We start from the raw sequence: 144179 nt of genomic DNA on the forward strand, positions 1-144179 counted from the left end.
TCTCTCTCTCTGCCCCCCTCCCCATCTTGAATGTTCTCTCTCTTTCTAAAAACAATAAATAAATAAATAAATAAATAAATAAATAAATAAATAGTGTGATATGTTACAAAATAATATGAAGTCACATGAGAGTGCTAAGTTTACCAGCTAGATAATCTTGAAAATTGAATAAATAACACTTATGGGGAAAATATAATAAATTATATTTTCATTCACATTTGACTAATATTTACTGAGCATCTACTATGAGTGGGGCATAATAATAAATTAGAAAAGCTTCTAATGTGAACATTTCGAAAAGAGTGATGGACAGAGGAGATGAATGGTGTGCCACCTCAGGACCAAGGGAAAACAGCCTGAGAGAAAGAACAGTGTTACTTCAGAAGGAGACTCATCAATCCTTTATAACTAATGCTACTATTATTATTAACATCCTAAACCTCAAAAGAAATTTAAAGACATCTTGTTCCCTAAACTTACAAATTATCTAAGAGCATATGGGATAATTTACTTATCAAGAAGTCCTCATAAACTGAAAAAACAATGAAACAGATATTCTCTAGCTAGGGTTTAGAAAATATGATAAGAAACATCTAAATGCAGAAATAAGTAAGATCTTGGAATCAAAAGTTGCTAAAATGTTCTGAGGACTAAATTCCCTCTCTATTTGAAGAAGAAAGAACATATTTAATTATTCTTTTTTTTTTAAGTTTATTTATTTATTTATTTTGAGAAAAAGGGCGGGGGGAAAAAGGAGAGAGAATTCCAAGCAGGCTCCACACTGTCAGCACAGAGCCTGATGTGGGACTTGATCCCATGAACCATGAGATCGTGACCTGAGTGGAAATCAAGTCAGACACTTAACTGACTAAGCCACCCAGGTGCCCCTAAAATATTCTTTATGTAAAGACTCCTATGCACAAACTTCTTATTTCAAATACATTTCAAAAAAGCATTATGTAAATACAAGTTAATTGTTTTACTATAAAAACAATAAATAATAAATAAGGGTACTGGACTGGATTATCTCAAAGGGATCTTCTAATTCTAAACTTATATAAATTGCTTTATCTTGGTAATAATATATTAATATGACAATGCTGGTGCATTTTCAAATATTCTATTTCCTCCACAAAGGAAACTTTGGAAGACTCTACTCAAGACAGCAAATGAAGTGACTGCTGCTAAGAGAATATGAAAAAAAAATGTGACATATCTGTCCCTGATACAGACAAGAAAATTATTTCACACCTAAGCCAATCAAGCAAGCCTCCAGGATAAATTGTTCTTGAAAAAAATGCAGGATAAGGTTCTGTGTCTATGCGTGTCTGTGTGCATGAGTGTGTGTGTGTAAGGTATGATATTGGATAACCAGTTTGAGTGGGTTTTTTTAATGAAAATAAACACAGCTAACTAGACTGAATTCTATAAATACAAGCCTATTTTTATGTTTTTCCTATCAATTTTCCAAAATTCATCCTTGAATTTATCTTTGAAGAAGGTAGTTTTTGACTTCAGAGTCAATCATGCTTTTTGAAAAGCAGAAGCTTTTTAGCTGTCAAAAGAAACTGTCATTTTTTGTTCAGCAACCTACTATTCTTGATGTTGTATTACACACTGATAAAATACATAGGGAGGACTTAATTGCTTACTTCTTTTATGCTTTCCAAATATAACATGGAAATGAGATGTTGGTTGAATTTAGGCCATGTAGAGACTCATTTCACATATGGAGAAAAGGCAAAATAATTCAATATATTTTATGATAAAAGTGCACAGCGGCTAAACAAATAGAATGTTGGAGATCTACAGTTCAGTTCCAGCCCTGACGCCAGGGTCACTCATTCAGTCAACAAGTATTGATTAAACACCTGCTTTGTGTGTCTGCCTCTTTGGAGTCTATAGTCCCTGAGAGGTCAGAATAGGGGAAAGACAGAGACTAAATAAATCTATAATTATAAACTGTGACAAGTGAAATGAAGAAAGAGACTAGTATAATGAGAATGAATAACAGGAAGAGGGGCATTGATGGAGTAGTCAAAAAAACAGCCTTCCAGAAGGGATGACACTTGACTGCAACTTGAAGTATAAGAATGGAAAAAACCATGCAAATAGGGCAAGGAAAATAGCTCCGGGCAGAGGAAAATGCATGTGCAGAGGCCACGAAGCAAGATAAAGTTTGGCACTTTCAAAAAAACTGAAGAACAGTGTGAATCACATACCCTGCATAGAAAACGATGTCCTAGAATTAATAAATTATCCAGATCCTCAAGAAATAATCCACAGAAGCTATCTGCAGAGTTCAGTCAGATCTCGCTGGACTGTGATCACTTCCATGAGGTGCTTGGGGCAACATATTACATTGATTTTTGGCTAAGTCAAAATGAAAGTTAAAAAGTACAGAACGATTTCTATATGGATTCACAAAGGACTGTTCAAATAATCTGGATTTTTAAAAAATCATTCTCATCTCTTATATTGAATCCTCCAGGTTCATTCTTATTCAATTATGCATTAAGGTGTTGGCAGTACCCAGAAATACTTGAACTTTATCCTTTTCTTAGAATGAAATGACTTATTTCTCTAAGACAAATTCTGCCATGTGATAATGAGATACATGTGGCATTTCCCAATAATTATAGTAGTAATTTATATGCTCTTTGGTGAAATGCTCTGATGACATATATACAACTTGCTAAAAATGTGTATAATTAAGTCGAATGTCTATGATAGCTGAGACCAATTCTAAAACTATGATAGCCATTCTCCAACCCAAAATGAAAGGAGCCTTCATTAGCGAAAAGAAAGACCAGCATTTATTTTGTGAAGTTAAAGAGTGGATACAAGCAATAAAAAAAATCGGTTAACATGTATAAGGAAGAGAAGGGTCAGAGAGCTATAGTGAAGTAAAAATAGAGATTCTCCAAATTTCTGCTCCATAACTCTTGCCTCACTGACTATAGTGTGTTGACCAAAACAATTTGGATGGAAAACAGGAACATCCTGCCAGCTCCCAGATGCTCTATCATCATTTGTGCACAGCGAATGACCATGGCTATAGAATACAAGGTCTATAGCTAGGTTGTTTGTTTGTTTTTATTCAGGGCTTCTTCAAGCTTAAACCCTTGAAAAATCAGAAGCAGCATTAAAGAGGGTCATCTTTGTTTTGGCAAGTAGGAGCATCAAACTGAATGGCCTGTATGTGCCAATAGAGTCTGGGTCACATCTCCTTTTGTGATGGAGTGAAGGAATGAACGGAGGATACTGGCAAGTCAAGAAAACACATAATAACAAAACAAAAACATTGGTCAAAGAAGCAAACATAAAATAAGTAGATTTTAATATTCAAGAAACATCATTTAAGAACAAATAACTTAAGTCTCCAACTTTTTGAACAGTAAATTTACTCACTTTTAACAAGCGAGACAAATTATTTATTACTACTAAAGAAAGAATATCCTTTACTCAATTTCATTATACACTAACCCATATAAAAAATTAAGGAAAGAACAAGAGGCCACGTAAATTATTACCTGCTGAATCTCCCTTAGGGTATTTGATTTCTAATTAGAATACTAAAAACCACACCCATTAGAACCTCAACTCCACATGAAAACATTAAATTGTAAAATGTTAAAAAAACAAAAAACAAACAAACAAACACAAATAAATAAACAGGCCCCTGAGTGGATCCGTCAGTTCAGGATCTGACTCTTGATTTCAGCTCAGGTCATGATCTCAAGGCTCGTGAATTTGAGTTCAACACTGGGCTCTGTGCTGACAATGTAAAGCCTGCTTGGGATTCTGTGTCTATCTGTGTGTCTCCCTCTCTCTCTCTCTCTCTCTCTCTCTCTGCCTCTCCCCTGCTCTCTCTCACTCTCTTTCACTCTCTGTCTCTCCCTCTCAAAAAAATAAACTTTTTAAAAATAAAATAAAAAAACAAAAGAACAATAAAGTTAATAAAATATCATAAAAAATAATGATGCAACAATGCCTTCTCTTAATATTTATTTTTCCTATAATAATCTATCCTTCCTGTAAATCACTACATAAAATCTATCACTCTGATTTTCTCATATCTCAGCTAAAGAAGGAATGACTAATGCACTGGAAATCTAAGAATATGAAGAAATGTTATCATTTACAGTAATTACTGATTAAGTAAACAGAAAGTTACATTTCAACATTTATATTAACTTGTTTATTCATTTAAAATTGGTTATGTCTTTAATGGAAGGCATTTCGGGTAGCTTTGTGAATTACATGATTTCTCATAGGTGATACATATTTATCACCCACAAGGCTTCTTTTTTCTGGGTTTTCCATTAAAAACACATTGGGATAAAGGCTTTTTTTGTTTGTTTGTTTAATGGTACTGGTCTCTCTATAGAAGTAATGTTTACTATTTATGAAAAGAGCATTTTTCTCCAAACTATTTCTTGTTGGCATCACAGGTCAACATCTGAAGGATACTGAGTCTTTTTTTTAATATAACTTATTGTCAAATTGGTTTCCATACAACACCCAGTACTCATCCCAACAAGTGCCCTCCTCCCTGCCCATCACCCACTTTCCCCTCTCCCCCACCCCCCATCTACCCTTAGTTTGTTCTCAGTCCTTAAGAGTCTCTTATGGTTTGCCTCCTTCCCTCTCTGTCATTTTTCCCCTTCCCCTCCCCCATGGTCTTCTATTAAAAATACTGAGACTGTTTACTCAACTCCTGCTTTATTACCACAGTCTTCATCTCTCTGGTCTTTCCATTATTGCTCTTTAAAGAGATAATTTGTAAGAGATGCTTTGAAATAAGGTTAGAGTTTTGTTCTCTCCCCAAACTAAGCCATGTGTCCCCATATGTTAAACACAGACTTTTCTCCGTCTCAGAGTCCATTGTTTTCCGTCCATCCTTCAACACTACTGACCATGTCCACTGCATTATTCCTGTATGTGTTCACACAGGCAGAAGGCAGAGGCCAGAGAGACAGGATGGAACAGCATTTAATATTGAGATTTTATTATTTTCTTTAAATTTTTTAAAATTACATTTCTTTATTTTTGAGAGGCAGAGACAGACAGAGCATGAGTGGGGGAGGGGCAGAGAGAGAGAGAGAGAGAGAGAGAGAGAGAGAGAGAGACAGAATCCAAAGCAGGCTCCAGGCTCTGAGCTGTCAGCCCAGAGCCTGACGGGGGCTCAAACCCATGAACCGTGAGATCATGACCTGAACCGAAGTCGGACACTCAACTGACTGAGCCACCCGGGCACCCCAATATTGAGATTTTAGAGGTATATTTTCAGAAATAACAAAGAAAGTATTGTTACTGACATAGGAATGTACCTGTAAGGAATCATAATGCAATAGTTTTAAATGCTAGAATCTGTTTTGGTGAGATGGAACCTGCATTTTGGCCAACAAAGGTAGCATGGGTATAAATGGGGTATAATATTATGGATAAACTTCAAATGAAACATTAACAGTAATTTCTTCTAAGTGCAAATAACAGAAACAAATTCTCATTCGAGTTTGCACTGGGAAAACAGAAAAGAAAGATTAATTTTACCTGAAATGGTCAGGGAGAGAGCCATGTTCTAGGTGAGCATAGCCAACAGCAAAGGTGATCTGCCTGGTATCCAACTCCCCTTTCTTCCCTGCTGGAGAGCCCTGATTTTGTCTGGTATCTACCCTTTCCTATTATCCCTCCAAAGTAAATCCTGTTAATCCAAGACACTCATATTAATCCCATTCCCTTTTCCAGAAGTTGGTTTGGTCAGGGCATGTGGCCCAATCCTGGCAAATGAGCTGTGAGGAGACAGAGGTCAGCAAGAGCTTAGAGGGAAGATTTCCCCACTCTGGAAAACAGACACATGGGAAAAGATGTATCTTTTTCAGCAGGACATTGTGACTGGTGGTGATGTTATCTTGCAACCACAAAATAAATTAGCCTGATGTCAAAACTGATAACACTGAGAATAACAGACTTTTAAAATGGCAAAAACCTAGGTTCTCAGTGATGTCAATAAGATTTGAATTAACCAACCCTGGAAATATTAGGCCCCATAATATATTTTCTTATTAATTCATGTGAGTTAGGAATTTCCTGTTACTTGCAGTTGAAGGATGAGTATGAATTTGATACATGGAAGGGGAGGAGCCAACAGGTATAAGAAACAAGATGCATAAAGTAAAAAAAAAAAAGTGAGAAAGAACACCTCTGTGTGATAAAACTGGATGAATAAGTACATTTTTATTTTTTTACTTTTTAAGGCACTTACTGGCTCTGTGATGCCTTATCCCCTCCTCAAATAACATAGTTTTTCTCAGAAAATCTGTAGTGTTTAGGGTGTCACAGAGTTTAGCAAACTCACACACATGTGCATGTATACACATATACATGTGCACGTGCACACACACACACACACACACACACACTGTGTTAATTAAGATTTTGGTAACATTGCAGGGTCTTCAGGAAAATAAGAATAATAGTTGCTCATTTCTAAAGAAAGGTGATTTTGTCTTAGAGAAACAACTGTAACACGTTTTTATGATTATGACAAGAGCAGTCAGAAGGTAGAATATGGGGTTTTCATTTCTTCCTTTTTTTTTTTTTTACCCCATTGTTTTACTTGGCACTACCCCGAGAAGCACTGGAATTCATTTTAGTGACTTTATAGTATTAAAAAGTATCTTCAAATAGCCTGTAGCTGACTGAACACTATGGGTATGTTACCTGTTTTAATGAAAACAGGGATGTATCAGGCCTGCAGTTCATCTCTCCATGGAGGAGATTTTCAGCCTCCTTTGCTCTTTTGCTCATCCTTGAAGTATCACATTTTAAAACACAGGGAGGAGGTTGATGTGCCAAGCCAAATTTTTTCTCTTGAAATGCACATCATGTGTAGCATTTCAAAGGTCATTCTCTAGACTTTGTGCTTTTAAATTACAACAACAGGAAAATGAAATGAAAGCATCTAGCCTGTCAAAACCTTAGTAGCATAACAAGCATTTTTTTTTTCAGAATGTACAGAAAGCTTTATTCAAGAAGGTATTTTTGAGTTTCCACTATTTGCCCAGTGGCTATCATAGTACCTGGCACAAAGGAGGCATGCAATAAATATTATCTGAATGAATGAATAAATGAAGATTACAAAAATGAAATGGAAACAATTCCTTACTACAAAGAGATTACAGTCTAATAAGGGAGACATAGACATATAATTATTAGGCAAGGTGATAAATTCCACAAAGGGAATACAATGTGCTAAGAAACCTATAAAGAAGTAATTAAATACACATAGCTAAGACAAAGAAAGCCTTACTCATAAAGGCAATAATGGAAATACAGTGCTAGAACAGGATTAAAATTAAGGATAGGTCATGTTCCTAATGTGGTAAAATAGAAAAATGGGTGTAGTAACTATAGTTTTTATCTTCTAAGCACCTTTTCCCCTTTCTTTTTGTAACAAACCCCACCTCCATCTTGTGTGACCATGGTGTCAGCACATTAAACAGACTGGGTCAATCATGCTACCCATCAACTTGGGCACAGTAATTTAGACAGGGATGGGGAGATGTCCAAAGTTGGGGGGATCAAAACCCTTCCCTACATGGAGCTCGCAGAGTAGTGCTCTTTGTCATTTGATTGAAAAGTTCTTCATATATAAGCCCTGAGGTGCCAAAGAGCACGACTCTCTCCCATGAAGAGGCGCATCTATAGTAGAAGAAAATAAATACCAAATGCAGAGAAATGGAAGAAGTGTTATAGAAGCATTTAGGTTCCTGATTTCATACACTTGCAGCTTCATCCTTGCTCTTTACAATTACTTGAGCTAGTAAAGTCCCTTTTTGTTTAAGATACTTTGTGTTAGAGTTCTGATTGTTGAAACTGAAACAACAATAACACATAGAGATTATACGAGGGCCTCAAGCCTTTGGCTGTGTCTGACCATTTCCCCCATAATTAACGCTGGATGGCATTTAAGCTTTACATGTTCAAGCCAGCTGTCAAAAAGGGCAAAGGCTTATGTATATACCAGTTAATACATATGCACTATCAACACATATGCACTTAACAATACAGCCTCAAAATACATTATACAACAACTGATATAATTGTACGAATGGATAATAAATCAGTAACAAAGAGGAAAGCTATTAGAGAAAAGACACATATTAGGGACAACAGGAGACTAATTGGATCTACAACAGAATCATCAGCCATGAAAGAGACCAAACAACAACATAATAGCATCTTCAAAATCCTGAGGGAATATATGTAGAAATAAAGATAAAATACTGACATTTTCAGATCCATGCTGATTAACAGAATATAAAGCAAACCATCCATAAATAAAATAAGTACTTGAGGATATACTCTATCTGAAAGAAAAGTAAACACAGAAGAAAGATGTGGTTCACAAGAAATAATAACCACAGAAATCTATTTTTTGAGAATTACTATACATAATTATTAATGACTACCAAAAAAGTAACTTACTTTATGTGTTTAAAAATTAAAAACTAAAATTCTAGACAACAAAAACTAGAGAGAAACATGAGAAGGATGCTAATCAAATTTTTTAATAGAATTTATTGTCAAATTGGTTTCCATATGACACCTAGTGCTCATCCCAACAGGTACCCTCCTCAATGCTCATCACCCACTTTCCCCTCTTCCCCACCTCCCATCAACCTTCAGTTTGTTCTCAGTATTTAAGAGTCTCTTATGGTTTGCCTCCCTCCCTCTCTGTAACTTTTTTTTTTCCTCTTCCCCTCCCCCATGGTCTTCTGTTAAGTTTCTCAGGATCCACATATGAGTGAAAACCTATGATATATGATATTTGTCTTTCTCTGCCTGACTTATTTCACTTAGCATAATACCCTCCAGTTCCATCCACATTGCTGCATATAGCCAGATTTTATTCTTTCTCATTTCCAAGTAATATTCCATAGTATATATAAACCACATCTTCTTTATCCACTTGTCAGTTGATGGACATTTAGGCTCCTTCCATAATTTGGCTATTGTTGCAAGTGCTGGTATAAACATTGAGGTACAAGTGCCCTTATGCATCAGCACTCCTGTATCCCTTGGGTAAATTTCTAGCAGTGCTATTGCTGGGTTGTAGGGTAGATCTATTTTTAATTTTTTGAGGTAACTCCACACTGTTTTCTAGAGTGGCTGCACCAGTTTGCATTCTAATCAATGGGTATATAAAACAGCTAAGGTTTTTGTGATGTGTGGGCAGTTGGATAAGAATTCAATCTAACTTTAAAGCTGTTAGAAAAAAACATAATTATCTACAAATCAAGACTTCTATTTCTGACAATGTGTTGGATTGAATAACCTGAAACTATACCATTCGTTCATTCCTTCAGCAAATGTTTCTTTTTTTAAAGTTTATTTATTTTTGAGAGAGACAGGGCACAAGCCAGGGAGGGGCAGAAAGAGAGAGGGAGACACAGAATCCAAAGCAGGCTCTAGGCTCTGAGCTGCCAGATCCCGATGCAGGGCTCAAACCCACGAGCCACGGGTTCATGACCAGAGCTGAAGTTGGACGCTTAATCAACAGAGCCACCCAGGTGCCCCTCAACAAATGTTTCTTAAAACCTAGTTTCTAGCCCATGGTTTCCAATAGGTCAGATGTAATGGAACACTACACTGCACATGCTCAGCGTCAGCTTTCTCTTTTCCAAACATCTAGTCTTACATACAATTCATCTATGTTTTTCTATGCAAAGGGATTAAAGTCAGACATGGTCAGTGGTAGAAAGAACATACTATTATCAAATCATATTCTTTAAATCAGCAGGCATGTCAATTTTCTTTGAAATGAATTTAATCTAGTTACAAATATGGATTATTTTCAAGATGAGAGAACTCATTCATAGTTCAGCAAATATACTTCCTCTCTCAAATGACAAAATTATATGCAGTACTTTGCAAGACAAATCTTCACTATTAGCAAATAAAATCAAACAGGTTTGCCTAGTATTTTACATATTTGTCAATACATCTTACACACTCAACTGAGACACAGGAAATTTCAGCTAGAGGTAGGTAGCTTTTTGCTGTTCAACCTCTCTTTCTCCTTAAATGATGATGGGAATATTTTTCAATACGTTTTCAGTTCATGTGAACATACTTAGTCCTTTGTCAAATGTATAGACTTAGCCAATGTAAATATGCTTAAAAAATTATTATCCACTATAGAAGGGATAGCTAGCTATTCACAAAACCATTGCAACCTTCCTCCTGGGCATACTATACTACACTTTCCAAGCTCCCTTGCAGTTAGATGTGGACATGTGGCTTAGTTCTGCCTAATGCAATGTTAACAGAAGTGATAGCTACACTACTAGGTCCTACCATAAAACCTTCCCATCCACTATCTGGTTGTCAGTATCCAAGTGATCTTGAAAGCCACCTGTTAAAAGTGGCAAACCAATGAATGCCACAATGTTCAAATGGCTGAGTAGAGCACAGTCCCCTTAATCCTGATTTCCTCCACCCCCAACACACAAATATACCATGTGGACCCACCTTGCTATTAGGGGAGCAAGAAATAAACTTCTACTATGTTAAACCATGACAATTCCAAGGTTTATTTGGCACAGCAATTAGTCTCTTTTAATTAATACAGAAAATCATTCCCTAAAATGGGGTGTTGCTATTCATTCCCTAAAATGGGGTGTTGCTATAAGAAAAACTAAAATACATGCCATTGGCTTTGTGGCCAGGAAGTGGATAACAAGGAATTAATATCAGAGGCTGGAAAGATAGAGGTCTGTGGTATACAGCAGCAAAACATTTGGTAAAACTACAAAAACCTAAAGATAGATCATGTGCCCACTGACCTTATGGCTCTTCCCAGCCAGAGATTACACTTCCCAGTCCCCCTTGCAATTAAGTAGGGTCATGTGGCCAGCTCTCACCATAATAGGAACAGAAGTGATCTTTGACATCACTATTTCCCTCTTTATATCCTTTCTATCAGCATAATCTTGGAAACCCTATGTTTAAGATGGAGGCTCCACCAAATGGAAGGCACCTAGGTGCCTGAGTCACTGCTTGGAAAACAGCCAACTCCACCAATTAGAAGTATGGGGTTTTAAAAAAATTTTATATGAAAGAAAAATAAACATCTATCACATTAGAAAGATAACACACTTTTAGACTTTTTATGACAGCAGATACCTTAACTGATAAAACAATCCGAAGCTCACATGTCAAAATGAACCAAATCATTTATGCCCATCAACACAATTATTGTTAAAGTCAAGAAAATTACTTTGGTGAAAGAACCCTGAAAACATCAAATCAGTAAGCATTTCCTTTCAAAGTCAGCATGTTAGGTACAAAGTTAAAAGAACAGGTAAGAGGTTCTGAGAACATAGTCTTGAATGCCAGCTCTACCATTTACTAATTGTAGAGCCTTGAATAAATAGATTTACCATCTTGAAGCCTTCTTGTTCACACATATAAATGAAGAGAATCTACCCTACTTTGTAGAGTTGTTACGACAATATAACATATACAACATGCTTAGGGCATTGAGTAAAGTGCTCAATGATTCTCTTTCCTCATCCTATACTAAGTTCAGGGTATTAAGTGAACCTTAGAAAATTAGTAGTTTGTATTGGAATATAAGGTAACTCTTGAGAAAATTTAATTTAGTAAAAGGCTCCAATCACTGGCTCTGGTGGACGTTAGAAAACACAATACAAGTACAGAATAATAGGGTGAAAGAGAGACAAAGAGCCACCCTTTCTATCACATCTCAGTAAAAGTCCCTCGGGAAATTATTTCCTTCTTATCTCTTGATTTCTCTGACCCTCCTCAGTCACATTCTCTTTTGTCAAGCACTGAAAGCCGAAAAAGCAGTAACAAAATATATAATAAATCAGATATTTCTTTGTGAGCTTAGGTTTTGTTACCTAACCAGCACAGAACTAAACATACCTGCTCTTCCTCCTTTTTCAAGTTAATCTCACATTATTAGGTGAGTATTATCAGGATGAGCATTCTGATAGGCATAGCTAATAATAATAGCAATACTGTAATGTTTGCTAAGCATTCTATAAAGTCCAAAGAACGTTCACATCCATTTTCTCATTATAATGAAAGAATCATAATCAAGTAATACCAAGGAGAAGTAAAACTTTGCAGCCATGAATTTCATGAATCAAGGAGAGATTACAGTGGTTTTGTTAGTCATCAGTAAGCTGCCACATCACTCCAAAAGACAGATGAAACAGTTTATACTCCAGGTTCTTTAACAGAGTATTCTTTTTGAAGATCTGTGCTTCTCTGATGAATTGTCATCTGAGTTAAAAGCTTTATGAATAGAGAAATGACAGATGTCAACGAATAATACCAAAGCCAAATGCTTCATAAAATAGCATTACACAGCAAAAACAAACAAAAAATTTCTGTTGTTCTTTTTAAAAACTTCTTTCTCTTTAGGCACACACGTGCTAAAAATGGATACAACAAGACCAAAACACACATACAAAGGTGATCATTCAGACACAAGGTGAATAAAATGACTGAAGTTCTTTGTGATGAGACAATGCATAAGATAGATTCAAGTCTTAAAAGCAAGTGTAAAAATCAATGCATGGTATACAGTGAAATGCCAACAATAGTTATTAACAAAAGCAACAGAGGAAAAGCAGCAATTTTATGCACCAATGGCCAAATTCCACACTACAAATTCACACACACACATGCACATGTGCAAATGCTCCCATGGAGCTTCCCTTAGTACAGAGCTTCTTTTAATTAAGTGCAAGCTCTGTGCCTACCATGTCTTGCTTGCCTGCAGAGGGAAGCAAAAATTTAGTTCAATAACACTAAACAACACTGATCAAAGGACAAAAAAATATTTTTTACTGTATATCTGACAGCATGTTTTTAGCCAGCAGCATTTTACTTTCTCATTGTCTCATGGGAAGTCTGAATTCACAAGAAAGTAGTCAATTACAGTGCCAACCACCCTGGACACCCTCAATTAATATTCATGCATGAAGAGGATAAGGATAAATTTCAAGATCCATACTTTCTAAAATAGAAATTGGTTTGGCCTGTAAACTGACATGCGAAGAATTACTATCCTTTAGAAGCGGTTCAAATTGGGCTTTAGCATATTTTTTTAACAAGTCCAAGTGCTATGAACAGAAGAAGGCTGGCCCTAAAAACTCAAGAGGGGAGCTCTAGTCTATGCTCGGCCAGCAAATTGCTCTGTTCATCCTCAATCCACTCAACCTCTCCTGAGCCCTAAATTTTCTTATCTAGCTCATAATCTTCTTGCCTATCTCACTGGGATATGCTGAGAATTAAATGAGATTGAAGTTAGAAGTGTTATATGAACAAAAGATATCACTGACTCTATGTTTTATTCAAAATGACACTCACAGGAAGTGGTCCAAGATGGTAGCATAGGAAGACCCTGAACTCACCACCTCCCATGGGCACACCAACTCTACACCTACATCTAAAGCATTTCCTCCAGAAGAACTGGAGTTTGACTGACCACCTTCTGCACAACAATAAATACAGGAATCACACATAGAAGGATAGTAGAAACAGAGACATGGTAATGATGGGAACACAAACTTGCCTGCTCTGGGGGGCAGCAAAACAAAACAAAACAGCAGCTTAAAGGGCAACCAGCAAAAAATGAAGGAAATCCATTTAATCACCCTGGAGTCTGCCAAATGATGGGGAAAGTGCTGGAATTTTCTCCATGGTCAGAGGCACCAGTAAACCCATTTTTTATGTCCCATTCTACTTGGATAGCACAGATAGGAGCAGAGTCCTCAAGTTCTAGCTGGTCTGCTAGAGTCACCCCAGTGAACCCCAGGCCACAAGCCCACACCATCTCCAGCCATCCTAACAAGGCAATCCCAGCATGATGTACCCCAGGACCCTCCTGACCTGCACTGAACCCAATCATGCTGCCAAGGTCAACCAAGTGCAGTGTGCCCCAGGACCCACTGGCATATGCATGTGCTAGCTTCATCTGTCCCACTAGGGCAGCCCCACTGAGGGACACCCCAAGACTCCCAACCCTGTATTCACTCTACCTCCAGCTGGCCAGCCAAAGCCATCAGGTACTTGCAGTCTACACAGGGTACATTCCTATACAAGGCCACTCCTTCAAGACAGGGAGAGGTAGCTGTTCTGCCTAATTCATAGACATAAACACAGAAACTCAAATAAAATGAGAAGACAGAAGAATATGTTCCAAATGAAAGAATAAGATAAAACTCCAGGAAAAAAAAACCCTAATGAAACAGAGATAAGTAATTTAACTGATAAATAGTTCAAAGTAGTAGTGATAAAGATGTTCACTGAACTTGGAAGAAGAATAAAGGAACACAGTGAGAACTTCAACAAGAGACACAAAAATATAAATAACTAAGTAGTTATTTATAAATATAAATAATTAAGTAGTTATTTATAAATATAATAAGTAGTTATTTATAAACATAAATAACTAAATATTTATAAATATAGTTAATATTTATAAATATAAATAACTAAATAACTATAAATAACTAAACAGAAGCCACAGAGCTAAAGGATATAATAACTAAGCTGAAAAATACACTATAAGGAATCAGTAGCAGATTAGATGATACAGAAAATATGCATCAGTGATCTCGTAGACAAAATTTTGAGAATTACCTAATCAGAATGGCAAAAAGAAAAAAAGAGTTTTAAAAAATAAGAATAGTTTAAGGGACCTCTGGAACAACATCAATCATAATAATATATGCCTTAGAGAGGTCCCAGAAATAGAAGAAAGAAATGGGCAAAAAACTTAGTTGAAGAAATAATGGCTGAAACCTTTCTTAACCTGGGGTAGGGAACAGACATCCAGGTACAGGAAGCACAGAGAGTCCTAAACAAGTTGAACCCAAAAAGGTCCATTCAAAGACATATTATGATTAAATATAATTATAATTAAAATGGCAAAAGTTAAAAAGAAAATATTTTTTTAATGTTTATTTATTTATTTATTTATTTACTAAGAGACACAGAGAGAGACACACACAGAGATAAAGAGAGAGAGAAATGAAGGGCAGAAAGAGAGGGAGAGACAGAGAGAATCACAAGCAGACTCCACCCTGTCAGCACAGAGCCCAACATGGGGCAAACTGTGAGATCATGACCTCAGCGAAAATCAAGAGTTGGACCCTTAACTGAATGAACCACCCAGGTGCCCCTAAAGAGAAAATCTTAAAGGAAGAGGAAAAACAAATAGTCACATACAAAAGAAACTCCATAAGGCTATCAGCTAATTTTTCAGCAGAAACTCTGCAAGCCAGAAGTAAATGGCAAGACATATTTAAAGTGCTACGAGTGAAAAACTTGCAAACCAAGAATACTCTACCCAGCAAGGCTATCATTCAGAACTAAAAGAAAGAGAGCTTCCAAAGCAAGATAAAGCTAAAGTTCATCACCACTAAGCCAGTCTTATAAGAAATATAAACAGGTTTTTTTTAAGTGGAAAAAAAAAACATAACTAGAAATAAGAAAAATACATGAAAGACAAAACCTTACTGGTGAAGGCAAATATATAGTAAAGGCAGTAATTCAGCCACTTAAAATGTTAGTGTGAAGGATAAAAGACAAAAATAAGAAAATCAACTATAACTACAATAAGAAGTTAAGGGATACACACAGATAAACATGTAAAGTCAGACATCAAAAGCATAAAACATGAGGGGGAGTGGTAAAAATATATTATTTTAGAATTCATTTAAACTTAACCAATAATCAGCTTAAAATAGACTGATTATAGGGGCAGCTGGCTGGCTCAGTCGGTTAAATGTCCGACTTAGGCTCAGGTAATGATCTCACAGTTTGTGGATTTGAGCCCCATGCTGGACTCTGTGCTGACAGCTCGAAGCCTGGAACCTGTTTCAGGTTCTGTGTGTGTGTCTTTCTGCCCATCCCCTGCTTGCACTCTGTCTGTCTCTCTCTCTTTCAAAAACAAATAAACATTAAAAAAAATTTAAATAGGCTTATTATATATATGTATATATGTCAATATATACGAACCTAATGGTAATAACCACAAACCAAAAACTTACAATAGATACACAAAAAATAAAGAGAAAGGAACCCAAATATAACACTAAAGAAAACCATCGAACTGCAATGGAAAAGACTAAGAGAAGAAGGAACAGAACTACAAAACAATAGAAATCAATTAACAAAATGGCAATAAGCATATACCTATCAATAATCATTTTTAATGTAAATGGATTCAGGGTGCCTGATTGGCTCAGAGTGTTAAGTGTCTGACCCTTGACTTCAGCTCAGGTCATGATCTCACAGTTCTTGGGTTCCAGTCCTGCTTTGGGTTCTGTGCTAATGGTGCAGAGCCACCTTAGGATTTTCTCTCTCCCTATCACTCTGCCTGCACTCTCACTCTCTCACTCTCTCTCACTCTCTCTCTCTCTCTCTCTCTCAAAATAAATAAATATTAAAAATTAAATAAATAAATAAATATGAATGGACTAAATGCTCCAATGGATAAAAAATAAAGAAGGTGCACCTTGGGGCGTCTGGGTGGCTCTGTTGGTTGAGCATCTGACTTCAGCTCAGGTCATGATCTCACAGTTCGTGGTTTGAGCCCCACGTTGGGCTCTGTGTTGACAGCTCAGAGCCTGGAGCCTGGTTCGGATTCTGTGTCTCCCCCTCTCTCTCTCTGTCCCTCCCCCACTCATGCTTTGTCTCCCTGTCTCTCAAGAAGGAATAAACTTTAAGAAATTTTTTAAAAAATAAGAAGGTGCACCTTATTGCACCTGGCTGGCTCAGTCAGTTAAGCGCCTGACTTCAGCCTAGGTCATGCTCTCATGGTTTGTGGGTTCGAGCCCCACATTGTGTTCTGTGATGACAGCTCAGAGCCTGGAGTGTGCTTCAGATTCTGTGTCTTCCTCTCTCTCTCTGCCCCTCTCCCACCATGATCTGTCTGTCTCTCAAAAATAAATAAATGTTAAAAGAAAAATAAAAAATAAAAATATAAATATAAATAAATAAATAAGGCCCATCTATATGCTTCTTATAAAAGCCACACTTCATATCTAAAGACAGAGAATAAAAGTAAAGAAAGAAAAAGATATTCCATGGAAGTGGAAGCAAAAAGAAAAGAAAACTGATATAGCAATAATTATCAGACAAAACAAACTTTAAAGAACAGCCTGTAGCAAAAGACAAAGAGGTCAATCCAAGAAAAGGATACAACATTCTAAATATTTATGCACTCAACATGGAAGTATATATAGATGTATATATACATATATCAAACATGAACAGACATAAAGGGAGAAATTGACAGTAATATAAATGTAGGAGACTTTAATACCCAACTTGTATCAATGGATAGATCATCCAAACAGAAAATTAGTAAGGAAACATTGGCATTAAACAACACATTAGACTAGACAGACTTAATAGATATATACTAATCATTTCATCCCCAAACTACAAAATACATATTCTTTTCAAGTGTACATGAAACATTCTCCAGGATAGACCACATATTAGACCACAAAACAAGTCTCAACAAATCCAAGAAGATTGAAATTATATCAGACCTTTTTTCTGACCACAGCAGTATGTAACTAGATATCAGTTACAAAAAAAAAACTGGAAAAAAAAAAACACAAACAAGTAGATACTAAACAACACATTACTAAAAAACCAATGGTCAATGAAAAAAAACAAAGAGGAAATAAAAAAAAAACCTTGAAGCAAATGAAAATGGAAACACAACTTTCTGAAATCTATGGGATGCAGCAAAAGCAGTTTTAATAGAGAGGTTCATAGCAATACAGGCTTACCTAAAGAAGCAAACAAATAAAAATTACCAAGCGAACAATTTAACTTTAAACCTAGAGGAATTAGAAAAAGAAAAACAAAGCCCAAAGTTAAAAGAAGGAAGGAAATACTAAAGACCAGAGTGGAAGTAAACAAAACAGAGACTAAAATAAACAAATAAATAAGAAAGAGCAATTAAACTAAAAGTTGGTTCTTTGCAAATATAAACAAAATTGATAAGCCTGTAGCTAGACTTATCAAGAAAAAGAAGGCCCAAATAAATAAAATCAGAAACGAAAGAGATGTTACAACTGATACGACAGAAATACAAAGGATTATTAAGAGACTACTACAAACATTTAAACATCAACAAATTGGAAAACTTAGATATGGATAAATTCCTAGGAAAACACAGCTTTCAAGAGTGAATCACAAAGGAATAGAAAATCTGAATAGACAAATTACAAACAGCAAAATTGAATCAGTAGTCCCCCTCCCCCAAAAAAGTCCAGACAATAAAGCTTCACAGGTGAATTACACCAAACGTTTAAAAAAGAGTTAGCACTTAACCTTCTCAAATTATCTAGAAATTGAAGAGGGAGAAATGCTTCCAACATCATTTTATAAGGTCAGCATTACCCTGACACCAAAACCAGACAAAGACAACACATACATGTGCACACACACACACACACACACACACACACACATACACACACAGAGTGGGGAGGAGAGAGAAAGAGGGAGAGAGAAGGAAAGAGAGAGAGAGAGAAAGAAAGAAAGAAAAACAAAAGTATAGTAAATATCCCTAAAAAACATGGATGCAAAAATCTTCAGCAAAATATTAGCAGACTGAATTCAACAATACATTAAAAGGATCATATACCACAATCAAGTTCAATTTATTTCAGGGATATGAAGAATGGTTCAACATCCACAAATTGATGTGATATACCACATTACCAAAACGAATGATAAAAATTACATGATCATCTCAAAAATGAAAAAAAGCATTAACAAAATTCAACATCAATTTATGATAAATACCCTCAACAAAGTGTGTTTATATGGAACGTACCTCAAAATAATAAAGGTTATATATGACAAACCTATAGCTAACATCATACTAAATGGTGAAAAGTTGAAACCTTTTCTTCTAAAATCAGAAACAAAACGATGCCCACTCTTGCTACTTTTATTCAGTCTAGTATTAGAAGTCCTACCCACAGCAAGAAGAGAAAAAAAAAAAAAACTAAAAGCATCTAAATTGGAGGAAAGAAAGAAGTTAAATGGTCACTATTCACAAATGACATGATATATATGTAGAAAACTTTAAAGACTCCACCAAAAAAAAAAAAAAAAACTATTAGAACTAATAAATAAATTCAGTAAACTGTAGTTGGATACAAAATTAACATAATCAGTTGCTTTTATACACTAATAGCAAGCTATCAGAAAGAGAAATTAAGAAAACAACTCCATTTACAACTGCAACAGAAAGAATAAAATACCTAGAAATAAATTTAACCAAGGAGGTGAAAGACCTGCACTCTGATAACAATAAAATACTGATGAAAGAAACTGAAGAAAATACAAATAAATGGAAAGATACTCCATATTCATTGATTGGAAGAATTAGTATTGTTAAAATGTGCATACTATCCAAAGCAAGCTACACATTCATTGCAAATCCTATAAAAAGTTCCATGGCATTTTCCACTAAACTGGAACAAAAAGTCCTAAAAATTTTATGGAACCAGAAAATATCCCCAAATAATCAAAGCAATCTTGAGAAAAAAGAACAAAGCTGAATATAACATGCTCCATGATTTAAAACTATACTACAAAGCTACAGTAACCAAAACAGTATGGCACTGGCACAAAAACATGTTGACCAATAGAATAGAAAAGAAAGCCAAGAAAAAAACTCACACATAACATGATCAATTAATCTATGATAAGAGAGGCAAGAATATACAGTGGGTAAAACACAGTTTCTTTAATAAATTGTGTTAGGAACACTGGACAGGTACATGCAACAGAATGAAACTGGACCACTATCTTATAACATATACAAAAATACATTCAAAACGGATTAAAGACTTGAATGTAAGACCTGATACCATAAAACTCTTAGAAGAAAACATAGACAGAAAGCTCTTTGACATTGTTCTTCACAACATTTTTTTAAACAGTCTTCTCAGACAAGGGCAACAAAAGCTAAAATAAACAAATGGGATTATATAAAACTAAAAGCTTTTGCATAAGGCTTTCATCTACAAAATGAAGAAGCAACCTACTAAATAGGAGAAGATATTTTAAAATCATACATCTGATAAGGGATTAATATCCAAAATACATAAAGAACTTAATTTATTACCCAAAAATAATACTAATAATTCAATTCTAAAATGGGTAGAAGACTTGAATAGACATTTTTACAAAAAGACACAGTGATAGCCAACAGACACATGAAAAGATGCTCAATATCACTAACCACCAGGGAAATGCAAATCAAACCCACAATGAGAAGTCATCTCACACCTGTCAGAATGGCTATATCAAAAAGACAAGAAATAATAACTATTGGTGAGGATGTGGAGAAAAGGGAACCTTTGTACACTATTGGTAGGAATATAAATTGGTGTAGCCCCTATGGAAAATAGTATGGAGTTTCCTCAAAAAAATTATAAATAGAACTATCATATGACTCAGCAATTTCACTTCTAGCTATTTATCCAAAGAAAATGAAAACACCAGTCCAAAAAGATATATACACTCCTATACTTGTTGCAGCATTATTTACAGTAACCAACAATGGAAGCAAACTAGTATCTACTGATAAATGAATGGATAATGAAGATGTGGAGTATATATACAATGGAATATTACTTAGCCATAAAAAGGAATGAACTCTTGCCATTTGTGACAACATGAATGGACCTAGAAGGTATTATACTAAGTGCAATAAGTCAGACAGAGGAACACAAATACTATATGATTTCACCTAAATGTGGAATCTAAAAAACAAAACAAAACAAAACAAAAACAAACTCATAGATACAGTAAACAAATTGTTGGTTGCCAGAATGTTGAGGGTTTGAAAGGGGGGCAGGCAAAATAGGTAAGGGGGATCAAGAGATACAAACCTCTAGTTATAAAATAAATAAGTCATGAAGATGCAATGTACAGCAGAGGGAATATAGTCAATAATATTGTAATAACTGTAGGGTGAGGGGTGGTAACTAGATTTATCATGGGGACCACTTCATAATATATAAAAATATTGAATCACTATGATGTACACCTTAAATTAATAAAATATTTTATGTCACATATATTTCAATAAATAAATATATATGTAAAAATTAAAAACAAAGTGACACAGCCACAGGAATAGTTACAAAAACATATGGGCATCACTGAGTAGTTTCACATGATCTCAACTCTTAACATCTCTCAAGTAATGTCAATTAATTCTTCTCCTTAGACATCCAGATGGCTAACAGACATATGAAAAGATGCTCAACATCACTCATCATCAGGGAAATACAAATCAAAACTATGATGAGATACCACCTCACACCTGTCAGAATGTTGAAAATGAACAACACAAGAAAAAACAGATGTTGGCAAAGATGTGGTGAAAGGGAAGCCCTCTTGTACAGTTGGTGGGAATGCAAACTGATACAGCCACTCTGAAGAACAGTATGGGGGTTCCTTAAGAAACTAAAAATAGAACTACCCTACGATCCAGCAACTGTACTCCTAGGTATTTACCCAATGGATACAAAAGTACAGATTCGAAGATGTACATGCATCCCAATATTTAGAACAGAATTATCAACAATAGCCAATCTATGGAGAGAGCCCAAATGTCCACCAACTAATGAATGGATAAAGAAGATTTGGTATACATATATATTGTATATATTACTCAGCCATCAAAAAGAATGAAATCTTGCCATTTGCAATGACGGATGGAGCTAGAACGTATTATACTAAGCGAATTAACTCAATTAGAGAAAGACAAATATCATATTATTCACTCATGTGGAATTCAAGAAACAAACAGATGAACATATGGGAAGTGGGAGGAAAAAGAGAAGAGAGGGAAACAAACCACAAGCATCTGACTCTTGATTTCGGCTCAGGTCATGATCTCATGGTTTGTGGGATCAGCCCTGCATAAGGCTTTGCACTGACAGCATGGCGTCTGCTTGGGATTCTCTCTCTCCTTCCCTCTCTGCCCCTCCCCCACTCACACTTTCTCTCTCTCTCAAAATAAATATACTTAAAAAACAAAAAAGAGGGGCACCTGGGTGGCTCAGTAGATTAAGTGACAGACTCTTGGTTTCAGCTCAGGTCATGATCTCACGATTTGTGGGTCCAAGACCTGCATCAGGCTCCAAAGCTGCAAGCATGGAGCCTGCTTGGGAATCTCTCTCTCTCTCCCTCTCTTTCTGCCCCTCCCCCATTCACACTGTCTGTCTGTCTCTCTCTCTCTCTGTCTCAAAATAAATAAACTTAAAAAAAAACATTTTTTAAAAAAGAATGAGAAACTGTGTCTATATAAACAGTCATAGAACTATTCCAATAATAATGTTCATCCAGTTTAATCCTCCATTGGCCAAGGCATAGCAATACTCTGAGTCACCAAAGTAAGAGCTTGAAAAGGTCTCTAATGTGTCCACATCAGTAGGCTGGATATGCAAAATCTGAGAGAATGTACAATACTTTGAAAAGAGAAAGAGGTTTTTTTTTTAATCCCAAATTTTGTGTCACAGACTATTACATATTTTTCCCTATACACTGAGGGGGAAATTTTTATTCCAACCCTTTTCATTTTTATGAGCTTAAGTTGGCAAAGTGACTTCATATATGTGTGTATGTATGATAAAGTTCTCTTAAGATAAATATAATTAATATACAAAATTCCCATTTCCTGCAAGGTTTATATTATTCTACAAATGAGTAATTCTCACTTTTATAATTTTAATCTTGGGCTACAAAAAATAAATAAGTAATAACTGGTGTTAGAAGTTAAAATAATAGGGGCACCTGGGTGGCTCAGTTGGTTAAACGTCTGACTTCAGCTCAAGACATGATCAAACTCACAGTTTGTGGGTTTGAGCCCCACATCGGGCTCTGTGCTGAGCACTCAGAGCCTGGAGCCTGCTTCACATTCTGTGTCTCCCTCTCCCTCTGCCCCTCTCCTGGTCATTCATTCTCTACCCGCCCCCCCGCCCGCTCTCTCAAAAATAAATAACCATTTAAAAAAATTGTTTAAATAAGTTAAAGTAATATTTACCTTTAGGGGAAGTGGTAGTGATTGGGAGGGAACATTGGAGGGATTATAAGGGGGCTGAAAATGCATATTTCTTGATGTTGGTGGTGGTTACAGGAATGTAAGAATCAATATGTTTGCCCAGAAATTTACAGCTTTGACCAAGAAGGCTTTACATGGGAAATGAAAGTGGTAAGGTTAAAACGCTCAGTTAAAACTATAAAAATAGAAGGGTTACTTTGGAGGACATGAATGATATTGGAAGAAGACTCACCATGAAGGAAATATTCAATAATTTACATGAGAAATCCATTTGTAAAGAAGAGGCAGGAATGAGTTATGATCTGAGATGTCTATACTCCAAAGCACAATGGGTAATAAATTTAAGATACTAACACAAGGAAATAAATGCAACTTTATTTATAGAATCAGTAAAGATTATTTACTCAATGCTGATCACATATTAAGCCCTGGATTACAGAGATGAAATACAGTGCATGTAAACCTCAGTGGCTGAGACCTACAGTCTAGTGGATGAGGCAGATTAGGGAACTAACAACTATAGTATTTTAAATACTAGTAGAGATGCATATGAAGAGATGAGGGACATCTAAATCAAACCAGAGGGTTAGGGAAAGCTTACTAAAGTAGGCGGTCCTTAAATAAGAGTCCTGAAGAACAGAAAGAGCAAGGACAGTCTAGACAAAGGAAATAATATATTTCCCAGACTTGACAGGATAAACTCACATCTAGATTTCAGAGATGACAATGCATATTTCAGTGAAAAGAAACCTGGATTGGAGAAAAAGCAGTGCTACGAGTAGAAAACTTGTAAGAGGACTAAAGGAGAAAGAAAGAGACCCGAGACTACTCAGGGGATTTCACTATTTGGAGGCTATGAATGTCACACTCCTAAACAGATGTTTTAAAGGCAAAAAGAGAATGAAAACTTAGATTTACTGAATATCTACTATGTCGCTACTAGACATTGTGTTAAACACATTCACATATACCATATCAAGATATGGCAATTATGGAGGGCTTCAAAAAGCTATGCATCTCACAGAAATCTATTTGCTAAAAGCACTGTATCTAATAAATTCTTGGTGTGCCTTGATAAGAATCCCTGTTTGAAGTGTTAAAAGGAAGAATAACGATATTGCACTCTGAACTCAGTTTTGATCAACAAAGATCAGAAAATTAGTTAATGAAACAGAGGTGGTATTAACATTGGGGAAAATCCAAAATGTTATCTTAAATCTGTTATAGTCAGGGAAAGGACTGCTAAATATAGTCAGACTTGCATTCTAAATATAGTCAGACTTGTTACTGGACAGTACTTTCTAAACCTTTCAAGTACAGGGACTTCTTTTATAACACAAATCATATTTCACAGACCTTTACATGGTAGTTACATCAATTAGTTAAAAATACTTTTTAATTTAAAAAAATAGACTTTACACATATGTGTGTTGAGGGGTGATTGAACAAGCATTACTATCATAAAAGCAAATATGATTTTTAGAATTTGCTTGGATGCACCTGGGTGGCTCAGTTGGTTACGTGTCCGACTCTGGCTCAGGTCATGATCTCACGGTTTGTGTGTCTGAGCCCCTCATCTGGCTGGGTGCTGTCTCTCAGGCTCTGTGCTGACAGCTCAGAGTCTGGAACCTGCCTCGGATTCTGTGTGTACCTCTCTGCCCCTCCCCCGCTCGCACTCTGTCCCTGTCTCTCAAAAATACCTAAACATTAAAAATTTTTCAAAAAAAAATAGAATTTGCTTGAACATTTGTTCCCAAGAAAGTAATTAGAAATGCAAAATAACATAAATACTAAGTACAGCAGAGTGCTTTTCATTTGAACAAACGTTACCTATCTATAAAATCCATTTTAATATATTCTGAGTACAATCTCACCAGCACTGTTTTTATCAGGTATTAACAAAGTGCAAAGTATTGTGAATAATACGCACATTTATGAAACCTACTCTTGTAGAATGACATACAAGGTTGGATGCCTGCTCCTGCCAGCAGGAAGTGAACAATTTCTCACTTTGGAGAAGTGCATTATATCTTTGAGGCTAACCTGGGGTCATTTAGTAAATTGTCTTTTCCAAGCACTAAATAGCTACCAGCTTCAAATAGTTAATGAACCCCATAAAAAGCAAGTGATTTAGTTCTTTCTCCCTGGTAGGGTCAAGCCAGTCTATTCATTAATCCTCTCCCCATTCAAGTGAGTCAGGGAAGGCACACATATTATAATCCCAATTACATGACTGGGACATTTAAGTCCAGAAGTGCTTACTGACTGGCACAAGGCCACAGAGAAGTTATGTGCAGAGCTGTGACAGGAACTCATAAGCCTCTGGGTCCAGGGCTAAGTCCACAGAGCAATCTTGTAGAGCTGCTATGTCTTGGCCTCGATAAATCTGAAAATGTCCTCATGTAAATAAGCCCAGTTCAAGTTAAAAATAAAATCCTTAAGATATGGATTTCTCTCTGAAAATGTAATCCTACTTAAAGGAATTATTTTATAAATGAATAATGAAACATTGACTCACAATTTATTTACAACAAGAAGATTTTTACATCTAAGATGACTGAATGCAGTTCATAAATAGTACTAAAACCAGAAATCGCTTTCTTATGACATTAAAAGAACTGGATTTACTTTGAAGGCTGGGCCCCAAATATGGCAATCTGCATCACATAATTAATGAAAGTTCAGGTAGAATGACTGACGATTCCGTCATCTCAGCAGATTACTGGGTTGAGTTGTTGAGCAATCCTGAACCCGATTTTTGGTTAGTGACTCAAACTGATTTAGATAAACATATTAACAGCTGCAACTTATCCAACAATCATACAATGATGATTTGGTGCCATATACTATAAGGTGTTCAGGTATGTGAGCACAACAAGTTGACACCCTCATGAAGCTTATGACCTAATGAGAGAGACAATCAAATATGCACAAAAGTGGATATTACAAAAGGCGATATGTGCTATGAAGAAGTCTGGTGAGCATTCGGTTGTATAATGGGGGGTAGTGCATAATCACCCATTGTAATGGGGTATGAGTGAAAGATTAAGCTGTTGGGTATGATTCTTCTGAGAAAGTATGAGTAAAGTTAACCAGACAAAGAGGGGCAAGGAAGGAAATGGACAGCCATATGATCATATTCCATATTCAGGTTTCCCTTCTATATTTTATGCCAGTTAAATTTCACTTTCTGTTACTGGAAAATAGTAAATTTTTTCTATTAAAAAGTATTTGCCTATCTTATTTTTATTGCTAATTTACTTGGGGTGATTACAGTATTCAGAGCTCTTTGTCCACTCTCTTACTTAATTCTATTTGATCCTTATACCAACTCCATCAATTAGGTAGGATAATACTGTTAGGCTCATTTCACATATGAGAACCTTGAACCCAAGATAGAAGGATTTATTCAATGTCACATTGTCAGTCATCAGTGAAGCCAGAATTGGAATCTAGATCTGACTTCAGGTCCAATGCTATTAAAGGGAGACTCAGATCTGGACCACACAAATAACATTAAACAGAAGAAAGAAGTTCTAGAGTGACTTGTATACATGACCATCATTTATAATTTTGGTGCAAATCTCATCTTACAGCTTGAATTAGATGAATTGGCATAACATATTTTTCAAATGTGCTTGCCAGTATATATGACTTTAATAGAGGAATCGTGTTTATCAGAATCCAATCATTTGGCTTCTCAAATTCAGATATTTGTTAAATATTTTATTCATAGAACTCATAATCTAAGGATGCTGTAAAGTGCATCTTTGTCCTTAATTTTATCCATTTTTACTAGATAATGGATGACATAAACCACATAATTTATTCAACCACATAAACCACATAATTTATGACATAAACCACATAATTTACTAGATAATGGATAACATAAACCACATAAAACTTAAAATATGCTGAGTTGATAGAAATATAACAGAGTGCTATTAGTAAATTTAAAGCTCATCTTAAATGGCATATACAAACAAAAATATGTTTCATTGTATACATCTAAAACAATTTTAGTTAGATTTAAATTTCTAGTTAAAGATTGCCAACCAATCCCTTGAAAATGAATGCCATTCAACAATGCTGATCAATACATAGCTGGAAATACAAGAGGAGTTTCAATCTGAAGGGAAAATTATTCTTTTCCTATTACCTCTTCTCTTTATTGCATGATGAGAATGTTTAATTTTACTCTTTTTTATTTTTTTAATCCTTTTGTTTTGTTTCAAGTTTCATTTAAATTATATTTAGTTAACATATAGTGCAATATTGTTTTCATTGGATCATCACTTACATATAATACCCAGGGCTCATCACAAGTACCCTCCTTAATACCCATCACCACGTAACCCATTCCTACACCCACCTCCCTTATACACCAACCCTCAGTTTGTTCTCTATAGTTAAGAGTCTCTTATGGTTTGCCTCCTTTTCTTTTTTTTTTTCCTTTCCCCTATGTTCATCTGTTTTCTTTCTTAAATTCCACATATGAGTGAAGTCATATGGTATTTGCCTTACTTTGACTTATTTTGTTTAGCATAATACTCTCTGGCTTCATCCATGTTGCTGCAAATGAATCTTACTCTAATTTTTAAATCAATAATATGTAAAGGACTGCTAATCTATCATTTTCTATTAAAACGACACCTTGTTACTATTAATATGAAAAAAAATCTAACCTACTTGGCTCTTGTTTACAGCCTCTTTTGTTACATTTACTAGAACCAAATATCAGTAGCTAAAACTTGATAATAGCTCTGTACTTGAATCTAACCTCTGAGCCCTTCAGAGCTGATCCACATTCTTCTACACTGGCCTTTCAGCCAACGTTTGTCTGTCACACCAAGATCCTGAGGGTGACAACAACTATAAAAATGTGTTACATTTCCAGGTGAGTCAATGCAGCTGTCCTGTGAATTATCAGATACTCTACATGTGCTAAAGGAAATGCTGACATAGTGTCCAAATGAAAAATGAAACATAGACAGGGAATGAATGAGCTTCTTTTCTTTTTGGACTCCTTCCCTCCAATCTGAGATAATTCTTTTCATCTTTCCCTTTACCAACAAAAATTTGATTTAGAACAGGATTATTTTTTGGTACTTAATTAGTATTTTCAAACACATTGTCGGAAAACATACTGATTGCATCAACTAAGCAGTTTGTTTCAGACTATGCAAAGGTAATGACAGACTTTTTATTTAAATATCCAATTATGAATAAAGGTGAATTATTTTGACATAATTACTCAAGGCCAGAGAATTGTACTGATTTATAAGGACAAACCCAGACCTTATGTCCAGTACTAATTGGGGGCATTGTTATAACTGAAAAGAAAATGTGATGTTTGGGTCCAGAAACTATAATTTTAACTTGTCTGAGTTATGTAAAGGTCTTTCAGGTATAAGATTCTTACAGATGGAGAGCAATTTATTAATAACATTTATTATAAAACAGACATGAATAAGATCAGAAAAATTTATTTTAAGTAACTGAAAGGAGTCTTAGAAATTATCTGGTCCAGGGGTGCCTGGGTGGCTCAGGTGGCTGGGCATCCGACTTCAGCTCAGGTCATGATCTCATGGTCTTTGAGTTCGAGCCCAGCATCAGGCTCTGTGCTAACAGCTCAGGGCCTGGAGCCTGCTTCAGATTCTGTGTCTCCCTCTCTCTCTGCCCCTCCCCTGCTCATGCTCTGTCTCTCTCTGTCTCAAAAATAAATAAAAACATTAAAATTTAAAAAAAAAAGAAATTATCTGGTCCAAGTATAATAGTTAGGGCTCCTATGAAAAGCTCTTGGTTATTTCAAAAATTTTGTATTAATACAAAATCTGAAATTTTGTATCAATATGAAATATTACATAGCATGGAATGCAATGGTTTTACATATCATTCTTCTTATATGTAACATGTGAGTTCCTTATCTAAAGCATGAGTTCCCATGGATAATAAGCAACAGTTTGGCTGTGAACTAGTTAAATCAAGGCCTAAAACTGTTCATTTATGTGGCATAAATAAATGGATGAACTGATAGATGAATGTGAGTTCTGTGTTAGACTGTGACCAGGTCAGGTACTACATATGCCTACTCCCCTAGAAATGTCCAGCATCCAGCATAGGATACAGTATTATAGTAGCCCCACAATAAGTTTTGTCAAATTGACTCTTTGACCCTTTTCTTGCAAGCTAGAGTAAGACTTCTTGAAACTTCCTGTCATATGGAGTATTGAAGCATATCATGAATATGAAAATCTTAAAACCTATTTCAAAGTGGTTCAAAGAAGCTTCTTAGAATATCTCCCTCATTACAAGTCTCTAAAATAGTTATGTTCATGGGAAGAATTGGGTATGAATCCATAGATAATCATATTTATATGATGATTTATAATCATATTTGGAGGGCCAGACTATTTTTAAAGGCTGTTGAAAACAATAAGGAATCTCTGGACTCAAGCCAGAGAACATTTTTTTATTAAAAAACAATTAATATACAACCTAATATAACTGTATGTTATAAACTAATATATGCTGGAATTTAAACATAATATTAACTATACTGGAATTATGTTAACTGTATGTTAACTATACTGGAATTTAAAACATAATGTTAAAAATAAATATTAAAAAAGAATAATTAACATTGTATTATATTATTTTTGAGTGTACATTGTGAATCAATATTTAGATATATTATGAAATGGTCACTACAGTAAGTCCAGTTAGTATCTGTCACCACACAAAGTTATTAACAATATTATTGACTATATTCTTCATGTTGTACATTACATTCCCATGACTTATTTATTTTATAACTGGAAGATTATACCTCTTAACCTCCTTCACCTATTTCATCCAACCCCTCCCCTCTAGCAACCATCAGTTCGTTCTCTGTATCTATAAGTCTGTTTCTTTTTTGTTTTGTTTGTTCATTTGTTATGTTTCCTAGATTCCATGTAGAAGTGAAATCATATAGTATTTGTCTTTCTCTAGCTGATTTATTTCACTTAGCACAGTAGCCCCTAGTCTACCTATGCTGTTGCAAATGGCAAGATTTCACTCTTTTTATGGCTAAGTAAAGCCATTGTGTACATATGTATGTGTGTATATTTACGTATGTGTATATGTACTCATGTATACAAACACACATATATACACATCCGTTTACCTATCGATGGACACCTAGATTGCTTCCATATCTTGCCTACTGCAAATAATGCTGCAATATACATGAAAGTGCCATATGTTTAGGGGCACCTGGGCGGCTTGGTCGGTTGAGTGTCCAACTTAGGTTCAGGTCATGATTTCACAATTTGTGAGTTACAGTCCCGCATCAAGCTCTGTGCTCAGAGCCTGGAGCCTGCTTTGGACTCTGTGTCTTCCTCTCTTTCTGCTCCTCCCCCACTCACTGTCTCTCTCTCCTTCAAAAATAAACATTTTTTAAAAAACATTAAAAAAAAGAGTGCATATGTCTTCTCAAATTAGTGTTTTTGTTTTCTTTGGATAAATACTTAGGAGTGGAATTGCTAGGTCATTTCCATAGTGGCTACACCAATTTACAATATTTGTTCTTCCTATCCAGGAGTGTGGAATATTTTTCCAGGTTCTGTTGGTGTCTTCTTCAATTTCTTTCATAAGCTTTCTATAGTTTTCAGTGTATAGATTTTTCACCTCTTTGGTTAGATTTATTCGTAGGTATTTTATGGTTTTTGGTGCAATTGTAAATGGATCGATTCCTTGATTTCTCTTTCTGTTGCTTCATTGTTGGTGTATAGGAATGCAACTTATTTCTTTGCATTAATTTTATATCCTGCAACTTTGCTGAACTCATGAATTAGTTCTAGCAGTTTTTTGGTGGAATCTTTTGGGTTTTCCATATAGAGCACCATGCCATCTGTGAATAGTGAAAGTTTGACCTCCTCCTGGTCGATTTGGATTTTTCCAATACAATGTTGAATAATAGTGGCAAGATGGACATCCTGGTCTCCAACAAGAGAAATTCTTTTTTTTTTTTTTTTGAAGTAGGCTCCAGGTCCAGCATGGGCCCAATGTGGGGCTTGAACTCCCAACCCAGAAATCAAGACCTGAGCTGAGATCAAGAGTTGGATGCTTAACCAACCAGGCACTTAAAACTTCTTAATTGGGAGAAACATGTTAGGGAAATTTCCTTCTTCAGTTTGTACCTTTTCTAAGTGAATCTGCATTTGGAGGTGTTGTTTCATTAGTGACTAGAGCAGCTGTCTTTTCCCTTTCCTTTCCCTGAGTCTACATAGGATATGTGGGAAGCTACTGCAGCAATTCAGAAGCACAAATGAGCAGAGCCAAGGTGAAACACATATTAAATACACTAAGAAAGAGAGAGAGCCAGCACAGAATAACAAAGCACAGTAGAATGAAAAGAAGCAGCCATAACACTGAGTGTAAAAGAGACCTTATGACCAAGAAAGTCAAAGAGGAACAGAAGTGGGGCAAATAGCTCAAGAAAACAAAAGAAGGAAGGCAAAAGTGGGGAAGAAAATGGCAACACAAAAAGGGTAGGAGAAAAGCAAGACACCAAAAAAGAAGATTTATGTTTGGATGACTTTAACCCCAATGAGACATCTGACAATAGGTCTGAGCTGCACACAAAAAAGATGACTGCAGATAAATAGAAGGTCATGCAAAACAAGGTGGGAGCACACAGAAATATACCGAAACAAGAACAACAAAAAATTAGAAAAGAAAAAATAAAAAACAAATAAACTCATAAATAAATATCAAAGAAAATACTTTCCAAACATCATCAATTTTGGATTATTTTCAACAATATCTGTTCCTATCCCTAAGTTCCCCACAATCAGCTAAATATCTATACTAAGTCTAAAAAGAGCTCTCAGTTTGGAGTCTAGAAGAGCCATGAGAGTTCAGCAGTCATTTTACCATTCCTTCTATTTTAATTCTCTAAGATTTCCCAAATATTTTGAAGCAGTGACAGAGAGAGATGTTATTAAAGAGTGTTATAACTACCTTTTTTTATCCAGGAACCATAAACCCTAAGTCCTGATTCTAGAGACATTTTGAAGCAAAATGGTACAGGGAACACATAAGTAAGAGAAAGTAATTGGTAGTCGTTGGTTATAAATTCATATGCTTTCACACGTGAGATTTTTGTCATTATAAACCTCAGGATGAATGCCACTTGTGAGCAGTTGAATTTCCAGGAAATGTTCCAATTTCCAATAAATTTGGTATATCCATCCAGTAGAAAATTATGGATTCATTAAAAAAAAGCATTCTCAAAGAGTATTTAAAGAAATGGGGAAATATTCATAATATAGCTTTGAGAAAAAATATACTAAATTTTATGTCATAGGATCCCAATTATTTAAAATACATACACATAGGCATATGTTAAATAATTTCTTTAGAAAAACTAAATTATGTCCACATTGTGCAGGACAGCAGCCTATACTTCTCATTTGTAGCTCTCACTGCAATGGTTATTACATATTCTATTAACAACTCTTAAACTGCTTGTCTTCTATACCTCAATATGCCCAGCACCCAGCACTGTGATTGATCCATATTATGTAGTAAATGTTTCTAAATAAATTAAGGAATAAAATAAGAAACAGAAGAAGACTGGAAATAAACAAAAATGACTGAAAGTTGTTTTCTTAGGGCTTATTTGATAGAAGTGACATTTTCTTCTTTAAAAAGTTGTATGTTAAAAATTATAAAACAATTATCTTCTATAACCACAAGAACTTATTGGTAAAAAAAAAGTCAATCTCCAAAAAGCACATATTATATGATTCTATTTATGTAAGATGTCCAGAAAAGGCAAATCAATAAAAAAGACAGATTAGTGGTTGCCTAGGACTAGGGGATAGGGAGTGAATGCTAAAGAGATTTCTTATTGGTGAGGTGAAAGTATTCCAAAATTAGATTATAGTGATGGTTACACAATACTGTAAATATGCTCTAACCATTAAATTTTATACTTTAAACAGAATTATATAAAATGAAAGTACATCTCAATAAAACTGTTTAAGATATTTAGATATTTTAAATATTAGTAAAGATTATTTCATTACAAGTTTTTTTTTCAATTTGAACCCACAAACAGGTCTTCAGGGGTGTAGCTCTGGATATTGCCTTAAATTTTCTTTTTTCTTTTTTCATCATATTTCAACAAAAGACAATAGAGAAAACTTTAGTACAAAACGTGGGAATAAGATATATTTCTTAGCTTGCAAACTAGGTTACCTTCTGGATTTACTACACTATTATTTGTACACCCTTCCCCAATACACACACAAATTTTTCCATAATAAAACATAGGAAAACCTATTTTATATCGGAAAATATGCAGCATTTCACAAACAATAAACTTTTGGATGAGGAAGCTGTTACTTCTTACTTCCTTAAGTTTACATGACTCTGACTGACCATCCTCTCCTAAAAATAAGATGCCCTTGTAATGTAATAACTCTCTAATCACTTAGCTCCAAGTTATCTAAATTCATCATAATGCCTTTTGTAACATGGAAATTGGTAGGTAGGGTTTTCCCTGAGAAAGTAAGACATTTCTTTGGATTGCTGAAACTCTCTGGCAATCTGTTAATTTCCTTCAGAGACTAGAGTGTGAGATAATCTCGAGGCAATTGGTGAAAATGACAAAGATGGAGGGTCATGATGCATGATGCTAGCAGGACTGGCTCCATCATATGGTGGGGTGGGGTGGGGTGGGGAGACATTAAAATGGCCCAGCCACTGAAATCATAAAGATCAATTACTGCAACATATCAGGATGGACACTGAAAGCCATTTTTATCTACACTCTAAATTTTAACTTTAAGTGCTATAAATTTAAACTCTATAAACTTAAATTCTTTAAATTTCAAAAAAAAAAATTCTTTAAATTTCATACTCTATTTTCGACTTTAAATTTCAACCTCTTAAGCAAAGACTTCTTAGTTTTTAATACTACATAAAATCCCACATATTATGAGAACTTGGTTATAGGATTATACTTAAGGGATAAAAATATTGTTATGATGAAACAATTTCAAAATAGGAGTGAGCAGATAAATTTCAAACTCACTTAACCTTGCTTAATTTAAGAATGCCTTTAAACTTCAAATTCTGAAATTGTTCTGCTTTGGCTTTTATGCATGCTAAACATGGGCTTTCTCTACTAAGAGATAGAAATGGATGGATGGATGGATGGATGGATGGACAGATGGACAGATGGATGGGGATAATAGAATAAGGAAATGAGAGAACGGGAAGAAGAAATAAAACTGAGAATTTCGGGGCACCTGGGTGGCGCAGTCGGTTAGGCGTCCGACTTCAGCCAGGTCACGATCTCGGGGTCCGTGAGTTTGAGCCCCGCGTCAGGCTCTGGGCTGATGGCTCGGAGCCTGGAGCCTGTTTCCGATTCTGTGTCTCCCTCTCTCTCTGCCCCTCCCCCGTTCATGCTCTGTCTCTCTCTGTCCCAAAAATAAAAAAAAAATTAAAAAAAAAAAAAAAAACACTGAGAATTTCAAGTGGCTGAAATTGAAGGACAGAAGGTAACTTGGGTCTGAAAGACTCATAAAATGAAAAAGTTAAGTTAGAAATTAAAATAGCACCATGATCTGAAAATATACATGGCACCCCTATGTTTACTACAGCATTATTTCCAATAGCCAAATTAAGGAAGCAGTCTGAGTATCCACTGATACATGAATGGATAAGGAAGATATGGTATATATGTCAAATGGAATATTTCTCAGCCATAAAAAAGCATGAAATCTTGCCATTTACAACAACATGGATGGATCTAGTTATTCAGAGAAAGACAAATACTATGTGACTTCACTCAAACGTGGAATTGAAGAAACAAAAAGAACAAAGAAAAATAAAGAGACAAACCAAAAAAACAGACTCTTACTTATAGAGAACACACTGATGTTTACCAGAGGGGAGATGGGCAGCATAGGGGATGGGTGAAACAGGTAATGTATACAATACAGTGTTGAATCACTGTATTATACACCTAAAACTAATATAACACTGCGTGTTAACTCTACTGGAATTAAATTTTTTTTAAAGTAACTCAGACACAAGTGCTTGGTGTTATTATTTTATATCTAGTCAACAAAATATAATTCAATTTTTTAAAAATAGCACCATGATAACTAAAAGAGATCATTGCCCACTTTGTATTATGCTTTCATATATTGTGACCAATCTAAAAGGGAGAAGGATGGAGAGAGGGGGAGAAAAAAGAGCATGCATGCTACTTTTTTTATTGTGTATTTGTTTTTGAGAGAGAGAGTACGAGCTGGAGAGGGGCAGAGAAATAGGGAAACACAGAATCTGAAGCAGGCTCCAGGCTCTGAGCTGTCAGCAGAGAGCTCAATGCGGGGCTCGAACTCACAAGCGGTGAGATCATAACCTGAGCTGAAGTCGGATGCCCAACTGACTGAGCCACCCAGGTACCTGGAGCATGCATGCTGTTTTAAGCATACACTGTTTTTCAAATATCCATTATTTACTGAAAAAGAAAACTTAACTCTGTCCTATTTAAGACAGCAGTGTTATATGTCCAAGTTTGTTTGACAGGGAGAAGGGCCAGAGTTTTAAAATTACAACTCAGCAATATATCCCCAAGCTGAGTTGTCCTGACATAGGGTCACAGAAGTTGAAACACAATAATATCAAACCCATTAATAGAAAAGCTATCATAAATTCAAAATGTGGTCTATGTACAGCAATAAACTCTGCTCAGCCTTACACAAGGACACAAAAGAGGAAAGCATAAAAATAGAGAGTAGAGGTAGCACCCAAATTTCAGACAACACAGTAGACACACTCTGGAATGTTGCACAAAAGTTGGAGGAAGGCAACCACATAATCACTCTTTTAAAACCTATTCACAAATGGACTAGTTTAAAAAGCCAGGAAAAGAAGTCTAAGAGCAGAGAAATGGCATAAGCTCTGGAAATATATAAGCACTGGGGTGGAGTGCAGACAACACTGATGTAGGTATCAAGGATCCCCTGTCACTTCTAATTCTTTAAAACTGGGGAAAACCACAACTTCTCCATGTTTCATTTCTTCTGAAATGTAGATGTTCTGCCTGACTTGCCTCTTGAGGTTGCATTGTAATGGTCAAAGAGCTAATGTTTCTAAAAACGTATGAAACATCACAGAGTACTATACAGCATAAAGTATCATACTTTGAGGTTAAGAATAGATTAAGAAGAGATGAGAACTCTCTGTATCTCACATCCAGTCTCTTTTCTTTCCTGGTCTAGTATCTTCTATGGAAAACGTGCTTCTGTAATAGTGCCTCTCTGTTTTCCTTTCAAGAACCTCCACAATCAGCAATGTCCACTATTTAGAATAAGAGAAACCTAAATGGAACAAGTTTTAGTCCAGCCATGCTTCATGAAATCATCATAGTTAAGGTTCTAAGTTGAGTTTAGCTGCTAAACTTCAACCAAACCTCCTTCTCCTGTGTTAGGAAAGAAGAGTCGCCCAGATTCATTCTACCATCCCGTCATCACTCAGGCAGTAATTGGCAGTAGTGGTGGACTGACTCTGGCAAGAATCTGTGGGTGATACTCTCCCCAGTTTGTCCTCTCTCCGCTCACTATTCTTCTTTTGTTGAGTTAGAACTTGTCCCCAAACAAGCCAGAACTAAACCACATATGCAGTGTACTCTTTGAAGATGCCTTTCTTATTCTGAACAAACAGCTTTTGAAACAGTAGATAAAAAGAGGGATCAAGAGTTCTTTCAGTGATTTAAATTGTGTTTCCTTCACTTGTCAATGCCCTGGAGTCTGTTTGACTTCTGTTCCCTTCTTCAATGTGCAGGTCATCAACATTGAGGGAAAGCAGAGAGAGCAGCTTTTGAAAGTAGAAAGAGGGAAAGGTAATCAGTCCTCCTTCAGTTGTTTCTCCTTTAAGCCCTGCACAAACCCATTAGCAAATGGATATGATAACCCAATGCAAGTATAGGTAGAAACCAGTACATATTGAGCATACACTATGTGCCAGGACCTAAAGTACATGTTTCTTTACATTGATTTCACACAGCCGATCCCATTTACAGATGATAAAAATAAATAAGAATTACCTTGGTAACAATCAAATAGATCCCAAGTGATTACCAAAAACTCACCAGGGGCCCCTGGGTGGCTCAGTCAGCTAAGCGTCCAACTCTTAATTTCAGCTCAGGTCATGATCTCATGGTTCGTGAGATCGAGCCCCTAGTCAGGCTCCATGCTAACAGCATGGATATTGCTTGAGAGTCTCTCTCCCTCTCTCTCTGCCCCTCTCCCTGCTGGTGTGTGCTCTCTTTCTCTTGTGTATACAAAATAAGTAAATAAACTTAAAAAAAACTCATCAGAGAGAAAATACTTATTTTCCCATTGTTTGCCTGTTTAGCAATGTGGATACATGATGCCAGTATTTACATGAGCCTTCAGTCTTGTGGATAAGACTTTGAAGACAGACCTAGGTTCAAATTCCTATTCAGTCATTTTTGGTCATGTAATCTTGAACAAGATACTTTTACCATTTACCATTGCCAGTAGGCTAAATAAGCAATTCTTTATCAAAAACTCATAGCTTAAGACAATTAAGCTAGATAAGGAGGATGCTGCTATTACTCCTCTATACAAGTATTATTTCTAAGCCAGTGATTCTCAACTGAGAGCTATTTTGCCTTCCAGAGGGCATTTGGCAATATCTAGAGATTTTATTGATTGTCACAACTGAGGCGGGGTGCTATTGACAAGTAGTGGGTAAAAGCCAAAGGTGCTACTACTACAAAAAGAATTTTCTGTAAATAGTACTAAATGCTAAAATATTAATAGTGCCAATGTTGAGAAACTCTTCTTAAAGGGAATAAAGTATTCAAAGTTGGAAGCAGATAAATGCGTTGAGTCCAACTAAACAGTACGGTATTTTACTTACTTAACAGAAATACAAATAAGGCAATTTTGAGACGGAACCTTAAAAATCTTCATATACTTTGATCCAGTCACTTCACTTTTAGAAATTTATCCTCATGAAGTAATAATAAATGCATCCGAAGATTTATATAAGAATAAATAGATTAGAAAATTTGAAAATGCAAATGGTCAATTGTAGGTACAGTGATGATAGGGTGATATATAATTTGTCTTCCAAATTGATATGACTCTGGGAGTAAAGGGGGGTGCTTTAATAATTTTGCAAAACAACAGTCATAAATAAGAACTTCCCTGGACAAACCAGGATATATAGTCCCCTGGTTGTAAGGGAACAGGGAAATAAAGTATGCTACATCCTAATTATGAAATGGCAGACAGCCAGCAAAAAATACTCTAAAGAATATTTAACAACATAGTAAATTGATAATGATATAATACTAACTATAAAAGGCTGGATAAAAAACTTACATATCAAAGTTTGTAATATATACACTTAGAGGCTTTGAAAGAAGAATGGAAAGAAACATATCAAACTGTTAACATTGGTTTACTCACTGTTGAGATTATAGCTAGAGTTTGTTTTTCTCTATATTCAAAATTGCTATAATCATTTTTTTAAATAATGACTACGTCCTGCTTCTTTAGAAAGAAATACAATTATATAACAGTTAATGAGGGAAAATTATTCTTCACAGAAAAATGCCAGCTAATAAATATAGAAAAAATTGTATACAAATTAGAAAATCACAATTAGGAAATCATTTGCCATTCCTAATGATATTAATTGTTTCCGGCAAGGAACACTGATGGATGCTAAAATCTTTTAGGTGAAAGATTGTTGGTTATTCACAAAGTTTCAGGGTATTATCCCATATAGTACTTGCTAATTGTAAAAAGGGAAAAAAATGCCTTAATGAAGAAATCTGGTGATTACCATAGGAACCAAATTATCAAACTTAACATAATTTTAGTGGAAACTCTGGCATTACATACCTTTTGTAGTAACATAATGTGTAATAAGGACATCATCTATGCAATACTCTTGCCAAAAATGTTTAGATCTACTTTCATTTTGCAGGAAATCCAGATAATATAAGAACTAGGAAAACAACATCATATGGGACAATTAGACAAAAAAGAATGTGGGAACGGCCAAAAGACAACTGTCCTGTAATGTCTTTAAAAAGTAAAAGCTATAAAAAAAAAAAAAAGAAATAGAAACTTCTAGATTAAAGGACACTGGTAAAAACTAAAAGCCAAATGCAATCTCTGAATCTTATTTGAATCCTGGCTTTTAAAAAAGAGATCTAGGGGCACCTGGGTGGCTCAGTTGGTTGAGCACCCGACTTCGGCTCAGGTCATGATCTCACGGTCCATTGGTTCAAGCCCTGCATCGGGCTCTGTGCTGACAGCTCAGAGCCTGGAGCCTGCTTCAGATTCTGTGTCTCCCTCTCTCTGCCCCTCCCCCACTCATGCTCTGTCTCTCTCTGTCTATCAAAAATAAATAAACATTAAAATAAATATAAAAAAGAGATCCAAAAATTATGTGGACAATTGGAAAAATTTGAAGATAACTTAGTTATTTTCATTATATATATTAGATATTTAATTCCCTTAAATGTGTTGGTAAAATTGTGGTTATATAAAACATTTATGGTAAATATCACAGTATCTGCAGCTTATTTTCAAGGCATTCAGAAAAAATATACATACTTACATGAAGCAAATATGGCAAAATATGAATTGTTGAATCAAGGTAATTAGTATACATGTGTTTATATTATAATATTCTTTCAACCTTTCTGTGTATTTGAGACAAGTTTAAATATAAAATTAAGGAAAAATTTTAAAGTTACATTTGAAGTAATGTAATTACATTTAAAGTGATGTAATTAGTAATCCCAGAGTTAACCATTGTCTTTCCAGAACCAGATGCATAATAGCTACATAGAATTGGAAATCCCACAACAGCCTCCTGAGGCCTGAGGGTCCTTTGCCTTGCAAGGACCAGCTCTTCGCATTCCCCTTCTATTTATTCCCTCAGTTCCTGTGATTTATTTCAGTTCCCTTCCCGTCCAACCTCAGGTGCTACCACCTTCACTATCTACTCCACTTTTTATGGTCCTTGTTTCTCCAAGCATAATGCGAATAGAGCATAAACCAATCAGGCACCCACATTCTTTGAATCCTGCCTTTAACGTACAATTACACTTGGTCTTAGCCAAAAGGCCAGAAGCGATGGCTTTAACGTACAATTTAAAAAAGAACAATCGCTCTCTCTTTGGAAAATTTTATCTCTGAGAATCCTATGGACTCAATGTTTGAGTCCTCTCCAAATTGATATGTTGAAACCCTAATCCCCAGAGTGATGGTATTTGGAGATATAGCCTTCAAGAGGTAATTCGGTCATGAGAGTGAAGGCCTCATGATGGGATTAGTGTGTGTGTGTGTCTGTCTGCCTGCCTGCCTATCTGCCTCTCTCATTCTCTCTCTCTCTCTCTCTCTCTCTCTCTCTCTCTCTCTCTCTCTCACACACACACACACACACACACACACACACACACACACACACAACTATAAGGCAACTGTCCACAAGAAGCCAAGAAACAGGCTTCTGGCAAATCTTGGACTTTCTAGCCTCCAGAATGGTGAGGACTAAATGTTGTTGTTTAAGCCACCCAGTCTATGATATTTTTGTTATAGCAGCCCAAAGGAATTAAGACAAAGGATTTCCAGAGTGAGCAATTCCCATTCCTCCAACTCTCTACTTCACACAGCAACAAGCACATTCTCCCTCCCTTCGCCACCCCGCCAAAGTTTAATAGGTTGGAAATTCTTATGCTAGGATGTCTATACTTCTTATTCTTGATGTTTTCCTTTATTTTACCTGGTGAGGGACAGGTGTGTCATACTATAACACATAGAAAGCCAAGGAAGCATTAAAAATGGCCTACTTTGGGTGACTAGGGAACAAAATACACACAAAAGTAACATACTTTTTAAAAAAGGATTTCTAAAGGCCTTGGACATCTCCAATCCTAAAAGTAAGCATATCTGGTCCTATACGAGAATTCCAATTTTCAATTTCTTTGCCACCTATTGACTGGTAACATTTCCAAAGAACAATTTTACTTCTTTCATTTTTAGTTGATTTCTCTGTTTAGCAAGACTGTGCTTTAATTCATTTAATTTTACTTTTTTAAATCAATGTCTACAAGACCCTCTCAGTCAATGAGTCACCCTTGTTATCCATTAGCCACCTCTCTGGGTTGTTCACTGACCTTTTTGTCCTCTGTAGTATTGCTGTAATATTGTAGCACTTTTTGGTAGCTTTATATGAAATTTTTTTGTCATTTTCCACCTTTGGTTTTTCTGTCATTTTTAAACTCTGAACTTCACTCTGTAATTTCTCAGCTTCTATTTTGAACTTGACATTTATTATGTGCTTTTGTGTCCTTAATTACTTTTTGCACTTTGGGGTTGATCCATGTCGGTCTTTTCTAATTCTACTATATTGATTGCTCTACAGCAAGCCTTCTCTCCTCTAAGAACACTGATTGTCTCTAAACTATTTTCTTTCTTTCCAGTGCTGAGAACCAGTGAATTTTTTTCTACTTGTCCTTTCCAGGAAATCCCAGGCTATCCATAGCTGTGGCAACCAGAATATATTCACTTATACTTCTTCATAATTACTTCTTTTTATCATTAACTCTGTACTCAGGTTTGAAAAAGAAATCGCAATGACAAAAGGTGGAAGATACATATGTGTCAAGACCAGAAAAGACATTTTCAGGAGGATATTCAGGAAGCAGCAAAGACATAATAATTGACAAAAATACAAGAAAGAGGAAATAAGAATGGTTTCTTAAAGAATTATAAAATGGGAAATACAAAGTTAAAAGTGACAAACACTTCAATCTTATAAAAGTTAAGAATAAATAACTTTAGTGTGCCAGATACAATGGCACCAGCTACTAAGAATACCATCATTTGTCAAATACAGGCTACCATCTTCTCAAATATAAACTTCTGCAATAGTCTCCCCATTGGTCTCATTCTCTCAAGTATTATCTCCCTCCAGTTTATTCTCCAGAATGCCACCAAAGTCATTGTCTTAAAATGCATATCAAATCATTTCTCTGTTGGAAAGCCTTTCAATGGCTCTGTATTCCATCCAGAATAAAGCTCAAATGTTTACAAACCCTGTATGTCAGGACTTTGTTTATTTTTCCCAAGATTTATATGCTCCAAAAAAAAACCATTCTTTACAATCTTCCTCTGAGCTTTTGTATACACTTTTTACCCCTGCCCAGAATGTTCCTTCCCGCCCAACTCCTTTTGGTCCATCTGATGCCTATTCATCCTTCATGTAGATGCCTTTTCTTTTCTGACTCCTTAACTAAAAGCTAAGTACCCCTTTCTGTATACTACCATGGTTCCCTATATTCTCCTATCATGGCATATTACAGTGTTATAGTATTTTGTTTACGTTGTTGCATTACACTCTAAGTCAGCAAGCTATGTGATAGCAATGGTAACATTTATCTTTTTCTTGCCCCAACATTCTAGGACCCAGCACAGAACATGACCCCTAATGATGCTTGATAAATACTTTCTTGGATGGATATTGTACAATATTTAGGTGATAGGATCGTCTAGTAACCCAAAGCTTAACTTGAACCCCAATTTCCAATTCTTGTTGAAAATCTTTCTGGAATAAATATTGCCGACCCTTGGTATATATTTTAAATAAGGATCATTAGTAAGTTACCTTTAGTATGTGGAGCAATTGCTGCTTCTATTATCTCTTTCTTACCATAGAGAGCAAAATAGAACCTCTCAGGTCAAGCAGGGGCCTGTGTCAAGCAATGCCAAAAGGAGTCAAAGGTACCGTAGCTACAAGATGTCACCAAGACCAGCATCAGCTGACACCTCAGAACTGATAATAAGCAGAAGCAGACGAGGTCTGCAGGGGCCCAAGACCGATTAAACCCCTTTAAAAAGGGGAGGATTTTTGCAGCAAACTGTCAGACTCTACAGACGCGACCCCTCTATGTCTGACCGCTTAAAAAAGGCAGCTGCTGCAGAAGGCTCTGCCCGATTGATCTCTGAACAGACCTGAGATCCTTCACTGCTTGAACATAATGAGCATTAAGTGCCAAGAGCTGACCCAGACCAGACAGAGGCCTTATCTCAACTGCACGCCCACAGACTGACTTTGCCTTTGGTTCATTAACTCCAACACCCTTCTGTTACCTTTGTTGTGTGGTTTGTCTTATGTTCTGCTCTGTGTGCTGTGTAAGAAGCCAAGTTTAATCACATGGTGAAATGTCATTGAGTTTGGAATCCTGAACCTGCTTTATAATTGTGATTAGCTTTGCTTTATGATTGAATAAAGCTGACGTTGTGGGAAGAGACAACTCATGTGTGTGCCTTCGTCACATGCTCATGACACCTACCAACCATTAGGGCTTTTGGTTGGGACCCATGCTGTCCAAAATTCAGCAGCTGGTGTTCTCATAGCACCCATCTAGCCCTCTTCACCTGTTCACTCCACTGAAGAGGCAGAGTAACCTCATAAATGGCATCTCACAGCATTCTTAGCCTGACAATAGGACAGATCAAACATCTTAGCACTCTTTCCAAAGACTGCCAATCTCTATATATTCTGTAATGCCTCAGTCTAGTTTTCTGCCTTAGTAAATCTACTAAAATAAGAACAATTAAATTTCTTTGGGATAACTTAGTAGCTTACAAGATCTTGGATCACCATTCTAATTATAGTGTTCTGGGAACTGTAGATTTTAGAGAGGGAGAAAAGTGGGTTGAAACTACACCAACACCTTCTAGAAGTTTCTGAAATCAAAGACTATTTAATTCAATATATCCTGTTTGATGTTTTAAAAATTTTATTCCCTTCTCCTCAGAATTTCTTCTGAAAGTACAGGAAATTCTGTCAAGTAAGGGTACAATAAAGAGATACTGAGTTGAATCAGATTTAAAACATTTTCATATCCAAAATTTAATTTACCCATTAAAGTAATATCAAACTTTTAAGAGAAAAATTCCTAAGAAAAATTACATGAATTACATATATGCCATAAATAGAAATAATAGTACTGATTTAATAGTACTGATAATAATAGTACTGATTTTGCAAGAAATGACATATTTTAATGCCAGGAAAAGGGAATAAAAAGTAAAGTTTAAGGTGGGCTCTCCTCCCCTCTATGGTGACCCCTGCTTTTGTATGTGCTGACTGATCCGTGAAATGGTGGTGGTGGTTTGTGGTCGTTGGTCCCAGGGATTTAGGACCAACATTTGAAAACCCAAAGGGGAACTACAACCATTATGAAGAAAACGGAACAAATGGACGCAGGGAAGTCAGAACTGGTACTCAGAATAAAGCAGCATTTTTTGATGAAAAAAAAAAAACAAAACTGGCTACAACATGGTTCAGGAGAATAGGTAAAGGAAATTTGGTTGTCCTCCTCCATGTTGTGAAGGTTCACCTCTACCTAGAGGCTGTGAAGTTTGTGTAGGAAAAATACCTTAAGATATGCATGAAGATGAATAAGTTAGTTTCTGTATTTGAAAGAGCTGGGAAGATATATGAATTTTGACTTATGATGGAATTAGTGGTGAAAATCGAGGTTACGCTTTTGTGATGTATACTATAAAAGAAAAAGCCCATTAGCCATCAGAATTCTTAATAATTATGAGATTTGACGAGGTAAGTTTACTCGTGCATGTTTAAGCTTGGATAATTGCAGGTCATTTATTGGAGCTATTCCCAAGGAAACGAAGAAGAAATTTTGGACGAAATGAAGAAAGTTACAGAAGGAGTTGTAGATGTCATTGTTCACCCAAGTGCAACTGATGAAACCAAAGATCATGGTTTGCATTTGTTGAATATGAATCTCACAGAGCCACTGCTATGGCTAGGAGAAAACTAATTCCAGGTACACTGGAGCCATACCATTCAAGTAGATTGGGCTGATGAGGAAACCATACAGAGCTAAAGTTCTTTATGTAAGAAATTTAATGATCTTAACTACAGAGGAAACAAAGCAGAATTCAACAATTCAAACCTGGTCCAGTTGAATATTCGAGTAAAGAAACTTAGAGATTAGGCTTCTGTTCACTTTTCAACTGAGAAGATGCAGTGGCTGCTATGTCTGTTATGAATGGAAAATGCATTAATGGAGCAAGTATGGAGGTAACACTGGCAAAACCAGTAAATAAAGAATTGAGACAGCATATTAGTGGTCAGATTAGCCCTAATTCTGAAAACCTTATTGTGTTTGCTAACAAAGAAGACAGCCACCTGAAAACTCTATGCAAGCCACCAACTCTTCTAGCTAGTCTCAATAGTCAGCATAGCCCAGGCCCCCCTGAAATTGAAAGATGCACTTATCCATTTTTTCCTGGAACAAAGCTTACTCCAAGCGGTATGTATTCTTTAAAATCCAATCATTTCAATTTGGCAGTAATGCATTTGGATTATTACTGCAAGAAAAATAATTGGGCACCACCAGAATTTTTACTTATTTCTCATCTAAGTCAAGATGAGAAAGTATTCTTGTATATAAAATTGTTATTCCTGCTATTGCAAATGGATCCCAGAGTCACGTTATACCAGACAAACTGTACTACATTAGAAGATGCAAAGGAACTGTCAGACCAGTTTACATTACTTCATTTGGACAGGGAACACAAGATCTTCAGCCTGGACTATGCAAAAGAATTTGGAGAGAATAAAGAGACTACAATTTCTGTTGCAGCTCAGTATATAATCTTTCTCCTGTTAGTGCTACCCTCTCTTCTGGGACTTCTAGCATGCTTCCTTATACCTCAAGGCCTTATTCTTATCAAAGCTATCCCTTGCCACCAATAATATCACTTGCTACTGGCAGCCATATTGGACAGCAACTATATATCTCCAACTAGGCCTCATTCTTCTAAAGAAGATATTGTAAACTTGAGTATGGAAGTTTCTTTGTAAAGCTTGCAGATTAAAATACTGTTTTATTTTAGAATTAGGTTTGCACATTTGGTTTTCAAATGATAAATATATATTAATTTCAACATAGTAAACATCAATCATAATTCAGAATAACCTACTCTTGTAGAGTTTGTAAAAATGCTAAGTTTAAAAAGTTATTCAGTGGCTTCTCTGTATGAAAGTATGGCAAACTACTGTTCCATTTAAACTTTTGGGATTTGAAATACTTGTAATTCCTGAGTGGGCAATAGAAACCAGCAGTTTATGTTAAATTTTGCATAATAATTTTTCTAAATAGCATTTCAAAATATTTAAGCACTTACAGACAATGGTTACACTAGATTTGATTACCAAGGATCACTATCTGTATTAGAGATTATGACAATTATATACCCAGAAGCATCTATTATGTAGAATGAAATGAAGGGCAAAAAGATTAAGATGCAAATTTTATGCAGTGATAAAGAAAAAGCAGTCAACCATTGTGGTCCTTGAAAATAACTATGCAAACATTTTAGTTAATTATTTGTTATAGAAATAAATTATAATTTTGCTGTCAATGTATTTCAGGTTTTTATAGTTATGTTTCTAATGTGGTTTTGATATTTACTGTATAATTATTTCAATAATAACTGTCATGGTTTTTTAATGTTGAAATCATGTGTTGTTTAATTTTTGTACTCGAATTCAAATTCTTTGACATTAAATATGTGATGCTTCTAAAAAAAGAAAAGTTAAGCTTTTGAGCCTTTGAAAGGATATCCAAATCAAAAATACTTTTCATTGGTTTATTAACAGAAAAGAAAAAATTAAAAGTAATGTGCTTACTGCCCAAACCAAGAGTATAATTAAGAAACCATCTTCATTCCACTTACTACTAAGAGTAGTGAGTATACTGCTACCAAAAAGAAAAAGGAAATGTGAAACTTCATGTGAAGGATACATAAAAATAAAATAAAGTGCTATCTAAAATATAGGTAGTTTATTGGTGAGTGTGATTTAAAATCGAATGCTTTCTGAGTTAAAGAATGTGGGATAATCAACATGTCAGTGTTAAAATAGGCCATAAATTTTCAAAAGAGGCATCAATGGAAATAAACTGTGAAAAACCAATTTTGGACAGTCCTAATCTAAAACAACCTTAGTTCTCAAATGTATCTGTTCATTTGCTTCTTTTTATTTCTAACTATAAATTTGCTGACAGATGTTGTGGCTCATTATTGTCAATTAAATTTCTGTCTATCTTCTTTGTTTATCCAGTAATCACTCACAGTCATACCCTCTGATTTCATTCCTACCACAAATAAACTTCAGTGTGTTACCAGTGACCCCAGCATTTTCCAGTATGTTCTTCTCATTTCCATCAGACATCATAACTAGCAACTGACTCTTAAAAGTTTTTCCCAGACCAGCACTGAGAGAAGCCACACCTATCCTATAACTCTATCCAATAGACTTCAGCCAATGAAAGTGAATCAGAAATGAAGTCACATAAAAGGTTAGGCATTTGAACAGCTAAGTAATGGATATTAAATTTAGGAAATATAAGATAGTTTCCTGCCCAGGATCTTTCAGAATATCTTATGTCTGGAACGCTAATTATAGCAAAGGGACTATTACAACTTTACCAAGATGTGTTGCACAAAATAGTAACATGGAAAGATGCCCCCCAAACTCACTTCCATGATCAGTAAATGTAGAAGCAGCTGTACAATATAGCTTTTCTCTTGGACATTCAGAAAGTTCATTAGCATATTAAAAGATAAAAGAAGTCTGGCCATAAAGAAACTTGTTTAGCTTTGTTTAACTGGTATTTGTCAAATCTTTTTGACCACTGAACACCTATGAAGATCCTAGAGAAGTGGTATCCCAAATAGACTTAAGGAAAAGCTGACCTGCCCCGCCATTCATATGTGCTGCCTTTTCTTGACACCCCCTAGGGCTACCCCATAGGACCCCCAGGGGACCTGGGCATTAGTCATATGATGCCCTAGAACAGTGCTTCTTAAACTTGTATGTGTACACAGCTCACTAGGGATTTTGTAAAAATGTAGATTCTGATTCAGTAGGTCTGCAGTAGGCCTGGAGAGTCTGCATTTCTTTCTTTTTTTTTTTTTTTTAATGTTTGTATTTTTGAGAGAGAGAGAGAAAGTGAGCAGAGGAGGGGCAGAGAGAGGGAGACACAGAATCTGAAGCAGGCTCCAGGCTCTGAGCTATCAGCAGAGAACACAAGGTGAGTGGTGGGGGGTGGGATGGGGCTCGAATTCATGAACGTGAGATCATGACCTGAGCCGAAGTCAGACACTTAACTGACTGAACCTCCAGGCTCCCCTGGAGAGTCTGCATTCTAACAAGGCTTCAGGCAATGCTGATGCTGCTGTCTCCATCACATTTTGAGTATCAAGTCTCTACAGGGCCACTGCAGTAGGAAAATCATCACATCTCTAATCTCTTCATCTTATCCTTCCTAATAATAAATCCTCCTAAAATATTGATCTCAGGGTCATAAGTTCAAGCCCCATATGGGTATGGACATTTCTTAAAAATAAATCTTTAAATCAATCAATCAATCAGTCAGTCAGTCAATCATACATACATACATACATACTTTCAATATATATCACTTTGCTGGTCAAAAACTTTCAGAGGTTCCCTATTCCCTTCTATGTTAGTGATTCAACAATAGACATTTATTAAAACTTTACTGTGTGGCAAATAGGTACACAGCCCCTGACTTACAGTTGAGAAGCAATTAGGTGAGTAAGAAACAATGTGCAGACTATTGGTGGGAATGCAAACTGGTGCAGCCACTCTGGAAACAGTACGGAGGTCCTCAAAAATTAAAATAGAACTACCCTACAACCCAGCAATTGCACTACTAGGCATTTATCCAGGGGTACAGGTTTGCTGTTCAAACGGGACACATGCACCCCCATGTTTATAGCAGACACTACTCAACAATAGCCCAAAGTATGGAAAGAGCTCAAATTTCCATCAATGGATGAATGGATAAGAAGATGTGGTATCTATATACAATGGAGTATTACTTGGCAATCATAAAGAATGAATCTGCCAGTTTTGCAATTACAGGATGGAATTAGAGGGTATTATGCTAAGTGAAATTAGTCAGTCAGAGAAAGACAAATATCATATGACTCATTCATATTAGGACTTTAAGATACAGAACAGTGATGAACATAAGGGAAGAGAAGCCAAAATAATATAAAAAAGGAAGGGGGACAAAACATAAGAGAGCTCTTAAATTTGAAGAACAAACAGAGGGTTACTGGAGGGGTATGGGAGGGGGGATGGCTAAATGGTAATGGGCATTAAGAAATTACTCCTGAAAATCACTGTTGTATTCTATGTTAACTAACTCGGATGTAAATTTAAAAAATAAATTAAATTAAATGGCAAAAAAAAAAAAAAGAAATTACAACTGAAAATAAGTCTCTCTTATTTTCTGATGGTTACCAGAGGGGAGGTAGGTGGCGGAGGATGGGTGAAATAGGTGATGGGGATTAAGGAAGGCACTTGTGATGAGCACTCGGTGATGGCAGTGTTGAATCACTGTATTGTGTACCTGAAACTATTATTATACTGTATGTTAATTAACTGGAATTTAAATAAAAATTTTAAAAAAAAGAAAGAAACAATGTGCAGAATGCTAAGAGCCAAAACAAGAAGGGAATAACTAATTTCTTGAGACCTCTGTTTCTTCATCTATAAAATGAGGGTTAAACTAGACTAGTGGTATTTCATCCTCCATGTACATTGCAGTCACTCATATTATCCTAATACAGAGTCTCAGCCCAGACCAATGAAATGCTGGCTGTCAGTACCCCACATTCAATAGGGAATAGCAGCTCTTAAAAGTTCCCCAGGTGCAGACAAGTTGAGACCAATGGACTAACCAATGATTCCCAAAGTGTTGCCCAACTATCAGTATCACCTGGAAACTTGTTAGAATGACAATTCTCAGGCCTCATTCCAGACACAGTGTATCAAAAACTCTGGAAGCAGGGTAAAGAACCTGGTTTTAACCAGCTTTCTGGGTGATTTTGATACACTGTGAAAACCACTGGATTAGATAATCAGACAAATTTCTCTCTAGGTCTATCATTCTTTGACCTCAAACAGCCTTTTCAAGGACTTTTGTTATCCATTCTTACAGACTAATAGCATAAGCTCTGAAACTAGACTTCCCAGATTTAAATCCCAACTCCTACACTTAATTTTAGTTGTCTGGGTTTTAGGTTCTCATCTATAAAATGAAGATAATGTAGTACCTTTTCCCACAGAGTTGCTATGAAAATTAATGATTTTGTATATGTAACTCACTTAGTAGAGTGCCTGAGAAGTGTTTCAAGTCATTACTCAATTGTCACTCTCACATTGAGTACTTCACAGCCACTCTGTCCAAAACTGCAACCCACTACTACAATTCCCTTTCCCCTCCTCTGGTTATATTTCTCCTTTGCAATTATTACTGTAACACGTATCTCACTTGATGCTTTGTTATTATCTGCCTTGTCCCCACTAAGATGTAAACTCTATAAAATCAAGGATTTTCCCATTTTGCTAAGAGTTGTATCCCCAGCATGTAGTGCAGGTCTGGCACATTGGAAGTACTCAACTGGTGGGATGAATGGGTGAATAAATGTTATTATCAATATTAAATATTATAGCAATCCAAATTTTTCTGATTGAAACACAATAGCCTTACAACTTCTTGTTTATTGTTCTAAATTGTGCTTATATCTTATTACATGCTTTATTAAAATTCTGTCTCATACCTAACAATGCCCTTTTATTAACTTCTGCTCAATACTTCTTCAATATTACCTGACAACTCTGATGGCTTTAGCCCTCTAACTCTCTGAATATCTACACAGTGTTACTGTCTATACAATACAATTTAACACCTATTGATCTTAATTATCAATGGAATGAGTAGTTCTAAGAAATTTACTGGAAAGAGGCTGCATCTGTCATGCACAAGCATTCATGAAAATTAGAGAGGAAAGGAATCATGGGAAAACTTACCATTAATTAGTTATGTAATCCTCAAATAACAAAAATGGTGCTCTACCTTTTACAAAGTACCTTTATATACATCAGCTAGTTTTGGCTAGGTGATCTCAAAGACTATGTCTCCTTGCTTCCAAATTTTCAAAATGTCTTCAAGTAAGGGGAGACCATTTTTTGAAGTGAAAAGTTACGAATAAATCATGAAAGTCAAAATTGAAGCAGATAATGACCCAAGAAGTTGTTAAGTTCAGGGATAGTAAATCAGATCAGTGGTTTTCTTGCCACCTACCCCCCCACCCCCCATACTCCTGTCAGTCAGGTCTGGAAGAGGCCCACCATTATCTCCAATGCAGCCCTCTAGGCAGCCATTACCAACTGATCAGAGCTAACAGAGAAGGGGTTTGAGCTAACATTTGCCATCCTAACCTAGTCTAATCATCTTGGTGAAAGCAAACAAACTGATGCTAAGAAATTTAAAGTGACTCATCCAGTCACATATGGTAGCAGATCAAGACCCAGAACCAGCCTCCTGACTCCCCTCCAGGATTCTCCCCACTGCCTTTCCTCATTTATTTCTGAAATTCAGGAATTTAAATTTCTATCTAAAGCAATCAAAAACACAGAAAGCAAACCTTTGGCAGAGAGTTTTCATATTAATGCTCATGAATATAACGTTGAAATCAAAAATGACAGTTTTGAGTCAAGTGATAGACAGAGTTGGTTAGTCTGTTATTTTTCAGTTGGGTTTATTTACCGAAGCCTAGAATGTGTCATGACTGGAAATAGACAAAACAGATTATTTTAATTCCACTGTCCTAGAAAAAGAAAAGGAAAATAGTTTTCATTAATAGGAACTGGGCTCAAATCCAGTCCCAAAATAACTTATACTACTGAATCAACTTTTTAAAGGTGACATTTCTCTCATTAATGGGAATGCACTATTATAATATAGTTTAATCACTAAATTTAAATTACAAGAAAACATATTTGAAGGAATATGAAAAATAAGAGATAATGGAGAGAAATCTATTTTAATATAAGTAATGGCCATTTCCTCATCATGGAAATTGTGCTCACATTTTAGAATTATAATTTTCCAGATCCTCTCCCTAAAGCAGTTTCCTAATACTGCCATCACCTTTGCAACTCAGTTGGAATGAAACTGACTTGTCAAATTTTACCCAGCCAATTGATAAGTCTGTCTTGATTACTCGCATTTTTAGGTATCTGTAATTGAAAGCTGCTTTTTGGGAGAAACCATCATCTAACACAGTTAGAAATTGCCCCTGGCACTGTCTGCATTACCCAAGAAAACCAGGACAGCAAATGGCAGTTCTGTTACCTCACAGAGTTAATCCATTTTAGCAACTATGTTACTAGTTGCAAGGTACAGCTGTTGGTCCCATAGCTTATCCTTTCACCCTGAGAAAGTGAGCCCAACTCTTATTTGAGGGTAGGATGAGGAAAGTAGCAAGCACACAGAATTTCTTCTCTTCAACATGGACCCTGCCACCACGCCAGAGGGAAAGGAGTGAATGCTTGAAACAGGTAGATGCAGTTCAGGGCCTATACTGCCCCTGCTCCACAAAAAAGGGCAGTCAGCTCCAGGTTCTCCGGGGTCTGGATATACACAGGAACAATCCATGTGGGCCTCAGGAAAAACCTAGCCACAACTGATGCTTGCTAGGGGAGCCCTGGAAAACTGGAGTGATTTTCACCTCAACCCTCTTTGTCAGTTGAGATCACTGGTGGTCCATGATTTTGGTCAGAACAAGAATGAAACCAAGAGCTCTAGTCAGACCCCATCATGTTGGCCCAGGCATGGGTCCTTTAGGCAAACAGGATAGTCAAGACAAATCATGACTTCTAGAAAGCAGAACAATAGTTCCCAAGGAATGTTTGTGAAATACTGGAACACTCTGCTTTCTGGCTTAGGTATTCCAAAAATGCAGAGATCGCTTGCCCTGCAGCACGTTGTTATTATTATTATTATTATTATTATTATTATTAGTTTTAGTTTTAGTTTTAGTTTTTATTTATTTATTTTTAAGAGAGACAGAGACAGTGTGAGTGGGGGAGGGACAGAGAGAGAGAGCGAATCCCAAGCAGCCTCCACGCTGCCAGAGCAGAGACCAATGCGGTGCTGGAACCCATGAAACTGTGAGATCATGACCTGAGCAGAAACCAAGAGTCGGACACTCAACCAACTGAGCCATCGAGGTGCCCCTCCCTCCAGCACATTATTGAATCATTTTTTAAATCAACCCACTTTCTTATCCGGAAAAGGGGACAAGTACCCTGCCTAACTTAGAAGAAATTACTTTAGCTGGCATCATAGACATCATTCACAATATGGAAGATCCTTTAAACACTACTAGTTACATTTTTAAAACTCAAATTCCTTGAAAACTTGCTGTATGCTGGCTGATCCAACACAGTAAATAGAGAATAAATTTGAGTTGGAAAGACTTGCCTTGGAATTAGTTTTGTCATTCCTAGCTCTGTGACCATGAACAAGTTACTATCGTTGAGTCCTAGGTTTCTCTTTTATAAAATAATCATAATAAAATGCATTTCACAGTGTAGCTCTGAAGATGACATGAAAAACATAGGAAGTGGCATAAACATGCCTGCCCCATGAGAAAAAATAAGTAAATTTCTTCCCCTATTTCCTTTTTTCTTACAAAAAAAAATTCCATGTTAAAATGCCTTTGGATGTTTTATATGGCTTATAAATTTAAATAACAAGCCAATGTTTGGATAAGTCTATGAACTGTAGCTTATGTAACTAATTTGAAGCAACTAATATTCATATATGTAATTACATATAAAATTTCAATGAATAACTGCAGTCGTCTAGTTGAACAATTCAAATTGGTAGCATAATCTGGATTTCTTTTTCCAGAAATATATTGCAACTTTATTTTTCTTCCTATCAATCCCATTATGTTAGGAGAGAAAGAGGCACAATTTACCCCTCCTCAGTTGAGTAATAGCAATATTTTATGGCCTCTTTCCCATGGAGTCCTCTTTTTTTTGTGTTAGATTGACATGTGTCTCTCAAAATATGTCTGCTAATCTGTCTTCCAGAGCCTGCTTATGGGCCTCTAATATTACAAATATAGCAGAGCAGTGTTTGGAGCAAATACGTATAGTCTTGCAAAAAAAAAAAAAAAATAGAGGGGGGGAGGGAAGAAAGGTATGTTTGATGCATTTAAATAGTAACGGTATCATGGCCAAGAACAACAGCAGGCTTGTCCATCTGTCCATCATGAAACTGAGTTGTGCCTACTAGTTATCAACAGGAGGTGGCCATGTGGGCATCAAACTAAAATAGAAATTCTGTCACTCGGAAGACAAGGTGAGGAGGGAAAAAAGGATTAACTGTTTCAGAATCAATTTCTGGGTTAGAATGATGAATACAAAGAATTGCTCCATGTTTCTTATTCACAGACTATAAAATTTTATTCATTCTTTTACTCATTCATTAAAGATCTTCTGGGTGCTTTTTAAAATTTTTTAATGATCATTTATTTTGGAGAGAGAGGTACAGAGCACAAGCAGGGGACGGGCAGAGAAAGAGGGAGACACAGAATCTGAATCAGGCTCCAGGCTCTGAGCTGTCAGCACAGAGCCAGATGTGGGGCTCAAACTCACGAGCTGTGAGGTCATGACCTGAGCCAAAGTCAGACAGTCAACCGACTGAGCCACCCAGGCACCTTCTGGGTGCTTTTCAGAAGCCAGACACTGTGCTATCCATTATGGATCCAGAGAATAATTTCCTGAGTTACCTGGTTGGCTCAGTCAGTATAGCATGTGAGTCTTGATCTCAGGGTCATTCATGAGTTTGAGCCCCACGTTGGGTGTAGAGATTATTTTTTTTTAAAAAAGAATAATTTCCTTCTTTAAGGAATTCTGTTTCATGAAAGAGACAGAGAAGTAAACAAAAAATTATAATACAGAAAGAAGACAGCCAACGTATATACAATATACAGTGGGAACCCAAAGAAAGAAGTAATTAACTATGCAAAAATATGCCAACTTTACAAATTTGTGATTCATCTTTGCACAGGAACCTTGTGAATCTCTGTAATATTTCAGTGCTGTTATATGTGCTATAGAAGAGAGGTCAACCAAAGAAGTAGAATAAAAAATCTAAGAATTAACAGATAGGTCTTGATCAACTGTTTGCCTTAGGGTGGAAGAAAAAGTGTTATTGCCTTTACTTGCATTTATTGCAGTCCTTTTTTCCTTAAGTATGTATGTATCCTTAATTTTTATATGATTTTTAATCTTATTAACTGTGTCTAAATATGTCATTTTCTATTTTCTATAAGTAAGTTTGAGAGTGTGACCACCGGACAACAGATAGATACAGATATGGATACGGATGTAGATCTAGATACATTTTTAGATGTACAGGTAAATGCAGAAATAGCATCTTGGCTTCTGGAAATATGAATTATGATATAATTCTTAAATTTTACAGTAAAGCATTTTCTTTAAGGCAGTTTCCTAACAGAAGAGTGAATATAAGGCATTGCATTTATTGGCATTTAGCAAAATGAAAATGTTAAGGCAAATAAATCTTCAGTGTGCTTTAAGACCTACTATAAAGACCTCCTTTCGGGGCGCCTGGGTGGCGCAGTCGGTTAAGCGTCCGACTTCAACCAGGTCACGATCTCGTGGTCCGGGAGTTCGAGCCCCGCGTCAGGCTCTGGGCTGATGGCTCAGAGCCTGGAGCCTGTTTCCGATTCTGTGTCTCCCTCTCTCTCTGCTCCTCCCCCATTCATGCTCTGTCTCTCTCTGTCCCAAAAATAAATAAACGTTGAAAAAAAAAATTTAAAAAAAAAAGACCTCCTTTCAATTGCAGAAATGAATAAGGAGTGAATTGAGGCACTCACATTTAAGCTAAAGTAGAAAGTCTGAGTAAACTGTCAGCTTGAAAGTCCAATTTGAGGGGCACCTGGGTAGCTCAGTCGGTTAAGTGTCCGACTTCGGCTCAGGTCATGATCTTGTGGTTCACGAGTTCGAGCCCCGTGTCGGGCTCTGTGCTGACAGCTCGGAGCCTGGAGCCTGCTTCCGATTCTGTGTCTCCCTCTCTCTCTGACCCTCCCCCCATTCATGCTCTGTCTCTCTCTGTCTCAAAAATAAATAAACGTTAAAAAAAATTTTTTTTAGGAAAATCCGATTTGAATGTTTGCTGGCTTTGTTGCTAACATGTGCACTTGGAAACATAAAATTCACATCAGTTTCACATCAGGTGAAATTTGTTACTCCTCTCTGAGGCAATTTTTGGTGCTAGACCATTTACCCATTGGTTATCTCTGGCATTAGCATTTCTCTTTGTTGTCCCTGAAGCCATGTACCTCCTAGAGCTACATGCATAAAAAAACTATCGTTCCTTTCCATGACCCCGCTCCCCCAGTTACAGGAGCTAAAGGCACATTCTGGAAATACAGCATGAGGCATTAGCACCAGGTACTAGCACCAGGCTTACCCAGAGTCTGGGTCCGCTTTAAAGAACCCACTCCAAAGAGTAACAACCATCACTCTCCGTGCCTCTGTCCTGATGTCCTGTCCTGGTGGCCACCAAACTGAAATGCCCTATCCCCTGACAAACTCAAAAGAACATAGTCACATTGTTACTAATACACATCAATCAATCTGACAAACACAAAAGTTTTAAATTTTATCTCTCGACTTTTATCTCAATTTTAGACACATAATCAGCCTTTTTTACATGCCAAAATTTCATTTGTACATTACATGTATATAATGAAAACCCCAGTGCCCATATAGAGATATTTGTTTAATGGTTTTATTCTGTCTGTCTGTCCATTCTGTATAAGTAATTCTTGGTCACTGCTCTCGATGTGTTTCTCTTACTATGAAACCAAGCACAGCTTCACAGGTAATTTTGTTTACTGAATATTCTGTACTGATGGTGGTGGTGTGGGTGATGTTGCAGCTTCCCAGCTCTACTTTAAAAAGTGTAGAAGTGTTTGGGTGCCCGGGTGGCTCAGTCAGTTAAATATCTGACTCTTGATCTCAGCTCAGGTCATGACCTCAAGGCTTGTGAGTTCAAGCCCTGCACTGGGCTCTGTGCTAATGGTATGGAATCTGCATGGGATTCTGTCTCTCCTTCTCTCTGCCCCTCCCCTGCTTATGCTCTCTCTCACTCTCTGTCAAAACAAATAAATAAACTCAAGAAATATTTTTAAACAAAATAAATAAAATAAAATAAAACACAAAGTGTACAAGTGCTGCCCTATGAATTGACACGTTTTTGCCAAGATCTGTGCTATTTCCTATGACTTTTGTCATAGATTTCTAATCATCATAGTTTTTTTCATTCTTTACATCTGTTAAAACTTTCCAAAAAGTGGGATTAAAAAATAAAGAGAAAGATGTTCTTACAAAATGAATTGAGTGATGACTCAAGCCTAAGGAGTTTGACTTATAAATGCCATAGAGAAAGGCAATTATTCATTTATGGTCTAAGGCCTGCAAGCTACTTGACATCAAATGGAAGTCAATAGAAGCATCAAGTAGTAGAAGTGAAAAAAAAGGTGGATGTTACTGTGAATGAAATGGTTTCTTTCTGATGGTGGAAGTTGTGATGTCTTTTCTAGATTATCAGATAGCCAATATTCATAAAAGAGAGATAAATATTAAATGAGCAACAGGGAAAAGGGCTAGGTAATACTCAACTTACAAGTGCATCATGGGTCCACAACTCCAGGAACATGCCAATTGTTTACCTTTGAGAAATTATTTTCCCTTAAACCATTGTTGTACATGGCAGCAATGCTTTGCTCTTAGCTCACACGAGCCAAAATAAACTACAATGTAGTTGAAGTACAATGTGGCCGTAGTTAATTCTACCTCAAATACACTCAAGCATTTGTAACACAATTCTGAATCACAATTTGTGAACAACCATAAAACCACCATTTCATCAGCATATACATACTACTTCTCAGGTACTGTGCCAATACACTCCTTACCTTGGTCTGTGAAATAATTACTGTTATTCTCTTTTACAGACAGATGAGCAACAGGCCTAAAAGACTAATTTTCCCCAGATATGAGTATGTTAATAACATTGTATAACTGCATGAAAGAAAATGTCCTTTAAACTGGCTATTCCCGGGGCGCCTGGGTGGCGCAGTCGGTTAAGCGTCCGACTTCAGCCAGGTCACGATCTCGCGGTCCGTGAGTTCGAGCCCCGCGTCAGGCTCTGGGCGGATGGCTCGGAGCCTGGAGCCTGTTTCGATTCTGTGTCTCCCTCTCTCTCTGCCCCTCCCCCGTTCATGCTCTGTCTCTCTCTGTCCCAAAAATAAATAAAAACGTTGAAAAAAAAATTTTTTTAAACTGGCTATTCCCCAATGTTCATAGTTTAGGCACAACTGTAATCCCCACTCAGCGGATAACTTCTGGATGCACAATCCCCTGTAACACACTCACAGAAGCAGGGGTTCCTATTAGTGACCAGCCACACAATGCAATGCATTTACAGCCTTCAGGAGCCTTATGTAGATTTAGATACATTATTGGGCCATTTTTAAGCATCTTGTTAAATCTTTAGATCCTATGTTTAATAACCCTTTTAATCTTCTTAAAATACGCAGCCAAAGATCAAAGCTGCTGTTTCAAGTTCCACATTGTATATCTTCCATTTTAGTTTGTACTTATGCAGCATTTTACTTTTTGTTCATAGCTAGGAATAAATTTTCCTTCATGAAGGAATAAACTTTGCACTTAAGGAAAACAGCATTCATTTTCAATAAACATTCACTAAGTAACCACCTTTCTCAAAGTTAAAGGCTAGGCCTGAAGAGGGCAAAAAAAGTGGATGAGACCTGGTCTGTGCCTACCAGGGGCTTAAAACCTAATTCTGGAGATAGAGATAGTAGGAATGAGGGTTAAAATTTGAAGGGAAGCCCCATGGTCCCTCTCCAAGGAACACCTGACAGCATTTTGCTTACTTCTCTAAGGAGCAAGCTCTGGGCATGTCACAACATGAGAAAGGGGCTGAAAACAATAATCCTCTAAAATAAATGTTAAAGATTCTGCTTATAGCAATAACTCTTCAGGTAGAACGACACAGGGGAAAGGGAGCAGCTTCAGAAGTGACTTGAATATGCGTGAGGATGTGCTTTTACTAACTGCATAGCCCCCACTCACCAAATCTACCCCAGAATCACTGCTATAGGGAGGATCCAGACGCAGAAGAGAGGATGAGATGGGAGGTCTTGAGATGGGAAAAGATTGAGAACCATAATGTCTAACATGCTGCAGTTTTTCAGGTACAGCTCCCAATGTGTATATTCATTTTTCTATCATCCTTATTTAATATTGAACAAATAATATTTTACACAAAAGTCCAGATCAAGAGGGACTTAATTCGAGTAGGTGATTACCTTTGTCACTCATAAAGAGGCTGTATCTTCAGAAGGCGGCCTGAATCACTGCACAGTTGAGCTGCTTAGAAAGAAGTCTGTGATAAAAACAAGTATGGAGATGGTTATCTAAAGCAAATGATTTTAACTTATTAAAAACCAACATTTTGGGAATATTCTCACAACTACACTTTACACTCCCTAAAAACCTAGAGAATTAGCCTAATTCTCTTCTAACACATAAAATACTACAGGTATCTACTCTTTGCAGGAAACTGTTTTCTTCTTTACTATACTGAAATAAAATTCTCACTGCCTCCTAAATCCTGGTCCTTATTTTTATTATCTACTCTCACACTTCACATCTACCTGTAAGATGCATGCCTAACCAGTTGATATCTCTATCCTGTCTTCTGCTTATATGCAACCTTTTTTCAACACTCCCATTTATGTTTTTATGCTTATCTGCCAAATTGGTGGTAGATGGCATTTTTCTTTTCAGTTTAGCTCTGTGTTTCCTAATTTTAGGTCAAGTATTTTAATGATTTTACAACACATAACTTATTGTAAAAATTTGTTATAAAAACATTTAAAATTTTTTTTTAACATTTATTCATTTTTGAGAGTGAGAGAGACAGAGCATGAGCAAGGGAGGGGCAGAGAGAGAGGGAAACACAGAATCTGAAGCAGGCTACAGGCTCCGAGCTGTCAGCACAGGGCCCGACGTGGGGCTTGAACTCACAGACTGCAAGATCATGACCTGAGCTGAAGTCAGATGCTTAACCGACTGAGCCACCCAGGCACCCCAAAAAAGCATTTTTTAATGAAAAGGAAAAGCTAATTGTACCATGTAGACATCACTACTAAAATATGGTCATTTTTTCTGTCACTCCTTTTTTTTTTTTTTAAGTTTTTTAATTTACTTTGAGAGAGATTGAAACAGCGCAAAGTCGGGGTGGGGGGGAGGGTGGTGCAGAGAGAAAGGGAGAGAGAGAATCCCAAGCAGGCTCCACACTGCCACCACAGAGCTCAGTGCCAGGCTCAAACCCACGAAGCCATGAAATCATGAGATCATGACCTGAGTCAAAACCAAGAGTTGGATGCTTAACCTACTGAGCTACCCAGGCCCCCCTGTCAGTCATTTTTCTATATATGTTTTGTAACTTTTTATTTTGAAATAATTTTAGACTTACAGGAAAGTTGCAAAAACAGTATAGACAGTTCTTATATACCCTTCACCCAGCTTCTCCTACTGTTAACATCTTCCATTACAACAGAATAATTATCATTTTCTATGCATATTTTGACAAGATTGAGATCATACTTTTTGTTCAATCCTTCTTATATTTCATGATAGCATAAGCATTTCTAACATTTAAAAATTTTCAAAAAAATAAAAACTATTATTTTATTGTCCAAGTAATGTCCTATTTCATCAATGCATATTTTACTTAACTATTTCCATGTTGTTGGACAATTAGATTACTTGGTAATTTCTTCTTTCATTAAAAAAATCCTTATCGGGGCGCCTGGGTGGCGCAGTCGGTTAAGCGTCCGACTTCAGCCAGGTCACGATCTCGCGGTCCGGGAGTTTGAGCCCCGCATCGGGCTCTGGGCTGATGGCTCAGAGCCTGGAGCCTGTTTCCGACTCTGTGTCTCCCTCTCTCTCTGCCCCTCCCCCGTTCATGCTCTGTCTCTCTCTGTCTCAAAAATAAATAAACGTTGAAAAAAAAAATTTTTTTTTTAAAAATCCTTATCGGGGCGCCTGGGTGGCGCAGTCGGTTAAGCGTCCGACTTCAGCCAGGTCACGATCTCGCGGTCCGTGAGTTCGAGCCCCGCGTCAGGCTCTGGGCGGATGGCTCAGAGCCTGGAGCCTGTTTCCGATTCTGTGTTTCCCTCTCTCTCTGCCCCTCCCCCATTCATGCTCTGTCTCTCTCTGTCCCAAAAATAAATAAACGTTGAAAAAAAAAATTAAAAAAAAAAATCCTTATCAACACAGGTTATAATTTTTTAAAATATCTACCAATTTTATAGGTCAAAAAATGGTCTTGGGGCACCTGGGTGGCTCAGTCGGTTAAGCATCCAAAGTCGGTTAAGCATCCAATTCTTGATTTCAGCTCAGGTCATGATCTCATGGTTGGTGAGATGGAGCTTCATGTCAGGTTCTGCGCTGACAGCACGGAGCCTGCTTGGGTTTTCCCTCTCCCTCTCTCTCTGCCCCTCCTGTGCTCATGGTCTCTCTCTCTCTCTCTCTCTCTCAAAATAAAAAACTTAAAAAAGAAATGGTCTCTCATTTGAAGTGCTTTTTTTTGTTACTATTGAAAGTGAACATTTTAAATGTTTGCTAGTTATTTTTATTTCATCTTTTGGAAATTATTTAGGTTATTTTTGTCTATGTACTTACAGATGTCTGAATATATTACAAATTTGTGTAAAGCTTGCATATTAAGAATATTAAGCTTTGACTCAAAGATTACAAATATTTTTACTGTTTAATAATTGCATTTTAATTATTTGTTTTGTATTCATTTTGGTAATCCCAAACAATTTTGCTAATTGAAAACAAAATGTCCCTTTTATAGCAATACTTTGTAAACTGAGATCCACCAACTATTAAGCATCTTGAAGATATGACTCTTGGGAATTATGGGAATTTATTTCCTTAAAAAAAGATTCATATATTATTCAAATTTGACAAACACTGAAATAGGTACAATGGTCAAAAGAGAAATCCCAGGTTATAATAAGACGTCATGTCATACAAAATAAAAAGTTCATGAAAGGATCAACTTGCATTTCACATTCTTTAGTGTTGATTATATTATACTATTTTAATGTCTTAAAAATATCCAGAACTGGGGTGCCTGGGTGGCTCAGTCGGTTGAGTGACCAACTTCGGCTCAGTTCATGATCTCACGGTTCACGGGTTCAAGCCCCGTGCTGGGCTCTGTGCTGACAGCTCGGGGTCTGGAGCTTGCTTCAGATTCTGTGTCTCCCTCTCTGCTCCTCCCCTGGTCACACTCTGTCTCTCTCTCTCAAAAATAAAGATTTTTAAAAAAATTCAAAAAAAACTATTCAGAACTAAACTGTAAACTAAAACTAATTTCTTTTTTATTACCACAAACTAAAAATCAGAAAGCTATATTACACTTCAGCAACACCAATTTGCTTAAGAGCCCCCAAATAGCCTGTGCTTTTGTACATCTCCTGCCTCTACCCTTGCTGTTCCCTTTGCTTGTACTCTCTACCATCCCTCCCCTTCGACCCAGTGGGAAACTCCTGGGCCTCACTGCCATTCCCTCTACCATGCCACTCCCTCCTCCCCATTGTCTTAACTATTGCATCTCCTAACTTCTGTAACTTCTCTCTGTTTGCTTTTGCTGTCACATATTAAATTTGCCTTTATAGCTGTCCTTCTTCCCCAATTGTCAGTAATCTAAGAATAGGAGAGTCAGGTCAGCCATCACTGTAGCCCCAGTGCCTAACAAAGTTCCTGATGTATAATGGGAGCCCCATTAGTGTTTATAAAATGAATCAAATTATCCATATAAGGTAACAGTCTTCTGGGAGAGTTGTAAGAAACTCAACCCTCTGTCTCGATTATACTGATAAATACTACTGCAAGTTCATCTACCAACTGTGCTATCAGTTCTGTCTCATATGGTCCACAGTTTCTCTTTGGCACTGTCAATTGATTTCTATTCAGTGACAGTGACTCAAGCAGAAAAGAACACCTTTCCTCAGGCAGATGAGAATCACTCATTTTCCCCCTCTAATGGTTTATGTTGAATAATTTCAAACTTACAGAAGAGTTGCAAGCATAAAACAAAGAACTGTTGCATACTCCTCAACCAGATTCACCAATTGTTATCATTTTGACATATTTGATTTCTTTCTCATTACACACACACACACACATAATGTATAACATAATGTATAACATTATAACATCGTAATGCATAACATCAGGAATCAAATCTCAGTTTATCTGTCACTGGTCATATTAACTTTGATGACCCAATAAGGTAGTGTCAGCCAGATTTCTCCTTTATAGACTACCATTTCTCACTTTGCAATTAATAACTAATCTCTGGAGAGGTATTTTGATAATATATGTCATTTGTCTTCAGACTTTTATCACCCATTGATTATTCTCCTGAATCAATTCTTTCCACAACAGTTCCAAAATGGTGATGAAAATGAACTAGCCAGGAAAAGCAACGGAAAGAGTATTTCAGGCCAAAAAATAACAAGTGTGAATACTCTAAAAAGGGTTAGGGAGTTGGCAGAACTAAATGGAAATCAGTGGGACTGGAATATACTGAGGGAAGAAAAAAAATGCTTAAATGAGAAAGGACAGGCAGATTATGTAAATCTTTGTGCCCCAAGGGAAGGAATTTGGATAATATAATTGTGATGCTTTTAAGTGGGAAACCACATGATTTTCATTTTTAAAAGATTACTCTGGCAAGGTGAAAACAGGTATTCAAACAAAAATAGGTACACAAACATTCATAACACAATTATTCATCATAGTCAAAAGTGGAAACAACCTAAATGTCCATCAACAGATGAATGGATAAACAACATGTGGTATATCCATGCAAGGGAATACTACTCAGCCATAAAAAATGAAGCACCAATACATGGATGAACCTTGAAAACATTATGCCAAGAGAAAGAAGCCAGGCATAAAAGGTCACAAATGTACAACTCCATTTATATGAAATGTCTGGAATGGGCAAATTCATAGAGACAGAAAGTAGACCAGTGGTTTTCAGAGGCTGAAGGAAGGAGAATGGGAAGTGACTGATCAATGGATGAGGATCCTTTTTGAAAATGAACTGGAATTACTGACAGTTGTGATACATTGTGAATGTACAAAAAGCCACTTAATTACACACTTTTAAAATTGTTAAGATGACGAATTTTATGTTACGTGAATTTGACCTCCAAAAGGAAAAAGCCCACACTTTGAACAATAAATTGGTTTGTAGGGGAGGAAGCTAGTTACTGCAGAGGGAGTCCATAACTGCTCTAGAGCAATGACAGCAGAGGCAGAGAAAATGGGAAAGATCAACTGCATATTTGGGAAGTAAAATTTACAGGATTTGCTGACGTCTGTAACTGAGGGGGACAGAGAGGTCTAGAAGTATTCAGAAGCTTCAGATTTGGAGGATGAACATGTTTTAAGAAATGAAAAGTTCAACTTCAGACATGTTAGCCATGAGATGCCTCAACCCAATCTGGACTATCCTATGTTACAAAAATTTCACTTTCTGGGGTGCCTGGGTGGCTCAGTCAGTTAAGTGTCTGGCAACAGCCCAGGTCATGATGTCACAGTTGATGAGTCTGAGCCCCTCATCAGGTTCTGCACTGGTAGTGTGGAGCCTGTTTGGGATTTTCTCTCTCTCCCTCTCTCTCTCTCTGTCCCTTCCTACCTGTACTCTCTCTCTCTCTCTCTAAAAATAAATTTTAAAAATTTCACTTTGTAGTATATTACTTTAACTTTTCTAGACTTGTTTCCTCATCTATAAAACAGGAATACTAATGGTATTTACCTCAGATGGTTGTTCTTAGAATTAAGTTAGGTAATTGATAGAAAGCTCTTATCACAATTTCTAACACATAATAAATCTTCAATCACTGTTAGAGATTACTCTTGTTATAATCTTTGTCCTGATTACTATACTTATTCTATATGCTGCCTATCTGTTCCTCCTTCCAGCACCTACAGATGCTTGGCTGGTTGTGAGCAGTCTCAGACCCTCCCAATCTGCTCTGTCTTGTTCCATCTGAGTCCACAACTGGCCATTATTGGAGACATATTGACAGAGGGACCTGACTGACTGAAAGTAATATTCAGATCCCTTAGACAGGCAAGTACCTTTCTATGGTGGAGAAGGCACACTGGGCTCAAATAATGGCATAACAATTTCCTTATTAAAAGCATCCAACTCATTTTCTTCTACTTTTATACTTCCTTAGCATCTTCCTGTCCTTAATATTTTTTTTCCAAGCTTTCTTCCCATGGGGAAAATATGTGCTAACAAACTGACATGAATATTCTAGTCTACTTGGCAGTTAATTTCTTCATAGAGACCTGTAAATTGATGTTCTTCTGGCTTATAATCAGACTCTTATAGGTTTAGTTACAAGGAATCAATATGCCTGAGCCTCTTAACCTCTGAGTGACCATATAATAACCCAGAGGTTATTAACCTGAAAGCTGTGTCAGACTCTAGGTGGTGATAGTCACTATGACGCACATACTGTAACACTAGGCTGAAATAGTCATCCAGATAGAAGAATACAATATTTCACAGAGTAGTGGTAAGCATTAAATGAGTTAATATATATATTAAAGTGCCCTGACACGTTAGGCTCTCAATAAACATTAGTTTATGTTTTTAATTTTAAATGCAATATATTACATATATTTTTATATGCAAACCATATGGAATCCAGTAGGAGGAAAAATCCAAGTTTGAAAAATTTACAGATGAACTGAAATGAAACCGATTTTTTTTCCCTACTTCATCCCAATCTATCCTTAACCCTCCCTTTTCTAGTTTCCTTTTTAGTGTTTTCTCATTTCTGTAACTACTTTTGCAGTTGGCTGTCTTCATAGTTTATCACTCAGCAATGCTTGGAGGATTAATGCCAATAAAAGTGGTATCTGAAAATAACCTTATATATTCTGAGGAATAATTTACTCACAAGCTCTGTTATCTTGGGCGAGTCACTAAGCCTAAATATGTGACTGTGTCTCATTAGTCAGTAACTGTGCCTCATCAGCCCATCCTATAAAGTCTCTTAGTGTTCCTTCCATGTCTAATATTCATAAACTATATTCACTACTGAATCCTTAGCACTTAAGCACAAAGTAGGTGTTATTGACATTTATGTTGATGATTGTATGGATAGATGTTAGGGCTATATTTTGTTCAAAAATCTGATAAATAAGCCCATTTTTTACAATAAAGAAGATGGAAACCAGTCACTAGTTATCCATAAAAGTTTAAAGTTCTTGTATAAAGAAAAATGATTGACAAAAAGTCCATTGACTGATGGTAAAGAACAAACTCTCATGCAGGTTTTCAATATGCCAATCTCAACGCCATTATGATGGGTGAGTGAACAAATGGGTGGATTGATGGATCAATAAACAAAATCCTTTATACAAAAAATATACTTTAAAAATATACTTTTTTTTAAAGCATGAATTTCCCAGCCAGCAATTTTTTCATTGGGGCTTTTTTCCCCATGTCAGAATACCAGAAAGCCTTGCTCGCAATAACTATCCCTCTGGAGTTTCTGTCACGTTTAAGAAATGATGACACCATTCAATACTGATTATAATAACAGGATGTAAGTGGAGCTTCCGTTTATGGCTCTTTGATTTTGTAGTGGCATATTTACTTTCTAGAAATGATCTTTAGCTCTCTATCTCACCTGTTCCATATTTGTGACTGTGAAATAATTATAAATGATAACCTTCCCACCTCTTTTGCCTTTGTTAACAAACAATTTAAAGAATATGGGGGATCGGGGCCCCTGGTTGGCTCAGTCGGTTAAGTGGCTGACTTTGGCTCAGGTCATGATCTTGTGGTTCAGTCTGTGAGTTCAAACCCTGCATCGGGCTGACAGCTTAGAGCCTGGAGCCTGTTTCAGATTCTTTGTTTCCCTCTATCTCTGCCCCTCCCCCCGCTCATGCTCTATCTCTCTCTGTCTCTCAAAAATAAATAAACGTTAAAACAATTTTTTTAAGAATTTGCGGGATTTTTAAAAATTCAATTTAAATCTATTACTGCTGGTATATAACAAAAAAAAAAAAAAACAGGACAACAGTTTGAAAATTAACAAATCAGTTCAAGAATGAGAAAACAATCTTACAGAAGTTTCGTTGTCTTTTCCAATAAAACCCACATGTTTCCAGAAAAAGTATTAGAACTATATTTCTGTTTTGTTTTTTCTTTTATCCATAATCGCTGTAGCCTAAATGAAATTATATTTTCTAGACTTCAGTTCCCCTCAGTTCAATTTAGTTCAATTTAACAAACCTTATAGACTCCCTGCTGGGGCCAGCCACTACGCCAGGTTATTAGGAGTCAAAGATTAATAGGACATATTTTCTAACTCGTGAAGTTCATAGCTTAATTAGTACATTATTTTTTGCTTGTTTTTCAAAGCCTCTGTTCCATTCCAATTTCAACCAGAATTGCTCTACTTTTACCAGTTGTATGTTTTGGAGGTTGACTTAAGATATTACTGTTTTGAGACATTTAAAAAGTCACGGATCTAGAGGCAGTAAGAGACATTTAAATAAATATAATGCAGTGTTCTACAAGTAACAACGGTGTTTTCTCAGCCTGGGTTCCCCAGAATACAGGACCTAAGACAAAGGAGTATGATTCAGAGGATAAGAGTTAAGAAAGAGGGAGCAAAGCAGAAAAAGAAGGAGTCAAAAAAAAGATTCATTATGGAGTTGACTAGCTCTATAGATGGCTGGATACTCATTCTTAAAGAACACCTCCTGGGGGAAAAAAGCTGAAATCGACTGTCCATTACTCTGCTCCTCACTAATCGAGAGTGTTCCCTCAGAGCATTACGCCCCATCACTCCTGGGTTGCACATGCATGAGACACGGCAAAATCCCAGAGGTGTCCCCTGCTACTTCACCATCCAGTCGGGGCGCCTGGGTGGCGCAGTCGGTTAAGCGTCCGACTTCAGCCAGGTCACGATCTCGCGGTCCGTGAGTTCGAGCCCCGCGTCGGGCTCTGGGCTGATGGCTCGGAGCCTGGAGCCTGTTTCCGATTCTGTGTCTCCCTCTCTCTCTGCCCCTCCCCTGTTCATGCTCTGTCTCTCTCTGTCCCAAAAATAAATAAAAATGTTGAAAAAAAAATTAAAAAAAAAAAAAGAAAAAAAAAAAAAAAAGCCATGGGGATGTGGGGCGGGAACCAGTGAGAGGTAAAAGTGCACAGGCCTGAGGCAAGGTACTGTCAGGCCACACCTGCATGAAGATGGACAGCATTTTCACAGAAATTGTCACAGCAGTCATGGGCTGGAGTAAGAAGGCCAAGAGAATTTGAATGGGGCACAAGAAGCATCTGAACAAGGATATAAGGCACAGAAGTAGAGCAGAGTAGAGAATGATTAATTCTGCTGGAAGGAGAAGGGCCAGGAAAAGTTTCACAAACAATTCCTCAGAAAAGTTCTTCAAATGGCAAAAGGGGGTAGGTATTTCAAACACAAAAAACAATATATATATGTATGTATATATGTATATAATGTATATATATGTATATGTATATATGTATATGTATGTATATATAATGTATATATGTATACAATATTTCTTTAGAAGTAACAACAGCAAGACAATTGAACAAGAACCTCAAGTAATAGTAAGAGCACTGCCAAATTTACTCCTGAACTATAAAAACGTGCTATCTAAAATTTTTAGTACTTGATAAAATGTAACACAAATCTTTAAATCACTTTGCCAAAGATCAAGCATGTTGGTTACGGAGACATATCAGTTATTTTCCGTTGGAGATTTCAGACTGCTGCCAAGAAACTAGCACATTGAACTAAAACCAACAGAAGTGGGAATTCAAAATGGGCACAGTTTTCTACCCTTTGTCATCTATGAGCATGGCACTTGCACATTGTTGAGTTGCTATTCCACTCAGAGAAAAGGAAACGTTCATATATAAATCCTGCCTTAATACTACTGGTTAGCTACTTTTTAAAAAGAAAAGAATTAAAGATCATATTCAGAAAATCCCCAAACTTTCATATAGAATTATAGGACGTGAGCTATATATAATTTTTCTTGTTATGATCATCAATTTTGTGATATTTTGATGGAGGTCCTGAGACCTCAATATTGAGTCAGTATCATAAAACCAACACTGTCTAATCTGAGGAAAATATTCATGTGGAATCAAACTCATCCAAAGGGAAGGAAAGTGCAGACTGATCTTGGTCACACATCCCCCCCCCCAAAAAAAATCAACAAAATATAAAATAACTCCCCCTCCTCCTCCTCCCTCTCCCCTTTATTTCTCCTCCTCCTCTCCTCCTCCTCCTCCTCCTCCTCCTCCTCCTTCTTCTTCTTCTTCTTCTTCTATTATTATTATTATTATTATTATTCATTGTAACTATTATTATTAAATAAAACTCATAAACTCACTGACAGAGATTCAAGATTACTGAAAGGATCAGGAACTCACTATATAAACATTAAGTGTTTACCAACAATCTGCCAGTTCAGACAACAGTACCTACCACAGATAGATGTGCAGACACTGACTTGCTCACAAGAAGCCAGCTATCTACTGAAAAGAAGTCTTACAAACACAACACCATAGGGAAATAAGACTGTATTATTCTTAAAGTGTTAAATGAACTGTATAGAGTCTTAGAAACTAGCAATAAATAAATAGTTCCTGACAAGTATTAATTGTTTGGCTCAGACAAGAGTAATACAAAATAGTAATGAGTAGTCAAGGAAAAGAAAGCAGAACTAGAACAGGGTTTTTAAATGATGGACAAAATTTGAAATAGAAAAGAACAGAACCATTTAAGTGCTAGGAACTACATAAGCCAAAGCATAAGCTGGAAACACATACAGGTCGTGGGAGTTGGCTGGGTCACAAAAAAGATAGCACTGACTTTCATGGTCAGTTAGCACCAAGCACCGGGTATGATAATGTTGGACAGTTAAGTTAGGGGCACTGAGTATTATATGGAGAAGTCTGAATCTGATCTAGTGAGCAGTAGGGAGTGACTGGATGTAATAAAGGAGAAATAAATGGTCAATATACAGATGAAGACACCTACAAGAATAATAGTAAGTCTCAAGTTTGAGGGGAAACCTGTGAGGAAAATGTTAAAGCTTTGATGGATGTGAGAGCGGAACCAATATATCAGTAACTTATAGCAAACAGAAGAGATAGGGAGTGATTTCCAGATAGCATGCAATTCAAATGAGATTCTGAGGATCTGTGATACAGGGAGCAGGAGAGAATGAATAACACCCACTCTAGGAAGCCCCATGGGAAACTGTCCTTGTGGCACAATCAGGTTTCTGAAACAGCAAGGAAATAATAGAGGAAACATTCTATGGACTGAGGAGTTGGAGAAGTTGGTCATGGGATCTAATGAAAATTAAATGAGTAATTTAGATAAAGTGCATAACACATAAATGATTTAATGACACATTCAGGGCCAGTGTTAAACCTCACCCCCACAATCTTACAGGGAAGGGAATCTTATTACTCTTAAAACTACTACCTCATTGCATTACCATCCATACTTCTACTGAGTGGCTTGCTTGATCAGGCCACTTCAAATCAAAGTACTTTCGTAGACATTTAACCCCTTATCCCAAAACATCCTTTCAAATATAACAAAATTATTCATGATTATTTATGATATAACTTCAGAAAAGTTGCCAATCCCTGAATTCATCCATGCTTAGCACTTTGTATAGTGCCTAGCATAAAGTAGGTGCTTAGTGACTACACATTCAAATGTTTATTACATGAAATCAAAAGCACAAGTGAAAAAAGAAAAGCTAGATACATTGGATGTCATCTAAATTTACTTTTTTGTGCTGCAAATGATACAGTCAAGAAAGTGAAAAGACACTGTAGGTCAGCTATACTCAATTTTTAAAGAAGAATGTGAAAAGACAACTCACAGAATGGGAGAAAATATTTGCAAATTATATATCTGATAAAGGACTTGTATCCAGGATATATAAAGAACTTTACAACTCAATAATAAAAAGACAGTCCAATTAAAAAATGGACAATGACTTGAATATATATTTATCCAAGAAGATATGCATATGGCCAATAAGCACATGAAAAGATATTCAACATCATTAGTCATTACAGAAGTGCAAATCAAAAATACAATGAGGGGTGCCTGGGTGGCTCAGTCGGTTAAGCATCCAACTCTTAGTTTCGGCTCAGGTCATGATCTCATGGTTCCTGAATGCAAGCCCCACATTGGGCTGGGCACTGCCAGTGCAGAGACTGCTTGGGATTCTCTCTCTCCTTCTCTCTCTGTCCTCACTCTCTATCTCTCTTAAAATAAATAAACTTAAAAAAAAAAAAAAAACTACAACGAGTACAGCTTTACATCTTCGGTGGCTATAATAAAAAAGACAGTAACAAAGAGCTAGTGAGGATATGGAGAAATTGGAACCCTTAGACATTGCTGATAAGAATGTAAAATGAGGGGCACCTGTCTGGCGCACTCAGTAGAGCGTGGGACTCTTGATCTCAGGATCGTGAGCTCAAGCCCCAATTGGACATGAAGCTTACTTAAAAAAAATTATAAAATGGTGTAGCCATTTTGGAAAACATTTTGAAAGTCCTCAAACAGATAAATATAGAGTTACCATGTGACCCAGCAATTCTATTCCTAGGTATGTACCCAAGAAAAATGAAAATATATATCCAGAGAAAAACTTTTACACATGTGCTTATAGAAGGATTATTCATAATAGCCCAAAAGTAGAAACACCCAAATGTCCATCAATTGATGAATGGATAAACAAAATGTGGCATATTCCCATGCAATGTAATATTATTTGGCCACAAAAATTCTGAAATGTCCAGAACATGCAAATCCATAGAAATAGTAAATAAGTGGTAAGTTTGGGGTATTTGAGGGAAAGGGGAGTGACTATTAATGGGATTGAGGTTTCTTTGAGAGGGGACAAAATGTTCTAAGATTAGATTGTGATGGGATGCCTGGATGGCTCAGTCATTTAAGCATCAGACTCTTGATTGTGGCTCAGGTCACGATCTCACAGTTCATGGGTTCAAGCCCCACATCAGGCTCTATGCTGACAGTGCAGAGCCTGCTTGGGATTCTCTGTCTTTGTCTCTGTCTCTGTCTCTGTCTCTCTCTCTGGACATCCCCCCACCACTCACTGTATTTCTCAAAATAAATAAATAAACATTTAAAGAAAAGAAAAGAAAAGAAAAAAGAAAAGAAAAGAAAGGAAAAGAAAGGAAAGGAAAGGAAAAGAAAAGAAAAGAAAAGAAAAGAAAAGAAAAGAAAAGAAAAGAAAAGAAAAGGGGCGCCTGGGTGGCGCAGTCGGTTAAGCGTCCGACTTCAGCCAGGTCACAATCTTGCGGTCTGTGAGTTCGAGCCCCGCGTCAGGCTCTGGGCTGATGGCTTGGAGCCTGTTTCCGATGCTGTGTCTCCCTCTCTCTCTGCCCCTCCCCCGTTCATGCTCTGTTTCTCTCTGTCCCAAAAAAAAATAAATAAAAAACGTTGAAAAAAAAATTAAAAAAAAAAAAAAGAAAAGAAAAGAAAAGAAAAGAAAGGAAAGGAAAAGAAAAGAAGATTGTGATGATGGCTGCACAATCCTATGAATATACTAAAAACAAAATTGGGGGCACCTGGGTGGCTCAGTCAGTTGAGAGACCAACTTCAACTCAGTTCATGACCTCACAATTTATAAATTCAAGCCTCGACTTAGGCTCACTGTTGTTAACACAGTGACCACTTCAGATTTTCTGTCTGCCTCTCTCACTGCCCCTCCCCTACTCTCTCTCTTTCAAAAATAGATAAAATATAAATAAATAAATAAAAACTGGACACTAAAATGGGTTATGGTGTGGTATATGAATTAAATCTTGAAAAAGAGGTTTTATGAAAACAAAGTCTTAAAATTTTTGGCTGGTTTCTGTTTGTCTCAACAAAGTTTTATCTATGATGGATTTTGTCCTCTACCTTCCTATGGCCCAAGACTGAGCAAATGCCTCCAGGGATGGAAGTAATCCCAATTTCTGCTCACTTAAACAGACTGGTCCCTCAAAATCTTTTTATCACCTACTATGAATCACTTACTATATTGACAAATGGGCCTACCTCTTACTTATATTGCTAACTTAGTTACATCTAAGATGTATACTTTCAGTGACCAAAACCTAAACCAGGTTGATAATTAGTTATATACTCAATTCTATTTAGCTACACCTAATGAAACAATTCTAATAGGGTTAAAAATCACCTCTGATTGGGGCGCCTGGGGGGCTCAGTCAGTTAAGCATCCAATTTCGGCTTAGGTCATGATTTCACAGGTTGTGGGTTCGAGCCCGGCATTGGGCTCTGCTCTGACAGCTTGGAGCCTAGAGCCTGCTTCAGTTTCTGTGTCTCCTTCTCTCTCTGCCCCTACCCCCGCTTGGTCGCTGGCTCATGCTCTCTCTCTCTCTCAAAAATAAACGTTAAAAAAAAATCAGCTCTGACTAAAACTAATTGAAGACTCCCATACACCTGTCCATGGGCTAATTCGACACTCTGCTAGCTATTTGATTGTGGCTTCTGGCAGCAAGCAACACGTCAGTCTATATTTTCATGGATCACTTTTCACTGAAATCTTTTCTCTGCATGATCGAAATTTCCTAGAATCATAATGTGTTCTTTGTAACATGTGAAAAAGTGGAGAAATCAATTATGTGTAATTAGACATGGAGTCTCACAGTATACTATTAGAGTTTATTATTAGTAAATTTCTTGACAATAGAAAAGGCAAGAATAGAAATACTACAATGAAGCTATGGTAGGGTAATTTACTCAAATTACTCTTATCTTAAAAGAAATTACTTTACCCTGCTTAATTTTTTTCCTCAATAGTATTTAATGCAAATTGGCATACTTTACATGCATTTGTCATTTTATTTTATTGTCTTTCTTCTCCCAGGAAAATTTGTAAATACTACAAGAACAGTGACTTTGTTTTTTTTACTACCATATCTTCAGCACCTATAACATACAACACTTTAGGGCTCAATATTCCCATATTGTAGGTGATCAATAAATATTTAATTAATTTATCACTTAGAAAGCATTGAAGAGTCCTATGATCCTTGGCTAAATAAAATTAAAAACAGAACATCAAATGCTTTTAAATTTTTACTATTTTATATCACATAATCCCTCCAATTTCCTGAGGACCCCAACTTTACTATGTGCAGAACAAGATTTGGCATTTTCCACACAATGAACACAAATGATTATCGTTTACTGTCATACTATGGTTATTTTAAATTTATTGCTTATTATTGTTGTAATTTACCATGAAGAAATGGCTATGATCTGATTCACATACAGGTTATTTCTTATCGAAAACCACATTAATGTAAGATTTTTCACGATAACAATTATAATTTTAGGATTTTTAAGTAAAATTTTGATTAATATCATCCCTGTAGGTAGTCATATTAGACTCTAGTATTTCCGATTTTTATTATCCATCTTTTCTTCCTTCTTTGCCCTACTCCTATTGTCATCCCTCTACAGAAAATGTTTTCAATTCTTAAACATAAAAATAAATCCAAAAATTATATCACCATTTTCTGCCTAATCTGTTTTTTTTTATTATTTATAAAACAGATTTTTAAAGTAATTGCTAAGATAATATTGTAATTTTTATCCTTCTAATCTTTATGAAAGTTTCCCTTAATCTTCCCCTTTTGCCAACTCAGGATCTGTGTCCTCCCACACAGTATCTTCCTCTATTAAATAAGTGACACCATTCACTTTGCTTAATTGTCTATTTTTTGCTGCTGCACTTTGTTCTATCTATCATGACATCAAAGTGGTCTTCAGGACATCCAGATGGCCAACAGGCACATGAAAAGATGCTCAACGTCGCTCCTCATCAGGGAAATACATATCAAAACCACACTCACATATCACCTCACGCCAGTCAGAGTGGCCAAAATGAACAAATCAGGAGACTATAGATACTGGAGAGGATGTGGAGAAATGGGAACCCTCTTGCACTGTTGGTGGGAATGCAAATTGGTGCAGCAACTCTGGAAAACAGTGTGGAGGTTCCTCAGAAAATTAAAAATAGATCTACCCTATGACCCAGCAATAGCACTGCTAGGAATTTACCCAAGGGATACAGGAGTGCTGATGCATAGGGGCACTTGTACCCCAATGTTTATAGCAGCACTCTCAACAATAGCCAAATTATGGAAAGAGCCTAAATGTCCATCAACGGATGAATGGATAAAAAAATTGTGGTTTATATACACAATGGAGTACTACGTGGCAATGAGAAAGAATGAAATATGGCCCTTTGTAGGAACATGGATGGAACTGGAGAATGTGATGCTAAGTGAAATAAGCCATACAGAGAAAGACAGATACCATATGCTTTCACTCTTATGTGGATCCTGAGAAACTTAACAGAAACCCATGGGGGAGGGGAAGGAAAAAAAAAAAAAGAGGTTAGAGTGGGAGAGAGCCAAAGCATAAGAGACTCTTAAAAACTGAGAACAAACTGAGGGTTGATGGGGGGTGGGAGGGAGGGGAGGGTGGGTGATGGGTATTGAGGAGGGCACCTTTTGGGATGAGCACTGGGTGTTGTATGGAAACCAATTTGACAATAAACTTCATATATTGAAAAAAATAAAAATAAATAAATAAATAAAAATAATAATAAAAGCCATCTGAATCCAAAAAAAAAACAAAAAAAACAAAATGGTCTTCAGTATGTGAAACAACTCAAAAAATAGTTCACAGTTAAACATCATGAAGTTTTTCCAAATATACTGGTATCTCACATTTTAAAATTTTTGTCTGTTTTGAGATTATATAGTTTGGGTTCCTTTCCACTACTAAAGCATCTGTCATTTTTTCTCTTTTGTAGATAATAATTAGGTTTTGTGGAATTTAAAATGTAGATCACATATATCTTAATATCATTAAGATAGTATAGTTTAGCATGGTATAGTTTTATATAAGAACATTTTATAAAAGTATGCAAATAGATTAATCCTTGTTTGGGTGGGAAAACAAAAGGAATCTGGATTTAAATAAAGCTTCACAGTAAAATCTCAGGGATAGTTTTGTGGGAGATGTAAAACTCTCAGGGATAGTTTTGTGGGAGATGTAAGTTAAGCATTTGCTGAGGTTAACAATACAGAACCAATTGCCTTATCAACTGATTAACATTGAAAGCAAGTACATAGTGATGATAAGTGTAGAGGAGTATTTTTTAAATGAATAGATGTGGCACACCTGAACAAAAAGGGCCTTATTCAGAAACCAGTCTGTAACAAAGAAGTATTTTATCTGTTCTATGCAGTCTGAACTCCAAAAACCTGAATGAAATGTTCTACCCTGTCAGTCCAGTTTAGATACTTTTAATACTATTTAGAAAAAATATTTTTATACAATACTTTAAATGATAGTCATAAAGATTAGTTGAGAATTAAAGAAATGTGGTAAGATAAATTGTGGGTGGGGGACACCTGGCTGGCTCAGTCAGTTGAATGTCTGACTCTTGATTTCAGTTTATGTCATGATCTCATGGTTCGTGAGTTCGAGCCCTGTATTGGGCTCTGCACTGACAGTGCAGAACCTGCTTGGGATTTTCTCTCTCCCTCTCTCTCTGCCCATTCCCTGCTCATGCTCTCTCTCCCTCAAAATAGATAAACTTAAACAAAATTATGTGTGTGTGTATATATATATATATATATATATGAGCATTTATATATATATATAAATTTAAAAGAAAAGTTTGATTGGGAAATATTCAGATAAGTAATAGAGAACATAAGGCAAAAATCTGAATTATACTGCTCAAATTTAAAATCTGTACCCTACAGTATACAGAAGAAGAAAAAAGACTGGTTTATTGTTTTTAATTTTTTAACGTTTATTTATTTTTGAGAGAGAGAGAGAGACAGAGTGTGAGCAGGGGAGGGGCAGAGAGAGAGGGAGACACAGGATCCGAAGCAGGCTCCAGGCTCTGAGCTGTCAGCATAGAGCCCAATGTGGGGTTTGAACTCATGAGCCATGAGATCACGACCTGAGCCGAAGTCAGATGCTTAACCGACTGAGCCACCCAAGCGCCCCAAAAAAGACTGGTTTATTACCCATGTCTCTACATATTTAAATTTTTTTAATGTTTGTTTATTTTTGAGAGAGATAGAGACAGAGTATGAGCAGGACAGGGGCAGAGAGAAAGAGGGAGACACAGAATCTGAAGCAGGCTCCAGACTCCAAGCTGTCAGCACAGAGCCCGACATAAGGCTTGAGCCCACAAACTATGTGATCATGACCTGAGCCAAAGTCAGACACTCAGGCCAGCCAGGCGCCCCTCTATGTATTTAAATGGTATGAAAGTTATAGTAAAAGATTATGGCCATCAAAGATATCAAAACATATTTTCACCTCATACATCAGAATACTATCTAAATACATGCTGGCTCCTTGTTACAAGTTGTAACGTGCTAATTGAGAATCCTGAACCAGGAGCAACATGAAAAGTATTGTGATCTACTAACACTAAAACCAAAGAAGTTACTGATGGCCTCTGCAAAAAAAATTAGAGCTATTTCTCCTTTGTGGAGAATTAGTTTCAAATTAGGCATTCTAATTTTATGCTGAAGTGATCCACTCAGGTTGGGGAAGAGCAAATTTGATTTTCAAGCATCAATGGGCACTTGTAAAAACTTATCAGTTTGGCTATGAGGATTTTATGAATGGATCACCTTCCTCTCACAATAACCCCAGATGGAATATCAGTATCTGAAACTGACTCGGAACCATTAATTTTGAGAATGAGAGAACAAATAATTAAAAATTATTTATAAATTGTTGCCCATTACAAATATTTACCTGAAATCTCTACCCCAGGTTAAATCTTAATGAGGTCACCTATCCATCAGCATCGCTAAGCCAGACCATTTTCCTAGACCATAACTAGTAAGGGAATCTTTCCATCTATTTCCATCTGAAAAGTCTCACATTAAATTATGCTAAACAACAAGCATTCACATTATTGAAATGATGCAAAACACTGATTAGTTCATCCTCAAAATGTTTAACAAGATCTCAGCAGGAGATTAAGGGAAGTCTAAAGAGAACAATCAAGCTCATGCTAAACAGGAAAATTCACCTAGTCTTACAAAATTGTCACTAATGCACAAAGTATTGGCCAATGCCATACCTTCATGTACAGGAACAAAACTCAGAACTAAAATTTATATGAGTGCTTTATAGAAATGGGATCATTCTGTAAATGGTGCAGCTTTATGTTAATGTTTGCCATAACGAGGTCCAGCACTTTTCATATTAGAACTTGGCAGAACTATCCTTCCAGATGGTCATAGTCATTTCCATTTTTACTACACACATTTCTTTCTCCTTCACTCAAGGCAGTAGAGTGGAAAGGTGTCAGATCCAGGTTCAAGTCCTAGCTTTGCACTTACTACTTTTGCAAATCATTTTTTACCTCTTTGACTCTCAGTTTCCTCTTTCATAAAATGAGGGTAATGATTCCTACCTCTAGGAGCTAGTATGAGAATTAAATAATATAATATATCCAAAGTGCCTGGCATTGGAAAGCTACCAAATAAATATGAGAGGCTTTCCCGACCTGGTATGGATAGAGCTTTATAAGTAGTAAAGTATCATTTGAGACACAAACTTTTGAAATTTTGTGCTATTCAATTTTTCTTCCAAAACTTAATATTGAAGGTGCTATTTTTCACACTGATGCACTATTCAAATGTAAAAAAGAAAAAGAAAAAGGAAAAGAAAAACATCATTATTTTTAAATAGCATGCATTCCACTTCACTTCAGGCTATCTGTTCATGACAATGATCCAGGAACATTATTGCTATAACGAGGCACTTCTGAAATCAGTTTTTGGGGCCTGTGAGAACTGGGAGAAATAAAACACCACCAGAAGTTATTGAGACCCAGTGCCTCATGATTAGAGCATCAACTCATACAAAATTAAAAGGGGCAGGAGTTATTCCAGTACTAGTTATATCAGGATTAAAATATGTGTAATAGTCATCTTGAGTCTACTTGGAACAACTAAAGTTCTTCTACGAAATTCAGAAATCATTAGATAGAATCAAATTATCAATAAAAATGCCTTTATTTTTCAAAGGTCTAAGGTTGAGTCTATAGAAAAAAGGTCAATGCCAAGTATACTTAAAGCGGTTTTTCTCATTGTAATTTTAAGCAGTCATACAAAATAGCAATGGTACAAAGCCCTATTACCAGTGTGAAAATAAATCATGCTGCCAAAAGGTAAATATTTTTATCATCTTTAACAACCTTTTTTATCAAAACCTTTGCGAAAATATAGTTACATTTTTTAAAATAACTCAAAGATGTATTTACATGTGAATGATGTGTAAATTATGTTATTACGTTATTTTGATACAATATAGAACACAGCAGAAAAGATTTCATTCAAAAAGTTGGATTGACAGGGGAGCCTGGGTGGTTCAGTCCATTGAGCAACTAACTCTTGATTTTGGCTCAAGTCATGATTCCAGGGTTGCAGGATCAAGCCCTGTATTGGCCTCCAAGCTGAGCATGGAGCCTGCTTAATATTCTCTCTCTCCTTCTGCCCCTCTCCCCTGCTAGCACACACACACACACACACACACACATTCTCTCTCTCTCTCTCAAATAAAAAATAATAATAAAATAAATTTTAAAAAGTTTGGACTGACAATGTATTTCTTTAACAAGAGCCATAAAAGATTTTAGCACAAACTTAAAGAAATGGCTCTTATATGTTCTGAAAGTAACAAATAACAACAGCTAACACTTACTTAATATTTTAAAAAAATGAATAACCAAAATTTCCAAAATCTGTGTCTCAAATGCTACTTTACTATTTATAAAGTTCTATCCATGCCAGGTCCCTCACTTATTCTTAACAATTCTATGGTGTGGGTATTATTAATATCCCTAGTTTACTGTTGAGAGGATAAAGGCAAAAGAGGTTAGTGAATCTGTCCAGAAATCATATAATTGTAAGTGGAAGATCTGGATTTCAATGTCTGACTCTAGAGGCTACACTTTAGCTATTATGTTATGTTGTTCCATCTCTACCTCATTCACTGGCCAAGTGCTGCATAAGAATGTTGAGTGGAAGCAAAGGTGGGTACTCAATCTACATGGCCTCTTTTAGTTTCCTTAGCCTAATAATTATATGATCTTGGAAGTGGGTAAGTTCAGAAAGAGTCATACTTCTTCAAGTACTCAGTATCCCTGGTTTCTTCAGGCTGTTGCACTTTATTCCAAAGCTAAATGTGGAACAGAAAAGATGCTACCTTCTTAAGCACAGCTCAATACCACATATATGACAACCTTAGAAGTTCCCCAGAAAATGTACCTCCTGCTCTAGCATTAGAACCTTTCTCATAATTTGGAAGCAGAAATATCTGATAGCAGCCGAGCAGCAATATTCTTTTACAGTAGATTATAAGCAATATTTGCTAAAAGAATAGGTGAAATCAGAAAAAGAATGTTCATAGGGTACCCAGAGGCTTTTGAGGAATTGCTCTTTCCAAAATCCTAAGAAAAGAGCAGAATTCCTATAGGGTAGTCTGCTTCCATATGGTTGGATGTAAGCAGAAAGGAAAAGAATCTTCAGAGTGAATTACTACTAGGTAAAAAAGAAAACTAGCAGAGTGTGATAACACTTCTACCAATTGCTAACAGAAAAGGTAGCTGCAGGTAACTTTGAAGGGACATGTGAACTAAAACAAATGCCTAAGGTTTAAGGTCTGAAAGAGCAACTAATAGACTAGAATAATTCCAAATGCAGCTTAATAAGGTTGAGGAAAGGAAGCAAAGGCCAGTTTGGGGATGATTTAAGCTTTCCCATTTCTCTGAGATTATTTTCTGAATTAATTTTATTCCATACAGATATTCAAGGGAAAAGAAAAATAGAATATAGGCTACTTATTATTGGTAGAGCAATTTCTCCGAAATAGAAGCTCATAACTTATTAATGTGTAGCTATAGCTACCCTATAGCTGCAATAATGAGCACATATTTTCAGCATATAATTAAATACATGTACCTCAACACAGGGCATCCTTCCCTACTAATAACACTAATTTATGGATTGATGCCTAAGAAATGGACATTGTGGGAAAGCAGTAGATACTGTTTTGTATTTTTTTCTCTATACAGGAAGCCTTCTCATGGAAGTCAGCAAAATAACTGTTGTCACTACAGCAGTAAATAAGTTTAAATAGAAACTCTAATGTTCAATTTCCTTTTAAAGTAACCTCTACACCCAATATGGGGTTCACCCTCATGACCCTGAGATCAAGAGTTGCATGCTCTCCCAACTGAGCCATCCAGGCACCCCCCATCATTCTGTTTTCAAGTTAGTTTCTTCTTCACTGAATTCAAATATCACCTCCCCTTAAAGTCATCTCTGATCACACATCTGCAAATAACCTCATGCCTGCTAAGTCCATGACACATACACGTTAACCTCTCTTCACAACACTTAAAGCATTCTGTGTGGATTATCTTCTTGGTAGAACACAAGCTCTTTGTAGGTAGAATTCATGTCTAATATATTATTTTACCCTCCATAAATAATGCCTGATCCATAGTAAATGCTCAGTATAATATTGGTTAGTTGGATTCAGATTCAGTATAATAAAATAAGTACTCAAAGTTGTCTGCTCTTCTGAGATTTCATTAAAGTTATAATAATCATTTAAAAAACTAACCCATGATATCTCCATCTAGACTCCTCATAAGCAGACTCTAGATAAGGATTTGGATACAAGCAATTTATGGGAGAAGTAATCTTAGGAAATTTAGGAAGAGGGAAAGAGAGTCCTGGAACAGAGGAGAGCCAATAAAGGCTTCATTATCAAACAAGACCTTAGCACCTGTGTCTCACTCCCGCTAGGCAACTCTGGAGCTAGTATAGAACCTGCACCTGAGAGTTATCTCAACAGTAGTATAAGGGAGCTGTGGTATTTACTCATCAATTCTTGTTAGACATCAGTTAAGGGCTGGTGGGAGGAGACACACTGTCTCTGCCCCCATGGGCAGGCAGAGCAAACTCCCACAGCTGGACAGAACTTTCTAAGAGTTGAAGGTGCTGGCAGGTGAAAAATAGGATAGGTTCTGGGAAATTGGAAGTGAAGAGAGGATAGATACCAACAGCATCTACTGCACACAACAACAAGAAGAATGGGGAGAGAACCATAAGTGGGCATGAATTTTCAACAGATTCTCGGAAGACAGAAAGCAGATGTAAGGCTAGTGACTAAGAAAGAGACAGCCCAGAGTACACAGGGAGAAAGGCTAAAGCTCAGGAAAAGTGGCAGTGGGGGTCAGGGAGGCTAGGATGGTGGCTCAATGTATTTTATGGAATCCCAATGTCAGGAATGAGACTCAGAAGTTGACAGTGAAATACCGGGCTGAAAACAGGAGTTAACTGTGAGTCTGTTTTGCAGGAAGTGGCAAAATATAGCCTACCATCTGTTTTTGCATAGTTAGTGACCTAAGATAGTTTTTACATTTTATTCATGTTTATTTATTTTTGAGAGAGAGACAGAAACAGAGCACAAGCATGGAGGGGCAGAAGGAGGGGGAGACACAGAATCTGAAGCAGGCTCCAGGCTCCAAGCTGTCAGCACAGAGCCTGATGCGGGGCTCAAACCCATGAACAGTGAGATCATGACCTGAGCCAAAGTCAAATTCCCAACTGACCAAGCCACGCAGGTGCCCCAAGAGATTTTACATTTTTAAAGTGTTGTTTAAAAAAAAGAAATACTGGGGCGCCTGGTGGCTCTGTCAATTGAGCGTCCGACTTCGGCTCAGATGATCTCACAGTTTGTGGGTTCGAGCCCCGCATTGGGCTCTGTGCTGACATCTCAGAGCCTGGAGCCTGCTTCAGATTCTGTGCCTCCCTCTCTCTCTGCCTCTCCCCTGCTCATGCTCTGTCTCTCTCTGTCTCAAAAATAAATAAAAACATTAAAAAAATTTTAAAAAAGAAATACTGTGTGACAGAAGCTGTATGTAGTCCACAAAGTCTAAATATTACCATCAGCTCTTTTTTTTTTTAATGTTTATTTATTTGAGAGAGAGAGAGAGAAAGTGCTCAGGGCAGTGGTGGGTGGGGACAGAGGATCCAAAGCAGGCTCTGTGCTGACAGCAGAGAGCCTGATATGGGGCTCAAACTCACAAACCATGAGATCATGACCTGAGCCAAAGTCAGACACTTAACCGACTAAGCCACACAGATACCCATACCATCAGATCTTTACAGAAAACATTTACTGAGCCCCAGTTTATAGAACACTCAACTGACATACAAGTCCCTCCCCCATCCCAGGAAGTAAGACTACCTGAAGTCAAACACTTAACCATGCACGAAAAGTCTGAGCTATCTTTTCTGACCATTTTACCTCCTGTGTGCCCTTCCTTAAAAAATTAACTTGAGGATGTAAGCCAGAAAGAAAATATACTATCCAAGAAACAAAGAATGCTATTCAGGGGAGGGACAAAGTAAGTCTCAGGACCACTGCTTTAAAAAGGCCCTAGAGAGGAGTCAATACAGGCTATACCTAAGGGATATTGTGTCCCAAGAGGGAGGAAAGGGGAACTGAAAAAGATAAAGATGGGATCAAGTCTATAGGTGGAAAGTTTAAATAGTTAATTCACTGGGATTTGAAATTAAGAACATTCTCCACTGAGTGGCAGAGAAGACTCAACATTAGACCCATAGGGAAGGAAATGTAATATCAACACTCTGCAGTAAATAATAATTATCTGGTCATATTAATGAAAATGTTGTTTATTGACTTAGAAGATTGGGAAGTAGAAGGAGGGAAAAAATGAGAGAATTAAATTATAGTTTATCTTATAAAGTGGGTAGTGAAGAGTACTGTCCACAGCTAATGGAATAGGAAGTGAAGATTTAATTATGTTGTTCAAGTGCCAAAGATAATCTGTATGGAAACAGATTATCGATTATTCAATGTAGATAAAGGACAATGAGGAGGTGAAGAAGAGTTCAGTCCTAATCTAGCATATCAAGAAGGAAACAAAATTTGTAAAAATTAAATAAATCAATAAATATTGGTGTATCTACCTTACAAAACACATTTCTTTACATATATTTATATAAAGCCACAATATCCACCCACACCCTTCCCTACCCCCAGAGGTAACCAGCTCTTAACAGTTTCTGTTTTGATTTTTCCAGTAGTTACCACTGTATCTCTGAGATAGAGTAGTTTTTTATAAATTCTTCTGTATTGTTGGACCTTTTTAACCACATGAATTTATTATTTCAATCAAATCCCATGTTTGTCAATGTATGGATAAATGCAAATATTCCTCAGAGTGTCCCCTTCACAGGTAATGTAAAATAAATGTCCTTAAATGTTACAGAGTCTCATTCTGACTACTAATGGTGACATAAGATGAGTGACCCCACCCCAAATGAGCCCTACTGCTACAAATGATGCAGGTTCATTTTATAAAACAGAGGCTGCTCTAATAAATATCATGTAAATTAGCACAAAATAAAACAAAATGGAGTGTAATTCAAGCAATGAAGCCAGGAAAAAAGTTTCATTCCTCTTCCTATGAGAATGTTTGCTGCTTTGAGAAATAGGTCCATGTTTTCACCAAACTGAGGTTCGAATATAGTGCTTGCATCTTCTACCTGGGTCCAATATTTATGGTAAAGATAATTGTGCACCCCATGCACTGGTGTACCCAATGCATCAGCAAACATGGCAAATCTAGAGACTGTCAGCAAAAGTCTCAACTCATTTCAGTCTCAGCTGAATAAGCTTCATGAGGCAGCATTTGGAAAAAGCTAACAAGCAAAGAAAGCAGAATACATAAAACTAGCACCCTGAATTGCACCTAGGAGTAAACTGTGGAACTAGAAGATGAGAACAATGTTCTCCCTGTGGCTTATCCTATTAAGAAATCAGGCCTTGGGGCACCTGGGTGGCTCAGTTGGTTAAACGTCTTAGACTACTCAGGTCATGGTCTTGCAGTTTGTGGGTTCAAGCCCTGCATCAGGCTCCATGATGACATGCTCCCTGCACCTGGCTCTGAGCTGATGGGCTCCGAGCTAGGAGTGGGGAGCCTGCTTGGGATTCCCTCTCTCTCTGCCCCTCCCCGCCCTTGCACTCTCAAAATAAATAGATAAACTTCAAAGAAAAAGAAAAAGAAAGAAATCAAGCCTCACTCATTTCCTGAGTTGCATTTTCTAAAGCTGTTCCAGGTAGACTGCATTGCAGCAAACAAATCTCAAGGAAACCTGGACAGAAAATATACACTGATATTGTTTGGTGAGTGATCCTAACAGTGCCACTTGGCTTTAGCATACCTGACTTAAGCAAGAATATCCTAAGAGTAAATTCTGTACAACCTGAAATTTATGCAGTTTTAAATAACAGATAAACAGGTAAATCTTGATGAAATATTAAAAATAATAAATATTCCTGACACTAAACTATAACCCAGCAGGGCTGATAAAGCAAACTGCTTAATAACTTACGAGCAGAAACAGATCTGGCTTTTAGGCAAAGCTGTGCAGTAAGTAAACTTCAGTGACCCATCTCTACTGGAGCCTCGCTCCTACAAACACCCCATAATCCAACACCTGCACCCTTCAAAATTAGCCAAATGCTTTTTCTACATTATAAAACACATCTCTCCTAGATGTGGCTCTGTCCTCTTCTGGACCTAGTTCATTAAGCAGAAGTATTAAGCCCATATTGTGGGAATCTGAATAATACAAGCAGGGGCACCTGGATGGCTCAGTAGGTTAAGTGCCTGACTTTGGCTCAGGTCACCATCCAGGGTTAGTGTGTTCAAGCCCCACATCAGGCTCTATGCTGGACAGCTCAGAGCCTGGAGCCTCCTTCTGATTCTATGTCTCCCTCTCTCTATGTCTGCCCCTCCCCTGTTCGCACTCTGTCTCTGGCTCTCAAAAGTCAATAAAATAAATGTTAAAAAAATTTAAATAATACAAGAAAATTATTTAAACGATGAAAGATACAGAAGGAGAAAGATCGATTATGCATTTATGAATATTTGTATACAATATGCCTAAGAATTAACAGGAGTCAACACAAAAGGCAGCACTATTCATGCCTTTGGGGTAATGAACAAGGACAATGAAGAATTGAAGGAAATCTTAGGGAACGGGACTCTGGAAAGCACAGTCCAGGGAAGAGGGGTGCTATCACTCCCATTTTCTAGAGAAAATTTATGACACAGTAAGATGCTTATAAAAGTTTATACAAAATTCAAAAATCATATTCTTTTCTTAAAGCTACTTAATTTCTACACCCTACACATTTTTAATATATAATCAAGCTTAACTCCAAGTCATACACTGCTTCAATACAGCATAAGATTAAATTCCCTCAATAAATTATATTGTTTCACTAAATGCTTCCAGCCACATGTATTTGTATTTGTACATATGAAATATAATGGGTTCAGACTTAATGCTTTGGTTTAATCATGCAGTAACACAGCATACAATGTAAGAAAAAAAATTAGCTTTTCACAATATTGTACTTATTCTGATGGGACCAACCACCAAGTGACAAATGATTCATATTATTGACTATGCACTACATTTATATTGATTTGGTGAATGTATTGCTGAGTAGTTAATGGTATGTCAGCCATTCATTTACAAATACATATTTCCAGGGATATCATGCCAAGATATAAAACATTTCCCATGAGCTAGTAGGAAACTTAGCCTAGATCATAAGTAATTCTTTAAAACCTGAAATTCCACGACCGTTTATACAAATTATATATAGTCCATACTAACGCTATCCTACTTAATACAGAGGGTATGTATTTAACGTTTTTTTTTTTTTAATTTATTTTTGAGACAGAGAGAGACAGAGCATGAACAGGGGAGGGTCAGAGGAGACACAGAATCCGAAACAGGCTCCAGGCTCTGAGCTGTCAGCACAGAGCCTAACGCAGGGCTCAAACTCACAGACCGCGACATCATGACCTGAGCCGAAGCTGGACGCTTAACCGACTGAGCCACCCACGTGCCCCAGAGGGTATGTATTTAAATTGCAATAATTTGTTTTGCTGAATTATATATGGCACAATGTAACACAAGTTATCTGGGCTGGGCTGGGCTTATATGGAGAAATTAACTGACAAGAGGATACCTAAATAGCTGCCATGTGGTAAATTGAACAATTATGAGCACATTGGGGCAAATGGAACTGTAAGGATATACTAACCCTGAACAATGCCATTAGCTATGGACTCCTGAGAGATCAGAACATTGGGTCAACCAACATTTAAGAAGTATCAGGAGGGGCGCCTGGGTGGCTCAGTCGGTTAAGCGTCCGACTTCAGCCCGGGTCACGATCTCACGGTCCGTGAGTTCGAGCCCCGCGTCAGGCTCTGGGCTGATGGCTCGGAGCCTGGAGCCTGGAGCCTGCTTCCGATTTTATGTCTCCCTCTCTCTCTCTGCCCCTCCCCCGTTCATGCTCTGTCTCTCTCTGTCTCAAAAATAAATAAATGTTAAAAAAAAAAAAAAAGAAGTATCAGGAGTTTCTCTGAGGCTAAGATACTGGAAAGCTTGAGATTAAGACGCATGATACAAACAGTGCCAGAAATACAGTGATCAAAATAGGAACTGTTACCACAGTTATTTAGAGCTATGTAATACGGAAAAGTCTTTCCTGTGGAGGCCAAACTTAGGCAAACAGCCTTGAGCAATGGAATGCAGAAAGGGTCGCGGTGACCACCTGGCTGAATACAGACAAGCCCATCAGGTGACCCTCCTCAAAATACCCATAGGCCCTAACTGACCAATGGGCTACTTAAAATTAGGCACAGTTACCAAGAATGGGAAAATTCCATATGTAGCCATATCTCCTCACCTTCACTCCTTAAAAGTAGCCCCCTCGCACTGCTTCATTGCAGATAGCCTCTCCTCTGCTGTCCCACCCTACGCTTCCTTGCTGTGTATTCAGTAAACTTCTATCACCTTTGTTCTGCCTCAGGTGAATTATTTCACCTCTCATGCCACAGGCTTCCACCCAATCACCGCCCCACATTTGGGGGCCCTGTCCAATCAAGAGACACCCCATTTAAGCACCACATTTCCCTCTGCAGCTAAACAAATATAGAGAAGTAGCTGTCTAGGATAAAGGTGAAGAGAGAGAGAAATAGAGCTAGAGATAGACACAGACACAGATAGTGCAAACCCACTTAAGTTTGGTCCTTTAAGGCTCAGTTGGTTAAGTGACTCTTGATTTTGGTTCAAGTCATAATCTCAGGGTTCATGAGACTGAGCCCAGCAGTGCAGAGCCCGCTTGGGATTTTCTCTCCCCTTCTCTCTCTCTCTGCCCTTCCCCTGCTCGTATGCGTGCATGCGCACGTACATCTCTCTCCCTCAAAACAAGTAAATAAATTTTTTTCTAAAAAGGTCCTTTAAAAAGAGCCATCTAGGGGCATCAGTCAGTTAAGCTTCTGACTCTTGATTTCAGCTCAGGTCATGACCTCACAATTAAGAGATCTAATTGGGTGTGGAGCCTACTTAACATTGTCTCTCTCCTTTCTCTCTCTCTCTCTCTCTCTCTCTCTCTCTCCCTCTCCCTCTCCCTCTCCCTCTCTCCCTCTCTCCCTCTCTCCCTCTCTCCCTCTCTCCCCCTCCCCCTCCCCCTCTCCCTCTCCTCCCTCTCCCTCTCCCTCTCCTTCTCCCTCTCTCCCCCCACCCACCCTTTCCCAGCTCATGTGTGTGCACTCTCTCTCAAAGGCAAATAAAAATAATGAAAAAGAACCATCTATATTGCCAGATGTCCTAGATCTCATGGGTGGTAGGACTTTTCCATGTTATTATTTTATATGACTCAATATGATGATACTCATTTCTAAATTCCTTAGATGTAGACACCTCAGTGTTTAAAATCAAGAGCTGTGATATCAGACTGTGTGGGTCTTAATCCTGGCCCTCTTACTTCCTGAGTGAATAAAGAGAAATTAACCTTTCTATACTGATAACTTTGCAGAAATGGGACAATAATACTAACTACCTCATAGTATTGTAGTAGTGAGGATTTATCTCTACTTGGATGTCTAACAAGCATCTCAAATTCAATATGTCCAACATGAATTCCTGATCTTCCCCTTCCAAACCTGCTCTTTCCATGGTCTTTGTGTCTCCACTGTAATTTTTGTTTTTCACTGTTCAGGGCAAAAGCCTTGGTCATAACTGATTCTTCATTTCTTCTCAGATACCACATCCTATTGGCTCCAACTTCCAAATAGATCCAGAATCCAACCACTTCCCACTACCCTCTACCACTATGCAACTCTGTTCCAGGAACCATAATCTCTGCTTAAACTACTCCAACAGCTTCCTGATTGACCTCCTCTTCCTATGTTTGTTCCCCACAGTCTATTCTCAATACAACAGTTAGAGGAATCCTGTTAGAATGTAAGTCAGGTTGTGTCACTTCTCTGAGCAAACCCTTCGTTGGCTTTGCATCTCTCTCCAAATAAAAGCCCAAGTCTACATGATTAGGTCCCTCATTGTCTCCTTAACTTCATCTCCTATTACTCTCTTCATTTGCTCCATCCCTGCCTCCATGGACTTCTCTGCTATACCTGCAATGAATGTGCAAAACTACTCTCATCTCAGGACCTTTGCACTTGTTCCCCCTTTCTGGGTCTTTCTTCTTCTAGCTATCTGGATGTCTTCAACACCTATTTCAGATCTTTGCTCAAATGTCATGGTCTTAATGACAGCTTCCTTGACTAATTTTTTTACAATTAAAGAACTCCTACATTCACTTATACGCTCTTTCTTCCTTTACTCCTTTATTTTACCGCAAAATTTATCACCATATAATACACTGTATTTTACTTATTAATTCTAATTATTGTGTGTCTTCTCCCACTGGAATATAGATTCCCAGAGAGCAGAGGTTTTTCTCTGTTTATTTTCCAGTACACACCTTCCAGAGCCTAAACTAATACCCATCACAGAGATGTTTTGCAATAACTATTAAGTTATTAAGTAATTGAACTTAATAAGTACAAAATATTTTAAAATGTATCTGACACATACTAAGTGTACAGTATTACGTGTTGTTTATCAGTGCATTGTCTCATGTAATCACATCTAGTTTTTTAAGTCTCCTCAATATATACTTTGATCATAGATTATTTTAGCTTCAAAGCAGTTTACTCTTTCTTAATGTTTTGTTTTTTATGTCTTCAATATGCAATTAATCTAACATTAAAAACTCATGATCATAAAGGTCCAAAGACATTCCCTACAAAGATGATCAGTTAAAAACTAGTTTTTAATTGCCTTTAAACAGATATTTTATGCCCTTTACACAGTTCTAAATACATTTTCCCTAAGTCTATTTTAAGTAAGGATAATTACAAAACTTCCTAGTGATATATAATTTGTATACATTTCTCTATTCATTTTCTATGATTTCTTAAAAGCTATGAGCTAAATGAGTGCAAACAATTAAAAGAATTGTATTCAAGCTCTGAAATAAATTACAAAAGGAGCAAAGAAAACAATCTGGTGCACGATTATTGATGTGGAAATGTTAGGGTTTGGAGCAGATGGCCAAGAAAGAATTCTTGAGCTACCTTCTGAGCAAAAACATGGTTTTATTAAAGCATGTGGACAGGACCCATGAGCAGCTGAACTCCTAGAGGAAGGTCTCTCTGCCTGTCTCAAGGACTTGTCAATGGGCTTTAAGTTGTAAGGAAATTTAATTTTTTTTCCTTTGCCTTTGTTTCTCATGTATATTATCTTCCTCTATCATTCTCTTTGCTTCTGTTTAAATTCCATACAAACTAGGATCATAAGTCAAAAATATGAACAGTACTTAGGTAGCTGGAATCCAACACAACTAGAGCTCTCTTAATTAGTGCTTCTCCATGTCAGTAGCACAATGATAGCAAATGTTCCCGTATTTATTCTATTAGAAAACCTTGATTATTTTGCATAGCTTTGGTGGTATAAGCATTTTATTGTATTATAATTTTTGCCAAGTATATGAATGAATTTATGATGTAATGAATTACATCTATGTAATTCTATCTACAGGTATGAATTTCTAATGTATATATAATAATCTTTAATTAACCCAAAATTTTACTTATCAAATACCTCATTCTCCTCCCAACCAATAATATAGGTATATTGTACCACATACATTTTTACACAGTACTTTAAGTTTCAAAAAAAAAAATCTATGTAGCCAAATTTCAGCATTTGGAATATAAAAACATTAGCAAAATCTACCATGTGAGCTAAAATGGTACATGTTATCATAAAAATTCTAATCAATTACAGTATTCTTGATTAAAAACTGGGTATTTGGGCTTTAAATGTTCATTTTAAACCGAAGAATTTATTAATTTTTTTAAACCAAATAATTTAAATCCACAGTTTAAATTCCTAAAGATAGGGGGTTTAGTCAGGAAATGAAATGGTCTCTGAATTATGACCATTAATTTACCAGGAAAGAGTTGGTTGTAATCAGAAGAGTGTCACAACTTGGAAAACTACTGAAATTCAAAATGAAGGGAAATGCCTTAATGGATCAGCTACATTTGGCCTAAATATATAAATTTAAGTCAAAAACTGTAGAATAAGAATAAATTCTAAGCCCCAGGGAAAATATTTTAAAAAGATCTTCTTTACTCCCTTCCCAATACTAATATATTCCTATTCATCATGAATTCTAAATGGATGCCATTTTTTTCATGGACCCAATCCATTTAAGAAATGACTTTCCTACTAATTACACCTCTTGTCAAGAGTCATATATAGTAGGTTAAGACCTTGGAATGTTTTTGAAATGACAGAAGATGAAAATAGTTTTCTCAATAGATAGGGATTGGAGAAGCCAGAATACATAAGAGAACAAATCTAAAATGACTCCAGACTTCGCTTTAACAAAGAAAAAATTTTGAGCAGCCAAAATTCAATTATCTACACTAAAAAAAGTAGTCAGTCTATCTCAAATCTGCCAACCAGGAGGGGAAAAAAAAAAGGCAGGGGGGTGGGGGGGGGTGGTGGTGAGGAATTCAGGGAGGTAATACAAAAGATTAACTCTTAAAATCTCAAATCAAGCTTTTGTATGTTAATAATCCAGCTTTTAAAGAGTTAGCATAGCATTTCGCATATGTATTTTTACTGTCTGAAAATTGGAAACAATCTGATAAGCATGTCTCTATGACTGTACTAACATTAGATAAGCATATATTTATAAAACATTAAAAGCAGAGAGTGTTATCCAGGCACTTCCCAAAACAAAAGATAACATAACGAAACAAACAACCAACTACCTACAACAGAGAGTAAAAAGATTATATTTCTAGGGACAAAAGATGCAAATCTAAGTCCCAGATACACTACTCTTACTATAAGAATCAAAAAATAAAACAGAAAATCTGAAGTTTAGCTTTAAAGAATATTTATGGACAGTTGTAGACAACTTATTGCCTAGGCAATAAATAAGAAGCAAAATTTGCAGCATCCTGAACAATAAATTACCATCCCCTAAAACAGAGAGGGTGAGCTTATCATATGATTAGCTCTAAAATTTGCAACTTGAGAGTCATATATAAAGTACTTAAGTGTTCTCATGTTGTCCCATCCATATAGCCCATAGTCCTCTGTTCATGGAGAAGAAATAGAGTAAGCATTAGATAACCAGGCTTATTAGCAGAAAGGAATGTGACATCTCAGAGTTAGTTCTACTAAAGGATTTGTAGGACCTACAGAGAATATGCATTAGGATCAGTAACTTAGAATATTTTAGAGAATAATTTTTTTAATTAAAACCTTAAAGATAGGATTAGTGCCTATGGGCAGAAAAAAACTTTTTCTCAGATACCTACTACCCATGATGCCTAGCTGTAAGTATGTGTCAAAAAGTTAGAAATATCCTAAGGCAATGAAAGTTTTTAAAAACAAATGATGTTATTCAATTTTGCCCATTTAAAACTCAGACAGGACAGACCCTGAAGGCTGATGAAAACAGCCAAATTCAACATATAATGACTCCAATGATTTAATTCTTTCATTACCCAGAGAGACAATTAGCATTAGTAAATGGAGGCTTAAAACAGAAATTGCAGGGGAACCTAACACTTTACATTACGATGTACGATTAAACTTTTCAAAAACCAAAGCTCATTGTCTAAAAATTAGTAATGGAATCTGTCTGTTAAAATTGTTCCATGTCGTATCTTGGCTTTAAAGAGATGATGGAGGGGCGCCTGAGCGGCTCAGTTGGTTAAGCAGCCAACTTCGGCTCAGGTCATGATCCCACTATTCGTGAGTTCAAGCCCCACACGGGGCTCTGTGCTGACAGCTCAGAGACTGGAGCCTGCTTCAGATTCTGTGTCTCCCTCTCTCTCTACTTCTCCCCAACTCATGCTCTGTATCTGTCTCTCAAAAATAAATTAACATTAAAAATTTTTTTAAATAAAGAAAGAAATGATGGAGCTAGCTAAAATGAACAGGCCTATATTCAAAAGGCTTGAGTCATTTTGGCCCACTGGCATAAAATAATAAAAATGCCAAGTAGTTAATACCACAATTAGGACTACCAATTTAAAAGTTGCATTGTCAGCAATGAAGAATGTAATTTCAGAATTATAATGAAAAGTCTCCTATCATAACTCATAAAAATGATGTATATGGGATGTGATAGTAGGGAAAGGTAGCCAGTATTCCAAAAATAATATATGGGCCCCACTTATATACAAAAGCATATTCATGGATATGATCTAATTTCGCCTCTCATTTAAATGAAATGATTCTATATATTAGCTTTCTAAATTGTTTACAATTCAGAAAGCAGAATCCTCTTCCATCTTTTTTCTTTTCCTTACAATTTACCTGTTAAAGAAAGTAGGACCCTCCTTATCCATTATTGCATGAGGTAGAGAGAGCAGCAGCCAAGAAAGAGCTTCATTTTTCTCTCATCATTTCATGCAAACACTCTGTCAGGTCTCCCCTCCTCTACTTTTTGACAACATCTCTTTCAAATGTCTTCATAACAGTTTCACTATCAGGTATTTTAAAAATTCAGTCTTGTCTAAATCAAAGCATTAATTTCATATAAGATTTGGGGTTTCTCCTTCCCTACCTGCTCAGAAATGACTCCTGGTGGGTGGGAAGAGAAGCAGAAGGAAAATACGGAGGAGGGCTCTGTTCTGTTCTTTCATACTCCTTTCTTCCTTCCTAACCCACCCCCATCTTTGCCCCTTGCGTTTCTAGATCCTGGAAGATGCAGGGATCTAAAACAAAAGTCTTGTTTACAATTCTCATTTGACTATTAAATGCACTCTGCATGACAGGCTTCCAAATATTGGACCTCACAAGACATGTCTGTGGAGTCCTTTGGTCTTTATGTTTCCTGCAATGGACAGTGAACTCTTCAACTGACCTGTTATAATCCAGCCCTTCTCAGATTTGTCCCGGTAAGCAGCCCTTTTAGATTGGTTCACTTGGCTCACAGAAATTACAATGTTAGTGCACTTTGAGAAACTGCTGACTCCTTCCTTCTGACCCTGCAGTCAAGGGCAGTTCTATTTAGTTTCCTATCTTCAGTCTTCGCCAGAGAAGCAGAGACCTGTTATGATCATACTTTGCCCCAAGTTACGGGGGTCCACAAGTCAGCTTCCTTCCAAAAAATGCTCATACTCTGCTAAGGTAGAGGCATGGGTAAAGCCTAATAGTTCTGCACTTTTGCAAACATCTGGCCAGGGGCTGAGCTGCCAATCCACCAATTCTTAGATAACTCTAACTTTTAAAAGCAGTGTCGTTGGGCATCCCCAATACTTGATTTGGGGATGAGGAAAGCATCTCCATCCCCTCCCTATAAAAGAAGAAAAAGAGGGGCGCCTGGGTGGCGCAGTCGGTTAAGCGTCCGACTTCAGCCAGGTCGCGATCTCGCGGTCCATGAGTTCGAGCCCCGCGTCAGGCTCTGGGCTGATGGCTCAGAGCCTGGAGCCTGTTTCCGATTCTGTGTCTCTCTCTCTCTCTCTGCCCCTCCCCCGTTCATGCTCTGTCTCTCTCTGTCCCAAAAAATAAATAAACGTTGAAAAAAAAAAAAAAAGAAGAAGAAAAAGAAATGCCACATTGCTTTCAATGCCTATGAATTCCTTCAAAAGACCTTATACGAATCTCTCTTCTAAATAGACCACAGACATGGGGCGCCTGGGTGGCTCAGTCAGTTAAGAGTCCAACTTCGGCTCAGGTCATGATCTCGAGGTCCGTGAGTTCAAGCCCCGCGTCGGGCTCTGTGCTGGCGGCTCAGAGCCTGGAGCCTGTTTCAGATTCTGTGTCTCCCTCTCTCTCTGGCCCTCCCCCGTTCCTGCTCTGTCTCTCTCTGTCTCAAAAATAAATAAAAAAACGTTAAAATAAATAAATAAATAAATAAATAGACCACAGACAGACGACAGGATTGGTGATCTGACCGACTTTCAGTAAATCCAGTGGGGCTGTGTCTAACACACAGGAGGTAATTGTCACCTAGTGTCCTAAGCTTTGAATTCTCAAGTTTTTAAGACAATAGATCATCTCCCATTCCTTATGTTGTTATAGATGTGAAGTGACTTTTCAATAAAGCTACTATAATGGGACAGTCTTTCTGAATTGCCACCAGACTACTCTGAAGGGAGAAATCCAAAATATGGGGCTGGAGGGGCACCTGGGTGGCTCAGTTGGTTGAGTGTCCGACTTCGGCTCAAGTCATCATCTCACGGTTCGTGGGTTCAATCCCCGCGTTTGGGCTCTGTGCTGACAGCTCAGAGACTGGAGCCTGCTTCAGATTCTGTGTCTCCCTCTCTTTCTCTCTCCCCCTCCCCTGCTTGCACTCTCTCTCTGTTTCTCAAAAATAAATAAACATTAAAAAAATTTTTCAAAATATGGGGCTGGAGGCCCTCACCTTAAATGTCTCTGTTCCTTTAAAAACTATTATTGAACTGCTTCTGTGATTCAGCCCAGGCAGAAAGGGCATAAGGCAAAGGTCATTAAAAGGTCAACAGAAACAGCAGCACATTATCCTAACTGCATTCTTCCCAGTGTAACTAAACCTATCTGCTTCAGTTGTTACACTAGCAAACTAGTGTACTACACCACACTAGAATATAAAATCTGTACCATAATAAAATTGGCAGGGCACCTGGGTGGCTCAATCAGTTGAGCAACGGACACTTGGTTTCTGCTTAAGGTCATGATCTCACGATTAGTGGGATCAAGGCCTGTGTGGAGCTCCATGCTGACAGCAGGGAGCCTGTTTGGGATTCTCTCTCTCCCTCTCTGCCTCTCCCCTGCTTGCATGCGCGCAAGCACGCATGCACTCACGCACATGCGCGGTCTCTCTCTCTCAAAATAAATAAATACACTTAAAAAAAATAAAGTGTATTTTTAAAAATAAATAAAAACAACATAAAATTGGCAAATGTATTCTGAATTTGCAATGAATTAGGACACTCTCAGTACATCTATTAGCTAATTAGAAAAGCTAAAGTCCTCATATTTAGAAGATGGATAATTCACTAACATTTTCTTTAAGATTTAGGAAAATAGGGGTACCTGGATGGCTCAGTTGGCTAAGCATCTGACTCTTGGTTTCAGCTCAGGTCATGATCTCATAGTTAATGGGTTTGAGCGCTGAGCTCTGCCTGACAGCAGGGAGCCTGCTTTGGGATTCTTCCTCTCTCTCTGTCCCTCTCCCACTCACGCTCTCTGTCTGTCTGTCTCTCTCTAAATAAATAAACTTTCGGGGAAAAAAGATTTAGGAAAATAAAATCCAACCATAAATACTATACTAGTTTTATTTTGTTTACAATTTCTAAGTAAATGTAATGATTAGGAAGGTAAATAATCCTGTAAATGTCACATAACTAGCTTCCTTACTCTAATTTTATACGTATAAATGCAGTTAAGTAGAATGGGGAAAAGCTGAGATCCAGAGTCGGAAAATCTGGATTCACATTCTTGGCCCTAAGACCTACTGGCTGTGTAATTTTAAGCAAATCACTTCATCTCACTCAGCCTTGGTTTCCTAATTTGTAACATAGCAATGATAACAACATTGCAAGGTTGTTATGCTTCGTAAAGGAGCTATAAATCATTTTGCCAATATTACCTTTCTCTCTCTTTAACAAAGCACTTTTTTTCTGGTACGTTATACAAGAGGAATTTACCTGACTAATTAGGAGCACAGTCCTTGATGTCAGACAGTCTCAGTAGTCATTCAATGTCAGTAAGTATTTGCTGAACAAATAATGAAATACTTGTTCTGCCTCATCCTATGTCAGAACCCTAGTCAAATTATGTATCACCTCCAAGCCTCAATTTTTATGTATGTAAAATATACAAATAAGAATAACTACTTCAGTACTTCTCAATCTCGGTACAAATTAGAAACTCTATAGTCTCTGATTTAGTAGGTCTGAGGCAAGGCCTAGACAAATAATACACTTCTGCTTCACACGTATTTGGAAACTAACCCAGAAGTGAGAGTCACTAAGCTCTCCTTCTCGGGGCTATTGTGAAGATTAAATGAGATGATGTATAAAGACACTGAGCACATACTTAATTCATGCAACTGTATCGATTATATCCTGCTTTTATAAAACATTTTATACAAATTTATTTATAAAAATATTTTATATAACATGTTTAAGAAATAATCAGTGAATTATTAAAGTAGTGGTTCTCAAACTCAGCATAATTCTAGTGGGGAGTCAGAACGCTTTTTAAAATTTTTTTTTTCAACGTTTATTTATTTTTGGGACAGAGAGAGACAGAGCATGAATGGGGGAGGGGCAGAGAGAGAGGGAGACACAGAATCGGAAACAGGCTCCAGGCTCCGAGCCATCAGCCCAGAGCCTGACGCGGGGCTGGAACTCACGGACCGCAAGATCGTGACCTGGCTGAAGTCGGACGCTTAACCGACTGCGCCACCCAGGCGCCCCCAGAACGCTTTTTAAAAACAGATTGCTGGGCCCTGTCCCCAGATCATCCAATTCAGTAGTCTTGAGGGGGAGCCCAAGAATTTGCATTTCTAGCTAGTTCCCAGAGGCTGCTGATGACACTTGAGAATCAGTGCATTAGAGAAACATTAATCATCCAAAAATTATGTACATATAAAGTAAAAACAATAGGCAGGGAATAAAGTGTCAACATTTTATAGTTTAGATGTCAGCAAGGTTAATTTTGTTTGATGATTTGAAATACAGTCTCATACGATTACACCTTGCTCAACAAAGCCTCAACTGACTCCCTAGGGTGAATGGGAAGGTCATACCTTTGCAGTCCCACTGTAATTTGTATCGACTTACCAAATATCGTTTCACTCAGCTTTGTATGGAAATGAACTGGTAAGGCATTACTTTCCCCCTTGAGTAGAAAGCAAACTCCTTGAAAGTAGAGATCATGTCATACATATCTCTGTACCCTCAGAGCCCAGCACAGTGCCTGCAGACATTCAATAAAATGCTTAATGAATGAATGGAAACTCAATTTGGATAGAGTAATTTTGTGATTTTTTTTTTGTAATCCCCTGGTAACTCCCCAGGAAAATCTAGTGGTATACAGACAACCATCTCCCTGTCATATTTCTTTCATTAGAGCAAAGGTTCTCAAAGGAGTTAAACTCTCCTATCACCCTCTTGAACAGAAGTTTGGCCTTAAACCAAAGAAATAATATCAATAGCAACAATTTACAAGCATATAACAGTTTGTTTTACCAATAGGTTTTGTAACCTGAGGGCTCAAATTCACAAAATTAGTTAGTGGAATATTAGAAATAAAATAGTCTCACTCTGAGCCGAACACTCCTAAAGAATTTCTTCTTCACTCTCTGCCAGCTCATCTACTATCTAATGTGAACCTCATCAGTAGTTGCTGCACCACTGAGAGCTCACTTTCTGTGCTGAGGCAAGATTGCTTATGTCAGGAGAGCGCTTTCCTTCAGATGGTGCCTTGATAATTTACTTATTTTTGTTATTATTATTGTGGGGTTTTTTTGCATTCAATTAGGTGGCTCAGCTCTTATTTTCAGGCTAGGATTGTTTTAAATATTAATTCAAATCCTGATTAGAAACATTTTGCAACATAGCCTGATTTAAAGACAATGAAACAGCATCCTTAAGAGGAAGAAAAACAAACAGCTGTGACCTTACCCTTTTTTAAAAGAGCTCTGAAGGTCATTCCAAAGACTCTGTTCCTGGAACAGCTATTCTGCAATCAACACAATCTCTCGGAGTTTTTTTACTGCCTCTGGGAACTGCCTCTGGCACTCCCAGGCGTCCCTAGTCTCACTCTTTTCTTCTCTTGCTACCTTGATACAGAATACATGTTGAGCATCAGACATCTGGCAGTATAATTGGGTTTCAGGCCAGTGTGAGAAACTGAATGTAAACAGAGTCAGCTGTGGGTACAAACAGGGCAGAAAAAAGAAGTATGAAAACACGGGCTGACCTTGGGGTGCCTGGGTTGCTCAGTCGATTAGGCATCCAACTTCAGGTTATGATCTCACGTTCCGTGGATTCAAGCCCCCCATCGGGCTCTGTGCTAACAGTTCAGATCCTGGAGCCTGTTTTGGATTCTGTGTCTCCCTCTCTCTCTGCCCCTCCCCTGCTCATGCTCTGTCTCTCAAAATTAAATAAATGTTAAAACACACACACACACACACACACACACACACACACACACAGGCTGACCTGGAAGCAAGCTGGGTGGAACACCTTTGTTGTAAAAAAGCTAGCTTTGACTATAATTCTAATTTTCTGCAGTTCTCCCATTTCCATAAAATGGGAAGTAGGGGAAGGCAGGCAGGCAGGAAGGGAAAAGTGGAAGGAAGGAAGAAAGGAAGGAAGAAAAGAAGGAAGGAAAAGATGGAAGGAAAGAAGGAAAGAGGAAGAAGGAAGGAGCAAAGAGAAAGAGAGGGAGGAGAAAACAAGAAACGAGAATGAAACAAGCATTTATTGAACACCTATTACACACAACATAATGCTATATACTTTGCCATTTGTTATGTTATTTAACTACCACACAATAGTCTTGTAAGGTAGGTATTATTGTCTTCATTTTTCACATAAGGAAAGTGAAGTTCGATGAGGTTAAGTAATTTGTTCAAGATCATATAGCTGGAATTTGAACACATATCTGTCCGACCCCAAAGTCCAGAAAAAAAGAAAGCAGGTAGGCTCTGGGAAATGTCGTTAAAAATGATAAGAAATATCATTTCAGGGAGGGAACATATGAGCAGGAATAATAGGAAACTGAATTGAGATGTGAGATTGTTCTTTCTAGAATAAGATATCTGAGTCCTAAACCTAGTCCATTATGTTTTTCTTATTAAAAAAAAAAAACAGGGGCACCTGGGTGGCTCAGTCGGTTAGGTGTCCGACTTCGGCTCAGGTCACGATCTCACGGTCCGTGAGTTCGAGCCCCGCGTTGGGCTCTGTGCTGACAGCTCAGAGCCTGGAGCCTGTTTCAGATTCTGTGTCTCCCTCTCTCTCTCTGACCCTCCCCCATTCATGCTCTGTCTCTCTCTGTCTCAAAAGTAAATAAATGTTAAAAAAAAAATTAAAAAAAAAAAAAAAACATTCATTCATTTCCTCAACAAATCATTGTGGAGCACTGAGAGTGAGTAAGACGCTTTGCTAGTAGCCATCAAAGATACACCTGTGAACAAGGCATGAAATTTTTGGTCTAGTAGGGAAGAAAAGTGAGTATACATACAATTAAAATGGTTTGATAAATGCTAACAGGTGCAACCTCAAGGAGGTATGGACATACTTAAGGCATGCATAAGCAAAATTAAAGCACCTTTCTTCTACTTTCTTGTATTGTGTGTATTTGCGTGCGTGTGTGCACACACACACACACGCACACACACACCACTCTAATTCCAGGACATAGATGCAAGACCTCTGTTGCTCCATCGGCCATGTCATCCATAAACAATAGAGCCAATTCCAGAGCATGTGGTGAAAGAAACATTGATCTAAAAGTCAGATCTGAATTTTAATCTAGACTTGCCAAGTTCTGGCTGTGTAACACGGGAAAATGATTTTAACCATTCTGAGCCTAAGTTTACCCATCTGAAAAGAAGTTAAGCTAAATCATTTATAAAATCTCTTTCATTTTTAACACATCCTGGAGTGTTGCTAATCAGAAATTGGTTGAAAACTATCTTAAAACTTCAGACTTTAATACTTATGACTATTTCAAGTTACATTATTTTAAAAGTGTGCTGAACCACAGTCACATGAATTTCACAATCAATATTAAAGAAGGTAAGTAAAACTGACATCACAAATGGAAATACATCAGCTTTTGAAAAATTGAAATGAAAAATGAAGTTCTAAAAGGGAAAAAAAGACCATGTTTAAATATAGCATGAGAGTCTGTAAGTCAGATCCAAATGTCATTAGTGTCTTCAAGTGAAAGGAAATATTAAAAGATAGAATTTTCCTCATCTTGTATCATAATATCTGACTATCTACAGAGTAGAAAAATTAGACTAAAAGTTAGGAAAGCTGAATTTCAGTGTTAATAGTATTTCATTTGTACATCAACCTTTTTAAAAAGTGTCCATATGTCAAATGTAAACTGACATTCAAAATTATAATGAAATCACCAAGTGATATGTAAATTGATAGTAAGCAACAAAAATTCTTTGGTAAAGATGGTTCCTCATCTTTTGAAATGGTAAAAATAATATCTATAAATTTTCTCTCCCTCCTAAAGATTAATGAATTAACAATTATAAAGGTTTTATACCTTGGAAGAATGCTAATAATGCAATAGAGATAGGCAGGGAATATACCTTTTTCTTTTACATCATTTTTAAAAAAAGAAAGATTAAAATCACAATGTTAAATAATAATGAACTGCATATCAAGCTAGTTTTTCAAGATATAATATATAAATTCATTTGATAATCCTTAAAATCATACTTGGTATTACACAGCTGCAGTTCTTAATGAAACCATTTTCAATAAATTACTTTTTGTTAACCAAGACTAACCCAAAATAAGAAAATAATTATATCAAAGGAGGGAAGGAAAGTAGGGAGGGTGGGAGGGAAGAGAAAATATCTCTCCAGGTATTTCAGAAATAATTCTAGAGTAATGAAATTTAAAGATTCCAAATGTGGAAAAGCCATTTATTAGGAACTAACTAAAGAGTATCTCTAGGTGACAGTGATGTATCCTCTGGAAAAGACATTGCCTAAGGGCAGCCTTTCATGCTTTATTCACCACCCTCATCCCATCGTCTATATTTTTAAATCAGAATTTTCCTGTCTAAACATACCAGATTCTCAGTGTTTCAAAAACATCTCAAAGGGCCTGACCCAGAAGTTATTTATTCCCTGTAGATCATGGAATCAACTTTTTCTACAATAAAAAAAACTTTAAAATTTTTTTTATTTTAGAGAAAGAGAGAGAAAGACCATGAGCGAGCTGGGCAAGGGGCAAAGAGAGAGGGGGAGAGAGAGAATCCTAAGCAGGCTTCACACTCAGCTTGGAACCATTACCCTGGCATCATGACCTGAGCCAAAATCAAGAGTATGGACACTTAACCAACTGAGCCACCCAGGAGCCCCAACAATAAAAAACTTTTGATGAGTTGAATAGTTCCCTATTTGAAGTCTTAAAGAAATAAAAACAGTAACAGTTCCTGATAATCCAGAAATAGATTCACATTATGGATTACTCAGACATGGTCTGGGGAACCATTCCTACTACATATGGGAACAGCAACACCTGCTCTGAATTCTATCTATGGTCTCAGTTCAGTGGCAGGAACAAGAACTGTATCCATTCATTGCAGAAGAACAACATCCCAAAATTCACTCATCTATTCCTTCAGCTAATTATTAATGAACACTTACTGTTAGGCACCAAGATAAAGATTTAGTTGCCTCTACTTTAAGATGTTTAAAGTTTAATTTCATATTCATGTGAAAATGTACTGTCAAAAAAGGAAGAATAGGACAAAAAGAAAAATGAGTATATAAACCTTAGGAGTTCTGGTTAAAGGAAGATAATTTAGCACCACTTTCTTCTGTACCTTTTTTTCTTAGAACTCAAGCTATTAGTACATATCAGACCTTGGAATAACTTTCTAGTGAACTTTCTGATAATTTATAACATTATTACAAGATAATACTGTTACAATTTGGAGCTAACATCAGATCTTCTACTAACTAACCAGTACAATTCCCTAGATATATTAATTACAAATTCACTTTCCTTTTCATGGGCCACACTTAACTTTTTAGACTTAGATGCTACTGGGTCTCTTTAACCTAAAGACATAGTTCAACATAGTAAACATGCACATACATACACACACAGGGACAGATGTTTATTAAACCACTATATTTGTAGAGAAATCCTAGAAAATTCAGTTGATTATGTTATTTATGTTAACACAATGCAATTATCATTAAACCATTAAAATTAAGAAGAATATATAAAATATAAATATGTATATTTGATTTATTCAATAATATATTCATTTAGTCTCTGTGACATGCCCAGAGTTACACCAGACATTTTATATAATCAGGACCCTCAAGGAGGGATGCTCATAGCCTAGTAGTGGGTATCTGTGGAGGGACCTAGAGAAGGGGATAGCCAATGGGCACATGGCAAATCCCAGGCACCATGAGGTAGCAGTCCTTTGTTGCAATCCACTAAAACTCAGGTCCAAATCCAGGCACATTACAACTTAACCAAAGCCAGGTTTGACCCAAGAAAACTAAGTCAAGATACAGAAAGACTGAAAGAAACCTTAGGAAAGAACAGAGAGTTTCTAGACAACTGGCTTGGGAATAGGGTGCTGTTCTCCCAGGCACCAAGTACAGACTGGCTGGCCTGAAACTGCCTGATAGTGTCACCAGAAGAGTGGGAGGCAGGCATCAGCGACAGTGACACTCTGACCCTGGGATGTTAAGCTACTGATTTTGTCAGATTTTTGGTTCTTTTTGCTTCAGGGTGGTGGTAAAGCTAAAGACCCACAGGAAGACTGAGAAAGGAGATGGACTCAACATTTTAAATCCATCTAGGAGCACTAATAGAAGCATGTGCAATATGTCTGGTAGCCCTAAAGAGGAAATGCTTACCTGTGCCTGTAGGGTAGTGGCAGGGCAGTGCCAGAGAGGAAGATGGGGGAAGTTTCATAGAGAAAGTAGTGACATTTGTGTTGAGGCCTGATGGATAAAAAGATAACAAAGAGAAGTATAAAAGAATGTGTGTGGTCCTCAGTGTTAGAATGGTAAGATCTTTAAGCTTAGAATAGATGCAGACAGTGGTGGGAGATGAAGCAGAAAAGGTAATCATGGGTCAGATCCTAGAAAGCCTTGTATGCCTTGTTTTTATCCTGGGTAGGTAATGGAGAGCCATTATTGAATTTTAGGGATGTGGAGTGATCAGATTTGCCTTGTAGGAGTATCAGATTTGCAATGTAAAAAAAAAATAATTAGAGGTGATGTAAAGCTAAACATGAGGAGACCCGTTAGTGTATAGGTCATTCAATCCATACTAGAAATGATGAGTACTCAATTATATTTCTGAATTACAGAAAAGTAGATACTTAGAATCAATAATAGTGACTGACTTGATCAGGGCTGAGTAGAGGCATGGAAAAAGAATCAAGGATAACTTCAGATTCTCAACTTGTAAAACCAGGTGGATAAAGATGCCATAAAATAAAATTGCAGTTATGCAAAATTATACATCAACAAAGAATAGATGCAAAAAAAATGGTGGTGGTGAGGACCATAGGATGGTTTGCTTCCCAAAACTTTTTCAGTGTTCTATCATATGTACAAAATTATTTGGGGCTACATCTAGGTTTAAATGAAAGTTCTGCAAATTACTAGTTTATAACTTGAGTAGATTATTATATAAATCCCCTTCTAGGGATTTAGTCTCAGCCAATATTAATTTGTTTATAATTCACCTTGTTTCAAAGAAGATTTACAATAGTTTCTAGGGGTACCGGGGTAGCTCAATGGGTTGGGCATCCAAGTCTATTTCGGCTTAGGTCAGTATCTCACAGTTTCATGAGTTCCAGCCATGCATCAGTCTCAGCGTGGAGCCTGCTTGGGATTTTCTCTCTCCCTCTCTCTCTGCTCCTCCCCTGCTCATGCTCTCTCTGTCTCTCTCAAAATAAATAAATAAACTTAAAAACAAATAAAATAGTTTCTAAAAATACATACAATTCAACAAAACAAAATATATAAAAAGAGAGACGATGAGAAACAAAATAAACCCATAAGTGAATGACTTATGATCTCATAGTCTTGAGCAAGAAGGGGACTCAGACTCAGTTCCAAGCTTCCTAGCTGTCCACCCCTAGTGAGAGACATCATGAGTTCTATGACTCACTTTATCCATCGTTAGTTAATGACATTTCAGAGAAACTTCTCCATCAGATACTCACAACACAGATACTCTGTAAAACAGTGATCAGCACAAGAAATAACATCTGGAAACTTAATATGATGTCAAGTATCTCAAGATCAGTCAGTGTTACAACAGTTAAGCACAAATCAGCAAAAGCACTTCTATGGGGGGCCAAAATAGCACAAGCTGGATAAGGAGCTATTTCAAGGACTGGCTGATTCCAAGAAAAAGTTTTAGCATATCTAAAGGAATGAAAGGACTACATGTTTATTCAGGAAATCCCTCCTAAAGAGTCCTCCCATAAAATTACTCAAGAACACCATCTGGAGTGCCTGGGTATCTCAGTTGAGCTTCCGACTCTTGATTTTGGTCCACGTCTTGATCTCATGGTTCATGAGATCGAGCCCCACCAGGCTCTCTGCTGTTAGCAGAGCCTGCTTGGGATTCTCTCTCTCTCTCTCTCTCTCTCTCTCTCTCTCTCTCTCTCTGCCCCTCTCCAGCTTGCACTCTCTCTCAAAAATAAATAAATAAACTTCAAAAAAAAAAAGAAAAAAGAAAAAAGAACGCCATCTAACCACTTTCCCATCCCCAAGGTCTTGATGATTATTGAACTACTGGTCTAACAATGGCAGTTCTCAAGATTTTTCTGCTTCCATGTTAAAAAAAAAAAAAAAAAACAGTTTTCAAAAATACAAGATGTAGTATAAACCCATTAAATAGGACCAAATAATGGAAAGGAAGTCTAGACTCACAAAAATTCTAAATACTCATGATATTTCAGTCCTTTTACTGTAAGCAATTAGCTTTTTAAAATGCCCATTAGAATTTCTCAAAGACTTGCTTTAGTAAATTATTTCTAATTTATATCACTTTCTACCATTTAATGCTGCCCCAAACTTGAAAATGGATTTTCCCAAGTAGGTTAAAAAGGTTACATGCCTCTTCTGACCCACATATACTTGTGTATAATCTATTAATTTGTTTCTTCATCATACTTAGGGCATTAATTCAGGACCAGGTAGTGAGAATTTACAGAAGTTAAAACAGAGTCTTGATCTTAGAATTAGGTATGTGAAGCCTATGTCCTTTAGTCTTTGTGTTGTTTCTACAGATCATTAAATAAAAGTTTATGTGTGGCAGTGTGGTAATTATTCAATTTAGAGTTTCCACAAAGTTTTACAAAGTATACATTTCAATGTCAGACTTTCTTAGTGGTTAAGAAGATGAGAAAAGAGGTAGATCCCAATGCTATTCTTTGTAACTTCAAGTCTATCCTACCTCAAACAGCTAAAATATCTCTGGGCACATTTATTTATGAGCAAAAACTTTCTTAAACAACATAATGGTCCTTCTTTATTCACTGATACTCTTTCACTATAGTAAAGGTGTTAAATCAGCAGAATCAATGTCATTGCCATGGGAAAAGAATATGATGACATTCTTCTGCAGCCAAACAAAAGAACTGTGAATAAGAGGAGGAGATCAGTGAATAAGAAGAAAAAGAGCTTAATTCAAACTGAAAAATGCTATTAATACTTGAATTTGTAAAGTATGAATATCTATTAAATAGCTTCCATAGTATTTCTTTTTTCATTTTATGACTTTTTATTTTTTTATCTAATTCTTTTATCGTAGGATAAACTTTAAAATGACTTTCGAGTTTTTTTGGTAAGGCAAACATGGAGTGATAATAAATTTTTAATAAAATTGTACGGTCAATTTCAAAATCTTATATTTTCAGTGGGGAGGGGGTGTCTCTGGATTTGAACACTGAAACTCAAGCCAATGAGCTACAAAATTTATACAAAGAACCTGTCCTGTAAGTTCTCCAAATGCATACATTTTAATTGCTTCTTATAAAACTGGATTTTGAAAAATAATTTACACAGTGAATATGGCAATACTTTTTAAAATTTTTATTTTATTATTATTTTTCAATTCTAATATAATTAACATATAGTGCTGTATTAGTTTTGATCCTACAGGAAAATTGCTCTAGCACTTAGGACCAGTCCTGACTTTGGTCAGAGTCTTCCTTTCCTGACAGGATTAGTAAGAGTGCAGCTCTCCACTAAAGTCCTAGTGGCCAGAAGAAGCCACAAAAAAAGTAATCTGGGAGGCTACTCATCCTTTCACATTAAAGAGAGAGAGAGAGAGCTAAAACTTAACAAAGCATTGTGTTCCCGATCCTGTGTTTCACAAAATATTCAGACAGATGCAGAACAGGAATCAGCAATGTGAAATTGTTGTTCCTCAACTGAACAACAAAATTTTTACTGTGATTTCAATGCTTCTTTAATAATGTGAGCCCTAATGAGAAACTACCTAAGTTTATTAAAAAACTGCAATATGCAATGGTAACCACCAGAAGGAAGGAGAAAGGCAAGGACAAAGAGAGAACAAACCAACAAAAAAATGAAATATTTTCAGTTTGAACCCTAATTATTGTTAAAAAATTGTGCCTTGTCTAAACATAGAAGATGAGATAGGTAAAGCCAGCTCTTCTGGATTCCTTTTTCAGAAGCAGCTTCCTAGCCTCTCTCTGGAAGAATGGAAAAATGATGGGGCTAACCCAGAATTTTGCAACCTCAGCGCTATTGACAGTTCAAACCAGATCACGCTTTGCTGTAGGGACTGTCCTGGGCATTATGGAATGTTTAGTAGTATCCCTGGTCTCTATTCACTAGATCCCAATAGCATTACCCAAGTCATGACTGTGAGATTGCCCACAGTCACTGCAGAAGTGCATCTGGTCAAGAACTACAGTATTTTTAAAATTTTCTTTAGTTCTTTTGAGCCTTCCACCTGAGAGGATAGACTACTGCAGCCAGCAACACAATGACTGATAAACCTTTCTCTTCTGGCAACTTTCTCCTATTGTGGCATATTTTATTAAATATTTCACCTGGAGGTCCATTGATACACCTCTTTTAATGCTATATTCAATATTTCTTAAATATTTATTTATTGGGGCGCCTGGGTGGCTCAGTCGGTTGAGCGTCAGCGTCCAACTTCGGCTCGGGTCATGATCTCGCGGTCTGTGAGTTCGAGCCCCACGTCGGGCTCTGTGCTGATGGCTAGGAGCCTGGAGCCTGTTTCAGATTCTGTGTCTCCCTCTCTCTCTGCCCCTCCCCCGCTCATGCTCTGTCTCTCTCTCTCTCTCTCTCTCTCTTTCTCTCTCTGTCAAAAATAAAAATAAACATAAAAATTAAAAAAAAATTTTATTTATTTATTTTGAGAGAGAGAGAATGAGAGCAGGAAAGGGGCGAAAAGAGAAGGAGACAGGATGACACCTATGTCCATGCTGACAGCAGTGAGCCCCATGCGAGGCTTGAACCCATGAACCGGGAGATCATGATCTGAGCTGAAGTCGGAGACTTAACTGAATGAGCCACCCAGGCTCATTTTTAAGATAGTATATTTAAAGAAAGAAAAAGAAAAAGAAATGAAACAAAGTCATTCTACACAAATTCTTCCTTACCTCCCCAGGAAACTGTCATGAAAAGCAGCCATAAAGTAAAAGAGTAAGAGAGGTCAAAGACAAAAAGCACACAGTAACACACGACAAGGAACAAAATCTGCTATTATTTCTCAGACATTAAGAAAATCAAATTCTCTTCTCTGCTGCTTTTCCCACCCCAGCCACAGCACCTTTTCTTTGCTCCCTTTGCCAAAACACCCTTTAAGAGTTAACTAAGTCGTCTCTAATCTCCTCCCATCTCTTTTAACCTGTTCCATTCAGACCATCACTGCCACCACTACAGTTAAACCACCCTTGTCCGGGTTTGCAGTGACCTTCACATTAATAAATCCTGTGGCCATTTCTAAGCTCTCATCATACTTCACTTAGCAGCAGCATATGACACAGTTGATTACTCCTCTCTTCCTTTGCACAATTTCTCCCTTGGCTCCAGAACTCCACACTCTCTTGATTTCCTCCTTACTCACTAGTTGCTATTTTTCAATCTCCTTTACTAGTTTCCTCCTCTTCTCCCCTTTCTCTTAATAATGCAACAATCCTGGGCTCAGATAATTTATTTCCATCTGCACTTACTTCCTAGTGAGTCACCCAGTCCAGGCTCTTAAACACCACCTATGTGCTGATGACTCCCAAACTGCCTCTCTCCCAGACTCATATATCCAACTTCCTGCTTGTCACCTCCACTTGAATATCAAATAAATGTTTCAAACCCAGATGTGTCCAAAAGTGAGTTCCCGATCCTTCCCCCTAAACTTGCCCCACCCACAACTTTCTAACACCATTTGAATGGCAACTCCATCCTGTTAGTTGCTCAGGCCAAAAACTGTGCAATGGTCCATAACACCTAGCTTTCTCTCACCTTCCACATACAGTTAATTCAGGAAACCATATTAGCTTCACTTCAAAATACATTCAGTATCCTTTCACTTCCCATGTCCTTCACTGCTGCCATGCTAATGCCACCAGCACCTCTCAACTGAAATACTGCAAACGTCTCATTACTGGTCTTCCAGCTTCTCTCCTTGCCCCTATAGGATATTCTCAACACAGGAGTCACAACAATTCTTTTAAAATGTAAGTCATATCTGGGGCACCTGGGTGGCTCAGTTGGTTGAGCATCCATCTGACTCTTGATTTTGGCTCAGGTCATGATCCCAGGGTCATGGGATTGAGCCCCACATCAGGCTCCACACAGAGCATGGAGCTTGCTTGGGATTCTCCCTCTCTCTCTCTCCCTCCCTCCCTCCATTCCTCCCTCCCTCTGCCTCTCTCCCTCACTTGTGTGTGCTCTCTCTCTCTAAAATAAAAAAGTTAAAATTAAAAATATATATTTTTTAAAAATTCATAAAATAATAAAATGTAAGTCATAGCACATTACTCTTCTGTTAAAAACTTGCAGTGGTGCTCCATTTCATTCAGGGCTGAAGCCCTTATTTTATTTTATTAATAAGCAAATGATCTTTTTTCAAAAGTAATCTCTGTGCCCAATGTGGGGCTTAAACTCATGACTCCAAGATCAAAAGTCTCATGCTCCACCAACCAAACCAACCAGGCACTCCCAACTAGTCCTTTATATTGTCTAAATTGTCTAGAGGTCCTGTCTCATCGTCCTGACCCCTTTCCTATTTCTATTCTCCTCTATAACTCCACTCAGCCTCCTTTGTGTTTATCAGACATTCCAGATATATGCCAAACTTTGGGTCTTTGCACTGGCTTTTCTCACTTTCTGGAAGGTTATTGTCCTGCCATGAATAACTACTTCATCTTCTTCAATATTGCCTTTCAATTAGGCCTAGCCTAACCATCATATTCCCACTTACAACTGACCCCTCCATCATCCTGTTACCAGTGTTGCAAATCCCCCTCACCATGAATAATTTTTTTTCTTTTTTTCACAACACTTTTCAATTTTTAATATCAACAATTTGCTAATTGTTTATTTTCCATTGTCTGTCTTCCCTATCTAGAATGTAAACCTGACCACAGCTCCATTTTTTTCTGGTAAGTCCCTCAGAATTGTGCCTAGCACAGAGTAAGCATACAACTTATATTTGTCAAATGAATGAATTAAATAAAGTGCACAAATATCCCATCCTGAAGTAAAAGGGATGGCAGCATTCTTTTTTTTCTTGATCCTTTTTCTCATTTTCCTGGTCATACATCAAAGCACTAGTTGGCCTGGGAGGGAGAAGGATCTCCTTTTGGCAGAAAGGAACAGATAAATAGAACTTAGGAGAGGTTTTTATTGGAAGATTTTAGGTTTTAAGGGACTTTCTGCCTTTTCAGTTTGGGGATCTGTGAAATCTTGGGCTGTTTGGGGGATTTTAGGACTTTTATGTCCTGTTTATCACTCTGATGTCTAGTTTGTTGGGGTTTCTAGTTGGAAGTACGTTCCAAAATAAGTGAAACAAAGGAGCTAGGGATGAGGACCAAAAAAAAAAAAAAAAAAAAAAAAAAAAGGAGAGGAAACAGGCTGCTAAAAAGAACTCAAGGAAAACAGAAAAAAGAACTTGAGGTTTTCAGTCCAATTCACTAAAGTAGGCTCACTAAAGTAAGACAGTGGGCTAAAATTTAAGGCCAGTGCTGATATTAGCAAGGAAAATTGTAAATCAGAGTGTTCCTTTTATTCTCAGGAGACTGAAAGTGGCAGATAGGGTACAGGAGAAGCCCTAGAATAACTGTATAAATAAGTAAATTAATCCCATTATAGTAGAGGGTTTTTTAAAAAAACACATTCTTCCGTACACATCTCCCTAATATACATACATATATATATACATACACACACACACACACACACACACACACACACACACACCACTGAGAGGGTCTCTATCTCCCAAGATAGAAGCACAAAAGTAATGAAACACATATGTATTCATTATCTAATGCTATGTAACAAATTACCCCCAGATTTAGTGGCTTACCACAATAGTAACCATTTACTATCCCTCACAGTTTCTGTGACACAGGAATCCAGAAGCAGCTTGGTTGGGCAGTTCTGGGTTGGGGTATCATAAAGTTCAGTCAGATGTTGACTGAGCAAGGGAAAACTGAAGGCTTAACTGGGCTGGAGGATCTGTTTCCAAGGTAGATCCCTTATATGGCTGGCTCTCAGCAGGTGGCCTCAGCTGCTTCCCACATGGGCCTCTCTACAGGGATGATTGAATGTTTTCACAACATGGCAGCTGGTTTTCCCCAAAGTAAGCAATATAAGAGAGCAAAGGATACACAAGAGCAAGGCAGAAGCCACATGCCTTTATGTACAATATAGCCTTCTACTGTACTTTACTGGTTACACGGGTCAGCCCAGATTCAGTGTGGGAAAGGAGAATGTAGGGTGTGAATACCAGTAGGCAAAGAGCATTGAGGCCATCCTGAAAGCTGGCTACCACCACAGTCAAATGGCTTCACATATAAATGACAAAATAATCCTGATCTATCTTAGAGTTGACTAGGATGCATCATTTCTGTTTACATCACTTCAAAACGTGAGATCCTTTATTCACCTTGCTTTGCCTTCTCATCTCTATCACCTTAGCAATGTATTTTTAATTTAATTTGTTTAAGTTTATTTATTTTCAGAGAGAGAGAAAGAGAGAGTGTGTGCAAGTGGGGAGGGGCAGAAAGAGAGGGGGAGAGAATCCCAAGCAGGCCCAGGGCTGTCAGCGCAGAGCCAGATGCGGGACTTGAACCCACAAACTGTGAGACCATAACCTGACCCGAAATCAAGAGTCAGATGTTTAACTGACCCCCATTTTTAATTTTAAAAGTGGATTGCAAACAATAAAGTTGTGACACTTCTGAGGAAAATATAAGAAGATATATCATGCTCTTGATTCAGCAGGGGAAAAAAAAAACTTGAGGATCTACTTTTCTATGTTAGAGTTGATTAACCCTGAGGAAAATGAACAGATATTAAAATATTGGACATAGAGGAAAAAGAGTCACAGGGCTTGCTTATGCCTCTATCCAGAGTACACAATTTACTCTTAGACCTCAAGAAAGCACCTAATGTCTTTGTATCTCAATTTCCTCATATACAAAATGCAGATAATATTCATTCACATGTATAAAGAGTGATGTGTGAATATAAATTGGGAACTGAGCTCTATTTTATATGTATCAAGATATATATCTTCAATTATGTAGAATGCCTTTACAAAGAGTAAACTTGATCAAATTCAAGATATATATGTCTTGATATAAATTACATAATTATATCTTATTATACATATAATTATATATAACAAGACATATATGTCTTGACTTAAATTATATACGTATACATGCATATAATAATATATAATATAATATAATAATATACATGCATGTATGCATATAAACATACGCAACCAAGATATAAATCTTGGAGAGGCACCTGGGTGGCTCAGTCAGTTGAGCAACTGGCTTCAGCTCAGGTCATGATCTCACGGTTCATGAGTTCGAGCCCCACATCAGGCTCTGCGCTAACAGCTCAGAGCCTGGAGTCTGCTTCAGATTCTGCGTCTCCCTCTCTCTCTGCCCCTCCCCTGCTTGCACTCTGTCTCTCTCTCTCAAAAATAAATAAACATTAAAAAATGTTTTTAAAGATATAAATCTTGGCTTATATAGAATATGTATTCACAAATAATAATCTTAACCAAATTCCTTACATAGACTATTCATATGTCGCAGCAGCACTCACCTCTTTCTCATTCCTCCAATAACTCTATGAACTCTGAGAATTTTTTCTAACTCAAACATACTATGACTGTCAGTAGTATGGAAAAGAGATGATGTCATAAACACATTGTGTTACAGTATCACTAAGGGCCAGATTCATCCTTAGTTACATAATCCTTGAGGTATACCAGCCTTGCTAGACTCCAAAGAGAGACTTGGAGTACAAAAAAAGAGAAGGAGGGGGCTAAACAAAGCCCTGAAGCTATAAAAATTCTTAGTATATTCTCATTGTTAATCCTTGGCAAAGAAGCAGTTTGGATGTAGAAGAAGGCAGTGGAGAGCTTCAAAATAATTATATCTTCCATAAGTACCATGGCACTTTCTAGTCACAAATGTTCAGGGAGCAGAAAATCATCCAACAGACCCCATTTTCCCCCTGCCAACATCTCCACAGTAAGATCAGAGACCCAAGAGCCACTCTCCCTGTTACCTAGCTGTCAAGCGGCTACCTCCAACAAATGGCAGTTTTTATCATTAATTATTTCATGCTGCTTTCATCTGTAAGATTTGTAATCCATAAGAACAACCTAAGAATGATTAATAAAATCAAAGCTATTTTTTAAAAGCCTGTAGGCTTTTATTGTTATAAATGCTTCACAAGTAAAAGATCAGTCAAAAGCATAAAGGTACCCTGATTTGAACTTCCTTTGTGCTTGAATTAGAGTGTTTCTTTTGGAACACCCTCCCATCAGGCTTCTGCGTCTCTTGGCAAAATCATGAATTGGCTGATGTTGTCTTAGAGGCTTTCCTAGGTCTCCTTTCCCACCATCATTCTTCTTTCATGGACTCCATTCTGTTTCCTAGGAATCCCTCCCACTGCCTTCCACATTCTGCCCACTGCACAGTCAGTCATGTTCCAGACTTTTTATAATTCTCCTTTCTAACATTACAATATGTTTTTCCAAAGATTTAATTTCTTTGAGAGGCTTGCTAGGTGGGTAACTAACCTGATAATCTTTACCACATTCTCTTTAAAATTGTTTTTCAATCAGAAATTTCTAGAAATGCTATCAATATCTCAGCACAAAATATTGTAGGTATTTTGGTAAGTAGTAGAGAGGACACTTGAGTATAACTAGACCTTTCAGAAAAGTGAAGTTCAGGGGCGCCTGGGTGGCTCAGTTGGTTGAGAGCTTGACTTCGGCTCAGGTCATGATCTCACAGTTTGTGGGTTTGAGCCCCACATTCTGTGATGACAGCTTGCAGCCTGGATCCTGCTTCTGATTCTGTGTTTCCTTCTCTCTCTGCCCCTTCCTCCACTCGCACTCTGTCTCTCTCTCAAAAATAAACATTAAAAAAAAAAGAAAAGTGAAGTTCATTGGGTTGCTTCACTTGGCCTAAGAAGTTGATGTACATGTAGGGTTCAGGACAGACCACCCCTATACACACACACACACACACACACACACACACACACACACACAATGTGCCACTTTGGCATATGGATTAATTTGAGCTGAAGGCACTTGAGACCCTGCCCGCTCAAAACAAACTTTTGTCCCTCCCTTAACCACACCAAAGAATCTAAATTGGGGGGTCCTTCCCAGAATAAGGGTTATTAATAGAAATAGATTTTATTGGAGTGACCCATCTGTATGGTATGACAAACATCTAATTACCAAACATCCGCTCTTCTTATCACCCTGTGAAATGCATTCCTTTCCTCTGAAATCCCAGACCTCTACCCACCTTCTCCTTAGTTCAGAGTAACAAAGATAGCTCATTTTGCCTGGTTGTCTTTGGACTTCCCATGTCTATGCATCTATTAAATTTGGTTTTCTCCTGTTAATCTGTCTCAGATCAATTTATTTCTTAGTCCAGCTAGGAGGACCTTTGAAGAGACAGGAATTATTCTTGCTCCCCAACATATGAAAGCTGTTCTCTCTAAAATCATCCTTAAGGATGGGGCGCCTGGGTGGCTCAGTCGGTTAAGCGGCCGACTTCGGCTCAGGTCATGATCTCGTGGTCTGTGAGTTCGAGCCCCGAGTCAGGCTCTGTGCTGACAGCTCAGAACCTGGAGCCTGTTTCAGATTCTGTGTCTCCCTCTCTCTGACCCTCCCCCGTTCATGCTCTGTCTCTCTCTGTCTCAAAAATAAATAAACGTTAAAAAAAATTTTTTTTAAATCATCCTTAAGAATAAGAATATAATCCCAACATCTAATGAGCATCAATCCAGTTGGCTTCCCACTGTAGTTAAAATAAAATGTATAATCCTGATTAGGGTCAGAAAGATCTGGCTTCTCCCCACCTGTCTCTACCTCAGATCTTACATTCCAGCCAAACCAGCTTTCCTTCTGTACTTGAACATGTCAAACTGCAACCTCATTCCTGCCTTGAGACTGCTATGTTTCAGTACTTGGCATGCAAATTTTACTTCATTTGGTTCCCAGCTCAAATGTCACCTCTTCAGATAATCTAAAGTAACCATATAATCGCTTTCTAGCACATCATCTTATTTTCTTTCTTTTTTTTTTCCCATGATTTGTACTCTTTAATCCCCATCACCAATTTCACCCATCCCCCCACCCACCCTTCCCTCTGGTAACATCAGTTTGTTCTCTATAGTCAAGAGTCTATTTCTTGGTTTGTCTCTCTTTTTTTTTCCCTTTGTTTGTTAGTCCTATTTTATTTTCTTCATGTTATTATCATTGTGAAATTTTCCTGTTCATGTATTTGTTTACCTGCTCCTTCTAGGTCCCTTATTAATGTACTCTTCATTGTCCATCATGTTCATCACTGTGTCCCTAGTGTTTTGCACAGACCTGATACATATCCAGTACTCAGTAAATATGTGCTGAATGAATGCATGAAGATGAATCCAAGCATAATTTAACCAATAAACTTAAATAATTGAGAAATCCTATACTAATATTGGAAAGGAGGGGAGCAGTGTTTAATATCACCATAACTAATGTAACTAACTTGTGTTTGTAAGACTTTGATTGATCATGGACTACACTTTTTAACAAAATATTATTAATATTGGATTGATAAATATTCCATTTCCCTCTTTGAAAAGCTGTCCTTTTGATGAGGTATCACAAATAAATGTCAGTATTCCCTGAGAAATATGGCGAACTCATCTTATTCTTCTGTCGGTGTTAAGAAATTACATTTCCCTTTGGCCAATTTCTGTCTGTTCTAGGTATGTAGCGTCTATTGCTAGGACTTCAGAAGCCAATGAGCAACTTGCCTGTCACATGCTCCAACAAATGATCTCTTCCCCCATGCAGTGTAGCTAAGCAGAGAAGCAGCTTTCCTAAGATGATAACCAACACAGCATAGAATATTGTTAAACCTATGGTTTATTATCCTGCAAAGTTTACCTGAGCAGGCTGCCAAAAGAAAGAAAAAGGCTAGCAATTTAACAGTTTGGTTTTCTACCAGGCAGTCCCTATTTAGCTGGTTGTAACTTAGAAGCAGATGTCTGAGAGCAAGCAGTTCAGCAAGCCTGCAGTCAAATGCTTTTGTAGAGATCTTCTCTTAAAAGGAAAAATTGAGGCAAGTCAATGGGTTACAACTTTCTGGGCTTGCTTTTGTTATCTATAAAGTATCACCACTAAACCTGCTTTGCTAAAGTGAAACTCCAAGGATTAAAAAAAGGTGGGGGGGGGCATCTTTCCTTCTAAGAATTATTAAATAAACCGGTTTTAAAAAAAGAAATCCAACATTAGTAGTGAGGGGAAAAAAATACCCACAAATCAGTAAGCGCTAAATAACATAACTTTCCCTTTAAGGAAAACATGTAGTATAAGAAAACCTTATTCTTAAAAACTGCAATGAAATTTCTTGAAACCACACATCCTAGGAAAGCTTGATTTTTAATTCTTCCAGAGGAACTATTAACACTTAAATGACAAAACTCTATTAACCTCTATTCTTCAATTATTTCACTATCAAATTAAATGTAAGGAAATACACACAATCCTATCTTGGCATCCAAAACAAAAATTTCTTGGTGTTTTTTTTTGGGGGGGGTGGGGAGGAACTAAAGAGGAGGTGTCTTTTTCATCAAACCTCTTATACTAGTTCACTTCTCATTAATTTGGTCTCTTTTGTATTTTTTATGCTTCTGCCCAGATTAATTTCAAGAGTAAGACCAACTCTAGCTGCCATGTACTGTAAAATTTTTTCCACTGTTCATGGACCATTTACAATTGCAAGGTTTGGGGTGGGTATGAAATGTATTCCTGCCAATGGATAGTCCCATCAGCAATGCTGAAAAACAGTCCTTCTGTTTCGCTCATCATGCCATATGGTTCCATAAAAAAGGAGCTAACCAAAAGTGCAACTAATGCACCTTGTCAATCTTGGTTTAGAGTAATGATCTGATATTGTGGTAAGGAAATTGTAGATGAGTATATTCTCTCATTCTTCCTTTAGTCATCTACCACTTTAAATATGTACTGATTCATTGGAAGAAAAAAAAATTCAGGCTTAAGACCTTTTCTATTTTACAGGAACTGTAATATTTTAAAGAAAATACATTGCAAGAAAATTATTATACATATATTACAGTTTCAAACAGAACCCCGGTGTTTTGTAGTAACATCTTCCAAAAGATTAAGGATCATGGTTTTAAGCCCTTTCCAATAAGTGATTTGAGAACCCCGGAGCAATTAAAAAGCAAGCTGAAGCACCAAGATAAAGTTGTGTCCCCCTAGTGACCTCTAGAGTGGAGCTAAGCTCCCACAAGCAGGACTTGGGGAAAAAGCAAGAAGCACGCCAAAGCCCAACGCGCTGCTAAAACCAAGCCGTTACCTTCAATAATGTATCCACTGGCATCTCAGAGGGGTGGTCCTATTTTATATAACCCTAAAGCACAAGAAGTCTCCGCCTCCCCGGCCACGAGACCCAATGGGTCGAAATCCAACTTCAAGCACCGTCCCTTCCTCCTTCCCAAGTTGCTGAGGTCCAGCCCTTCCCCACCCACCCAGGGGCACAGCCTTCTGCGAGCGTAGTGTGGAGCCGACTTCCACCTCTCCACAGTGCTGCACACAACCTCTCGGCCACTACCGGTTCCATTGCACGAGCTTGGGAGCGGGAGGGAGCCGGCGACCGGCGACCTCTTCTAATCCCCGCTGCGGGCTCCTGAGGCCAGTACACCGGCTCCCGGCGCACCGCACTCTGAGAGTCCAGACGCACCCTCCCGCCCCACAAAGCCAGATGCAGCTCAGGAGGCTCCCTCCCGAGCTCTTTCTTGTCCTCTCTGCCATCGCTTCTCCTCCCCTGAACTTTCCAACTTTGGAACCCCCGGTTGCAAAGGAGCAACAGAGGGGAATTGCTAGACTAGAGTCACTGCCTGCCAACCCACATCGGGAAGAAGGAACTAGCCCGCAGGGACCTGGCCGGTAGCAACTCTTGACCTTTGGGCAAAAGAAGACCCAGAAAGCTGCTACCTCCTCCTCAGGATGGAGGTAAAATGGATGCAGAACTTGCCACCCTATGGATGAAGGGGCGGTGGGAGGGGGAAGGTTGGGAGGTGGGAATAGAAGAGACCAAGGGAAAAAACTCCCTCTCCCTCTCTCTCTCTCTCTCTCTCTCTCTCTCTCTCTCTCTCTCTCTCTCTCTCACACACACACACACACACACACACACAAACGCGCGCGCGCGCACACGCACACACACACACACACGGGGAAAACCTCTCAATCTCTCTCCCTCTCTCAATTTCTCTCCCACGCGCGCGCGCGCGCGCACCGACACACACGCACACGCACACACACGCATCCTGTTTCCGATAAGGATGAGACGCTAGGAGCGCAGAGTCTCTTGTATCCCCACTACCCTGAGGGGGAAACGTGCAACAGATAACCTAGCTCTCGGAGTAGGAAAAAGGGTGGGGTGAGAGAAAGAATCTCCAGGTCTCCCCACGTTAGAAAAAGGGGACAAACTCCTGTCAGAGTCTCCCCGGAGACACAGGGAGGTGCAGCAGTGCTGAGGTCCCTCCACCTCCCGGAGAAGGCAAACTCTTCCCCTGCAGGCTGCCTACCACCTGGCGGAGCCTGGATGTAAACAGGCCGGCCCCAGGGGCGGACCGCGGGTGCGAGGTGGGATGGGCCGAGGTGAGAACGGAGCGGAACTCACCCTTGATGCTGGAGGGCTTTCTCTTCTTGGCCATCTTCTGCCCCCGTCCCTCCCCCAGACCCCCCGCGCGTTTCCTCCGTCTGCCGCCCGGCTCCCGGAGCCCGCTCGGAGGCTTCCCGGCGAGCTCTCGCCGCGGCACTCAGCTCAGCGAGCTCTTTGTTGCTGTGATGGCATCTGCGAGGCGGCGGCGGCGGCGACGGCCCGGCTGCGCGCTCGGCTCGGCTCGGCTCTGCTGGGGCGGGCGCCGCCGCCCCTCTGCTCTCGGCAGCGCCGCGCTGCGAGCCTGGCGCTCGCGCTGCTGTGGCCGCTGTGGCTGCGGCGGCGACTGTTGATGCTGCTGTGCCGCTCCAGCTGCTGGAGGGGGCAGCGCAGGGTCCCCGGAGCGCCCGCCCAGAGCTGACCTCCCCCTTGCCCACACCCTCCCTCCCCAACTCCCCCACCCTGGTGTCCCGTCTGAGCCGCCAGCTCCAATCCAACCAGTGACGGCGCCGTCATCTAGCAGCCGCTGCCAGGGAAGGTGGCGGTGGCGGCAGCGGGGGGCTGCTAGGGGAAGATGGGAGCCCTTGGCTCTCTGGGGCCAGGAAGTAGAAAGCCAGGCAGCCCGACTCTGGTGGAGCCCGCATCCTGCCGGCCTGCCTGCCTCCGGGCCTCCGAAACCCTCTCCCAGGCGGCAAGACGCGATGGGGGGCTCGGGGGTGGGGGCGAAAGACACAGGTATCCATTGGCCAACAAGAACTCCAGCCAACTGCGAGAAAACGAGCACTGGCACTATCGACCCGGCCCCACCACCGTTTTCCCCAAAAAGCCTCTTCCGGGGCACCAATCCTGATTTCCAACCGGGCGATTAGCCCCGGGGCGCGCGGATGCCTCCCTCCAGAACCGAGAAGGGAAGAAAGAGTAAAACTGGAAGCTAGTGGAGAGGAGAAATTAAATTCAAGGCAGCCCATCCCCAGACACTTGGAAGAATGACCTAGTTCACGCCCTAAGCCTCCTTATAACGAGGACTCAAGACAGTTTCCTTGGGGCTGTGGGAATAGAGGGAAGAAAGTTCAAGCTCTCAGATGTTGCAGGGACTCGGGGGGGGGGGGGGGGGGGGCGGTGATTTCGTGGCCTCCGGTACAAACTTTGTCCCAGTGGCCGCGTTCTTTCTCTCTCTGATTGGGGATTTGGAAAGATTTCATTTTCCTGGAAGAGCTGTCCTCTGGCGTGCTGATCAGACGAGGAATCTCTCCAGTGTCCTAGGACTGCAAGAGCATGCAAAAGTTTAAGACACATGTGAGAATGTAACCAGGCTTTAAAAGAAGGGCAGAAGAGTAAAGCAGGGAGGAGGTTACCAGTGTGGGAGAAGGATACAAAATCTTTTTTTTTTTTTCCTTTACAGGAGCTGAGTTTTCCCCTAAACCTACTTGCTATTTCACAGTGATCTTATTAACACTTCTTTCCTTTCCCTACATTTCCAACCTAATCTGATTATCTAAATATCCAGTGGTTCCATTCAGGACCAGTAGCCAGAAGTTGCCCCAGCATCAATGTGGTGTAACAGAAAGAACACTGGAGTCCAAACCCCTGGTTTTATTTTTTGACCCTGGAACTTCATGGCTCTGAAAATTTGCACAAGTCGTTTAAGTCCTCTATTCTTCTGTTTTCTGGCTTATAAAATATCATCTCAAACATTCCTTGCAGCTCTAATAAATGTCCTGAGATATTTTTTTTGTCACAAAATCTTCATACATTATTTTTTGCACTCTTTCTGAATTTAGCTTCACATAATGTATTATATTGAAGTAAGTAATCTGACACACATGTGAAATACCCAATTCCTCTCACAACAAAGGCATGTATCAGATATAAAACACAAATAGCAAGCTTATTTTAATTAGAAAATAGGCCCAATCTCTGATTTAATTCAAAACTACTCTGTCATAGGTGCCTGGTGGCTCTGTATGTTAAGCTTCAGACTTCCACTAGGGTTGTAATCCATAGTTCCTGCGTTGGAACCCCACATAGGGCTCTCCACTCTCAGTGCAGAGCCTGCTTCAGATCCTCTGTCTCCCTCTCTCTCTGCCCCTCCCCTGCTCTCTCTCACAAAAATAAATAAACATAAAAAAAACTACTCTGGCGTGCCTTGGTGGCTCAGTCAGTTAAGAGGGTTCACATTGGCTCAGGTCATGATCTCACAGCTGGTGGTGAGCTGGAGCCCTAGTCATGGGGCTCTGTACTGACAGCTCAGAGCCTGGAGCCTGCTTTGGATTCTGTCTCTGTCTCCCTCTGCCCCTCCCCCACTCATGCTCTGTTTCTCTCTGTCAAAAATAAATAAACATTTAAAAAAATTAAAAAAAAAAAAAAAAACTACTCTGTCAGGATGCCTGGCTAGCTCAGTGAATAGAGCATGCCACACTTGATCTCAAGTGCCAGGCATTGGAGCCCCACCTTGGGGGTAGAGCTTACTTTATTTTTTTTTAAACTTGTTTTATTTCTTTTTTTTAATTTACATCCAAATTAGTTAGCATATAGTACAATGATTTCAGGAGTAGATTCCTTACTGCCCTTTACCCATTTAGCCTATCCCCCCTCCCAGAACCCCTCCCATAACCCTCAGTTTGTTTTCCATATTTATGGGTCTCTTCTGTTTTGTCCGCTCCCTGTTTTTATATTATTTTTGTTTCCCTTCTTTTATGTTCATCTGTTTTGTCTCTTAAAGTCCTCATATGAGTGAAGTCATATGATTTTTGTCTTTCTCTGACTGACTAATTTCTCTTAGCATAATACCCTCCAGTTCCTTTTTTTTTTTTTTTTTTTTTTATACCCTCCAGTTCCATCCACATAGTTGCAAATGGCAAGATTTATTATTTTTGATTGCCGAGTAATACTCCATTGTATGTATATACCTCATCTTCTTTATCCATTCAGCCATCAATGGACATTTGGGCTCTTTCCATACTTTGGCTATTGTTGATAGTGCTGCTATAAACATTGGGGTGCATGTGTCCCTTGGAAACAGCACACCTGTATCCCTTGGATAAATGCCTAGTAGTGCAATTGCTGGATCATAGTTCTATTTTTAGTTTTTTGAGGAACCTCCATACTGTTTTCCAGAGTGGCTGCACCAGCTTGCATTCCCATGGAGCTTACTTTAAAACAACAACAACAACAACAACAACAACAACAACAACAACAACAAAAGCTACCTTATCATCTCTTCAAACTCTTAAGGTGTGTAAATATTAAGCTTGTAAATATTCTTAGTCCATTTTATGTGTTCATATTTTATCACTAAGTACTAATTATTGCCTATATTAGAACAATGTCTTGCAATTTATTAATTACTGTTACATATTTTATTTCATTTAATCCTGTCCACACACCTGTGAGTTTAGAGGGCTGGTCCTGTCTTCCATGTTTATAGGTAAGAAAATGAGGTTCATGAAGGTTTACGGACTTATATACAGGTTCCAGCACTTCTATGCAACTCTACTAACTCAATACCAGGCTCTTTCCATGATATCAGTCTATGAGATAGGATATTTCTGCTTCAGACCAGAAACAAGTTCCTCTTTTCTTTTCTTTTCTTTTCTTTTCTTTTCTTTTCTTTTCTTTTCTTTTCTTTTCTTTTCTTTTTTTTTTAAATTTATTTACTTTGAGAGAGAGAGTGCACAAACAGAGGAGGGGCAGAGGGAGGGAGAAAATCTCTAGATCTAATGGGACTCCATCTCATGAACCATGAGATCATGACCTGAGCTGAAACGAAGGATTAGAAGCTTAACCAACTGAGCCACCCAGGTGCCCCAAAAATTGTACTTAATTTTGCTAAATTCAATTTACTGTCATCTAACCTCTAGAACCATACCCCTCTAAAAGGAAGCTAACAGGGAGGATTTTTGCACCCACAATAAGATATATACTTATTATAGTTCAATCCTATAGAAACCCAAAAGAAACCAAAGAAGGCATTTGGGAGGACCAAGAAACCCTAAAGCTAGGTCTTTGCTCAAATTACCCAGAAATTCCTCTGAGGGAAGTGGCACAGACCTGACCTAAATAAGGCAGAATATGGATGGAGGGATAGTCAGATATTATATAAAGATAGTTTGCTATGCATGATACACAGATGAACAATCAAGATTTTATGCAATATATATAAACAACTAAAATAGTTTTATTTGATACTTCAGTTGGCCTACTCAAGGACAGAATGTTTAATCTGACCTCTTCTAGTTTCCAATTAATCTCTTTACCCCTAAAATATTCTAAAACTGACTACAGTAACTTCCTCCATTGTAATTCCTGCTTATTACATTGCTCCTTTACTCAGTCTACCAGTTACCAACTGATTCTTTCATATGTGAGGAATTTGCTTGTGAAATAAATGGCATACAAAATAATTATATTGACAATGGGCCAAATTATATTTCCCATCCATTTCTCTTCTCTATTTTTTTCTATTCAACATTTATTCAACAAATATGTATTGAGTTATACTATGTGCCAGTCACTATTCTAGGTCATTGGTTATACAGTGAAGAAGTAAAACAACATGGCCCATATATTCATGATATTCACAATTTTATAGGAAAGACAAAATTAAGCTGTAAAGTCCTTATGGAAACAGCATGTCCAAAGGCCCCCCAGTAGGAAACTCAGGATTAGAGCAGTGGTTTCCAAATTCCAAAGTTACCAGGCATGTCATCAATTAAAAAAAAATTTTATAGGATACCTGGGTGGCTTGGTTGGTTGAGCAACCAACTGGTAATTTTGGCTCAGGTCATGATCCCATGGCTCATGAGATCAAACCCCATGTCTAGCTCTGTGCTGACAGCATGGAGCCTGTTTGGTATTCTCTCTCTCCCTCTCTCTCTCTGCCCCTCCCCTTCTCTCTCTTCTTCTCTTTCTCAAAAATAAACATTTAAAAAAATTTGTGCCCACACAACTCCAACTATATTTATTTGGTTGCATTTACATTGTGTATACAATTAATATATTATGTACATTATAAAATATACACAAAAAGTTGGGTGTTTTAAAGGATAAGGTTTTTAAAAATGCATTTTCTTGAACACCTTCAGAGACTGTTGCTTTAAAGGAACTTAAGGAGGATTAATGTGGCTGAAGTTTAGTATGTGATGATTTTAAGCAGGGAAAATATGGTCTACTTTACATCCTAAAATACCACTCTGATTACTATTGTATGAGTAATTGGAATAGCCTAATAATTATATAGTTTGGGGGTTGCATGAGAGTCAAATTTGCACACTAAGACTCAGACATGCTCTGGAGCTCATCTGGGCTAAGAAGCAATGCACTCCATAGTAGTGAACACAACTAGTGCCCAGATCTTGGTTTCTAAATACCATTGTCCACTCAAAAGAGACAATGATTCTTGGAGAAATGACTCCAGGTCTGTAACACCCAAAGTACTAAGTGAACCTGGAACATCTTAATGTGCCAGAAAGCAAGGAAATGCTCGACTAGTGAGATCATCCAAAAGGACAAAGGAGCCAACTTGAAGTAGTTGCTTACTGATCAAATATATGAAAATTTGAGCCTCAAAAAGAATAATGATGATAATAGATTATAATACATTGAATAAAATAAAATAAAATTTATGAATCCACAGTGATATGAGAGAAAGAAAGAGAAAGAGAATTTGAGCTACTTTTTTTTAAAGAAGAGAGCTAATAAGTGTAGAAGAAATGATAGAATTAGAAAATTATCATTTGACAATGTCCAATATAATAGCCAAGGATCATTAACTGTTGCTAAAGCCTTTGGACAGAAAGTTGTTGGGAATGTGATATTCATATGATCTCAAAATATTATTCCATATATTAATTATTAATTGAAAAGGAGAAAATGTATCTGTATAGTGGAAAATTTGTGTGGTTACCACTTTAAATAATCAAATTTAGCAGCACTAATAGTTGTACAATGTGTCATGTGTCTTGTGATGAGACTCATTAAGAAGTATGCAATTGTCACCTATGTAATTTTCTTATCAAAAATATTTAACCTAAAACTATGGGGTGCCTAGCTGGCTCAGTTAGAAAAGTATGTGCCTCTTGATCTTGAGGTCATGAGTTCAAGCCCCACATTAAGTGTTGAGATTAATAAACTTTTAAAAAATACATTTAACCTAAAACTACTTATGAGGAAACAACTCAAATCCAAAATGTGCAATTCTGTAAGACACTGGCCTGGACTTGTTTTGTTTTGTTTTGTTTTTAATCAATAACATGAAAATAGCCAAAGAATTGTTCTATAGAATAAAAAGGTATTAACACCAAATACACTGCATGAAACTCAACTGGATTCTAGACCAGGGTGGGGAAGGTAAATCACTTATAAAAGACATTTTGGACAACTGGATAAAGTTAAATATTGACTGTATGTTAGATATTGCAGAATTAAATTTTCTCACATGTATTGGTAGTATTGTTGTATAAGAGAATGTCCTTATTTGTATGAGATGGATACTGAAGTATTGAGTTGAACATACAAAAATGAGTAAATATCAACAATTTCACAAGGCTAAACATAATATTAAGACATGAATGCCATGATGTCTGCAACTTGCTTTCAATGGTTAGGCAAAAATAATTGGTAGATGATATATAAATAGGTAAGTAGGTAGCTAGCTAAATAGAACAACAAATAAGGCAAAATGTTAAAATTGATGAACCTTGGCAAAAAAACAGAATGGTCATTGTAAAAATCTTTCAAATTTTTTATTGGTTTGAAAAATTTTCAAAGTACAAAGTTGAAAAATGGGAGAAGAAAGTGAAAACCTCAGGCTTTACCAATTAAAGGTAAAATAATTTATTTAGGGGACACCTAGCTGGCTCAGTCAGTAAAACATGTGACTCTTGATCTCAGGGTTGTGAGTTTGAGCTCCACATTGTGTGTGGAGATTACCTAAAAACAAATGTTTCAAAAAAGTTTATTTAGGATAAACTCAGTCTCTTAGAAGATTAATGCTCAATTTTTTAAAATTTTTCCCTCCTCTCATTCTTTCTCTTAACCCTCTCATCTTTTGAGATCAGGGCACAGAAGAAGTTTATAGTATTTTAACAATAGCACTCTAGGGGTGTTGTCTGGTCTATATGTTGTCCTTCTCTCCAGGCATGCATATGATGCCTGGCTGCTGAATAAATAGCTTGCCTCACCTGGGCTCTGGGCATTGGATTGTATGTTCACTGTGATCACTGCTAAAGAGACCAGGAGTCTGATCTCTTGACATAGACAATGCATGGTGATTGAAACTCAGGCATCTCCTCCTGCAGACCAGGATGTCTACATTAATTTTCACTGATGCTGCTGATCCTCTGAGACTTAGCATTATCATCCATCTGGACCTCAACTTGGAGTTGCCCACTCATAGCTACCACTGTGATGTTCGTTTGAACAGAGACCTCTACTAAGACCTCCTCTGCTGTGATTTTCTGACAAGTATGTTAATGCTTATTTCTAAATTGCCTTTTATACCTCCTCAGAATTGCTCAGGAGCCTCTAGGTTTCTTCTACAATATGCATTAGCTATGAGAAAACAGCTACTGTTCTGCCGAACATACTATGCCTTTTTTTCCTTCTTTTTTTTTTTTTTTTTTTTTTTTTTTTTTTTACCTCTGTGGCTACCCCATGTTAGCAAAGGGCTTCTCCCAGAGGCTTCTAGCCTCTCTTCCAGTGATGTTCCCAAATTCTTCCCAGAACTATCAACACATTGAATTCCACTGTGAGTAAAGGACACTGTCTTTATCTCTTGCTCACTTGTCTCTCACACATACCCCTTAACTCTTTTTCTAGCACTTTCTAATTTTCATATGGTGGGGCTTCACTTGGATAGTGTCATCCATCCCTTCTCCATAATGGCTTATTGTAAAACTCTATTTCCAAATAACTAAACTTTCATCTTGGTTTGTAAAGGGACACTTTTGGAATTTAGATGCCTCTTTTACCTTTCAAAAAGCCTGGATTTCATCTGTTGAGTTTCTCAAATTTCACATATGACTGAAATCATATGATATCTGTCTTTCTCTGACTGACTTATTTCACTTACAAAGAACAAACTGAGGGTTCCTGGAGGTGGGATGGATTAAATGGGTGATGGGCATTAAGGAGGGAACTTTTTGGGATGAGCACTAGGTGTCACAAAAGAGATGAATCACTGGGTTCTACTCCTGAAGTCAAGACTACACTGTATGTTGTCTAACTTGAATTTAAATTAAAAAAAAAAAAAAAAGCCTGGATTTCAACACAATTTCTTCACAAGGGACTTGAGAAAGTTGGCTCTGAGATTCAAAACTAAGCAAAGATCCCTTTTCTCTAGGTGGATTATACCTTCTCAGAAGCAATGAATGTCAAGGTTTAGGCAAATGGTTTACAAATAATTAAATATTCCTTGGTTTCCTAGGTCAAAAACATTATCCTCATTAGGGTTACCAAAGGACATTAAATTGAGATGGGGCGCTTGGCTGGTTTAGTTGGTAGAGCATGCTTGATCTTGATCTCAGGATCCTGAGTTTGAACCCAGTGTAGACATTATTTTTTTAAAAAAAAAGTACATTGAATTGTGAAATTTGAGCTCTAGTCACCACTTGTCTCTGATATGATTTAGGACTCTGGTTGACCACCATGATTAAAAAAATAATACCGCAGCAGTAATTACTGATCTCCTATTATGATGGCTAATGATACCGTGTCTTTTATTTCTTTTATTTTCAGCACTCCTGTCCCAGCCCCCCAATTACTATTCTCAATCTTCACTATTTTCCTCTAGTCTCTGGCCCCAACTTTTTATGTGAGAAAAAAATCAATTCTTACAGTTTAAACTGCTGATGTGCTTTCTGACATAAACAGTCACTTCCCTAACTGATACAGGTGGGTATAGATGCACTTTGTAGATACGGTGGCAGAAAGTTTGAAAAGATTCTAATGGCTTCTACTTTCTCTGAAGTTGGAGATAAAGTTACCTGCTGAGTTTGAGGAAATAAATTGTAGAGAAGAACATCTGAGAAGAATAGAATATGACATACCCACTATGGAGAATAGAAGAAAGGGATAACCAAGGAAACACTGAAGGAATCCTGAGCATTGTTGAAGACAAGATGATGTCGAAGACAACAGATTTATAATAGAACTAAACTATTTTACTCAGTCAATGTATAGTACTAGAAAAGGTAGACAGTTGAATTAATCTTTAGAGTATGATTTGTAGGAATGATCTAAGAGAAAGGGAGCACGTTGAAGAGATCAACAAGGATTTGAGAGAAGTATAGTAAATTGAAGAGGAAGAATGTATTATGGAATCTAGTCAGAATAGGGATGGTTGTGACAAAGAGCAGAGACTGATCATCTCACTCTCCAGCTAAGATCACAGGAATGTGGTTCTACAGCTTGTAGAAAAATGTCCCAAATCCTCAACATGCCTACCTGGGAATGAGCTCATCCAGCCTCCTCCTCTTATGTCACTTTTCCCTTTGGTCTCTACACTCAGGCTATGCCAGAGTGGGCTGCAAGAAAGTAATGCAAATATATAATTTCGATGAATACTATTTTCTTTCTTTCCCATGTGCATCCCCTCAGCTTGACTTTCTAACCAAATCTTTTTGGCTTCTGTGAACTTATTTTTCATTAGCTAAGCCCCTTTTCTCTATTACTAGCGACCCCACTGTTGATTTTTCTTTTCTTTCCTTTTCTCCTTGAAGCTTAATTGGTCTCTCTACCTCCATTCCCTCACTTCTCTGATCCATGTTCACATTCACAGACTCCTTGGTTATGTTCCTATTACACAGAACAAAGCACATTACTCTTCTACCCTGAAAGCCTATATCATGGAAGCATAAGCTTCCTATATCATGCAAAGTTTTCCATTATTCCAGCTTCCTCTCTTCTACGTTTTGTGCTCAATGCTATATTCTCATCAAACTGGACTCCACTATTCCATAAATATGTCACATGTGTACATATTTTTTTGTTTACATTGCTCCTTCTTCAAATTTTTTTTCACCTTCCATCTCCACCTTTTAAAGTCTAACTCATCCTGGAATATATGATATTCAACCCAATCTGCTAAGAAGTAATCACTCCTTTTGTACATTATATAGCATGCTGTTTGTGCCTTTATCATTAATATACATTTTATTTATCTTATATCTTAGTAAATCGTGTGGATATCTGTCTCTCCATTGACTAGATGGTCCATTAGGGTTGAGATTTTTGTTTTAGCCATTATAAGAGCTCCTTAGCTCCTAATTTACTGATAAGTAGCTCTTTGGCTAGAATAGTGAGCGATGTTACTGAAAGAGTACTTTTGGGATCAGGTCAGGGAGTCCCTGAATGTCAAATTATGAAGAAGAAAGGCCATTAGTATATAAAAGGTATTTAATTAATATTTTTTTAACTGAAGAGCAGTCAATAATCCAAATATCTTCTTTTTCATTCTACAGATTCTAACAAATTTTCCCATTTACATAGGGAAGGAAAGTTTTCCCTTATTCTTTAGAATGTCATTCATTCATTCATTCAATTTTTCTTGAGTGTCTGCTATGCTGATTAAGAGTGGTGAGAATGGTCATTCTTGTCTTATACCTGATCTTAAAGGAAAAACTTTCAGCCTCTCACCACTAGGTATGATGTTATTTATGGGTTTGTCCTATATAGAATTTATTATATTAAGGTATATTTCTTCATGCCAAATTTGTCGAGGGTTTTTTATCATGAAATGATGTATTTTGTCAAATGTTCTTTTCAGTATCATATTATTTTTATTATTTATCTTCCACTCTAATAATTAAGAATTATTTTTTTTGTCTTCCATTCTATTAACATGGTATACTACATTTATTGATTTGCATATATTAAACCATCCTTGCATCCCAGGAATAAATCCCACTTGATCACCCATGCATGTGTTCGTGGGGTCCACGGAGGGAAGGGGAAGGGCAGAGAGAGCAGGGGACAGTTTCTGAGGCGTGTTCTGAGCTGACAGTAGAAAGCCCAATGTGGGGCCTGAACTCACAAACCATGAGATCATGACCTGAGCCAATGCTGGATGTTTAACTGACTGAAACACCAAGGCACCCTGGTGTATGATCTTTTTAATGTGCCGTTGAATTTGATTTGATCATATTTTGTTGAGAATTTCATAGATATTGGTCTATAGTTTTCTTTTCTTATAGTATCTTTATATGGATTTGATATTGGGTTAATTCTTGCCTCATAAAAAGAGTTTGGGAGTGTTTTGTCCTCTTCAATTTTTTGGCAGTTGAGGTTGGCATGAATTCTTTAAATATTTGGTAGAATTCACCAGTCCTACTTTTCTCAGTTGGAAGGTGTTTGATTACTGATTCAATCTCCTTACTTGTTATTGTTCAGATTTTGTATTTCTTCATGATTCAGTCTTAGTAGGTTGCATGTTTCTAGTAATGTACCAATTTCTTCTAGGTTGTCCAATTTGTTGGCACATAATTATTCATAATAGACTCTTATGATGCTATGTAGTTCTGTGGTATCAGTTATAATATTTCCTCTTTCATTTCTGATTTTGAGTCTTCCCTTTTCTTAGTCTAACTAAAGCCTTGTCCATTTTGTGTATTTGTTTTTTAAGATTTTATTTTTAAGTAATCCCTACACCCAACATAGGGCTCGAACTCAAAACCTGAAGATCAGGAGTTGCATGTTTGGGGTGCCTGGGTAGCTCAGTTGGTTAAGGGTACAACTCTTTATTTTGGCTTAGGTCATGATAGCAAGGTTTGTGAGATTGAGCCCCGTGATGGACTCTGTGGTGACAGAGCCTGGAGGTGTGGAGCCTGCTTGGGATTCTCTCTGTCCCCTCCACAATGTGTATACATGCGTGCGCTCTTTCTTTCCCTCTCTCTCTCCCTCTCTCTCTCTCTCTCTCTCAAAATAAATAAATAAGTAAATAAATATGAAAAAATATTTTAAACTGTCTCGAAAAAAACAAAGAATCACATGCTCTACTGACTGAGCCAGCCAGGTACCCTTTTGTGCATGTTTTCAAAAAAACAGCTCTCTTTTTCATTGATCTTTTCTATTCGTTTTTCTGGCCTCTATTTCATTTACTTCTATTCTAATCTTTGTTATTTTCTTCCTTCTGCTAACTTTAAAATTAGTTTGTTCTAGTTCCTTGAGGTGTAAAGTTATATTGTTTACTGGAAATCTATTTTAATTTATGCAGTTATCACTATGAACTCTCCTTTCAGAACTACCTTTGCATTGTCTATAGGTTTTGGTGTGTTGTGTTTCCAAATTTTCATTTGTTTCAAGTTTTGTTTTGTTTTTTAATTTCTCTTTTGATTTCTTCTTGGACCCATTGGTTTTTCAAGACTGTTTGCAATGTTCTAACTCTCCTTTTGTTGATTTCTACTTTCATGCTATTGTAGTTGAAATAATATTTAAAAGATTCTTGGTATGATTTCAATCTTCCTAAATTTGCAAAGACTTGTTTTGTGGCCTATCATATGGTCTACCCTGGAAAATGTCCTCTGTGTACTTAAGAAAACTAAATTCTGCTGCTATTGGCTGAAATATTCTCTATATGTCTGTTAGATCCATTTAGTCTAATACATGGTTCAAATCAATGTTTCCTTGCTGATTTTCTGTCTGGATGATCAATCCACTGCTGAAAGTGGGATACTAAACTCCCTTCTTATTATTGTATTGTTGTCCATTTCTCCCTTCAGATCTGTTAGTATTTGCTTAATCCTTCTAGGTGCTCCAATGTCAGATTGGATGTATTTACCATTGTTTTACCTTTTTGATGAATTGACCCCTGTCTCATTATATAATGATCCTCTTTCTTTCTTGTTACTATTTTTGGCCTAAAGTCTATTTTGTCTGATACAAACATAGCTATTCCCTTCTTTTGATTTCTACTTGCCTGAAATATCTTTTTCCATTCCTTCACTTTGAGCCTGTGTCCTCAAATCTGAAGTGATTTTCTTGCAGGCAGCATACAGTTGGTCTTGTTCTTTTATCTATTCAGCCGCTTTGGGTCTTTTGATTGGTGAATTCAATCCATTTACATTTATTTATTTATTTATTATTAATTACTGATATGCAAGGACTTGCTAATACCATCTCATTAATTGCTTTCTAGTTGTTTTGTATTTCAACTGTTCCACTTTCTTCTCTTTCTTCATACCTTTGAGAATTGGTAATTTTTCCATGGTGGAACACATCCCTCTATTTATCTTTTGTGAATCTACTATAGGTGTTTTCACTATGGTACCATGAAGCTTATATCATAAAACATCTTATAGATTAAAAAAAAAAAGTCCATTTTAAGCCAATAGCAATGTAACTTTAATCACATACAAAAGTTTCGCCCTTTAACTTCTTTCTTTTGATTTTGAGGTCACAATTTACCTCTTTTTATATTGTGTATGCATTAAATTATAGTGGCTATAGTTAATAATCACTTGCTTAACATTCATACTATAGTTAAATGGTTAACACATCTTCATAGTACAGAATCAGAGTTCCTAAATCTGACTGTACATTTACCTTTACCAGTGTGTTGTATACTTTCATGTTTTTGTGTTACTAATCAGCATCTTTTCATTTCTTCTTGAAAAACTCCTTAAAGTATTTCCTGTAAAGCAGGTCTAGTGATAATGAACTCTCTCAACATTTGTTTGTTTGTTTTTCATTTTTTCTTGGAGAAGTCTATTTTTCCTTCATATTTGAAGCATAACTTTGCCAAATAGAGTATGCTTGGCTGGAAATTTTCTTCTTTTTGAAATTTTGAACATATCATTCCACTGTCTCCTGCCAATAAGGTTTCTGCTGAGAAATCCAACGACACCCTAGTGGGGGTTTCTTCGTAGGTTTCTTTGATTTTTGATAGTTTTCACTCTACGTGTCTTGGAGAGGGTCATTTTACATTGAGGTAATGGAGTGATCTATTAGCTTTGTGAACTTAGATGTCCAAATCTCTCCCCAGGTTGTGACAATTCTCAGCTATTATTTCTTTAAATAGATTTTCTCCCATTCCCCTTTTTCTCCTTCTGAAACTCCAGTTATTCTACTATTTGTACATTTAAAAGTGTCCTATAGGTCATGTAGGCTATCTTCACTCGTTTTCATTTTTTTTCTTTGTTCTGCTCTGACTGGATTATTTCAAAGTTCTTACCCTTTAGATCAGTGTTTCTATCTTCTGTTTGATCTATTCTGCTGTAGATGGTCTCTACTGCACGTTTCATTTCATTCACCGATTTTTTTAGTTCCAGAATTTCCATTTGGTTCTTTTTTATGATTTCTATCTCTTTGTTATATTTCTCATTTTGTTCATGTACCATCTTCCAGATTTCATTGAATTGACTTTTTGTGTTTTCTTGTATCTCATTGAGTTCCCTCAAAGCAGCTATTTTTGAAGTCTTTATCAGCTAAATTGTAACATTTTATGCCTTTGAATTTGGATATTGTAGGATTATTGTTATCTTTTTGTGATGACATGTTTCCTTGATTCTTCATGTTCCTTGGGGTTTTGCATTGCTCTTTTGGCAGTTGAACAGCAGACACTTCCTTAAATCTTTACTTACTGTTTCCTGGTGGCAGATCTTTTTGTTAGACCAGCTTATCTCTGGTAATTTCTCCAGCCTTGTATGGATATACCTGCTCTATACTTCTTGCTCCCTCTTGTGGCATAATTCTTAAGATCATATGTCTTACCTGGTTCTTAGAGCTCAGAAGGCTAGCTACTGGAAAACTTACTTTTGTTTTACAGAAAGTGGAGCTATAGCTCCAGTAGTTTCTCCCTGGCCCATAGCTGCCTTCTTTTGTAAGGGAACTCTTTATAGGAGCTTGGGGCACTCAGGAGCAGACACAAGGAGCTGGCTATGGGTTTAGCTCTCAGGACATTGGGGATGCCTGTAGGCTAGGTGGGGATATCCTCAGGTAAGTTTCTCCCAGTGGTTTATGGATATGCTTCCTACTGGAGTCTTGAATGCAGTCATCAAAAACTGCATCCCTTTAATTCCCTTCTGATATTCTTATGTGTCCCTTTCCTAATCTCCCTCCCCCAGTCATGAAGGCCTTGCTTCAATACTCTCGATGCTGCAGAGAGAAATGGGCTTCTCCAGCAGTGTCACCAGCAGAACACCTAAGGTAACTGAGCATTCATTCCCTGCTCTCCCCCTCCCCCCACAGGGTAAATCACTGTTGCTAGCCAGTTCAGCCCCACACTGTTGCCTTGGGGGAGGAGTAGCCCTGGCAAAGCTCCTCTTAACCCTCTTCAGTGCATCCAATTTTGTATTCTTTTTTGCTTGAATGGAATGCTAGAATCTTTCTTTGGGAAGCTTGAATTTCTATAAAATCTCTCTTGTTCATGGGTGTCTCCCAAGTCAGCATTTTCCTGGTTTTCCTCAATCATTGGGGAGAGTGGCTATGACTAGTTCACAAGATCTTGGTGGTTCCACAGACCATACCAAGATCTGTCTACTTATTACCCGATGCACAGGTGGGCAAGACTCCTCCTGGGTACCTTGGTATATGGTGCTAGCCCCACAATTCTTACAGAGGTACTTTTGTTCATGGATGGATGCTGAATTATTTAAATGGGGAGGGAAGCAGAAAGGAGAGGTATCTTAATGATATTGACATCACTCCCCTTCTTCTGAGTGTTTACTATGAACTAGAAGAAAACTTATAGTCCATCCAACTAAATGTCCCCAGTTCAAATGAGGCCCAGAAAATTGAAATGATTTGCTGTAGATTTGTGGGTGTTTGTTTGTTTGTTTTGTTTTAGAGACAGAGAATCAATAGCAGGCTCCACACTGAGCATGGAGCCATGGGGCTTAATCCCATGACCCTGAGATGACCTGAGCTGAATCAAGAGTCAGACACTCAACTAACTAAGCCACTTAGGCACCCCTGGCATACGTTTTACAACATAAAACATATGTGGGGGGAAAAATGACTAGCAGCTAATCTTCTGGATTGAAAACTTCCTAACCCTAAGCTTCTCAATTTAATACAAAATTCTTACATACTTATGTATGTAATAAACAAATTGATGGCACCTTAGAAACATATGAGGAAAAAGACCCTGATTACAAAATTCAAAATTCAAAAATATGAAAAAGGCTCCTCTTTATCTCCGGCCCTCATTGCTTTATATCTGATTTTATAAAACCTTCCTAACTTATTTCGTTACTTTCATAGTTTCCTCTCTGCAAATTCATCTCATCTCTCAGACTTCATGACAGCTCCCAAACCTAAAATGAATGTTTCATTGGTCACATTTTTAAAAATCCTGACTGTTCTCCATTGATTATAGAACAGAAGATTGATTAAAGGATAAAAGACAGGTCTAGATTCAAATCATGGCTCTTCCCTGCCACTTTCCTTGATAAGCCGTGCTTCAAACAAATCAAACATTATGACCTTTAATTTATGCAACTGACAAATGGGGATAAGAGAGTTCAAGGTGCAGGGGAACCTGGCTGGCTCAGTCAGAGGAATGTGAGACTTTTGATCTCAGGGTGACAAGTTTGAGCCCCACTTTGGATGTATACAATTACTAAAAAATTGTAATTTTTTTTAAGTGTAAGGTTTAGATATTAGATTTCAACCAAATCTAAAAATCCCCTTTCACATAACTTAATTATATGAATAGTAAATGGGGAAAAAATTTTAAAGCAACAAAAATATATCAATAGCAATCAAACAAGGAGAAAGGTCATGTGATAACTTTAAAAAATTGGTGGTTCTCAAGTAAAGAAAGACACAAGAGCTTCCAAGAATTTCCCAAACACTGATCAGAGCAGTATGCAAGGCTCTCAACATCATCCTCCAAATCCACTATGTGGGGAAGATGAGCAAACACAATCCTGAAAAATCTAAACCACCCCCAACAACCTGTACCACAACATGGAGAAGAGAGATTCAGATGAGACATGGGTAGCACTTTGAAGAGAAAGAATTTTCCACTGGAGGAAAAGTCCCATTCCAACTATCTTTGTGTATGACCAGAAAAGGGAGCTATTGGGACCTTCTATTTTAGGATCTTCCAGCTGTGAGAAAAATGGACAGGATAGCAGAATAATCATAAACACCCAGAGTTAATTATCTTCAACAATAAATAGTGATTTAGCAGAAAGGAAAAAAGAGAGGGAGAGAGTAATTAGGACAAGAGTCTCTGAGGAAAGGAAAGCAGAGGTATGCTTCATGCCTGAAAGGAAGTAACTATGCACGTATTATTGATAGAGGGCCAAAACTCTCCATTTATTATTTATCTTTTCCCCAGAGGAGGAAAAAGCCATGTCTGGGAGGAAAAGAAATTGCTACTGGGGAGAAATGGGTGAAAAGGGGAAAATCAGTGACATTGAAGTAGAGAACCCAATAAACAAAACAAAACAAAAGTTTAGATTACCTGCTCTAAAAGAAGGAAGGAACCCAGGACTTTGATGATTATTAGAGGGTATAATCCAAAGCTCAATGACAATTCTTTTTTTTTTTTTAATTTTTATTTTTGAGAGGGAGAGAGACAAAGTACGAGATTGGGAAGGGCAGAGAGAGAGGGAGACATAGAATCTGAAGCAGGCTCCAGGCTCTGAGCTGTCAGCACAGAGCCCCATGCAGGGCTTGAACTCTCGAACCCACAAGTACATAAACCCACAAACCCACGAACCATGAGATCATGACCTGAGCCAAAGTTGTACACTTAACCGACTGAGCCACCCATGTGCCCCCAAAGCTCAGTGATATTTCTTAGTGTGATGAAGGTAAACCCCAACAGGTGGACAGAGTTTAGTACAAGAAACATTTAATAAAACCCAGGAAAGCAGAGCCACAGGTCGTCCAGCCAAAACAGTATACAGCCACAGTTGATCTCTTCCCTTGTCCCTGAACTTAAAGTAATACAAAAGCAAGTGGAATTCACCCACAGGATAGCAGAGCAAATAGGAGGTGTAGACAACATTGCTAATATGCAATATAAAAAAGATAAAAAGGGCACAACTTTACAAACACATGTCAGCAACAGTAGATAAATATGAGAAAGGAGAATACAGATAAAGAAACCATTCTAGAAGTTAGCAGAGCCCCCTCCCCCAAATCCTGCAACTGCTTCATGATAGAGATGTTAAAGAGAACATAAAATCCGTTTTTAAAAATAAGATGTAAAGCACTATTAAAGAAATAAGAGGGGAAAATGCAATAAAGCTAAGAAAACAAAGAACCATACCAAACAATTATAGAACTAAAAAAAAAAAATTAGAAAGCCCAGAAACAGCTCCATCAAATATAATTTTAAACTTCAAACCCATTCAAATTTAAATTCCTTCTATCTCCTAACCTATGTGAGGTAGTGGGTCAAAGTTAGCTGCTTTTCTCTTTTTGGTTTCATCCCTCCAATTTGCTAGTCACTGTTTCTGATACCTGGGGAGTAGGAGGGCAGGTGTTGGGGAAATGGGGCAGTTTTTATGGCAGCTTCAGTTGTAATCCGCCCAAGAGACCTCTAGGTGGCAGTGTATAGTGTTCACTCTATAAAGTATCTTTGTGGCTCCCTCAGGAATTCCCTGTGGTTGCCTGGTCGGCCTCTTTTCTGTCTGGCTCCGGGATTTCTGGGATCTACCCTCTGTTCATGTCCCTCAGTCAGCACACCTGGTTAAAATCATTTCCACAGGGCCCTTATCAAATCTCAAAAATATTCCTCTTTATCCTGCCATGGGAGGAAGTACTGCCTAGTCCCAAAGCCCCTTTGTGTTTTGCCACAAGACAGGGCAATTCCAGCCACAGCATCTCACCTTTAGCGTATTCACTGGTAAGACCTTCAAGTCCCTAGAGACAAGCATAAAGCTTTCCAAGGGTCTCCCTAGAAAAGCCTCTCCTTGGGTTGAGAGAAGGGGGCATCTGCCATATTCTGCCTTTTGTTATTATTGTTATTGTTATCATTATTGGGCTATTTGGTTAAAGTTCAAAGATAACGTGACTTGAATACAAGGTTGCCTTTACTCCTACTTATTCCCAAAGCAGCAAATAAACTGCCATTGATAAAAATAAAATAAGAAGAGGTCAGTGGATGCAGCTCCCATGGTTTCTGCACATTCCACAGAAGCCCATTTGACAGTCAGTGGGACTGGCAGCCTGCCAATGTTCCAGGTCAAAGAAGAATATGGACTCACTGTCTTTCAGGTCAGCTACATCGATACTCAGAAACAACTAAGAACACCAACAGAAGGCTATAACTCTGCTAGGCAAGGAGCCGTATTCTCCAGCGCATGAAAGTCTTGCTGTGTCCGCACTGGGGCAGTCTCCTCTCAGCAAGCTCTGCAGTATCTAGGAGTTTCCCTTTGTGTCTATTTAGGGGATTTCTGCCATAGCGGAACACATCCTCCTCCTTCCGCATGAGAGGGAGGTAGTGAGGTGGGTGAAATGCCAGTACTCTGTCACCTCCTCTTTAAAGATATCTCTTTCTCTTCAATTTCAGCCTCATATATAGGCTGGGGACGAGTGAACAGCTAAAGCTGGCAGAACTAGTTTAGGATCATGAATGTAGCAAAGTTCTACATGATTGGTTTGGCACCTCTCTCTAGAACGATAAGCACATATCAGTTTGTTGTTAGCTTTGGGGGCCCCCAGATAGAGCATCCAGTTATTTGTCTACCGTATCCTGACTTATATTATAACTGCTGGGCATTTGTGACTTACTTCAGGCAGAAACTGTATCATCCATCTTTATTTTCTCTGAAGTGCTGGAGATGATACCCTCTCAAGACAGTTCATAAATACTTGAAAAATTGAATTTAATTTTAAGGAAAGACCAACTTTGCCCTTCCTTTCTACCTATGCACATACTCCTCCTCCTCACTCTGCCTTTAGTACTGAAACAAGGCTACCTTTCCCATGAGGTAGTCCCATCCCATTCAGCCCCATGAATTTCTCCTTGTTCCCAAACATCTCCAAAGCTTGGTTAATATGCTGTTTTATATCACTACTTAAATGTATATTTATCTTGCCTCTTCAGTTTGACCCTGAGTTCTTTAATAATATAGGCCATCTTATACTTACTTCTACAGAGAAGTTCTTAGTAGTCAGTAAATATGAATACCATGTTAAATCATATAAAAATCATTTCTTCTACACATATTTGAGAAGGAACACCTCCATTTTTTTGCTTGTGTTTTCTATTGCACTGAACTAGTGAAATTCAGACAAGTATCATCATAGCACGTTAGAGCAAGAGGGCTTTAGAGATTATCAATTCTGCATAGTTTACCCCATTGTAATGTAGCAGTGCATTACGAATGTTGCCTCCCTTCACCCTCTGTTGACCATTCTAGTAACTGCACCTTTTTGAATCTCATTTCAGAATGACCACCATTTCTCCAAGTTCCTAAAATTGGCAAAAGCCAGTTTTTTAATATGTTATGTATAATGCTACTTGTTCCACTCCAGGAAAATTGAAATTCTATTATCCATAGGTAATATTCATTTAGGCACTTGGGCTCTGTAGCCAGAATGTGTTCCTAAGCCAATTCTCCCACTTTGTACTTTGGACAACATCTCTGTCACCCATTTTCCTGATCTGAAAATGGGAATAATAAGAATAATGACCTTGTAAGGTTGTGTGAGGCTAAATGAATTAATGCCCACAAAATACTTAGAATAGTACCTGGGAAATAGCAAGACCTCATTATTTGTATTGTTTGGTGCTGGTGGTAGCTGTGTTTAATAAATTTCATATCAACGACAAGTTTTTTATTTGGTTCTTTCTAGTAGGCTAAGCTCCTAGAAAACACACACAACCTCTGCTCTATTTATCTTTAAATCTCTAGCACTCTGTACAGTGGCTGGCACATAATAATCACTCAGCAAATGTTTGTTAAATGCAATTTATAAATAATGTGATTATTAAGAATACAAGCTCTGGAGGCACCTGGGTGGCTCAGTCAGTTAAATATCTGACTTCAGCTCAGGTCATAATCTCACGGTTCATGAGTTTGAGCCCTGCATCGGGCTGTGTGCTGACAGCCCAGAGCCTGGAGCCTGCTTCAGATCCTGTGTCTCCCTCTCTCTCTGCACCCTCCCCCACTTGCACTCTCTCTCTCTCTCTCTCTCTCTCTCTCTCTCTCTCTCTCTCTCAAAAATAAATGAATATTTTTAAAAATGTTTAAAAAAAAAAGAATACAAGCTCTGGATTCAGACTACTTCTGTTCAAATTCTGGCTCTGCCATTTACTAGCTAAGTTAACTTAGGCTTAACTTTCCTATACCATTATTACATACATACAATGATGGTGATTATAACTGCTACTTTCATAAGATGATTGTAAGAATTAAATTATCGTATACCTGAAAAACACAATAAGATCCAGCACATAGTAAACAATCAATATATGTTAAATTACATTATTTGTAAGGATTTCCCAAAGTAATGTTTATAAAGTAAGATAAGTAGACATGTAAGAGCATCTGACAGACCTGAGTTTGAGTCCCACTGTAGCCGGTACACAGGAGTGCAGGAACACCTTTCTGGGGGCCCCAAACAGATCAGGTTCAGCCACTTGCCACTGGCAAAATCCAAAGGCAGAGAGGCAAGTGGTTGTGAAACAAGAAAGGAATTTATCTCAGTGAGGCCAACGCCAGGAAGACAGCAGACTAGTGTCTCAAAGACTGTCTACAAAATGGTGAAAATACTTCCAGGTTTCTATAAGGAAAATGTAGGGCAAAGGTGGGTGGGTACATTCAGGCAGGCAGTGAAGGTCAAATCAATCATCATAAAGGTCTTTTTACCTTCAGGGCAGTCCTTATTGCTTCAGACGCTCCCATCTGGGGATGCTTTGCTTCAAGGTCTTCCACCTGAACCTGAAAAGAAAAGCTAGTAAAAACAAGATAAAAGGGGCCAGTCAGATGTCTGAGGCTGGATACTCTCCTTGCATGCTTTTGGCTTCTGTAATTTTGCTTGCCTTCCGTGTCCATCAACTACCCATGTAGCACCACAGATAAGTGACCCCTCCCCTTTTTCTTTTGTCTCCCAACCCCCTACCATCCTCATCATAAAAGGAGGCCAAAGCCAAGGTTAGGGGCTCAGCCTTTGAAGGTGACTCCACTGGGCCGGCACTGGTGCGAAATAAAGTCTTTTCCTGATTCCCCAAGTGCTTGTGGCCTGTCTCTTCCTAGGCACCCAGTGTTTGCTGTAACAAGCCAAGAGACAAACTGGAAAGAAGAACCCAACTAAAAAGTTTGAGGTCAAAAAGGAAGGAGCTAGACTCCTCTTTCAAATCCCCACTGTCAAAACACCACTTGGTTTCTATGGAAGGAAAAGGGACTTTGGTCAATTCTTTTGTAGCTACTTCCTGATGACCAGAGATGACATAGGGATTTTGGAATGGGAGATTTTGACTGGGTGAGAGAATTTTTTTTTGCATTCCCACTGAAAAGAACAGTAAGGGCATCTCCAAGCTAGTAGAAATAATGCAGTTTCCTGTTTGACAGATACAAAAAGTCAAACAACCAAAGAGAACAAGAAATACAGTGGCGCTTAGCAAGGTATATTTACGTTTTAAAGGAATCGCATTTAGCCAACTGCCAAAAGGATCTAGAGCTAGGGTATCTGTGGATAAGTAGAGAACCACCTTTCACATTTGTGTTATCTCACCATTTAGGGTGATCACATGCTGAGTTTTGTTAAAGGCAGCTGCTATATGTTCACAAAAGCCTCTACTTGTAATTCTACATCAATAGAGGCAGCTCCTGGGACAAATAAGGCTAAAGGATAAAACCACCAAGAAGCCCTCTTTACCTGATGTCTAGCCTTAACAGTATCTCAGTTATGAGGACTCACTGGCAAGTGGAAGACAATTTGTCCCAAGAGACAAGGATGCCCCCAAGTGCAAAACCTCAGTCCAGTTGTAGGGAGGATAAATCCATCCATTATTTCCACAAGCCCATAACCACCTCCAAGAGATAGGATACGCTTCAACCCAATTTGAAAAGGTATCCACAAATACTAATAAGGACTTTATATTTCTAGCAGCTTCAGGCATTTGAATAAAGTCCACTTGCCAATCTTCAGAAAGATATGGACCCTGATATTGAGTCCCATGCAATTTGAGAAATCGCTCTGTTTTAAGATTGTTCCTAGAACAAGGCTAACATCTTGGAAACTCTTAGTGAGTGTTCTTCCTTTCATAGCAATTATAAATATTTACATAAGTTCAATAAGAATCTGTTCTCCTTTGTAACAGGATACTATTAGAGACATCAGTTATATTACCAAGGCTTTTACTAGAATGTCATATTTAAGAGAGACATGCATAGACTCAGATATGACCAGACAGCTTGAAGGAATTAAGGTTGACTTTATGGAGCCAATAGAGCCCCTTGGAAATGTTGGCCTGATACCTTGCTTACAGAGTTCTCATCAGCTTTACCAGGTGAGTACAGGTGCAGGTGCAGGAAACCCCAGAATATTTTGGGGACCTGAAGGAAAGAAGAGAAACTCACTCAAATCTTCAGGCATAGCAGGCAAATCTGACAGCACATATTTCGCTTGACTTCTGGCCTTGAGAGGCTATCAAAAGTTCAATCTAGAGATTCCTCATGAAAAGGTCCAGCAAAGCAAATTTTAAAGAACGTATGTGGTCAATCACTATTCTTACTGAGCTTACATAAATAATGAGGCCAAGTTTGTTAAAACTGAAATTGTTTTACAGATTAGTCTTGATTCGGCTATCTTCAAAAATAAAGATGATTTAATTTTTTTAAGTTCATTTATTTATTTTGGGAGACAGAGAGAGAGGGGGATGGAGGGAGAGGCTGTGAGAGGGAGAGAGAGAATCCTAAGCAGGCTTCGCACTGGCGGCACAAAGTCCCACCAGGGCTCAAACTCATGAACCATGAAATCATGACTTGAGCCAAAATCCAAAGTGGGACGCTTAACCAACTAAGCCACTTAGGCACCCTGGAAATAAAGGCAATTTTAGAGAGAAAAATTATGTTTCAATAACACATCTTTGTGGATATAAAATTCTAGTTGTTATTAATTGTCTTTAAATGTTGTTGTTTGCCTAAGCTAGATAATTTGAGG

General features: G+C 37.6%; 1 pseudogene; it reads left to right on the forward strand.

The window, feature by feature from the left end:
- Positions 1-44554: 44554 nt before the first annotated feature.
- Positions 44555-119402, forward strand: LOC115521373 (annotated as a pseudogene).
- The last annotated feature ends 24777 nt before the right edge of the window (positions 119403-144179 follow it).

This window comes from Lynx canadensis, chromosome C1, assembly GCF_007474595.2.
Source record: "Lynx canadensis isolate LIC74 chromosome C1, mLynCan4.pri.v2, whole genome shotgun sequence".
Lineage (NCBI taxonomy): Eukaryota > Metazoa > Chordata > Mammalia > Carnivora > Felidae > Lynx > Lynx canadensis.